This window comes from Xiphophorus maculatus, chromosome 3, assembly GCF_002775205.1.
Source record: "Xiphophorus maculatus strain JP 163 A chromosome 3, X_maculatus-5.0-male, whole genome shotgun sequence".
Taxonomy (NCBI): Eukaryota; Metazoa; Chordata; class Actinopteri; order Cyprinodontiformes; family Poeciliidae; genus Xiphophorus; species Xiphophorus maculatus.
In genome coordinates, this window is record NC_036445.1 from 11,974,778 (window position 1) to 12,115,395 (window position 140,618).

Below are 140,618 nucleotides of genomic sequence, written 5' to 3' on the forward strand. Positions count from 1 at the left end.
TGCGCATTACGCACAGCTGCTGGTGCTGCACAAGTTTTACTGCAGAATCACGACTGTTTATCTCACCGTGACTGTTGTCTGGATCTGAAATGTGAGCCGCTGTTCAGCTGCCGCTGCGCGCACGCGGCTGCGCACATGGCGCTAAACAAAGCCTCTATGTGCGGATGTTTCCGCCAACAGAAAGATGTGAAGCGCCATCCTCTCATTCATGTCTGCAGATATAATTAAAGCTTTGTCGTTTCTAACGGACAGAGCTCCTTTTATTCCTGTTTTATGCGCAGAGTGACGCGCAGGAAGAACAGCGCCGCTGTTGTGCCGCTGTGTGTCCAGGGCTGGGGTTTCATATATGGGGGAATGGTTGAGGATTTGCGGGTGTTTGTAGCCGTTCTGGACACGCCTGGAGGCGGACGCCCGTCCTAATGGAGCCTGCATGCGGATGCAAACATGCCGGAGGCAGGCAGGTGGAGGCAGGGCTGCTTTAACGCTGCTGGAGGCGGCAGCATCATTTGCATGCAGGTTTGTTTTGGGGGAAACGTCCTCAACGGTCGGAGCAGTGAACACACCCGAGGATTCGCTGATTTTATCCGCTGCAGAAATGGATTTAAGCCTCCAGCCAGGCTTCAGGAGGCTTAAATCCTCCTGCAGACTGAGAGGATTTCAGCGCGCTGACTGGACGAGTTCACTGCTTTTCTTTACGTTGTTTCTGCTCAGGCAGACCGGACGTTTACGTATTAATGTGTGACCCAGAGCTATTATCCTCCGTTTATAACATTTAAGCAGTAAATAGTTATAAACAGATAAAATAATAAGCTGTATTTCCGGTGAAGCCACTGCGCCTCTAGGAACATTGTATTCGCTTTCCTTTGCGCTCTTTAAATTTGACTTTATTTGAGTGCAGCTTAATATTTTTTAACCCAAATTGTAATATTTAGATAAAATTTTAATTTTTACCTTTACACTCAGATGAACTTCTTGTTTTTTCCTCCCTGGATCCTTTGGAGAGCTCACTGTGCCTCTGGAAACACCTGCTGAATTTGGAGAGGTCTAACTTGGACTCGCTGCGCTCTTTGGGTTCCACTGGATTTTAATCTGGGTTTTAAACTTTCCGTCACCTTTTCAAATCTATTCCGCAAGGAAAACAGCCGGTCTGACCAACAAAGCTCATCAGTTGTGCTTCTGCAGGCTGCCTGAGATGCTCCAGGGTTTGGAAACGCGCTGAAGTCAGCTGAGCGTCTCCAAGAGTTCAGCTGCGCTCTCAACGACAACTGCGTCTCTCTAACAACTGTTTGGCTATTGGATGGAGCACAAGAAGTGTGAAATTTAGGGGGTGGGACAGTGTATTTCTAAGGTAGGGGGTTTCATTATTTAACCCATTTTAAATGGTATTTTTGGAGCCATATTGGTGCTTTTATCTGTTTGAGGCCTAAATAACCAGATTTTTCATTTGGAGGGGCTCATTTGGATTTAAAAAATGGTTTTGTCCAATTTGATCACCCCCACATATTCAACATACATGGAAGTGTCCTTTTTGCAGGGATTGCTGGGAAGAAGAAGGAGGGTGTCGAGCTTGGGAGTTTGGAAAGGCAGTTTTAGTCAGAGCCAGTTTGAAAAGGTAAGAAATCCTCTGTTCTGCTGGGACCAATGGGGCCCAATGTCGGCTGGGAGGCAAATGGAGACTCTTTACTCGGGATATATGGAGAGAAAATCAACTTTTCAGGTGTATTTTGGTGTATTTGGTGTGTTTTGTAGGCAGGGAGGGTCAGGGCTCTGGGTGTGCACTAACAAGGAAATACGGAGAGGTAGCTAGGGGGAGCCATAGCTGCTCCGGAAGGCAGCTCTGTGGGCCTGCGCTGCTGCTGAGGGGATGTGCTGCTTATTATAACTCTCACAAACAAAGAACTTCGGATGAGGCTTGATTGTTGGAGGATTGAGACGTTGGTTCAGTGATTGTTTGGGGGAATTTCAGCTTGTGGGACCGTCTTCCTTTGAGAAAGTCTGTTAACCAGCAGGAAGAGCTCTGTAGAGGAAACAGTCAGGAAATATGACCAAATCCCAGAAAACAACCCAAAACCAGGCACTAAAATGTAACTGGTGAGCGTTGGGCAGAGACTTAATGAAGGATCAGAATATATTTACAGTTAGCCTAGCATTGCTGTTGTGATTGAAAACATTCAAGATGGCCTCTGTGCTGCCTGGAAACAGGTGGGAAGAGCCTGGCACTTCCTGTTCAGGCAGTCAGAGCTGCCTGCTGTCACCCTTAAACCCAAATACACAGTTTTTAAACAATTTATTATCTCCAAATAACTCATAAAAATCCATTTATGCCTAAAATCTGGGCCTCATGTCAGTTCTGTTTCATTAGACCTGCTGAGGCTCCTGTTCATAAAGGCTGAGCTGTTACTGGCTGGCTCACGTTACAGGTTTTCAACAAAATGACTGTAATTGATGAGTTCTTAATGAGAACTAATTCACTTTTTAATTGAGTTTTATCCTTTTAGTTTGAAAGTTAGAGCCAATTCACGCTTTAAAACATTAAAATATCTCACAGTCATGATGCTTAACGGTTGAGGTTATTTTTAAAGCTTTGTAATAAATATTAGGTCAATTAAATCGGCACAAAGGGTTAATTTAGAGCTAAAAACAGCTTTCAGTGGGGGTTTACCAACCTAAAGTCACACATTTTACAAAATAATACACTTTCATTCTCATTATTTTAAGAAATGATTACAAAATACTATATTATTGGTAGATAAATCATATTTGAAAAAGAAACACAAGGATTAACCCTTTCGTTACCTGCATTAGCTGTTGGAGTTTTTTATTGTGCTGAGAAAAACAGATTGTCTCCTTTTTCCAGTGAGTTTTCTGAAAGAATAACAAAACAAGACGAGTTAAAATACAGAAAGTAATCTAATAATTGTCTTTAAGCAGCAAATGTTTAGACTGTGTGTCATTTATAATCAGCTTTATTATGAAAAATGGCCCCTTTGAAGCAGCAGTATAATGTGGTATAAATGTGTCTCAGAACAACTGCTGGGATGATTTTATTTATTCGACACAGTCAGGTTTTCAAACAAAACAAGTTCAATTTGATCTATTTAAGTGTCTGAAAGTTAATTTCCTGAATATTAAAAGTAAATCAGGTAATTTTTGCAGATTAAATCAATTTAAAGTCCATATTTGGCCCGTTTTTCTGCATTTAAAGGGTTAAGCTGAGGCAGTAGTTTCAGTCCACAGCTGTGGTGCTGAAATCAGACGGATGCCGTGGATGTTTCTGGAAAAGCGGGTGAAATACCGCCCCCCTGTGGCGCTAACAGGAAGAGAAAGTAAAACGGAGATCATGTCGCCATGAGGCCTCGGTGGCTCTTTCATTATTTATTACTGTAATGTGACTGGTTCTGGTCCATTCAGGAAGTTAAACACTGCTTAGTCCTGTCGGAGTTTTAAGAATAACTCTTATCTTATCTGGGTGTCAGATATCCCAGGTCCTGTCAGAATAAGAGCTCACGTTGCTTTGTGAGCTTCCGTTACGTAAGAAACACGTTTAGCAGCCGCGAGCCGCCCACCAGCAGCTGGTCGTGTCACACCGAGGAGCTATCGGCTCGTCCATAGAAACCCACAGACAGCGGCCTGGTGCTGAAAAGCTGTGTCATGAACAAACATGGAGGCTGTTAACTCCTTCATGGCTGCCAACGGCACCCAGCAAGGGACAAAAATCTGCCAATCAGAGTTGGAAAGTTCCAGAAGAGTTTAACCTTTTTTCTTTTTTTTTTTTTACCCAGTTCTTTCAGTGATCATGTTTAACAGAACCAGGGTTATAAAGCTCTGGTATCATTAATTATACATTGATTGGGCAATTAATACTCAGCAGAAGATACCATCTTCAAAAAATAAATTAAATTATTGGCATTTGTTGTCGCCATTTTGCGGACTAGCTGCCAGGAGGAGAGAGGAGCACAAGGCTAATATTAGATTCATAAACTCAAAAACAAAGGATATTATATCTATAATTTCAGTATGTTTTAGTTAGTTTTATAAATGTATTATATAGTCCTAGTCAGTTATAGTTTTTCCCCATTAATTACCATTTTAGTTTATTTCAGCTAACAAAAATGTTTTCTCAATTTCAGTTTTCGTTATTTTGTTTGTTTGGGTTAAATATAATAACCTAGATTCATTTTTTTCAAGGTTCTAATGTAGAACTTAAGAGAAATGGTGACAGAGGTGCAAACGCCACAGTGGTTTCTCTTCCAGACATCCTGGGTGTTTTTAAATTCAGCTGAACTCCCATAAAATTCTCATTATCAAATGGATCAGAAAGAGTTCAGGTGATACAATCTGAAACCAGCTACCTTGCTTTTTTTTACTCCATATACTAAAAGTTTCAATGTGATTTTCACCATTATGATCATTAAAAAAACATTAGAAAAAAACAAAACAAATCAAATGTTTTGTTTTCTTTGAGATGAAAAAACAGTTTCTCCCACAGCAGTGGCGCCTCCAGAAGGCGAGCTGGATGAGATTGATGAGCTAGTTACCACGGTAACGTAAAGGAGATGAGATGCATGCGAGCGGTGGGGAGTTTTAACAGGATCAAACAGACTAGCAGCTGGAACCAGACAGGGCTGGATGATGGATCACGTCTGTTACCAGGAGTCTGTTTGTTCTCGGTGTGGAACGAACCAGAACCGATCCCAGCAAAACAAAACCATCAGGGAGACAAAAGACTCACTGCTGCAGCTGGAAATGCTGCTCATAACGGAAATAATCATTAAAAAATATAGTTGTGTGTTTTATTTTGGATGGTTAAAGTCTCTTCCAGTTCCAGAACTTGTGTTATTGCGGCATTATGAATACATATCACTTGAAAATGGTCTTAAAACAACAATATTATAGTTTATCGCAATAATTACCGGGGCAATTTATCATCCAGCAGATTTTTGTTATGCTGAATAATCTTTCCCTTCCTCTGCTGCAGATCATCGTCACTATGATGGACGAGCAGATACAAGAGGACCACAGCAAGCTGAAGCAGGGCCTAGTCAAAGTCCTCCAGTGCGTGGCCACCATCTCGTCGGCGGCGGCCGTGGTCAACCCCATCTTCGGCGTGGCGGGCTCCCTGATCCGGGTGGTGCTGCACCACGTGGACGATGAGGACATCCGCACGCTGAAGCGCGAGTTCGGCTCCGTCCACCAGAGGCTGGACGAGCTGTCCCAGCAGAACCGCCGGACGCTGGTCCAGATCGAGAAGGAGACGCTGGACAGCCAGTACAGCCATGTGGAGGAGAACCTGAAGAACCAGTTCAGGAAGTTCATGGCCATGGTGGAGGCGCGGCCGGAGCACCGCGACAGCAAGAAGGACGACTTCGAGGAGAGCTACGCCAACGACGAAGGCGACCAGAACCTGTACACGCTGTACGACGGCGTGGTGGGCACACGGAAGCTGTTCAGCCGGCCCATCCTGGAGGTGTACCTGAAGCACTCGCAGGGCGACCGCCGCGTCATGGAGCGCCTCTGCACGCGCCTCACGTACCTGTTCTGCATCGGCCTCATCGCCCTGATGGGCTACGCCGCCATCATCGGCGACGACGAGGAGGAGCTGAGCGAGAAGTGGACCGGCCAGATGGAGAAAGTGCAGGAGAAGATGCAGGAGGCGCTGCGCAAGTGCACATGAAGAAGAGGAGGAGGAGGAAGGGAAGGTTAACATTCCCACTTCAACTCCCGCTCTCTCTGTCCTCATAATCTCCTTTTTACCACGCGAACCTGAAGGCATCGTCTGCCAAATCCCGCTGCACGCAAACAGGCTGTTGATTGGCTGCTTTCACATCACAGCCAATTAAAACATAGAGATAAATTCACCTTAATCAAATAAAAACACTCATTTGGATTTAATTTGTTTTAAAAAAAACCATTTAGACACAAATGTGTATTTTTGGGGCGGATCAGAATCTAAGAAACGAGAAAAAACACAAAATATTACCAAGTATTTTTGTCTAATTTCTAGTGCAAATGTGAGTTCACTTGAAATTAGACAAAACTAAAGTATATAAGCTTGTCCAGTTTCATGATATAAAATCACATTTCTGCCCAGTGGAAAACTGGCCTTGTGTTGGGAAGCTGTTGCCAAAGTAACCAACGAGCGTCTGGACGTTTCCAGAATGATGAATGTAAAAGAAAAAAAATCACCATGCATGACCTGTGATCACACGTCCACCTTTACGTTGAGTTATGTAATTTCTTTTTACATATTATTAATAATTTGTACACTATTATGAGCTGAGATCTTTATTTAGGTGATAAAACTTTATATTTTATTAATAGTTAAAGACACTAAGTGATGAAAATAGGAAATTTCTTTTATTTCCAGCCACACTACACTTTCTTATTCTCTGTTGGGAGGAAATCAGATCAATTTAAGAGATTTGCTTAATCTCCTGTGCAATTTTTGTGTAAAAATCATATTTTTGTTTCCTGTCTGCAGCTTAAAGCGCTTTTCTTTACGTGCAGGAAAACTGGACCCTGAACGTCTCCTGACATGTCAGATATGTGAATATGTTCATGATTTTTTGTTTTGTTTGGGTTTATAAATGTTTTAATTGACATAAATAAAGATGTGAGAAGAAAACTTATTGACTTACTCAATTATTTCACATATTCTGATCAACTTTACTATTGAATGAAAGCTACTGAAGCTACAAACACATGCACAATATATATGCACTCAGCTTTATGCATGTTTTCATATATTTGGCTGTAATTGTAAGAAAATATATTTTAAAAGTCAGTTTTTATTTTAAAGTCCATTTATTGATATTTCTATAAGTTGTAATTATATTCTGTAACTGTTTCATCAAACTACATCTGGGAATATTGTAATCAGACAAACCTGTTAATCTGAGAGGTTTGCAGAGAATAATTAGAGATTTTTTTTTTACTAATTTCAATCATTTTTACACCAAGAATTTCAAACCTTTCAATCGATGTTTTAGTCCACAGATTTTCTCCTTTAGTGTAGAAATAAAATCACGAGTCCAACAGAGAACCAGAAACATCTTCACATGTTTGCAGCTGAATCAGAAAACTCAGCTGAGAAACAACAAACCTCCAGAAATAAATGAAGTTTAACTTTGAGTCTTCCTCAGAATCAAAGGAGATTAAATAAAATCAGATTTCAGGTTTAAGGTGAAATGACAGAAAAATGATACAAAGTCAAAATGTCTGCATATAGAAACAGGAGGGCTGAAGCATCAAAGCTACACAGAAATTTATACCTGCAGACATAAAAGTAAAAAAATCTCAATTTTTTAAATGTTTTTATCTTTACATTATTGGTTTAAGTCAGTTTCTGAACTTGATGCTATTTCAGGTGAATTTAACAAAACTGTTTCTGTGTTCTGAGTTTAAACCTAAAAAGGTTTGATATTATTATTATTGTTATTATTATTATTATAAAAAGCATAACTTGAATCCAAAGTTGATAATTTTGTACAGAAATGCTAACTTAAGTGAAGAAAACCAAGCCGGCATGCAGCTTTAAGAAGGCTGGAGTCTCATTTCAGTCAAGAATTCCCTGCAGAAGCTGCAGCAGGTTAAAGTTCAGATCCAGAGAGTTTAAATTATTCAGTGATACTCAGATTTTCAATTCTGACCTCACTTTGCTGCATGTCTTTATTCTTTTTAATCTGTTGTTTGAAAGTATGTTTTATTTCTGCAGTGACATAAAACTATAAGCTTCTGCTTCAGAGAAATATGACAGAAATGTGATTAATATCAGAGCATGGAAGGAGCTTCAACTGAATAAAATAAAAAATAATATGAGTTTGAAACATATTTTCTTATATTTTGTTTTAAAAACATCAGTATGAGGACAGCAGATAAAATATAATAATTGCTAACATGTCCAGAATTCACTGTTCTGGTCAATTCTCTATATTACTTACTATTTTTATTTGTTCATTCAATTAGATTCTTTGGATTTTGCCAAATAAAATCTGAAAACGGTTATTTTACATGTGAAATAAATGATAATAATTCAGTCAGAGTTCCTGACCTTTGACTCCATCCGGCCTTTCAGAGTTCAGTCTAAATCTGGTTTAATTTTGAAAAAAGAGATTTCAACGTGTGCATATGCAGAACCAAATGAATGAAAGATAGAGTTTTTAAAAAGATAAGAAACATAGTTATTTGTCTTCAGAAAATGCGTAAATTAACTTGCATTTTGCTCATTTCTCCACCAGGGGGCGAAAACGCCTCATTTGGCTCCACATCACACCTGTTTCCTGAACTCCAGGGACCTCGGAGCTAAAAGCTTCACATCTGCGGTCCTTCAGAGAGAAGCGGTGAAGAAAACCCGCAGCCCTCCTTCCTGCCCCGCAGGACCAGGCGGGAGGGCAGATTCACCGCAGGACCAGGCGGGTTAGGCCCTCTGGACTGAACAAGTCCGACTGGCATCGCTCAGAGTTCGGGAACCAACCAGCAGGAAAATGTGCGTTGCAGGAATTTGTAGAACAAACAGGGACGCTATAAAGACTTGAATCTCTCACCTGCGCTGCGGATTATTGAGGCTCTTTGCGCCACATCATCATCATCATCATCCGTCATGTGATGAAGCTTTTTCCCTCTCGGCTCCTTTCGATGGATCCATTTTCAGCTGAAGAAAATATGAAACATTTCATGAGTTTTTGGCTGCTTTAAACGACATGACGGATTTTTGCGCATTAAAGTGAAACAATAATGAAATATTTTCTGATTTACAGGAGAAATAATTCATGTTTGTGGCTTCAGATGTGCAGCCTGGGTGTTTTCATGGCGCGTCATGCGCGCGCACAAGAGACACTACAGGGAACATTTTAAAATATAAAGAATAAATCATCTCACTAATAAAAAATAAAATAAACTAATTAAATTTCAGATTTAACCTGATATCCTGCCTCTTTTAGCCCAGTGCTTATAAATAAAATATGTGCGTTTTCCTCTCGTTTATCTTGAAATGCATTCAAACATTTACAGCATCGGGTGAATTTTAGGCCTTACTGGAATGTGAGTTTTAATAATCATGTGTATCACATGAGGACAGCCGATATTTTCAGATCTTACCTTCTGTTTGGATCCGTTTAAACGCAATAAAATCTGCAGAAGATCTTTAAAAATCATAAATAAATATGTGCGTAAACTAATCTAATAAAACAGAATCTCTTTTGTTGGAGAAAATCAAATGTTCCTCCGTTGAGGGTAGGAGAGAAAATGGACCCTGCGCAGATTTTTGCGCTCTCTCTCTCTCTCTCTCTCTCCTGTTTCTGCCTACCTCGCTCTCCCTTTTGCAGATACTGAGTGCGCACCTTCCCGGACTCCATCCTTGGACCCCTGTCAGCTCCACAGTTGACTTGAAAGCAGAGGGAATATTTTTTTCTCTCTCACTGGAAGTGGGATAAAAATAAAAGTCCAACTTGTCGGCAGTGGTCCGTGAAGGAGCAGCAGATCCTCCGTTCAGGTAGAGAAACCGGCGCTGCTGCAGCAGAAATGCTTTGAACGTGTTTATCTTCAGTCTAAAGGGGGGGAACGCGGAGGGGTGTGTCTGGTGCTGTCAGGGGATTTGTGCGTAAAAAAGGCTTCCGTTGCGCATTTGTTCTGGGTGCGCATGACAGTTAAACACGATGCAGTTTGGAAACAGAGGACAAACCTTACTCTGGTATTTTCCCTCATATATTTGTTGATATTTAGACTTTGTCTCATTTTCTCTCTAATCTCCAGGAAGCATAAAAATGGGATCTAATAAAATTTGGTTACATTTTGATGGGCTCAGAAGGAAAAGGCTCATTTATCCGGGTTTCCGGCTGATTTAAGGTTTTTTTTTAAACTTGCTCCTTCCTTCCTCTCTGATTTGAGTCGCGCAAAGATCAAGTGCGTCATTTTCTCCTCTCAGCATCTGCGGCTCCCATCTTGTTTGTTACCTGCAGCCTTTTTGATGTTTCATTTTCTAGCCAAAGTGGAACAGAAATGATAAAACCATGCCCTGTTTTCAGACTCAGATTCACTCTGCAGCCTGTTAAAGCTGAATGAGCGGAAGTGACAGTTTCTGACCTGCGTCCTGCAGCAGCAGCAAACCTCCAACCTTGAGGAAAGAACTCTCTGCTGTGTTTGCTTCGTGTTTTGCTGAGATTGTTGTGGTGAAGCTCTTCCTCCTCCCTCATGTCTCACCATGTTTGGATTATTTTCAGACTCCACAGCTGAAAAACCAACTGTTTCTGTTATTCTGCAAAATTGCTGTTTAATGTGGCTAATAATTAGCATAATGTATAAACCATAAAAATGACTTTATCTGCAGTGGAGGAAGACTGAGACACTTCATATGATCATTGGAGAATGAAAACCATCGAAGCTTCTGGAAAGTGATAAATCTCCTTTAAGATCAAAAAGTGTTTAAGACTCAAAATATACAACAAACATCTAAAAAACAGAAGTATTTCACATATTTATGTTTGGTTAAAACCAATCATTTTTCACACATAAGCACAGCATGAAATCTGGGCTAATTACTGGTCCAGTACTTAGAGGGCAAAATGATTTATCGATGCTTCATATCAGTTTCCTCTGCAATAGAAGTCATCAGTATTTCATATTTATTCCATCTTGTTATCTGGAAGAAGAAAACAGCTCCAGTAAATCCATGGAAGAGTCTGGATCTGTTTTAACACTTTGGTGATTTTAGTTCCAGTTTCTCCACTGATCAGCTCATTCATGCAGAGCTTCAGCGGACTGGAGTCAGGGGAGTTTTTTGGTTTGAGGTGATCATTTCTCAGTTTCTCTAGATGTTTTCAGCATCAGCTCCCAGATTTAAGAGGCAAAGATGTTGTTGTTTTATCCAACATTAGAACCAGCAGTGGGCTCTGCTAGCTAAACAGTTAGCCATGCTAACTAAAGTACTAATCATAAACATTAGCTCCCCTAATGTTAGCTCCCCACTAACAGAAGCTAATGCTAAAGCACTAAATTCAGCCATGTTGTTTCCTACCATGCGGAGAACCTCATCTGAATTTTTACATGTATCTATATAATTAGCCATGCTAATGTTTTGTTAATGTAAGTGTTGCATTCTTCTGTAAAACTGTTTTTTGTTGTTGCCATTCACTCAATAATGTCTTGGAAGAGAGAGAGAGAATGTGGAGAGGAAGCAAACTGCTGCATAAACAGTTTTCTGTTCCCACAATGGATTAGAACATTAATAAACAACTTTTTCAAATTAAACAATTGTAAACATTTATTTGAAAACTTGTTGAAAATGTATGCCAATCTCTACGATAAACCTTTCCTCAAACTCATGATGAACACAAACCTCGGCTTTGACTCTTGACGTTTGTCATCTTCTCTCTGAACTTTCTGTGTTTACAGGGAGATTTCGTCCCTCGTGTCCCAGAAAATGACGAGTCCTCTGGAGAAAATGGTGGCTGAGAAGAAGGAGACCATCGAGGCGCTGATGGACATGTTTGAGAAGGGCGCTGAGGTGTTGGCGAGCGCCGTGGGTGAGCTGTTCCCGCTCTGCGAGGCGGCCGCTCCGGTCCTGAAGCTGGTCTTGGACAACGTCCACAGCAAGGAGGTGTTTTACGTCAAAGAGCAGTTCCTGACGGTGAGGAGCAAGCTGGACGTGCTGTCCAACCAGCTGGAGGACATCGAGTCTGAGCTCAGGAAGAGAGACCTGGACCGCGACTACTTCTCCGTGGAGGAAAACATCAGGAACCAGTTTAGGAAGTACATGGACATCTTGGAGGCGAAGCCGCAGTTCAGGGAGGTGAAGAAGAAGCTGTTTCTGGATCACTTCACTAAAACCGGTGGAGAGAAGAACCTCTGTGTGCTCTACGATGCTCTGATGGGAACCAGCACCTTCAAAGATCCCATTTTAGATACAGTAGAAAGGTAAATTCATTGAGACTCGTTAGCTGTGTTTCCATTACAAATGTGTTCCTGTTAAATAAGAAACTTCATTAAAGTCATGCATGAATAAATTTGTTCAGGCGATAAATGGGTGAATCATCATCCTCCTCCTCCTCCTCCTTCCTGTCGTCTTCTTCATCATTTATGCCAGTGATGACTTTTGTGATGCAAAAAAAGTGTTTCAATTGCAGTTTTGCAAAATAAACCAATTTCAATACCACAAAAGACAAAAAAAAAGAAAAAACACCCCGCGCTTATCAAAGATTTTTAATGGAAATTTTTTTTTTAAATTGGCGTCTTTCCATTAAGCAAATTTATTGTCAGAATTTGCTTAATGAAATATAAAAACAATAATGCAATCTACTTAACACTTCTAAAAATCAATACAAACATTATCAACAGAAGAGTTTTCACTGATTACAAAAACACCTATTGAGAAATTTTCTGCCTTTTTGCTACCTGTGAAAAACCTGAGTCCTGCAGGATACGCAGCATACAGAATAATGAGAAGTTTTAGCTCAAGCTTTTTGAACAGATCTTCAATGCGGGGCTTAAAAGTTACATTTTCCTCTTTGGTGATGCCAAGATATTTATAAGATGCTTCAATCAATGTGCAGAGCCTGTGTGGTGGTGACAGCAGGGAGTCATGCGGCCATCTTCCTCTGGTTGGAGCAAAACATGGCGCCGCCCTCAGTTTTACTTGCATTCAGTAAGTTGTAATAGTTGAGACTGAAACACGAGGGCAACGGATATATCATGACAAGAAATCACTTAATCATCTGGATAAAGATGCACAATGGCCCCAATTTTTAATATAGATGGTAAACAGTGTAGGTCCTAAAACTGACCCTGTGGAACGCCCTAGAAGTATCCAGATAACTTGGACAGGCATGTTGTGCCCTCTGTTTACGGCCTATTCAGTAAACCCTTTGCCCAAAAGCCTCTTGATTTCTGTTCTTATTTACTTAAATTGCAGGAATCTCTTGATGGAGCATCGACTGGAAATAAACTCTACAACTGCTTCTGTTTGGCAGGTATGTTGGGAGGAACCGGCGCCTCATGGAGGACTTCTGCGTCCGGATGAAGGAGCTCTTCTGCCTGGGTTTGATTTCTCTGCTGGGCTACTGCGCCCTCACCCAGAGCCCAGAGGAAGAGCAGGACAAGATCCGAGAGTGGAGCACCAAAATCGAAGAGGTAGAGTCCAAGATGAAGGCAGCCATCGAGTCCTGCATAGCTGCGTTTCCAGAGCAAGCCAAACTAGACGTGCAGCGCCTCCTGCAGGAGACAGAGGAGGAAAATCTTCAGGATGCACCTCAGCGTCTTCTGGAGTTCCTGGTGAAAAAGTACGACTGGGTCTCCTGGTCTGTGCGGCTGATCAAAACCTCAGGCAAAGTCTTTGAGAACCTGCGAGCCGGGAAGCAATTCCACCACGTGGCGGGACAGAACTGGTTCGAGGTTCTTCAGGTGAACGACGTCAGCCTGGTGGTGTCGTTCAGCACGGCGCCTCAGCCGGTTCCCAGCGACTGCGTCCGGCAGCTGATGGAGGGTCCGGCCAGGAAGGGCAACGCTCCGGAGGCGGTGGAGGCGCTGGAGAAGCAGCTGTGCGGGTTCATCGTTCACGCCATCAGTCGGCACAAAGAGTCTGCAGCCGCGTGGAGCTTCCCAGAAGAATGCCACTACTGGGAACACCACAAGAACGTAGCCGTGTGTGTGCACTCGGAATAACGCTCAAGAGCAGGGTTTAAAGATTTATCATCCATTGAAAGGGGCAGCGTTACGTATATTGTCTCTGTCTCTTTAAAAAGCTCTTGCTCTTCCAAACACTCCACCTTCTGCATGTCATCAGAACTCCTTTCCTATCAAGCAATTAACAACGTTTTTACCCGCGTTGCACTGAGAAGCAGCTCGTGTGATAAGTTCAACAGATACGCAGTTCCAGCAGTGTTTGCTAACTGCTGCTGCCACTAGTCTGGAGGAACTGAGTGGGGAGGGGTGGCCCTCGGTTACACCAGGATTTCTCAAACATGAATAAAAGAATCAAAGAAACGCTCCAGGTGTGTTTTTCACGAGGGAGAAAAATTGTAACACAATGTAAAACTAACAAAGTTGATTTTACATAACACTGCCCCTTTAACTGCAGAAACCTAAAATATCATTATTTATCTCTATCAGCTGAATAGAGCTGCCATACCATGTATCCTGTAGCTACTTTAACAACTTTAAGACCCAAAGTACTGTGTGGATCCTCCTTCATTTGACTTGCTTATTATCAGCAGTTCATTTATTTAACTGCATTCAGGAATAATTTCTATCACTGACATGTTTAGCATAATGAACACAATGTAGATCCCAGATAATTGAAGTTTTTATCTAGTGCATATAAAACTCCAGCCCGGATCACTTTAAGCAGAATTTCTCTCCAGTTTCTTACCTTTGACCTCAGCCGCTTGCTGTAACGCTGCCGCCTTCATTCAGCCCCACAGAAAAGGCTTTGCTGATCTGGCATCTTTGTCCCGGAGCTCCATGTTTGTTCCCCAGCAGGCTGACCTACATAACTCTGACAGGGAACAGAGGCGACTTCTTCAGGCAGGCAGGAGATGTCACAATGTGCCTTAAGCTCCAGAATAAAGAAACATCCAGCCTGAGCTTTAATGCTGCAGTATGTAACTTTTATAAAAATGTTTTTAAATATTTGTTAAGATTGTCACCATGGTGTCACAGTTTGTTATGAGATAGATAATCTGTGAAAAAATCCATCTCCTCCACTTCCTACATGAGATCCGATTACCGTCAGAAGAAATGCATCAAAACAACCAATCAGAGGCAGGAGGAGGGGCTTAGCGCTGTCAATCAAGCTCACGTACTCGCTGGTCAAATTGCTAATGACGGAGAAACAACTTACAGTTACAGGAAAACCGTTTATCCGCCATTATCTGTGATCATGACAAGCTGTGCTAACTGTGCTAACGCCACATGGAGAGGTGACTGACAGCACTAAGACCCGCCCCTGGTTCCGATTGGTTGTTTCTAGTTAGCAGTGGGAAAAGGCAGCTTGATTGATATATATACATATACATATATATACAGTATATATATATATATATATATTTTTTTTTTATAAAAGTTGCATACTGCAGCTTTAAACCTACAGGGTTTGTTGGAAAACTCTCCATCCGGGCACTTTTTACTAAATCTGAATGCTTTTTGCATTCATTTGCTCTTTCTGGATGAATACTGGACCTGCTGTCTTCTTATGCTGCTGCTGTTTCTCTTTTGAATTTTGTTTGAATATGAACGGCAGTGAAATACTTTCCTCTGTCTATTATTCGTGATTAACATGAGGAGCAGGAATGTTTCACTTCTTTAACAATAAAAACTCGCGCATGATCAGCAGTTGAAATGTGGCTGTGATGATTTTTAACGATTACCGACAAAACAAGCTGTGAATGAGTGTAAACACGGATATCTGTGCCTGTTGCACAAATGGGATTAATGCGGTGCTGTTAGGGCCTGGTCAGTATTAAATAGGTGGTGCAAACTCAGCAACAGAGACTGGAGCTAAGTGAATTAATATTTACACTTCAGTCAGCGTTTCTCTGACCACAGCAGCGCTGATGTCCTGCAGGCGAGCAGGAAACTGCTGGGCTTAGCAGGACGCCATCAGTCATAATGTGCAGAGCTTGTGGTCTTGGTTTCATATCTCTGTGGATCTGCAGGGTCTTTAGCTGCTCAGCCTCTCTGTCGTAAATCAACCCTGTCAGAATCCATCCAGTTTTATCAGGAATAAACAGCACAGAGCAGCTAAACTATGTTTCCGTTCTGAGACGAACGGCGGCTCATCAGAGCTTTCATAAGCAGAACTGGAGACGTTTTATCAAGATTAGGTTTATTTTTCTCTGAAACGCTTTGCTAAGATACAGAATAAAGCAAAACATACTTTTAAGTTAAACTGTTTTCGTGGCAGATGTTTCAGTTGAAGGAATAGAAGAAGCTTCTGTACATAAATGTGAGCAAAATAAATTCACATTATACGTCTAGAAGTTGCTACAATTTTGGTCAGATGTGAAAGAAAGACTCATTCATACTGGTGACGTTTAATGGTCCCAGCTTCAGCTTGATTTAGCTCCAGTAAACACCAAAATATATTCAACTGGATTATTCACCCAGAGAGGTAATACATATTCAAACTGACTTTCCTCAACAAAGGTATCAGTCAGGAGAGGGGTTTAAGTAAGCAATGTAATTGTAATGATACATAAAAATAACAGTTACATTCCAGCCAAACGAGAAGAGAAAAATGAATGATTCAGTTTTAAGTTTATTCTGAAACGGCCAAAATATGTTCACATTTTCTGGTACAATTTTGATTTCATCTTTATGATCTATCTTTTTTTTTTTTTAAGTGGACAATGTAAAACTGATTAAAGTGAAATATTTAAATCACTGTAAATCAGTAAAACACCCAGGAAATGGTCCATTTGTGCCAACATGTTGACATTAGGAGGCTGAATTTGACCTTTAACTGATTTATCTGCGATTATTTACAATCATCATGACATCTTTGGGTATGTAAAGCTAAAGGTAGAGGGAGCTGCACATCTTATTGGTGTTGCTCTGTTTCACCTTTCTCTCTCCAGCTTCACTGCAGCTGAATGACAAAAAACCCAAACTGCATCAGCCTCCTTGTTTCTGACTCGTTTAAACCAACACAGCCGTTATCACGATTAAACAATTCATTTGTTGTCTTCAGAAATGTGATATTTCACATTCCAGGAAGAACATTAAACATATTCAGGCTGCAGAGTGACGATTGTCTGCACACCTGCTGCCTTGTTGTCCAGAGCGGTGACTAACGCTTTTGATGCAAGAAGACTTTAAGCCTATAGAGAAAATGTAAAACAGCCAGACGGACAGGTGAGCCAGACAGGAAAACCAGAGAGCAGGCCACTGAAATGTCACCAGACAATGACTCAAGAAAACCAGCAGGGGATCAGCAGAGAAAAACCCAAAACTCACATGACACAATACTTTTTTTATCTAGTTTAGTTTCTGTATTTAGGACAGTTTTATTTCTCCCTCCTCTGCCTTGTGCAGACATGAAGAGAGCGGTTTGCTGCGAACAGAGCCAGAGGATTCATTAGTGGTTGTGGGCTTTGCCTGGGTAACAGCTATTGATCCCGGAGCATAAAACGCTCTCACTGTGGCAACGCGTCAATCCTGGCCGTCACCCAGGCTGAACGCTAAAGCATCTGAGGTTCAAAAAGCTCCTGAAATAACAATAATGGTGCTAGATGTGGTTTGCAGGCAGAGGGCGCTGTCAGCACACTGAACCTGAGGGATTCAAGGCCACTGCTTGCTACTTAAAGTGAGTTTAATAAATCATTAGACAGGGGAACATCCACATGCTGCATGTTCAGAAACCAGCTACAGGTGTAATTTATTGATACTGTTTTCCAGGTTGAGGAAATTGGAAATATCTCGTGGAGAAATTCAGGTTCAGAAATCTCCCTGCAGCCTGAAACACTTTCCATCAAGCTGAGTCTCCAAGAGGAGATAGCAGCCAATATCAATATTTCATAAACAATATTCAGGCTGAATGGAGGCTAACATCAGAAAGTCAATCAATGTTAGGATGTCTCTCTCCGCCAGCGCCTGCCAATCCTGGCCCCTGCAGGATAACACATTTACCCATCAGCCCGATGGGCCGGATCGACCGCCCTGCTGCTCTCCGAGTGGATTAATCCAATAAAGAGCTTTAAAACATTTGTTGAGTGACACTGGCTGCAGGTCAGAACCACCAATCCAGTTTGCTCCGGTCCTGCCAGGTTAGAAATCCAGAAGATTAAAGTTTTGGAAAAATTAAGTGTTCTAAAAATTAAAGTTATTAAAATTGGAGCTGTTTTTACATTAAAACATGATCCTACTGACTCAGGATAATCTGACAGCATATTAAGGTCTACTGGGTTCTTTTTTTCATCTGTCTACAATGAAAAAATCAGTAAATTCCCACTAAATAACTCAGATAAATTTTTGGATTAATCCGAGTTATTTCCACACCTGAGTTATCTGCAGGCGTGCAGATTAATTTTCAGATTAATCTTAGAAATAAAAAAAACAACAAAAAACAAGGAAGTTTCTGAGCTCCAAAAGTCAAAAATGCGCATGAAAAAATCTCTGAAATTTTGAGATTAATCTCAGAAAAAAAATGTAGACTTTGAAGTTTAGAAATGTCAAAGTTTTTTCAAGAAATTTTGTGAGATAAATCTCAAAATTTCAGAGTTTTTTATCGTGCAAATTTTCAACTCAGAAATTTACATTTTTTTCTAGAAAAATGTTCTACTTTTGGAGCTCTGAACTTGTTTTGTTTTCCCTAGAAAATGTCTGAGATTAATCTCAAAATTAAAAATTTTTTGACAAAAACTTACTCTTCCTTCTTTATTCTCTCTACAATGGTCCTAAAATGTGGCAGACTAATAATATAAATGTATAGATGTTGTTCTAAAATCATTAGTTATCATTAAATTGCCAGCTATAACATGTATAATTTTAACTTCCTGAGGTTGAAGGAAGTTAAATCCATCATAAGGGGTAAAGATCACATCCTCTCTGTGCTTAAGAGATCTGAAGAGGAACAGCAGAAGCAAAGGAAACAGATTAGCAACTGATTGGTTGGTTGATTGGTTGACTGCTACTGGAGATCCTTCCTGCCCACAGCATCACCATCAACAGTGACTCTGAAGAGACTTGGATAATATGAGCAATAACAACATTTAATTTAGTTTTGGGATAATTAAGGTTTTTTGGGTTGAACTGTGTGAGTCAGAAAGTGGAATCCATCTGGTTTAAAAAGATTTTAAATCCTCAGAGAGGAGTACGCCCTAACGTGTCCCCGCTGATGTCCTCATTTTGTCCCGTTTAAACGTCTTTTCAGGTTGAATTTGGTCAATATTTACCCAGGACCAGCTGGACTCTGGCAGCCAAGCTGTGTGTGATTTCCAACAGCTTTCTGCTTCTTTGTCGTGTTCATCAGGAATTCATTAGTGAGATTTACCAGCCTTTGATGACTGAAAGCTGAAATGCTGTAATGTTCCAGAGAAAATAACAATAGCAGGCCAGAAAATCCCCGTTTTGTTGGTGCGAGTCCAGAGATGACTGCCTGAGCTGCCTGAACGCCGTGGGGGAGGAGGAGCTGATGATCTCATGGGGTGGGAGGTAAACGAGTAAAAGCTTGAGAAAACGGAAATGAAGGCGGATAAAACCAGGAAACGCCACGTCACAGAGAGCCTGAGATTAATCTAAAGATCAGGAGAATCCTTCAGAACCTTGATCCAGTTTCATGAAGTTTTAGTCAGTTTTAGTTTTAGCTGCAGCAGCTGTGAAGACGCTTCCTGAAGCTCCTTCAACCTCTGCAGAGAAACAGAAACTTTTTTATCTGGTTAAATAAATAAAAGGTTATTAGTAACAATGAAACTGAGAAATGTGGAAGACAGAAGATTTCTCTTTTTTGTTCAGTAATCTGATCGGAAACAGCTTAGGAAATAAAATAATTTACACTAAAAGTTTCACTATACAATAAAATAAAACATTTTTACACAATATGTGCAAAACAAAATGTTGGACAGTTGGCAACTTGGCATCATTGAGCGCCATCTGCTGGGGGAAAGACTGGAGCAACATAATTTATGCTTGTAAAATTCAGAACCTATAAAATGCAGAATCCATATTAAATCAGCAGTTTGCTTTATTAACTTCAACTCTTTTAAATTGCAACATTTTCTCCTGCTTTATTCTCTATAATCTAGACATTACTGAAACACATCACCATGACCATAATAGTACAGTAATGTAAAAACATTGTGTATTTTATACTTTTTAATCAGAGGCAGGAATGTGCTTCCATATAAGAATTTACGACTGAACAAACGAAAAGTATTTTATTTTTATTTTTGTCTATCGTTCTATTTTATTTTCTGTAAAACAAAACAACTGTCACATTTATTTATCGAGTTATTTAATTTTCCAAACAACAGCTAATCATTTTTATCTTATGTTTTCAAGGACAAGGTCAGAAAATAACATTTAATTTATGTAAAATATGTAAAATCTTTTTTAATAATTGCTAATTCTTCAACATTATTCCAGTTTTATATGATGTACAATTTGTCATTTATATTTACATGCTCAGGTTTAATACTTTAACTGCAAGTTTTACTTGACTTCTTCAACAATTCTTTAAATAAAAACTTTTAAACATCTAAATTACTTTAAATTTATCAGCAGGTTTCACTGATAACCATTTCATCTATTTATTGTTACAATATAGCAGTAACTACTTACTGTATGATTTTCTGTATTGTGTTAAGTTTATTTTTCTTTCTCTTTAGTTTTTTTTTATCCCAAAGGAAAATTTATTAAAATTATTAAAATATAGAAAATAGAATCTGCATTATGTTTTTGCTTATCTTTAAAAATGATAATTGTTTTGTTATCATATCTGACATCTTGTGCTTTTGGGCTGTAATTACAAAAATAAATAAAATCTTTAATTTTCAGTCGGGATCCTGCAGTGAAGCTGTTCAAACTAAACTAATGTTTGTTGGTCAGATTAGCTTTTATACTGAGGTCATTTAAAGAAAACATGATTAGATGATTTATTTAAGGAGTGCAGTTATCTGTGCCGAGTCACAGCAGAGATTTTATCTCAAAGACAAACTCATTCTACGTTCCAGATTCCTGTCATGTTGGACCAATCAGACGTATAATTTCCCTGAGTTTAAGGATTTCTGTGTTTGACCTCGACATTCAGGGAGTTTCTGGGATTTTCCCTTTTCCAAAATAACCTCCAACCGAAGCCTTGGAGAGTCTGTCTCACAGCCGTTAGATAATCACTGTGGTGATCGCTTTATTGATCTGCTTGCCGTTTTCTCTTCTGTCATTCAAACTGTGAAGCTATTCTGTAAATATTCCTACGGATGACCCACAGATTGCTACAAATTTAAATTGCAGAATCTGGTTTGTCTTTTGTTTCTTTGATCCAGCATCTTTAATATTTCTGATAAATGAAGCTTTATTGAAGCTTTTACCAAATGAGATTCACAACACTGTGATTAAACAAAAAGTCTTTCCGTTCGAGTGATTAGATTTGCGGGTTAAAAGAGCTTTGACTTGCTTGTTCAAGGACAGAGATGGACTGAGGGTGAATAAGTCTGCGATGGATGCAGCCTCCCTCCAGCCTTTATCTGCTCCTCCACATCCAACCCGGGTTTGTATCGATCCGCCTGAGGGACAGACGGGCCGAAATGGAGGCTGACAGTCGGCCTTTTACTGCTGCAGATCGCAGCGCTCACTGATAAAAATAAATATTCTGTCCTGTCTGCTTAAAAAATGAAGACAACTCTTTGAATAATTTATTCATGTTTATCAGCTGCAACTGTTCTGTACTTATTTTGTTACATGGAAAAGTAAAATTAATTTTGTCAGGCAGACTGAGCAAAACTGAACTTTCTATAAATTATTCAACTTGTTTAATGTAGTAAATTGAATTTGCTGTAAACTCTTAAGTTAACTTAATAAATCTGAGTACATTAATCAAGTTTTTTAACTACAAACTACTTAAAAATAAAACGTTTGATTAAAACAGTTTCTGTCTCCTGATTTTCATTCGTTTCTCTTCTAAAACTAACAGAAAATATGAAAAGCAGTGATAATTTGGTGACTGTTTTCTGTAAAACAAACACAATCCAGTTTTGTTCTTCTTTACTGGCTAATCTCTCCTGTAATAAAAATTAAAAAAACAATTATTGCAACACATAAAAACAAATGAAGTTATGTTGTGTGATTTAACTTAAAACAACTTGATATTAATGACTTCTGCCATCTGAAAACCTCTACTACAAATCACCGCTGATCCGTTGATGTTCGGGAAACCCGATGGATTATGGGTAATATTTTGTGCTTTGAAATACCGAATGAAACACAGTAAAGATAACAAGATTGTGTTTTGTTGTGTGGATGATCTTAAAAAGATAGGCTCTTAGTACTTAAACAATTTATTTTATGAAAAAAATTACAATGTCTCGTATCTTTAACAAATACTTTTGACCTCAATGCTAAATATGTTTGTGTAAAGATACCAACTAGAATTTTTATTGTTGATTCCCAGATTTAGCTGTTAAGTTTCTTCACCGCAGATTCATTCTTTTTTTTTAAGGTTTTGTTGGCTCTAGTGGCCTTTATTTGAAAGTAGTTTGACAGGAAACAGGGTAATCAGAGAGGGGGAAGACATGCGGCAAACGTCGCCAGGCCGGGAATCGAACCTACGACCACCGCTACAAGGACTAAGGCCTCAACATGGGTCATGCTTTGCCCCTGCGCCACCACAGCACCCCACCGCAGATTCATTCTTATCAGAGTTTTATAAGAGTGAATCATAATGGAGTTAATAAAAAACCAAGTTAAAAGCCAACCTGCTGGATTATAAATGAAATACGGTGTCATTTAAAGAAGGACTTTACACCAAGAGATCAAGTAACAACCCCAGATAAAAGTGACTGAGATAAGAGTAATCCTGGACAATAAACTGAGGAAGCCCTTTCCACGGTCCTGTGACGTCTCCTGCTGATGCTGCGACCTGCAGCCTGATGTTCTGCTCCATGTGACCTGGAAACATCTGGAGAGGGGAGGGAGGCGAAACGCTCGGCGTTACTCAGCGCCTGTAAAACCCAAACTGTAGACATTCCTGTCCTGACTTCATGGCTAAAACATCCAAGAAGGACAGTTTTAACACAAACAGGCTGCGTTTCTGAAATATCGCCCTCATTGTGAGCAGTACGTGTGTGTGTGCATGTGTGTTTTGTTAATCCAGAGAAGCTGCCAGACCGAAGGACGTTTCAAAAAGCCTGCTGACGTTAATCTGGACTTTGGAGCGTTTAACTGGCTCTTAGTGTAAACGTGTCTGTTAGTTAAAGTCCTTTTATTTTTATTTAAATGACCTAAGTATAATATAACACCATCTTTTTAACAACAGTTAGTTTTGTTATTGTAGTGATTTAGTGCTGACTGGCCCAGCCAATATGACCAGTGAATGGTTTAATAATGTTTGATAATTGTTTTCTACATGTACTTTTTCCTGTTAGTTTTCTCAAGATAACAAATCAATTTTGCATTTTCCCCCAATGGTTTTCCTGTTCATTTCCCATGTTTGTCTCAAGATTATCTCAATAAAACCATCAGCAAATTAACTTGTTGTCAGTAAATGCAGAAAATGTCCACTCCGTAAAAAGCATAACCTCGTCTCCAGACTAATTTGAAATATTCCACCAAAGTGGGCGGAGCCAATAGACTGAGAGGCGTGGCTAATTGTGAGGGTGAGTGGAAGGGGTCAAAGAGGAACTGCTTCATCAGCTGGATGGAGAAAATATGATATGGGCCTAGTCAAAGCTGAGATCTCAATCTCATTTAAATGATTCAAATGATTTGCTTTTTTTTTTTACATTTCTTAAACAAAAAGTTTAATCCAAAAACATTAGCAGTGTTTTTCAAAACTTTCTCTCACCAACAGGAGACATCATTTAGGCTTTTGCCTGTGAAGCTGATATTTTGTAGGTAAATGAGAAATAAATCCATAGTTATGTCCAATGTATGATTTTTTCGTACTAATTTATTTGAAGAAACATCCAGCAAAAACAATATCTAAGCCAGGAAAAGAGAACAATATCCACGGAGCTGAAGGTCAGTCACCAAGCCTTGGTAAGCCTGTATCCGATTTCTATGGAAGTCTCTGGGAATGGCGCCACACCCAGATCAGCATGTTCTGAGCTGGATGTTGGAGAACCAGTTGGATTTGCTTATTGTTGAACCAAGCTAACCCATATTAGCAATGCAAGCTAATAGGTTTTCAGTGACGTAAGCACTGAAGCATGCTAATCCTTTATCTTACTCACAAAAGCAATTAAATATTAAAGACTCACTCTTTGTTGCTCTCATGCATGGGCTAAAATATTCCACATCTACAAATTGGTACAAAATATGTTTAACAAATACTTTCTAAAACATGCAGCGTATCCATTAGCATGCAGTTTTAGCATAACATCCGCTAACCCAAAGCAATTTCTTCAGTATTTGTGGCTACCATTTTTTCTTTAACCCCTCCAGGGGGTCTTTTGTGAGCTCTAGTGTCCCTTAAATGACAGTAGGCTGACAGGAAGCGGGGAAGAAGAGGGGGGAAGACATGCGGCAAATGTCGTCGGGTCCGGGAGTCGAACCCGCGACGGCCGCGACGAGGACTCAAGGCCTCCAAATACGGGTCGTGTTAACCGCTACGCCACCACGGCACGCCCGTGGCTACCATTTTTAAAAAGAACTAAGGAGGTAGCATGGTTAGCACCAGTTCTTTAGCTTTAGCACGTGATATGGCTCTATAACATAAATAATTCTTATATTGACTGCTGGAGCATGAACTCCAGAGAGTGGCTCAGTGCCTAAAATGCATGGTTCAGCTTTTATTCTAGTAAAGTCGCGAGAAACAGTCACATCATTGGACCTGAACATCAAAATGTTATGAATTAGCATTCATATCATGATCAATTATAACCAGACAATTAGTGACTTACTGCAGTGGAATATTTGAAACAATAACCTCTACTGCACATCCAGAACAAGACAAATCGGAGAACTTGTCTGAGCTGCAGAACAAGTTTTACCGAACAATCCAAAAGCTACGAGTCGACCAAATGCCACCGGGTTTCTTTTTATTGGCACAAGATGAAGCTTGGGACAAATAAAACTTATTTTTACCTCCAGGTGTCACTTATTTTTTTCTGATTTTATGATAAGTTGTAATGGATTTTTCATAAACGAGTTCTGTGAAAGGGTTGAGGCTGAATAAGATTGTTTAAAAAAATAAACAAGAAAGGTTTTAGATAAACACACAATTTAACAATAAACCAAACAGTAAATGGAAGAAAAAATGGAGTTAATGCGTCTCGTTCATTCACTCCAGAAGAAATAGTTGTTGCAACTTTAACTAGACCAAATCCAGAAGACATTTTTTCAATAAAAGGCTGCTCTCTCTATTTTGTGTCCTTGAGTTTTCCAAGTTAAACTACTGTGATTTCCAGAAATTACAGTCACGAATGTTCGGTTGGCAGTTTGAGTCCATCATAAACAATCATATTGTATGTATAAGAATGGATGGATGTGGTTTGTGGTTAAAAAGCTTTCAGTGGTCAGAAAGCCGTGGAGTCGATTAGCCAGCAGGTCCTTATGTTCAAGTCAAGACAGGCAAACGCTGATGAGGCGCAATCTTTAAAACGCCTGGAGAACAGCCTCTGCAGAAACATCCTGGTCTCTGGATCCAAGACTAGATCAAATGATAACAGAGCATGTTATCCATGCCTGAATCCATGCCAATAAATGATGAAAACTCAAACATACGACAATCCTAACTGTCAAAAACTCTGTATTTACATTCGGACTGATTTAGAATAATAGGTAACTTTAAAAAGGACGAGCTTGGGAAATTACCCACTGACTGAGGAAAACTTAAAAATAAAGGTAAGAATAAAACTTAAAAGCAGAACCAAAGTGTGCGTCAAAGGAACCAAGTTTTCCAGCCGATTACTCAGACAATATTCCACTGAAGGCATGAGACATTTCTGAATGAAACAAATTCAACGTCTAGATGGATGGATTTGGGACAAAAATAGCTGGAAAATATCCAACTATTGTCTCTTGCTTAGCAGAGGTCAGGGTATCAGATCCAGCAGGGAAACCCAGACATCCCTCAGTTAATTTAATGAAAACTAAAACACTGCATAAAACAAATATATGCAACAAGTTTGCACATATTTTCTAAGTAAGGACTAATTAGGTTTTACAGTGGACTTAAACCTAATTACAGGATCGCTCTTAAAGCATTACACTGTACTTCTACAGCGACCCGTCACAAATGACTCAGAGATGATCATAAATCTCCTCCAGATGCTGTAAACTCAGTCAGAACAAAACCCAAACTACTCCTCCAGTACCTGAGGTTCAACAGCCAGCTGGGGCCACATTTACAACACCATGAAGTTTAAATATTATGCATATTAATATAACGCAACTTTGTATAAGCCCTACCTAGTTCCCCTCATATTGGCTAACCTATTAAATATGGATGTAGGAGAGCCTTCAGTTTACTTATGAAGAACTGACTCCATAGAATTGACTCGTTACAACTAAATCACTATTAACTACGTCACTGAATCATTTGAGGCTCCATGACAGACGTCGGAAGTGAAGGAGGGGAGTATTAACAGAGAAACTGAAAGAAACGTGTTTTTGCTAGTTTATTCATCATAATTGTTCAAGTCGAGCTAATTTGTCTGTGAACGTAACACACCTGGTTGTTGCTCATAAATTTCGGTATTTACAAAAGTTGGAAATAGCTAGCTTAGAAACCGACCCGTAACTGTTCCTTCTTGAAGTTTTGATCAAATTACCGACTTTGCTTGAAGTCACTCCACATGATTCATATTAATGTGTCATAAACGGCGTTTCCCCTTAAATCGGAGCAGCATTAAAAACATACAAAAGACCAGATGCTAACCAATTTTTTTCCACACATGCTAGGCTACATGACGGTGCTAGGCTACATGACGGTGCGGCAGTGTCTCCATGGTTACGGTTAGACGCGTACGATATTTGATATCTTTCTAATCACTTATACTTATAAACTAATTGAACGTTAGTCTTCTTACCTTGTAAAAAGTGTTCCCTGTAAATCCGCGGTTACACCGAGGGCTGTAATCGCTGCCAGTCGTTATGATTGACGGCTGCAATCCATCGCCGCCATCTTTCCTCATTAAACGTTATACAATAAAATGACATGTTTGGTTGGCAGCCGACCGCGCAGCACCCTATGACTATTTCTAAAGTGAAATCATCTAAATTAAGCGACATTAGGTTACAGATGTCTGAGCTTAGACTAGCTTTAAGGAGTCCATTTGTTATTTTGACTTCCGTCGCGGCGGAGTGGGCGGAGTTCTGGAGAGCGTGACGTCACGTGAAAAGGGTCAGTAGATTAAATGGTTCTTTATTGTTCCACAGTGTGAAAATTCATTGAAAGTTTAAAATTACAACATGAGAAAACCAAACTGTCCACTTAGTAAGAAGGACGCACTGCAAAAACACTAAATCGTATCAAGTATTTTCAGTCTAGTTTTTACTGCAAATAATTTTGTACATTTTATATAAGACAAAACTAACTTATATGTAACTTTTCAGCAAGATATGGGAGTTTTAGTGAATAACTCATTAATATTAATGAAAAATTAGTAGTTAAACTGGAAAATGATCTCATTTTCAACATGGAAAAATATCTTATTAGTGAAATAATCTGCCAATTGAACTAGAATTTTTTTAATCAATATTAAGGAATTATTGATTGATTTTCTTCCTACTTGTAAGATAATTTAGTTTATTTCAAGTGTAGTAACGTATTTGCACCAGAGCAATATCACTTGGTAATATTTAGTGTTTTTGCAGTGCGCTGATTCATTTCTGTTGCCAGCATCTTATCACTTCTGAATGCTTCCTCACATGAGGCTGAAGGGCTGGAAACGTCTCAGCTGACTGAAACATTCGTTCTGCATTTTAGTTCACTTCATAAGAACAGAGTGAGAGGCAGAAGCAGAAGCTCTGCATTTCATTTGGATTCTTAGCTTTATATTTAAAAGTTTCTTCCTGTTGTGTTTCAGCCTCTGGTGAAATCCAGCCGTGGAGGATCTGTTTCTCCAGGAACAGGTTTTTCATTTTTAAAGCCCCGCCCATATTTATTTTCCCATGGGAGTCCACCAAATCCAAAACGACAGTTACTAAATCCCTCCTTTCCCACAGGAACGTTCAGTAATGAAGCAATACTTTAATGATGTAAAACCTGTCAAACAAATCTATTTTTTTTTTATGAGATGGCAGCAGTCAGTTCAACAGTTCTAACTCTGTTTCATACTTCAGTCCTTTGAGTTTACATCTTTTTTTACTTTAGTATATAACAAATCAGTCCCATAAAAGCAAACAGGCACATATAGTTGATGATGCTGCATCTTCTGCTTATGATGATGTGGAAACAAAAACCAACTTCAATCTGATAAAACTGGCCAGCAGCTACCTTACAGAAGGAAGCCATTTATCATCCCAGCTTCCAGACACAAACAGGAACAGGACTTTGCAAAAATTATCCTTATTAAAACGAGTTAAAAATACATGAAACAACAACTTATTCCAGTGTTATAAGTGAAAAAAACTGCCAATGAAACTAATACTGTCTATTAATATTCTACAATTATTGACTAAAAACAAGCGGAAAAGTTATTTGAAAGTTACTTTTTTCAAGTGTACAAAGATATTTTAGACTATTTGGTAACATTTTGTTTGCGATCATTTATATATTCTAATTTTCTGTTGATGGAGCAAAATAAGGACATTATTTCATGTTCAGAATGCAGAAAACAAGAGAAAGTAGTTCTGTCTGAATGACCACAAACTAAAAGTTGATTTATTACAGAAAGTGGTCAGACTAGTTTGCGGGTCAGTCAAGCACAGTGTTGCCATGGTGATTAAAGCAGGTATTGGTGTTTTTACCATAATTTGGGGTCAGTACCAAATCCTGCTGGAAGATTAAATCAGCATCTCCATAAAGCTTGGAGCAGAAGGAAGAACAAAGTGCTGTAATATGTCCTGCCAGATGGCTGCTGTGACTTTGGACTTTTTAAAACCCAGTGGACCAGAACCCAGAGACGAAATGGCTCCTGGACTGCAACGGTTCTGGTTCCGTCTGGCCGTCACTTTGACTCCAGCTGCCATTCACGCTTTGCAAAAAAAACGTCCTCACTCTCATCAGTGGATTTTGCTTCACAATCTCTTCAAGGCCGTAGTTCTCTGTTTTGCTTGTGCTCCTTTCTGTACCACACTTTTCCCTTCCACTCAACTTTCCAATAGCAGGCTTGGATATATTCTGGTTGGCATGAGGTGGTTTTCAGTCTCTGCAGGCTCCAGGTAGAAAGCTCATCAGAAGGGAGTAATATAAAAGGTGCATCTAAATTAATTACAATATCTTCAAAACATTAATTTATTTTAGTAAATCAAAATAAATCAAGAAATTATTGACTTAAAACAAGCTTCTATATCTTTCTGAAAAGTTACTTCTAAGTTCGTTTTTTCTTATTTCAAGTGTACTGAGGTACTTGCACTGGACATTAGATCAAAAATACTTGCCATCATTTTGTGTTTTTATAGTGTATCAAGTTCAACTGATTTTTGCTCATCTAAAAATTTTGCTTTTTATCAAATTAAACAGGTAAATAAATTTTTTGATGATGTTCCTCTGAATTTCGATGACTGTTTTCTACCTGAAGCCAGCAGTTTTCCGCCTCCCTCCCCTCAGCTGGCTCTCATTATCTCAAGTATTTCCACCAACGTTTAAACCTGAAGGACCTGAAACCACAAACAACAAAGGCCCAGATTTTCCAACAAGCTCAGCGTTCCTCTGATGCTGGAAACGCTCCGCATTGTTTGATCAAAGCTCCAAAATGTCAGAGCACTTTGTGATTTCTTTCCGTTCTTTCAGAGAAAACAAACTTGCAGCAGAACAACCCATTTGATGTGACAGTCCAGCCTCTGCTGCTCTATCAGGCCACATACTGTGGAGTCCCTGCGAAAGCTGGCGTCTGCTTTCCGATGGCGGAGCTGAGTGTGAGATCTGACAGCGAGACGACACAGGAACACGATCTGCTGACCAGCTCCAGTTTGCTACGGCCAGCGTTTCCTCCGCTTCCCGCCTGCCGTCCATTAAAGGCCGACTGTAAAACACTGAGGCCGTCATGGTGGATCCTCTGAGACAGAGACTGTCTTTCACCAGCCTGAGCTGTGACTCAAGGACTCTTTGATACTCTTGCATCTGTCACAACTGAGTAGATTCAGAGATTTAGGTCAATATTTCCACATATTTTATGGAAAGTTAATAAAAATGGATGGAAATTTTGACTTTTTACTGCAGTTATCTTTGCTTTTTTAGATGCAATATGGGGTAAAGTTATGCAAACTGCAAAAATAACATTTCATCTTAAGTCAACTTTTGTTTGAGACACTTTGTGTAAAATTTCCAACAATTAATTATTTAGGAAATCTTACAGTAACAGATTAAAGACACTGTAAAAGCACACAATTATACCAAGTATTTTTGTCTAGTTCCTAGTCCAAATATCTTATTACACTTGAAATAAGACAAAACTAATTTACAAGTAACTTTTTAGTAAGATATATGAGCTTGTTTCAGGTCGATAATTACTTAACATTGAGTTTAAAAAGAACCAGTTCCACTGGAACAAGAAGTTTTTTATAAATTTTAAGGAAATATTTAAATGAAATAAACTCCAATGTTTTGCTGAAAAGTTACTTGCATGTTTGTTTTGTTTTAATTCAGGTGTAATAAGGTATTTGCACCAGAAACTAGACAGAAATCCTTGGTAATATTTTGGATGCACGCTGTCCTGGCCCGTTTAAACTGAATTCCAGCTAACTCGCCAAATTTCTGAGTCAGCAACAAAAACCGGACTGAGAAAACAAAACTATGATGTGTAATTGTGTCTTTTCTAGAATGGAAACATTTTCTACTGGATGGCATCAGAAAGAAGAGTGAATTTCCTCAGCCGGGTCGGTTTTAAAGTGTGCCCGGCTCAGAGAAGCGGGTCCGGTGTCCATGGCAACATGTTTGAGCCGCAACAAGAAGCTTTTTGTCCTGATGGGCCACTTTTCTGAGCTTCGCAGTGACTGGTCTCCTTTTTATTCCATCTCTTTCTCTCTCTCTCTCTTTGTCCATCACATCAGAGCAGATTTTCCCAGGGTGCACAGAGTCCCTGCATGGGGGAGTGTTTACAGGATGTTATCTGTGTCAGTCTCTGTGGAGTGGGTTCTGGTGGAATGCTGGAACGGGATGGAGGAGGAATTTCAAAAGGAGGAGTGACGAGAGACAGGCACAGAGAAAGAGAGAGAGAGGGAGCGAGAGGGAGAGGGAGAGAGAGAGAGAGAGAGAGAGAGAGAGAGAGAGTATAAATAAATCCCAAGGAAGCTGGTGCTCACAGGCGCAGCTGGACTTCTGGATAACTGGACTGCAGCCCACTGGAATATTTAGCCAAAAAGGTGAGTTTTAATTGTTTATTTAGCAGAAAGAAAGAAAGAAAAGAAAAACTAATTTAAGATTTTATTCAATTATTTGCAGTATAACAGTTTCAGTTTTTTTATCATGACTGTTTTGTAGAGAAACAGTCACAGTTTCTTTCACCAAAAAATGGTAAAAAAACCCAGAATTTATGCTGATTTTTTCCTTTTTAAATTGTAAATTTAAATGATTTTTCAGCGAAGCGGCGTTCTCTGCTGTGGTTTTCTGAAACCTTCTGTGGTCTCTGCTAAAGCAGATAACCTGACCAGTGTTTGATCAAAAGCTCAGACGGACTCGCCTTTTTTTCCCTTTTCATTAGATAAGCTTTGCTGAACAAATGAAACTTTTTCCTAAATATGACCTTATTTCCCAACATTAAACAACACAATCACACATTAAGCATCTTTTCTCGACTCCTTGGAATAGAACTTGAGTGCGTTGCGTCATTTCAAATTTTTAAAGTTGGCTTTAATTGTTTTTATTCTCATCAGCTGGCTCACATGTGGATGTTTGTAAAAGGACATGTGACTGAATAATGTGAATCTAATTAGCACGGCGTTAGGAAAAGGCTGAAAAAGACCAAAGTTCTGCAGTAATAATTGGTGAGCCTGTGATCTGTTGCCACACACACATCTGGACTTTCCTCCATGTTAGGACTGAGAGGCGTTCAGATAATTTGCTGCTAATTAAGCTGAAGAGAGAGGAGAGGGGTGGTTAAAGTCATGAACAAGTGCAGCGGGAGAGATTTGGGTGTGCCTGTTTCATGAAATGATTGAGCTCATCTCTCCAGAGTATTTTACATGGAAAAACAAATGATTTTACTGATATAAACCCTGATTTTCCCCTGCTCTGAACATCTGTGTTTGCTTTGGGTCTTGGCTGTTGGGGCAGTAAAGTAACGTCCGCAAAGGGCCAGCACTGCTACGTTGTGCAATAATTCACATCATAATCCATCTGTGCACACGTCACGGTTGATTTTTGTTCTGTTTCTGTGCAGAAGTGAATTGTTTGTGCCTTTTGAGTTCTTTTTGTGATGTTTGTCAAAACCATGGAGGCCTGAGAAGTCCCTGTCATTAAGAGCGGCTGTGAGGGCGCGGCATGAAACTGGATGCCAACATGTGCTGACATGATCGAGCCTTTCGTTTACTGTAGGGTTCGTTTGTCAGGAAAATGTCCTCTAGGGAAAAACAACGGCTTAGAATCACCTGTTTGTTTACTTTGACTCTTAAAGCTGCAGTTTGTAACTTTAGAAAACATTTTTTACATATTTATCAAAAATGTCGCCATGTCATGACAGTTTGGTATGCCATCTGCCTGTGCTAACCAGCGCTGTCAATCACCCATTGTGTTGCGCTGCTCTCTGCTACGCTGCAGCTACCACAGTCTGTCATGAATGCTAAGGCTAGTGAGCTTAGCCACCGATGATAGCAGACAAACGGTTTTCCTGTAAGCTGTTTCTCCACCATTAGCACATTGAACAGCGCATACATGAGGTTGATTGACAGCGCTAAGCCCCACCTCCTGGCTCTGATTGGCTGTTTTTGGTGCATTTCTGCAGACAGCAATAGTAGCTCAGAGAGAAAGTGGAGGAGATCGATCTTTTCACAGTTTATCTGTCACAAAAAGGCGACAGTTTCATCAAATTCATATAAAAATATATTTTATAAAAGTTACATACTGCAAGTTTTAAAGTAGGTTTAAAAAACTCACTATAATGAACTTTACAAGGGTTTTTTCCATGTTTTCTCTCCTTCCAGGCCCTCTCTGGATTTCTGATTAGTTGTGGTTACTGTGACAAACTTAGAGATGAATAGTGTGGCAGACTGGCTCGTTGAAAACAGGGACAAGATCGAGAAAGGCGTGGAGATCATGGGCCAAGCCTCCGAGGTGCTGGCTGCCACCGTGGGCCAGCTTCACCCCATCCTGGAGGCCGTTTTCGTGGCCTCCGCCGAACTCCTCAGCAACCCGGACGGCAAGGAAGCTCGCTACCTGACTCAGCAGTTTGAAAAAGTCAACTCAAAACTGGAGGGGATCCAAGACGAGATCGACAAACTCGCCCTGGAGCTGCAGAAGACGTCCATGAACAAGCAGAACTTTGACCGGGAGGCGCAGATTATCAGCCAGTACGAAAAGTTTCAGGACTTTGTCAACGCCAAGCCGAAGTTCAGGGAGAAGAAGAAGGAGAAGTTCCTGAGCCATTACGAGAACACGGACAGCGACCTGAACCTGGATGCCCTCTACAACGCCGTCAAGGGTGAGAACACGTCGGGAGACCCCATGCTGGACACGGTGCTCGCCACCGAGCAGCGGAGCAGGAGGGCGGTCGAGGATTTCTGCGCTCGGCTGAAGAAGCTGTTTGTGGTAGGCATCATCGCTGTCATGGGCCACGCTGCGCTCCAGGAGGGAATTGTCGGCGAGGAGATGGTCAAGAAGTGGCAAGACCGAATGGAGGACGTGGAGAAACGCATGAAAGCAGCCGTGGATGACTGCACCGAGAACTTCGCCACGCAGGCCAAGACGGACATGGAGCACCAGCTCCAGGACAACCCCGGCACCGTCGACACCGAGTTCGCCAAATCCCTCCTGGAGTCGCTGGTCAAAAAGTACGACTGGGTGAGCTGGTCCGTCCGGGCCTTCGGCGACCGGGAGCGCATTTTCTTCTTCAACTGGCTGGCGGGAAAGAAGTACCACGGCAGCGGCGGAGCCAACTGGTTTGACATTCTGACCAAGAACAAGATCAAGGTGGTGGTGTCGTTCTGCGTCGACCCGCAGCCCATCAACAAGAGTCAGATCCAGGAGCAGATCGAGCAGCAGAAGCTGAAGGGCAACATGATGGCTGTGGCTTTGTCTTTGAACAAGACCTTCCCCAACTGCCTGGTCCACGCCGTGAGCCACTACAAGGCCGTGGTGGAGACCAACAACTTCAGGGAGGACTGCTACTACTATGGGAAACACAAACGGGCCTACCTGTGCATCCATCCAGAGTAGACGCCGAGGAAGAGGACACACTCAGAGGAGAGACTTTAGGACATCTAGTCAATATGGATCTGTATCTTATGGTGTATAATCTGCTTTGGGGACTGCTTTGTGATTCCTTGTCTCGCAGAATTTCCTACTTCTTCTCAATGTTTCCTCTTACGCAAATTATGGTTTTCATAGAAGATTTCAAAGCCGGCTTCCTGCATTCTTGTCATCTGAGTCGACATTATGCAGGAAAGCTAGATATCTACCAGATATTTCACCTTTCATTCAGACCCACTCCACCTTTGGATAATGCCTGCAACAAATCTGTGGTCAATTTATGGTGTTAATTCATTACTGTCAAGAGTTTGAAACAACATGTTGAGCATAACAGATAATTAAAGGCTGTCAAAATGTTTTCATTATCAGCAGAACTGTGTTGAGATTCTTTAATCAGAAGGCAGCTTTTATTTAGCTCTTACTGGGTTCATTTGGTCTGTAACTCCAACACTTTTAGATGCATCCCTGCTGCTACAGCCGAATTAAATGTCTGAATTACTTCCTTATTGTCAGTTTTGTAAAGGCCTGGTCATTAACTATTGGTCTGAACAAGCTGCTGGAGCAGAGAAGCATCCAAACGTTGAGAACTGGAGTTTCAGACACCTGGCTTACAGAAAGGCACTGAAGATAACGGCTAGTCCAGGAAAAGACGGGAAATCTGATTCCAGGTTATAGAAAAGCTACTTTAGAAACAATTTGAATCAAATTTGCTTCAGGAGGTCAGTGATGTTGGTGTAAAAACAAAATATAGTATTTCAAGACCTTTTTTGCACTGAGTATGTGATTGTTAAAAATGTTTCTCGCAAGTTTTTGTTTTTATTTTTGTGAACGTTTTAGTTGTTTGACTCATTCTAAGATTTAAAATATCTGCCCAGACTCAGATCATGGACCTCCTCTTTAGCTTTAGCATTAGCTTTTGGGCAACAGGAAACCTGAAATAGCAAACCAACAACATGAGGCTCTGACACAGTTATGAACTCAGATCTATCTGTTTAGGCAAAATAAATTTTGAAAATGACAATAAATATGAATATAATTTGCAGTTTATCTTTTGTGGCAGCTTTGTAAATTCTGCTAAGCATCAAAAAATCTACTTTAAACCTGAAAATGCAAACAAAACTGAAGCCAACAAATCAGTTTGGGATTTTTTCCAGGTGGGATCAGCAGCTTCAAAGATCCTCCACCATCTGAAAACCACAACTTATTGTCTTTTTCATGTATTCATAAGCTTTGATGTTCTGGTCTGTCCAGTCCGAGTCTCATTGTCAATGTTTGTGTGAAAATAAAATCCACCTCCAGAGCTCCTAGTTTATATTTAGAATGAACATTAGAATAATTCAGAATTTCCCTTTTACAGGAGATCAGATAAACTGCGTTTGTCGTCTGGTTAAAAGCTCCAGAACAGGTGAGCCATTAGTCTGATCATTAAGATGTTTTACTATATGATTATAGTACAGAATATGCAGAATGTGAAGAAATGATCCTTTTTTATGTTTGTTAATGATATATACATAAATGATGCTTTTGGTGCAATATATTAAAGCTGGACAAACCAAGTACAATCATAATTATATGTATAATTCACTTTAATTTGTAATAAACAACAGAATACGGCAGTCATTGTCATCTGGTCATCATTAATCTGAGATTTAATCCCATTCTTGGGGTCTAAACCTCATTAAAAACATAATTATATGTAATTTTCTCCTTAATTTTAGGCATTAGCAGTAAAGAGGCCATTTTATCAGCTAAGTTAAGGAGCAACACCCTTTTTTCACCAGCCTAGTTGTCAGTGTGGCAGGGTGTGCCTCTTCCCTGTAACATGAGAGCCACATGACCAATAGGAAGACAAACAGGCTGGAGTTTCGATTTCTTCCGCAAACTTTACGAGGTGAGTCCGTTTCTGGTCCAAATCTTTCAGAGTAAACATAGAAAAAAAGCTGCGACGGTTTGGTTGGATTATAATCTGATCGATTCTTCCGATCTGACTTCATTCCAGTCTGTTGTTACATAATCGAGTCATTTTTTCTCCCCCGTTTCGGCGCATTTCGTTCGCCTTAAACGCATATCCATAAAAACGCAGCTCTATTTGTTGAAGTCGGACGAGTGAAGGAAAGAATCTGCTGAAGGTTTCCAGTTTTAATCTAAATATAAAAGTTTTCGGGGTTTGCGGGACCAGTTCAGTTTTTCCAGGAAGTGTCTGCCGGAACCTTTCGGTCCTCGTTGCGCTGCGCAGAAACTCGCCGCAGATCTGCTAACATGCGCTGTTTGTTTGTTTCTCTGCGGCCTTCTGCTGTAAAATGATCCAATTAGAGGGCTTGTAGCGCGGACTGATCGATACGTTTTACATTAAGAGGGTGCATTAACAGAGGGCGGAGGGATTTCCGCCGCAGTGGTCAGACTGGGCGGTGAACTGGGTAAACTGGCACTGACAGAATGAAACCCGAACCGTGTCCTGCTTTCTTATGCTGCCATAAATATGTTTATGTTTCTAATCAGGCGTTCCTGCTGTTATCAGGAAACGTTGCACATATTCTCTGTTTATGTCGAAAGAAATGAGTTTTCTGTATATTTTCTCTGAAGCATCCAGACTTTCTCTAAATGTTGTGATGCTGCCATGTATTTTCTCGGACTGTTTTTTTTTAGTTCTTTAAAGATGTTTCTACGAGTTTAGTATTTTTTGCTACACTTTTAAATAAAAAAAAGTCCAGATAAAGGCCTATCACAGTTTGCCACGTATCAGGGATGTTTACAAGTTCAATCCAAATCAAGTCTAAAAACTGAAATAAATATCATCTGGCCTGGAAATCAAACCATGTAGTGTTTGTTTATAGGCTTATAAATATCTTTTATTCTGCTATACATTTAATTCTGTGTTCATAAAACTATTATGAGCTGTTTGAAAGTGCTTTGAAAATGTATATAGTATTTTTTTACCCATTTAGAAGTGCAAATGCAAAGAATAACTTAATGTTTATGTGTTTATGTTGAATTTCAAAGTGTTTTTTTATTTTGTTTTTGAGTTAATGTTCCCCCTTCATTATAAACTCATACATGGTTCCCATTCTGATTTGTAGGATTATTAGGAAAACTTCCCCTAAAACCTTTGCTGTCAAATCCACGATGTAAACTCTGATCTGCGTGACGTTAAAATTTTAGACGTCATCCAGGTTGTTTGATGGGGATCAGTGCTGCTTTTACAGAAGAATCTGAGGAATTGCAGGGGTGGGCACTCCTGGTCCTCGAGGGCCGGTGTCCTGCAACTCTTAGATGTCTCCCTGGTTCAACACACCTGAATCCAACAGCTGAATCTCCTCCTAAGTGCAGTCAAGTTCTCCAGAGTCCTGTTAACGACCTCATTATTTGACTCAGGTGTGTTGAAGTAGAGATGCATCTAAAGGTTGCAGGACACCGGCCCTCGAGGACCAGGAGTGCCCACCCCTGAATTAGAGGGATAAATACCTATAAATTCAACTCTAAGATTTACTGATAGATTCTTGTAAGAGGTTATGTTTATGTAAAATACTCAGTTAAAGTTGGAGATATGTTGAGCTCCAGGCATCATCACAGCATCTCCCGTCCAGTCTGAAATAAAAACATTTATAGCAGCTAAAAACAGATTAAAACAATAATACAACATAAATTTGATTATAAATTGCAATATTTGTCTAGTTTCTATTGCATATATCTTAGTACACTTGAAATAAGAAACAACTAATTAAAAGTAACCTTCAAGAAAGATAAATAAACTTGTTTTAAGACAATAATTCTTGAATATATCCACAAAAAGAACTAGTTCCACTGTTTCTTTCCTCTTAAAACAGGAAAAATGTCTTGTTGTAAGTGAAAAAAATCTGCATTCAGCAATTATTGACCTTAAACAAACTGTCATAGCTTGCTGAAAAGCTACTTTTAGGTTAGTTTTGTCTTATTTCAAGCGTACTAAGTTATTTCCACCAGAAACTAGACAAAAGTATGTTTTTGCAGTGTATATCACATTTTTTCTCCATAAATCAGGATAAAATATGAACCCCAATCAGCTCCGTTCTGTGAGCATCTGCTGCTCCTGTTTCTGAAAATGTGATTTATTTGAAGCACTTCTGTGTGGAAGTGAGACGCTGAGCAGCGAGGATGGAGATTATTCACACAAATCAGATTCAGTTACTGCAAAAGCTTTACCTTCTGCCTCTTTTTGCAGGAATATATGACCCTGACTCAGTGGGGATATTTAAATGTTTGCAGAAAAAGTTTGAAAGATGGTATTTTAAAATTAATGTTTACATATTTGGCCATACTTTAATGAAAAAGTTATGCTTAGATGCTTTCTCTCATAGGATCACAAACTTCAGGGTATTTTATTGATAACACAAAGTAGTGATTGATTGTGAAATTAAAGAAAAATTATCCAGAATTGTGCTTATTTTTATTACAAAAATGAAAGTCGGTAAAATGTGGGATGCTTTCCTATAAACATTGCAGAACTCCAGTCAGACTGGAAGCGTTTAGATTTTGGTCTCATCACAGGATTCTCCAGCAGTGTTCAAAATGTGAAAACAATTTCAGTAATAGTTGCAAAAAAAAGGAATTTCAATACAACAGATGTGCGATTTATCGGCATCAACATCGGTATCGGCCGATATTAGTCATTTTTCTAACATCGCTATCGGTCCGATAAGCAGAACTACTGATGTTTATTCCCATCCTGATTCTGTTTCAGCAGGAACTTGGTCATGTGGTTTTGTTTGGTCATGTGACCATGATGCAGCAAAGGATTGTGGGAAGTTTAACTAAAGCAATGAATTCAGTGTTGTTGCTATTGTTAAAAATCTAAAATGTGACAGGAAATATTCCTAAAATAAATAGTATTTAAATATTATCAGCCATATGAGCAATATGTCAACTATCAGCATCAGCCCAAATGTTTACAAAGATCTTCTCTTATAGTGGAAGATTTCCTTCTGTAATCAAACATGAATCAGCATCAAATGGAAATACATTATTTAAATTTGATGTCTTCAAACTTCTGACCCTTATTTGTTTTTTTATCCTTTGAATCATTTTGTTCAATCTTAGAACAGAATTTGGATAAACTTTAAACAAGTCTACAAAATACGTTATAGTGAGAATCAAATTAAAGCTGCAGTATGTAACTTTTATAATTTTTTTATATGTTGGTAGAAATTGTCACTATGTTGTGACAGTATGTTATGAGACAGACAATCTGTGAAAACATTGAGCTCTTCTGCCTTTTCCCAGCACTAACTAGAAACAACCAATCAGAGCCAGGAGGCGGGTCTTAGTGCTGTCAATCAATCTTGCTTCCCTGCTGCTGAACAGCCCGATCCTCTCCTCCCTCTTTGCTCTCCACTAGCTACAACTTCTTCCCTTTAGCAATCTGTCATGACTAGTTAGCATAGCCAACAATTACAGGGGATAAACAGTAATCCTGGAATGACAAGTTGTTTCTCTGCCATTAGCACATTCAGCAGCATGTTCACAAGTTTGATTGACAACACTAAAACCCGCCTCTGGTTGGTTGTTTGGTGCGTTTCTGTAGACGCGATAGCAGCTCAGGCAGGAGGTGGAGGAGATCGATCTTTTCACAGATCATCTGTCATATTACCACACGGTGACACTGAAGCATATTTTATTTTTATAAAAGTCCCATCCTGCAGCTTTAAAGCAAAGAAAAGTAGGAAGGCTGTGAGTGTAAATGTTTCTGGAAACGTCTTTGTGAGCAGACTGCAGTTCTCCCTTGGCGCTGTTTGATGGATCGGGCCGGGAATGGGCGCTATCTGCCGCCCACAGCCCTCTGCGGTCCGCCGAGATAAACCCCCAGGGACCGAACCGACATCAGCAGAGGCAGGGAGACACAAACCAGCTGACAGTTTATTTTCCATTGTCTCGTTGCCGTGGTTACTTGCTGAGTTTCACCGGAAAATGCGCCGGCTGGTCCAGCAAGTTTAACCTCTTGTACTTAATCACGTCCCACGCCCGCTGCTCTGATATTGACCGAGGAGGAGGAGGGAAGGGGAGAGGAGGGGGTGAAAGCTGCAGCTTCTCCATCAGCCAGAATGGGAGCCGCACAATGCAAATAAAACACACCTGACATAAAACAAACCTGAAATAAAACACACCTGCCAGCTGCAGGAACTTTAGACTCTTAATTGTGTCCCTCATTGCAAAAACACCAAATTTTAAGAGTATTTTTGGTCTAATTTTAATGCAATTGTTTTAGAAAAGTGCTCATTATAAGAAAAATTATCTGCCATTGAAATACAAAAATTTCCCCATACTCTGAATTAAAATGTCTTGTTCTACTGGCAATTTATTTAACTTATAATTAGTTTTTCATCAAAGTTAATGAATAACTTGCTTTAAAAAAGCTCCTATATTTTGCTGTAAAGTTAGTTTTGTCTTATCTCAAGTGTTTGGAGATATCTGCACTAGAAACCAAACTGAAAAAGTTGGTAAGATTAGATTTTTTTACAGGGCATAATTTGATTTCCTCCAAAGTTTCCAGGTTTGCAGAAGGACATGTCTGAACTTGTCCCGCTGCTCCAACTGGGCATTTCTTAATCTGATTCCTGGCATCTGGGACAGATTTATTCCTGGATTTTGACTTCAGCTGAAGTGGAATAAAGTGAGACAGAAGCAAAGCATGTTCATAAAAATATGTTTAGATTAAAATCTAGAGCTCTCACTCCTGCTTTGTGAAAGTACAGCTAAACTACATTTATGTGCATCACACCTGAATTGCATTTAACTTTAGCTCCAACTCAGAAATAACTTTAGTTACTGGAAATGAATGTTTTTGTTTCAAATGCTTGCAAATACCAAATTATGCCCAACATAATTTTCTCTCCTCCTGCTTGGAATGTTTAAAGGTTTTAAACTGAACTCAGAAACTATTTTAGCTTTTAAAAAAAACTATGCTTGAGTTGAGATTTTTGTTTTGTGAGAATCCTTCAAGCTTTTCCGACTTCCCTGAGGATCAGAAGATCATCACTTTGGTTTTTTTATGTTTAGCCAAGATGGAAATTTAATTAATTTAAAAGAGTGACCCGGGCAATGGAACAGGATTCTTTAAGTTAAGTTGATCATGTTATTAGTTTGTTAATAAAAATGTAATTAAATTCAGACTAAACTTGCAGTTTTATGTTTACTGTGCAGGAAAGAAAATACCAAAATTCATCAACTAAAGACCCATATCTATACTTCCTAAAAAATAGAAATAAAGAGACAGAAAAGTCTAAAAAGAACCAGAACTAAAGTTAAAACTTAGCAAAAGTTTTTCTAGTAATTGTGACTGCATCAATCTTTTGTTCAAACCTGCTATATTGCAGTTACAAACTGGAATGATTTGGAAAACATGCAAAAAAAAATCAGTAAAAGACAGAATGGCAGCGTCAAATATTTTAAAACAGGAAGAAGTGACAGAAAAATAACATTTGATGGGCAATAAATGTATTAATAACATTAAATAAATCATGTTGTTTAGTGTTTGTAAAAGACACGTTTCTCTATTCTCTGTCTGGTCTTTTCTTCCTGTATGAATTTCATAATAAAAGCTTTTAAAAACGGACCAATACAAATAACAAGTTAGTGTCAAACATTATTTGTGAAACATTTGTGACCTGAATTATTCCAGGCCAATAATTATACCAAACTGTTGAATTAAAGTAAAACATCATCAGAAATGTGACATTTTCTTGTTTGGTTCTTGATTTCTCCATAAATCAATTAGAAATGCATCAAATTCAGTTCAGATAAACTTGATCGGATGGTTTTTTTAAACCTGAACTAAATCTTCTACTTTCACACCGAATGTTTTGCTAGAATGAGTTTCTGAAAGCCGCTAGCAGAGCAGATCGATGCTATCATGGCATTCCTTAGAGAAACTCCTGGATTCTTGCTTAAAGTTGATTCTTGCTTTACTATGGAGACCTTTAGCATGACATAAAACCAGTCCAGCCCATTACGGTGTTGCATCATTATTGATTCATTCCTCTCTGGGTGTGACCAGCAGCTAAAGCCGAAGTTCACTCGGCTCTTTCTCGCTCTTCTGATCATTTCTGCAGTTTTTCTACAAGGCCGAGGAGAGCAGGCTGCAGTTTGAAGACGTTTGCAGAGCCGTAAGTGTATTTACAGAACCAGAAACAATCATTACACTGCAACAACACAAAATCTTAGTTTGTAGAGCAAATATCTTAGTACACTTGAAACAAGACAAAATTAACTTATAAGTGACTTTTCAGGAAGATATAGGCGTTTGTGTTAAGTCAGTAATTCCTTAATATTAATGAAAAGTTACTAGTTACAGTGACAGATTATTTCAGTTATAATAAGTGCATCGTTTATCATATATCTTGATTCATTTCTTGTCATGATAGGAATTTGAATTAATGATGTTGTTTAAAAAAGATGTTGAGTTTATCAGGATTGTTATTTTTACTATTTTCTATACTGTTTGTGCAATGAGCGCATTAATCAATAAATTTGTAAATATGACTAAATATCTTTCCAGCATGCAGTTTAGTGATACAAATTACACGTCATTATGAGAGCGGGGTTCTAAAGAAGTGTTTTGTAAATAGTTTTTAGCAGCAGTGTTTGTGTTTGTGGGGCTATTAATACTCTATCATAAAGTCACAGGCATGCAGTCACCTTGAAAAAGAAGTAATAAATAGTTTTTATTGTCACATTTATCATTATCACAATGATATCACTAAATATTGTGATCAAACCTTGAAGTCCATATCGTCCAGTCCTAATAACTCAACATTTTTCCCATGTTATAAGTACCAATGGAACTGGTACATTTTCATCAATGTCGAGGAATTATTTACTTTAATTAAACTCCTGTTGACCTCTTGCAGCATGACGTCACGCATGCAGGATCCCACTGCTGGGAGGCAAAAAGCTGCTGACTGACATTGGTTTTACCTGTTAAGTTGTCAATATGACACCTGACATAAAATGAAAAGGGACACAATTGTCAACAACTGGATAACAATATCAGGAAAACATTTTAATTAAGAAAAAAATTGTGAGGCAGAGGGAGGTAGTTCAGTTATTAGACTTTGACAACCTGGCATTATGTGTTTCAGTTTAGTTACAAAATGAAAAAGGCGACCCTCAACCTGACAGATCATCAGTAGAGCAGGTGTTTAAATGAGCTAATCTAGCGCTGCATTGTTAGCCTAGCTGCAGTGTTAGCCTAGCTGCAGTGTTAGCCTAGCTAATAGCAGCGGTAGCTAATCTACCACAGCGATTGCTTATTAATCAAAAAATAAACATCAAGCCTAGAAACATTAAACTGTGACGGTCTGCATGTTGTGTGGTAAATGTCTTTTTATTGTTGATTCCTGAAACCTTCAACAACTCAGTTGCTATGGCAACGAGTAGCGTAAAGCCGAGCGAGAAAAAATAAGTACATATGTGGTTTGTGAATTGTTCTTTAAAGGTTTTTCCTCGTTATTTTCCTCTTTGCTTCGGGGAAATAAATGAATAATTCCTACACCTCCAGGTTTCGTTTAGTTAACCGAGTTGTTCTGCGGCGGCAGCGCGGCGACGGACGGCATGTTGAAGATGATCCTTTTTGCCCTCCAGCGTTGTGCGCATGGGCGAAATTTCCGGATGTAAACAGCAACATGTAAAGGGTCCATTTCTTGCTGAAAAGTTATTTATACGTTAGTTTCGTCTTATTTAAAGTGTACTAAGATATTTGCAATAGAAACTAGACCAAAAGTACTTGACTTTGTGCTTTGGCAGTGTTCTCATAATTTTTCTTTCTAAAGTGTAAGTTTCTGTTTTCTTTCTGTTCACAGGACCGTTTGTGAGACACCAGCCAACGATGGCGAATCCGTTACAGAAGCTTGTGTCGGAGAGGAAGGACATGGTGGAGACGGTGATGGAGGTGTTCGAACAGGGAGCCGAAGTGGTGGCCAGCATCGCCGGAGACCTCTTCCCCGTGTTTTCCATCGCCGCTCCCATTGTCAAGCTGGCTCTGGACAACGTGGAGAGCAAAGAGGCGGCCTTCATGAAGGAGCAGTTCCAGAAGGTCAGAGACCGTCTGGAGGTGGCCTCCGAGGAGCTGCAGCGGATCAACGATGAGATCAAGAAGAGCGGGGTGGATACTGCCTACTTCTCTGTGGAGGAAAACATCACCAACCAGTTCAGGAAGTACATGGACATCCTCAACGCCAAGCCGAAGTTCAGAGAGGTGAAGAAGAAGCTTTTCCTGGATCATTTTGCCAAAACCGGTGGAGAAAAGAACCTTTACATCCTCTACAATGCTGTGACCGGAGAAACTTTGTCCGGGGAGCCAATCCTTGAGATCATCCAGAACTACGAGGAGAAAAGCCGCCGACCGATGGAGGACTTTTGTGCTCGACTGAAGAACCTCTTCTGCTTGGGGCTCATTGCGCTTTTGGGGCACACTGCCCTGAAAGGCTACGACGAAGATGAGGCTCTTCTGAAAGAGTGGAGGGAAAATATGAACAACGTCCAAGCCAAAATGAACGCCGTCATCGAAGACTGCATCGTTAGCTTCCCTAAGCAGGCCGAACAAGACTCCCACCGCCTGGTGAGAGACCAGGAGGGCTTAGACAACCAGCAGCTAGCCGACGCCATCATCGAGAAGCTAAAGAAGAAGTACGACTGGGTGGGCTGGTCTGTGCGCGTCTTCAAGTCTCCCACTGGCCTGTTCACCAACAAGAAGGACTACCACTGCGCCACCGGGAAGAGCCGCTTCCAGGTTCCCACGTCGGACGAGAAACTGAACATCTGGGTGTCGTTCAGCTCCTCGCCTGAACCCGTGGATAAGAGCCACATCCAGCAGCTGATCCAGAGTCAGAAGAAGCTCACCGTGGTGGGTGTAGCCGAGTTACTGTTCGAGAAGCTGCCGGGCGGCTGCGTCGTCCACACCATTAAAACCAGTAAAGACCTGGGCTGCTCCTGGAGCTTCGAGGACGACCTGCACTACTGGGAGGAGCACAAGAACTTCTACGTCTGCGTTCATTCAGCCTGAAGATTTAGAGAAAACTCTGTTTGCACAAATTATAGCACCATGCTGCTCCGCTGTCCTCTGACCTTACAAATGTTCCTCAGAATGGGCCTTTAGATACTATAAAGTTGAGAGTGTTGATGAGGTATAAGTATCTTATGTGCAGGTGGGATCTGAGCGAAGCTAACAGCTATCAGAGCAAAGCCATTCAACAAGGGAGACATTAAAGACTCAAATTTCCAAAGATTTATGTGATTTAACCAACTGCATCCATGTTGCCATGTAACTGCAGCTTTTCCAACCTCAAAACAAAAATAAAACGGTAAAACTAAGCACATGTATTTATCCATATTAATTTGCTTTGTTCAACAGAAGAAGTGGTCAGAAAAAGCTGCAGAGCAACAAGGACGTTGAGTTAATAAATTAATAAATTACACAATCATCTTTTGCAAGAGCATATTTTCAGAGCAACTTCAATTTGATTGTTTTTGTCAGTTTTTATTGGCCTGCTGTGTTTATGTGTAGCTGTTAGCATTACTCACCGACTGATGTCCTGGAAACAAGTTAGTACTCTAAAAAAATCTTTTAGAAAATGTTTTATTCCTTTCTTTTGCATCTTCAACTGTGTAAAAAAACATCTCCTGCCTTTTTTCAGAACAAATTATTGAGATAAACTCTGATGTGAGTTTCACAACAATATTCCTCTTCTTCTGAAGATTTTGGCAGGATTTAATGTTTCAACCTGGACATGTTTTTATTAGAAAGAGAAAATTGTTATGGATGTTCTGGAGCTGATGAAGCTGAGCTCACCCTAATGGGCCGTTTGTATCAAAACCACGGGAAAAACTAGAAACCTCCGTTTGATTTCACTTTTAGTTCTTATTTGGCCTAAAGAAAATGACACAATGTTTCTTTTTCTGTCAGCTTTAATCAGCACTGATGCTGCTGCAGCGTTTGTCAGCTTTCAGTGTCGTCAAACATCTCCAAGCTTCTTCCTGCTCTGACGTCTCGCTTTTTTGTGCAGCTGAAATTCACTTTTGAAAGGTTTAGTTGATCGTTTGACTCATTTTGGGTTTTGGGGATTTAGTTTTTATTCAAATGTTTCTAATCTGACATTCATGTTCACACTACCTGCTGACAATGCAGTCATATTCAATAGATTATAAACTGCTTAAAAGGATCAAACATACTTTTTATTAATTAAGCCCACATTTCTGTTTCAAAATGTTTTTTTCCATCCATTCCCCTAAATGTTTTTTTAACCATCTGTAAATAGAAAATCATGATAATTAACAGAAGGTTTAAAAATATCAGTCTGTGTAAAATTTATCCATATGATGTGTCTCACATTTTGTGAATTTATTAATAAAACTAATGTACTTTAAAAAATATTCAGATTTATTGAATGTGATTGTATAATGCACTGACTGGTCATAGTTGTGGGTTTTCTGCTCTTTTGTCAGCATTATGTTTCTTCTTGTTCAACTTTTTAAAAAAAAACTCAATAACACATTTTGTGACTTTTTCTTTTTACACTTTCTATTGCAATGGTTCCCTGTCACCAACAAAATAAATAAATCTTGATTTAATGCATGATTTGTATATTGTTGTGATTCACTGATTATTGTTTCTTAATCTCCTTTCTGTAAACAACAAACGCCTCAATTTTAAGTTACATTCTTGAGCAAAATGCCTGGAAAGCTTGTTTATGTTTCATAAAAAGCAAATCTTCTCATTATTGAAGGCAGCATGATTTTAAAGGCACAGAGTTAATAATAAACATGTTTTACAGTAAACTGTGGTTATTAACGGCCCAGATGTTTAGCATCAGGCAAACTTGTTTATGTTTTAAAATGTTCTCCATTTTGTTTTCAGTGAAAGATGTTGGCTCATTATATTCTGAACACAACTTATTTTTAAATAAAAATGAGATAAAAAATAATTTATACATTAGAATTACACACATTTTGTGGTAATTTATGGATTAGAAGTTCATCTCTTAAGTTTGACTGCAGTGTTTTAACACTCAGCTCTTATTGAGGACAAATCTTACAACCTGGTAGAAAAAGGAAACGGATTCAGTGGTTTTCTAGTTTGGAAACACCCGCAGTGCTCTGTAATCATGCGGTTGTGGCTTTTCTATATTCGGCTTGCAGACACTCATGTCTTGCATTTTACAACAGCAGCAGGTCAACAACAGGGAGTCAAAGATTGTTGGTTTGAACCGTTTCTTTTTTTCTGATCTCTGCAGAGCTTTAAAAATGAATTCTGCTCTGCGTCTCAATGCAGTTAGAGTAAATCTTTATTATTAGATTTGGAAATGTCCATCCATCCTATTTTTATATGCAGAAACATAAGGTCAGTGTAGAGAGATCTAATTCAGGAGTCAGTTTAAATGTTTAAAGCAAAAACAAAAGTTTTAATTAAATCCTGTTTCTTGAAAAGCCCAAACTCACAGGGAAATGTGTAATAAAGGATAAAAATATGCCCACATGACCAAAGTTTGTTAGTGTCTAAACCACAAGTAGACTGAGATTAAACTGAAAAATGTCAACATTCCTGTAAAATTGACCTACTTTTATACTCTGCAGTGCTAAAAATGCACATAATGTTCCTGGCATTGCAATACAGCAATGTTTTTGTTTAAAGTCAAGTTACCTCTTTATTTTGGTAAGCTAATTGCGCTAGCTTATGCTAGCACTAGCTTAGCAGCTGCTAAGCTAGTGCTAAGTTTTTCAGTTAGGCTGTATTTCATTATTAGTTTATTGTCGCCATTTCAATGAAGTTTTACTTTTAAACAATAATCTGTGTTTTTTTTACTTGGAATGTCTTAATGACAAACTGCTTGTTGATGTGGGAGGTTGCTAACTAAATCCAAATGATATCTTTTAATCTTTTAAAACCGAACTCGGGCTAATTTGTTTTTATTTTTCTGGAACTGAAAATAATCTGGGATTATTTAGGCCTAAATATTTACATGGAGAGTAAATTGTTTATGTTTGTACATTGTTGAAAAACAGAAAAATATTTTTTTAAAACCCCTGAAGCAATAGTGTCTAAACTGAATAATAATTTTAATATATTTTTCTAGCTTTGTCCATCGTCCTACTGGAGTCGCCCTAAAAACCTGCAATACAGCAAGATACAAACTTCATTCTATCCACAGCAGAACAATTTTTGTCACAACAGGAGTAGATTTCTTATTTAACACTGGAATAGCTGGGATTTCTTATTTAATATAAAGAAAATACAGTAACATATTGTTTTCTGAATACCTGCATGTCAGTTGCATGCTGGGAAAGAAGATCCAGCTCTCACTAAGTAAACTGTTCACCAATGCGCTGCCAAGTTTCACTGCCTCCTCAGCATTTCTGCATGAAAAGCTTACTTAGCCTGAAAACGGAGATACCTATAAATACTGGAGGAAGTCTTGGCTAAAGTGTTGCAGAGGAAGCAACAATGAAACTCCCCTTCATTTAATTCAAATCCAATGTCCTGTAAGTAAAGATGATTTAAACCAAACCCTTAAGCAAAGTACCACAGTAGATACAAAACACCTGCTGGCTTCTGTCATGTTTGTGGCTGGGGGGAAAAATGCAGAGAGCTGTTATGTTAAACCAGAATAATTTATTTATGACAGTGACAGTGATGCAGGTGGTTTATTGCAAACAGGGTTCAGCTGGGAGGGAAGGCGAGACTGAGAGGAGATTAAGAATAAACACAGATTGACAGATAATCCAAGAAAACTAATACAAGATGTAGAACACAAGAATAAACTAAGAAACAAACATAAAGACATAACCACTATATGGCTTCTGCTTATGGGTAATAATAATGAACACAAATAAAAGGCAGTCAGAGCATTTAGACCTTTTATTGTGAAATTTGAACTTGATCAAGCAAATTTAGCATTAATTTTTGTGATCTTGTTTATGAACAATAAACTTAGAGCAAATTTAAAAACTAATGCCCATTCCTTATCCTAGATGTTAAAGCTGCGTTGTCGGCTGAATCTGCTACGGTATGTGACTTTTATTTAAAGAAAAATCTGTAATTTTATCATATTTGTTAAATGTTAGGATGTGGTGACAGTTTTCTATGAGGCAGATAATCTGTGAAAAGATCGACCACTTCCAGCGTTTATTGCTGTCTACAGAAATGCACCGCTCAAAGTCAAAAACAACCAATCAGAGGCTGAAGGAAGGTCTCAGCGCTGTCAATCACACACATGTACTCGCTGCTAAATATGTTGATGGCGGAGAAACAACTCACCATAACAGGAAAAGCATTGGTCATTGGTGACGATGCTAACTAGTCGTAGCATTCATGATAGCTCTGCTGTATAATGTAGCAGACAGAATGAGGGAGGAGGGTGTGAGTGTCACGTACACAAGTTGATTGACAGCCCTAAGACACTCCTCCTGGTTTGGTCAGAAACTGGAAACAACCAACAACTGGTTGTTTCTGACCAAGTGATGTATTTCTGCAGTTAGTACTGGGAGAACTGGGAGAAGGCAGCGATGTTCTCAGATTACTATCACAACATAGTGACATATTTACATAACAAATATGTAAAAAAAAAAAAAAAAAAAAAAAGGCTTAAGTTTAAGTTACATACTGTAGCTAAAACTAATAAGATTAGGACATTTCTTCTACGTTCCACTAGAGGGAGCTAGCATACTGCCAGTCATTTGTTCTTCCACTTTTGCGAACCAGAGAAAGAGATTCAATTGTTTGGTTGTCCTCTGTAATCTTATTACTGTCAGCAAAATTGAACTTGATTGCCTAAAAGAAACAATAGACAAGAATTTATCTGAATTTTAATCAATTTTCACAAATTTGTTAATAAAGGTACTGTATTTGGTTTTTGATTTTAGAATTAAGAATCTATCAAAACATCGCTGCTGTCTTCGTTGATCCACAAATGTTGCCGAGAACGATGGCCTGATTCTCCTTCTGCATAAATGTGCTGCTAAAGGCCGCTCCTGGCCACGCCCAGGCTCCTGACCAGTGGCAGCTGAATGGGCGAAGTGATGGTTTTAATCAGGACAGAATTACTTTTCCATGAACATTATTTGGCCAAACAGCCCTGCATTGAGACCGGCCCATCAGGTGACCTCAGGAACGCAGACAAACATCACGCGGCAGCGGAAAGATTCGCACGCCTTGCAGGAAGACACTAAACCTCCGACCATCACCTCAGAGTTACCCTCCACTCATCGGCCGTTCTGAACAGAACCAACTAATTCTGATTTTTAAAAATTAGACCCTTATTAAATCAGGTGATTGCACGTCAGACGGTGTGTGGGAGGGGCGAAGAGTCTCAGGGGGATTATCTCGTCATCCTGAAGGATCTGAAACAAGCTTGAGGAGTTTCTGTCATTAGAAACCTCAGTTGGTCTGTTAATTTGGCCCAGAATGAACAAATCCTCAAAGAAAAGCCCAAAGCCAATGTTTTATTCAGTAACTTCAAGACATTTACTTTCAGACAGTCAGCAGTCAAACATCGGCGACTGAAAAGGGATTGACTTTAAATGTGCTGAGTGAAGCACCAAAGTCCTTTGGTCCGGCCCAAAAATGAACTTTATTTTTTCCATTTGGTGTGGTTTGCTTTCACATTGTACATTTCACAAGGGAACTACACCTTCAGTCCTGTAGCGCTCTGTAGTGAACAAAGCCACGAGTGACGATCAATGCTCCAGTTGGACGGAAACGCCGGGGGCTGGACGGAGAACAAACCCAGAAAGAAAAACAAACATGGCTCTTTATCATTAAAAACGCTGAACACAATCACATTCCTTCATGTCTTTCTGGCAGTTGGTGCAAATGCCCAAATTTTGAGGGGGCACAGTCATCCAGGTTTGTCCACAACTCACTGCTTCATGCCCAACAACGGTGGCTCATGAAGTCCAAAAAGGCGCCTATTTCCTGTAGTTTGAACTGAGGTCGGTCTGTAATCAACCGCACCAGAGTTTGTTTGGGAGCAGACTGAGATCTTCTCAAAAAGAGGATCTCGGTCCGGTTGTTTCTTTCACACATGCAAAAGGTCCGAATGAATGGGGGAAACAAACTGTGGTCTATTTAAAGCAGACCAAAAGTGGCAGATGTGAATACATGAATCCAACTCATGAAGATTATTTTTGGATAATTTCACCTCCAAACAGGCCTTGAGACCTAAAGAGGAACAATCTGGTGTCAACACACAGCTTCAGTTATTACAGCTGGAAACCAACGAACAAGCGCGAAGTCTGGGTGTGGTGATGGACTCTGACCTGAACCTTCAGAATCACATAAAGACAGTTACAAAGTCGGTCTTCTGTCACTCAAGAACATTTCCAGGATTAAAGGACTAATGTCTCAGCAAGATCTAGAGAAACTCATCCAGTCACATTTATTACTGTAACAGCATCTTTACAGATCTGCCTAAAAAAATCAATCTTCCTGCTGCAGCTGATCCAGAACGCTGCTGCTGGCGTTCTGACTAAAACCAGGAGGATGGAGCGATCACCCAGTTCTACAGTCCTTCCACTGTAATGTTCCTTACTGGTGTCTCCATTGGTGACTGTATGATGTTTTTATGATGTAAAGCAGGTTGAGCTGCCTTCTTTCTGAAATGTGCTGCACAAATAAACTGGAGTGACTGAAGGCAGCAGATGTTGCTCTAAAACCTCTGCTGGACCTTTTCACTTTGATGCTGCCATCACAGAAGAGTAAATTAACTTTTCCAAGAGCACTTCTGCAATCCCATACCATGATACAACCTCATATTACCACAGAGCCTGCAAGATACGACTGAAGATGTCAGAAAACAGTTCTTCTGACACTTCAAACTCGGCCTTCATGCTTTCACACGAAGCCGTTCATCATGTTTGTTATCCCTGCCGGTTCTCATAACATACCAAAGTCTGGGCAAGACTCAACAAGCCGACTGTGTCGTCGGAAAATCTCTTCTGTTGAGCCTCATTGTTGACGTCGCCTTCAGAACAACACAGACTGATCCCGGTCTAACCTGAAAACACACAGTAGCCATAATTACAGTCGCTTATAAAGGGATTTTCCCTTCAACTATTTTACACAATATGAAAGAAACGGATCAAACGATTGTGGAGTCGGGAATAAAAGCAAACAAAGTTTATTTTCACTAAAAGTTTAAGCAGCTCAGCCTCAGTTTCGCTACAGATTCTTATTTCTGGCTACATCTGGACTTTGACTGGACCATTCTAACCTACAAATCCGCTTTGATCTAAACCATCCCATAATATCTCTAGCTGTTTGTTCTTTTGCTGATTGACCTGGATTTAGCTCCATTTATCTCCCATTAACTCTGACCAGCTTCAACATCCGTTATGAAGAAAAAAAAATCCCCCAGCATAACACTGCCACCACCATGTTCACCAAATTGATGTGTTTAGTATGACATGCAGTGGTGGTTTTTAACCCACAGATAGGCCAAAGCATTCAACATGAAAGGAACAGAAAATATATGCATCCCACACTTTTCAGATTTTCATTTGTGAAAATAACTGAAAACCATGAATCGGTTTCCTTCTGCTTCACTGTTATACAATACTTAAAATCACAGAAACTTGAAGTATACATCAGCCTATAAAAAATATTCCTAACCAATATAAACTTCTCAGTGCTCATGCCGGTCATGCAGCGTTCTCATTAGTGGGGATTAAATAAACATAAAACAGAGACATACCTGTGGCCGGGCTGTGAGCTTAGACTTGTAAATGTATTGTGAAACAGAGATTTAATGTGAATAAACAGGAACATTCAGAAGCACCTGCTGAAATTTGAGTCAGAGAACATCTTACCTGCACAGGTCGTCCCTGATTATTTACAGTTTATTATGTTCAGTGTTGATGTTAGGCCGGTTTAAACAGCGACAAAGAGGAGTGATGACTTACAGCAAGTCAGTTTGAATTTATTATATATATATAAAATACTGAAACAGAATAATTTAAAAATATATGTTTACCTGGAAGTTTTTGTCAATTGTTTGTTTTAAATCAAACATAAAGCAAAAATTAATCTTTCCTTTTTCTTTCAGTGATAACATTCACAAAATATATTAAGTTGTGTGTTCAGTCTGGAGAAATAAGTTATTAAAAAAACTTATTTTGTCAAAACAAGAACATCATGAGCATTGTGATAAAAACACACGAGGGAGGAGATGCATGAACTAGAATATTTACCGCCATCTGGTGGTCATTGGTGTAACAGCATCTTGTTAAAAGAGTCGAGAATAATCCTATAATCTAAAGAATTAAAATTGAAAATCATTTATAAACACGCCGTACAGAATGAAACATTTTTATATTTTTAATCAGCAATTCACAATTTAACAAATCTAGAAAATAGTAAAGAAAAGAAAATTTAAAGGATGACCTGCATTTCTACCTGCATGCGTAGATAATAATAATAAGACATGCAAAGTTTTTAATTCACTTTTTCTGTTAGCAATTCTTTTTTTTAAAAAACATTTTAATTTAAAAAATTACACTTACAAAATACATTTTGGTGACTTTAATCATTTCCCCATCACATTGCAATCGATTATATTTCTATTTTTTGCCTCTTTGGTTTTGGCTGCATGTATATTTGGGAGATTTTTGCATCTAATTATTTTTAAATAAATAACATAAAGCTAATTTTGTAATACCTTTGCTAGAGACAAAATGTCTCAGGATTTAGAAACACTTTGAACTATTTTCATTAATATTTTTGCATTTTGATAATAATTGCAATCCAAATAGAGTTTAATAAAGCAGCAGTTCTCTGAAGCTTGATGGTATTTGAGAGGGACTGGCCCCCCTTGGCCCCCCTTTTGGTTTCTCCCTGGTTTTACCAGATTAATTAGGTTTAGGCTCCAGGACTGGTCATGTGACCATCTTTAAACAACAGCTGCTGGATCAAATCATCTTTGACATCCTGCAGAAACACAAGAGAGTCGATTTTAGTAATCAGACCAAATTTTCCTACAGAGAGAGCTTATTTAACAGTTTCATAACTTTAAGCAGCAGTTCCTGTTGTAATAAACTTGTGAGTTTTGTTCATACTTTCCCCCTGTAGTAGAAAGCCTTGTTGCCCAGGACTGCCAGGCTGATGCAGACACAGAGCTGGAGGACTGACATGACGATCATGGTGATGTCCACGCCTCTCAGCAGTTTCTGAAACACCAGACAAAGAAAAACGGAATGAAAAAAAATGCCTTCCGAAAGAAAACAACCAAAAATATATTGTTCCGGTTTCAGTATTCGGTCTTCTTGAGCTCCAACCTGCCGTCAGTTTCACCGGAAATAAAGTTCAGCTGCGCTCAAAGGATTCTCACAACATTTGCTCGTTTGCTGTGGTGCTTCAACAGAAAACTCACAGTCAATAGTTGAGTTTCCATTACAGATGTTCACAAAACGTAATCAATATTCAGCTAATGTTGGGGGGGGGAAGCAATTTCATAATTGCTGTGTTTCCATTAAGTAAGAAAAGCAATTAAAATCACATGGGAATAAGTTTGTTCACCCAATAGGTCAATAAAAAACACACCAGGAACCTCCAACTACTTCCTGTCACCTTCTTCTTCATGGTTGGCGCCAGCAGTTAACATCCGGCTGTTGATTATGTGAAAAAACGTTTCCATTGCAGTTTTGTGAAATAAACCCAAGAAAACATCTCATCCTTGCACCAAAACTTTTAATTTAAAAAAATCATTTTTTTTCTAAATTGGCATTTCCATTAAATAGATATATGTTAAAATTGTGCTACTATGTGGTCAATGGAAACACAGTTATTGACCAGTGAAAGAAAATGTACCTGATCGTGGTTATTATGGTTATTCTTGTCTGACTTTGTTCTTTTCTCCCTGTGATCTATAGCCCTATTTTCCTGCTGTCTTTGTGTAACGACAATCAAACATTGATTAATTCATTCAGAGGAAACACTAACATCCTCAGCTCCATCAAGGGTCTTTTTCTAACCCTTAAAGGCAGAAAAACACAGATGTGTTGACTACCTGAGCTAAATTAGCCAAGAACATGCAGTTTTTGGAGTTCCTTTCATCCAGGATCCCACACATCCCAATGACAGTAAAGCTGGCCAAATGTACTGCATACAGCACAATGGCCACAATGGAGAGGATGGATCCGGCTACGTTCAGAAAGACGGAAAGGCCCATCTGAAAGCAGAAATCTGATTATTATTCCCAACAGCGACCTCTACAGTTGGAAAACAGTACTGTTCTTTACTCACCAGGCAGCGGAAAGGAAATCTGTCTGCAAGAAGAGACAAGACTCCTGCTGCAATGAACTGAAAGAAAAACAGTAATAAGATCAATTATTATTATTACCGTTTTTATTAACTTAAAGAGTAAAGCAAAGTTACTTTCATGTAAGGACATTTTTTACACATTCATTGTGATTCTGTCAACACATTTGGTCAGAATATACCCGGTTCACATTCACTAGTTTACTAATACCAGAATAAAGTCCTAATGATGCGAGAATAAATTAGGAACATAATCACAATAAAATTAAGATAATGTCGTAGTATCATCAGAATATAGTAATAATCAGGGATTAAAATCAAATTTATAGAAGAAACTCGCAATTATATGAGAAAAAAAAGTTGTAATTACGCAAAAAAAGTCATAAAGGTACCAAAATAAAGTTGGAATGATAATTTCAATATTGTCTTATTCTGATAGTTTTCTTCAGTGTCTTTCTGTAGGTTTTTTGGTGATTATCTCTTAAAATGAGAAATAAGTTCCCTGACTCAGCACCTGATACTTTCTCCTTCCTCTGTGATCCAGTTTTTTACTTTCAAGTCATCAGTGTCCGTCCAGGTCACCTCTGACTTGTGTTTTCACCACCACATCGTGTTAGTATTTATTTTTTGAGGCTGAAGGAGCTGTATGCTAAATGGGTGCAACCTAACGGTAAAACAGTTGAACAAATCAATGAAATAATTATTCTTGAACAATATCTAAAAATGTTATCACCAGAACTTCAGGTGTGGATAAAAGAACATAATCCAGAGACTGGGAAGGAGGCTGCTGGACTGGCTGGTGTGTTTGTGGCTGCGAGGAGGAGGAACTGTTGAGCTTATCAAAGCTGGAAAAAGGATCAATCTCTTAAAGGATTCCCTTTAAGTGATCAGCCGCAATCAATCTCCAGCCCCACCAGTTTTAGCTGTAGGTAAGCTGCCTGTAAAAGAGAAATTTGGCTCAAAATTTCAGGAGAAAAGGCCCATTTGTTATGTGCACAGGAGGGTCATATCAAAACCTAAGTGCCCTCAAAATGCTGTTAAATTGTCCCAGATGTGTTTTGTGCCCAGGAAAAAAATTCAAAATGCTGGAGCAATGCATCAATTAGTGGAGATTCTGTGGAGCTCAGCGGTCAGGCACTAAAGGTCCTGATTGATACAGGGAGCACACAGACTTTGGTCCAGCACAGGTACGTCTCACTCCAGTTTGTTTGCACCAGTAAAACCATTCCAATCTGCTGCATCCATGCTGACAACAGTATCCAACAGCAGATGTTTATGTGACTATAAAACGACAACATACAAAGTTTCTGTTCCAGGTAAAAGCTGCTCCACTCGCATTATGAACCTGCTGAAACAGCGGGTGACCCGGCCTAGAGAAACCTGCCTCCTCCTACATCAGAGTCCAGAGGATGAGGAACCTGAGGAACAATATGTTCCTGTTATCAGCCTCCAAGCCCAGTTTGGATCATCTGTCAGAACAACAGTCAGAGGTGAGGACTGTCTGTCCATTTCCTGTTAGAAATAAACTAACAATATCTGAGGAAATGAACTGGTTTCACTGTAACACCAGAGGCCAACGCCTTGTTTTCTTTTATTTACAAGCTCGTTGACAGCGGATCATCTGTTCACGTTCAGCGGAACCTCTGGTAAATAAAACTCTCATTTGTGTATTTTTCTAGGATATATGTGTTTAAAAATTAGAATTTGACTTTCTACTGATGCATTCTCAGATGAGGTTCCTTCAGGCTATGACCTTTGCCCCCAACCGGGGGACAAGTCCTTTACACGTTCTTTACGGGTCAAGGACACAAAGGACGTCTTTTTAAAACGTCCTCGACCCGATTCCATGTCCTTAGAAGCAAAAACACATTCAAAGATACAGACGCGAGTGAAAAGACGAGCATTATAAGCTGAACAATTTCAGAGAGGATGGAAACTGTGGACATCGAGAGACAAAAAAAAAAAAAGTGTCCTTGGTGGCGCAGTGTGCTGCTGTATGACAGACAGAACGGATCAGGAGAGGAACCGCAGAACCTTCAGAACCTAAAGAACCAGAAATCAGCGTCTCTTCATCCATAATCATCTCCTGAGGCTGACATGGTGCAGAACATTTAGTTATGATTGATTCAGTTTCTTATTGTGATTTTAGTTGATTTTAGTTTGATTATTATTATTGCTTAGGATTTTTAGTTTGGATATTTAATAAATAATAGCATTAGCCAAAATAAGTGGCCATTTAAAGAACAAATAATACTAATAGATTAACACTAAATACATAAATATTTTCTACATTTAATTACTTTCTGTGTGTTTTATTCACAAATGTTTATATATTTTATGAATAATTGTTCAGTGATCATTTAATGTTTTACTTCACTAATATTTTATTAATGTGGTTTATAAGTTTGTAAACCACATTAATTAACATTAATTCTTCATTGACTTTCTATTAATGAAGAAAAAAACAAACTAAGCAAAACTTCACCAGACCTGCAGCCCAGGGCCGGTTCTAGACGGGGGCCAAGAGGGGCTCTAAAGAAATTATACTAAATAAATGTCTTTTTTAAATATTCTGTGGTAGATATTTTTTAAACCTTCACAATTTTATTTTAACAATGAATTAAAAATGATAGTGCTGCACCTTTAGCTGCTGTATTGAGATAGGATCACACTTTCCATCTGCTGGACCTCAATAGTTCTGTGTGACTCCACAGCTGCTTGTGTCTCATTAATGTTAGCAGATGTTAGCAGCTATCATGTGGTCTAGAGATTCTGTTTCAAACTGAGTTTATACACCTCTGGAAAAAAATTAAAGTTCCTGTGATTTTACTCTTTATAAGTATACGTTTGAGTAAAATAAACATTGTTCTTTTATTCTATGAATTACTGACAACATGTCTCTTAATTTTGTTTGTGAATGTATGTAAATAAGCAGTTAGATTTAGAAAACCGCACCAACAAATATCTTCTCATGGGTCTTAGACCTGCTGGGGGGCTAAGCCCCCCTAAAGGTCAGATCCTAGAATCGCCCCTGGTTTGCACTAAAACTGTATCTTATATCCCACGCACACAATAAGGTAACTTCATTTAGAAACTGTTATACTTCTAATTAGTACAGAAGTGGAAATGTGTCTGTTAAAGTACTTCAGTATGAGGAGGAAAACCATGTTAACCATAAAAATGAAAGCTTTGCTCGTGTTTTCCATTCAGAGAGAGAATATTTCATATTTGAAATATGACGGATTTGAAGAAATCAGATAAAAGAAGACAATGAACTTTAAAGGGATGTTTTTACTTACAGGAACTCCCAGCCAGTAAGGAAACGTTTCTACACGCTCTGGTCCGAGTCCAACGTTGAACACGCCGACCATGATCTGCACAGTCTGTGAGACATTTAAAACGTTTTTCTTTACGGTGTTATTCTTCAGAAACTCATTTTTTCAACGCTCCAAGTTCCTCTCACCCCAAGAGCTCCGACCACGCTGCTCCCTGACCGCCATGATGGACCGCAGGGAAGAGCCTTGACGGTCTGACGCCATTGTGCCAACATGCTCCGATTGTCCGTTGCTATGGTAACAGCAGTCACTCCGTTGTCTGTATCCACTGAGACGGCCATCTTTATAACCTTTAAGCAAAGTAAATGTAGATATTAAAAGAGGTAGATATTCAAAATGATATTCATTCCCCAGAGAAACGATGCAGAGAATCAAACTGGAGCATCTTATATCCACTGTTGATACTGGAGAAGAAAGAAGGATTTTACATAAAATCTAAGAAATTATGAGTGAAGAGCATCAGAGTGGCATACAACAACAAACTGTCTTCAGTCAGAGGCATCTTCAGAGCCGCTGGAATACCGGCTGCTACAGAAGGTCCTTCAACCAGTAAAGAAAATTATTCATGTTACAACATTTAGTTTCTCTTTGGGATCAATAAAGTATTTTTGGATTTGAATGTTTGAATTGAATTGATTCTTTCAGACGTTCGAACAAAAGCAGAAAACAAAGCAACGTGTAAATGCAAGACACACACCACAGACTCAGAAACACTTATTTGGTCACTACGTGTGAAAATGGGCATCAAGAAGTTGAACTTTAATATTTCACTTTATAATAAAAAGTAACGTTATTTTCAGAAAAGCCGTTTTTAATGCTGTGAACTCACCTGCTGAGAAGTTCAGTCTGACTCCAACAGCTTTCTGGCTCAGGCAGAAACAAAACATTCACTTCCTGTTAATCCTTCAAATTAAAAGCATATTTCCACACATAGCAGACAGAATCCCCTGTAATTGTATTACTTGCATGTTTATAAGTGCTGAACAATAAATACAATTTGAATTTTCAGTACTTTCCACAGTCATTTGGGTTGATGTTGGTAGAGAACTGAATTATGTATGATAATAAACTGACTGAACCTGAAAGCCTGCAGCAGATCTGCTGTTACTGGATCAAAGTTTGATGCTCCTAATTTGCTAACTTCCCCCTGAATGTGTGCATGTGGAGGAGTTTGGTATTCACACGGGAGAACGAGTCGATGCAGGAATGTCTTAAAGTCAGGAAGGTAAACACTGATATCGTATCAAATCCAAATATGCAGCAGCTGTAATTCAATAATACAGAAAAAACTGAGTTATTGGGCTCAGTTCTGGGTCATAACTCCAAATTATGCCTCTTTAGTTTCTTCTGCAAGCATCAAACTGCCTTTAATTTCACCTGCAGCTCTTTATTTTTAATAGTTCATCTTGAGAGAATACGACATTTCTCTCAGGAACAAATCCTCTAAACTCATTTTATCAGCAGATATCACAAACAGAAGCTTGTTATGTTTTGATCAATACAATCATAGTGCAAAACCTGCAGCAGGATTAGATCAAAACCTCATTCACATGACGCCGTCATGTCGAAGTGACGTTAAATTTGACCTGTATGAAGAGAGGCGGAGGCAAGAGTTGATGTAGAAATTAATGGAGAAAAACCAAGAACAAACACAAGCAGGAGGAACCAGATTCAACAGGAGGAACCAGCCAGGAGTGAGGAGGCTGATTACTGAACCAGGAACTGATGGCTGATTAGAAACAGGTTGCAGGTGTGAGGAGAGAGAGAGAAAGTGGCACAGGGGGCGAGAGAGAGAACACAAACTAGGTGGAAATGATTTGAACACTAACAAATAACTAAACATAACATAATCAAACTAATACAAAGGACTGAACTAAGGTAAAACAAATAAAACTGCTTTACACTGAGACTAGGAAATAAATCCAACATTAAAGAATAACTAAACATAAGAAATAAAAATAAGCTACTAGAATAAACATGACTGAATCAAATCAAGGAATAGAAACAATAACCAAACCCAAAATTAACCCAAGACTTTCACAGAAAAAAGGAAAAATGACTATAATAAATTAAAATAATTATAATTGATCAGGACTGCTACACATTTTTTAGACCCAGTAATCCTATTCTAACACTCAAAATGTTCCTCATTGATGAAGGTTATGGAGTCGTGCATGCTTCCAGAGCTGGCTGCTATAAATTTGGGATATTGAAAGAGTGACTTTGATTATTTTTAAATCTTCTTCCTGTCTGCCCCCTGAAGGTTCTGGCTTAGCCTGGTTCTGGTTCTCCTGGAGGTTCTTCCTAAAGGAGAGTTGTTCCTCTCCAAGGGCAGGCTATGACGTCATTCTTGTTATTTTGCAACATTTCAATCCGAGTGGTTTTAATCTTTATCCAACTATATTGATAAGACATGCCGATGCTCAGCATGAGTGATGTAGCGACATCTAGTGGTAAGAAATACACATTGCAGCTGAAAAACAGCATCAGAAACGACATTTAAATAAATTATTTTAACTTTAAAAAATCGACTTAACGACAGAAACAAATCTTATGATGAAAAATGTAAGCTTAAAAAATGTTTGAGATTGTTGCATTTTTCTCTCATCTCAGCCATCTGATGCTCCTACAGCGCCCCCTGGCGGCTCCCGCTTGAAGAACACTGGTGTACAGGGGGCAGCCGATCCAAAAGCCAAGAAAATAACAGGAAATAAAATAAAAATATGACAACCTAGTTTGTATCTGAATAAAATTCTTATAGATTTGCCGCCGGGACAACTTATTTTCTCAGCCTCTAGATTGCTAACGGAGAAAGTATCTTTTTTTATTTAAACCTCTTTCCGACTTAAACTTTTATTAGCTGCTCTACACTTTCTAATTTATTCTGCTCATAAAGAATACCCAAATATTGGTGACCATAATGTTTTCTTTCACGGGCCTTAAAACTACCAAGATGTTCCCGAATCAAACATTATTTGCTTTCATATATTTACATCAGATATATTAAAATATTTTTTAACGATTTCCTGCATCACTGATCATTTCTGATCCGTTGAGTCTGAAACTGTGATGCTGCAGTTCTGGCGCTGTCCCTCTACCGCCACCTTGTGGGAAGAAGCGTTATGTTCAACGGGAAATTAACTGACTTCCGTTCACGTTGGAAAAATGAACTGTTTGGAGTTTATGACACCAAAAGCTAAAAAAAGGCAACAACAACAAAAATATATATAAATGTATATTATGATCTAATATTACTCCTCAAGAAATAAGACATACATTAATCTGAGTTTAGTCATTTTATTCCCTCTTTTCTGACGTTGAGTCTGATCACTACTTTGTAAACAACAAAGCTATAAAAACATTTAATACATTAACTTAATGAATGCTTCCCTCTGGTTTCTGTTAATTTGTGTAAATGCATAATAATGAAACGTAACAAAAAGATCAGCGGATGCGCAAATGATTTTACTTTTTAAAATTTCTTTCTTCCCGTCCCCCTTTTTTCTTTTTTCTTTTTTTTGCGCTTCCGGGACAGATTGCTCAGTGGCGCACGTTACTGAATCTGAGATTCTGTTTGTCAGAGTTTGCTTCCGGATCTAACAGGTACGTTGTTTCACTGAAATCCTTGAAGTTACAGTGGAAATAAAAAGAAGAAGCAGAAACAAAAGTTCTGCTGAAGTGAACCGGGTCAGACTGCAGTTTGTGTTAGACGAAGTAAGACGAAGAGTGGGGGATTGGAGGAGGAGAGTTAAACTGGAACTGATCGTCGACTGTTTTATTAAAAGAAGGTATTTTAATTTATTTACTTTAAAACTGAGGTAAGTTTAAAAGAACATAAAACAGCGAACCGCTATTTTGAGTAATTTATTTATATTTTGGTTTATTTCTCCGATTTTCTTTCCACATAGCCTGATTGTTCCAGTATTCGTGTTTAGGATGGCCCAGTCAAAGTCCAGACCTGAACTTGTTTTTCACAGAATCAGTGTCGGGTTTTAATTTTGGAGACAGACTGAAACACCAGGAATTCAAACCCAGAGTATTGACTTTGAATTATATTAATAAAATATTTTTAGAACCAGGTTTAGTTTTTTCTTTTCCGGCTGCTTTCATCGTTGGCCTGCTTTGTTTTCTTCTGCCCTGAAAAAACTACAAATAAAATCAGAATTAACAGCAGAATCCCACCGGTGTGAATGTCCAACAACTGCAAATACTTTTAATGCATTTTATTTCATTTAGCTTGTTAAAATAATTAATAACACACATTTGAAATGTCTGTCAGCTTTCAGGACCAGGAAGGATGTCTGTGACCATGAGCAGGACCGACGGGGTCACCATGTTCACTCTGACCTCTGACCCTGACAGCCGCTGGCCTCCGCTGTGCCAGATCCTGAAGAGTCTTTGCTACAGCCCGGTGTGCTGCTCCGTGTCCCAGCAGCTGAGGACGGTCCTGAAGACGTCTCTGTCCGTCCTGGCGGTGAGCTGCAGACTTCTCTCTTCATGTTAATGAAAACTTAAACTGCTGTTGCTCTAATTAGACATGTTTTCTATGAGTTTAGTGTTTGTTGCGTCTTTCATTTGATTGTAAAAAATAATAATAATAATGAAGCATGAATGTCAGGTTTGACCACAGGCGTCTCGTTCTGCTTTGCAGGCCGTCCACATGATGATCGGGCTGCTGAACATTGGCCTTGGCGTCATCTACCATCTGTCCTACTCTGCTCCTTACTTTTACTATTTTGCTTGTTTTCCCTACTGGATGGGATCTCTGGTGAGTAAACTGCTGGGTCACAGATTGTCAGCATTAATTAATTGTCGGAGCCTTAAAGGGGCGGTATTATGTATTTTACATAGTTCCATTTTATAGCATAATCAGCTAACTATGTTACCTCCAGCTGTTATAATAATGCTGCATTTAGCAAACATAACGCAGAATAAATTTGACTTTGCAGTTTGTCACTTTGAAATGGGTCTCTGTCTCTTTAAGAAGCTCCAGCTCTTTCTGACACATTATAGAGCATGTAAATCATAAACTCAAAAGTAAATTGGTGATTGACGGTTGTAGTATTTCAGAGGCAGATGTAATTTGAATTGAAGTTAGCATTTTTAGCTTCTGCTAAACACCATGCTGGTGCCAGCAAACAGAACAAGCAGTGGCCTCCACTGGTTCCATGTCTGACGGGAGGTAAACAGAGCAACCCATGGCTACATGGAGCCAACTGACCCTCAGCCATTTATTCACTTTTACACAGAATATTTGTTTGTTTTTCCTTTGTTCCAGTTCATTGTGTTTGGCATCATGTGCATTTTATCTGAGAAGTATCCAAGTCCATGTCTGGTGAGTGATTTGAACTATCTGGTGTTTCCTCGGGATCATCAGCATTTATTCTTAGATTCTTAGATCTTTTTCAACATTGATCAAATTGTTGGTCATATTTGTGCATGTAGTTAATCTTCTTCTATTTCAGATCATCCTCAATGTGTTTGTCAACCTGGCTGGTGCTGCTCTTGCCATTGCTGCCATCGTGCTCTACAGTGTGTTGGAGGGAAATATGTATGTGTGGCTTTCCTGTGATGACAGGCAGTACTACTACTACTACAGAAGCACCACGCCAAGCCCATCCGCTGATGCTGCTTACTTTAAGGAGAAGTGCTTGGAGGGCAAAGCAATGATTCAGGTAAGACAGAAATACCCCACCAGCAATCAAATATGTCTATATTTGTTATCATTACGATGAGCTTTAGAGATGATTCCATCTTTAAAGATTTGTGGACGTTTGTTTTTAAGCTGAACGGTTTAGGTTGCGATCCAACACTTTGGAGACGGGAAACTGTTTACAATGAAGTGGAAACTGTAGGCGCGTTCAATGACATGGTGAAATGACAGCGCCACCTTTTGGCCTGGCATGGCAACTTCAGCTGACTCGCGGTGTCTTGGTGGCGCCGTCTAAACGTGGAACTTTTCCGCAATCATCACCAGAAAATTTCTTGGCAGCGGTCTCGTGTAAATGTAGGCTTAGTGAAGAAAAAGATATTTGCTATTGGGCACCCAGTCAGAACTTTAAACACGAATGATTTAGTGACATCTGCAGATGTAAATATACATAGTTCCCACAAGTCTGAACCAGAAGTGATCGGAGCCACTGAACCGCCATCTTGGTAGGCAAGCGCAGCATAAAGCAGAGATGAACCATGGCTTCCAGACCAACAAAAAGACAGCAGAGTACTCAAAAATTGTTAATTGGGGCCTGCCATGCAAAGCAATGGCAGGAACCTATTGCTATTCTCCCAAGAAAAGTTTCTTTATTATTATTGGGGCCTGCCATGCAAAGCAATGGCAGGAACCTATTACTCTACACCCAACAAGCGTCTCTTTAATATTATTATAATTCTTTATTTTTCTTCCGTAACCGTTAATGCGGCTCGTACCGCTGGGTGCACACCTACAAATGAGGTATCAAAACGTGCAGAAAATTCACGCCATTGGAGCTATTATTTTTGGTGGGATTTGGGCTTAACGTGGCGACATAATTCGCAAAAAACTGCGAAAAAAACCCCATTATAACTCAATGGGAAAAATCCTAGAAATACCCTATTTTTGAGGATTTGCTGTGTCGTCACAAATTCACCTAGAAATGCCATTCAAATTTCATTTTGTAGATACGTCTGTGATCTCTTCGAAAGTGAAGACGGCTCGTCGATACCAGTTACGGTTTGTCCACAATTTGCCTCTAAGCGACCCAAAGTTTCTCATTTTTGCTCAAGTTAGAGTGCGTTTCTGGCTGCTTAGAGTGAGAGATGAAGACAACTTTTTCAACCCAAATCATTTTTGAAATCGCCATCACGCCCACAAATATCGCACGATTAGTATCAAAATCGGTCCTGACATTGATACGCCTGTCTGCTCCGGTAAAATGTTTTCGAAATTTATCTAGACCGTACGGTTTTCTGTCACGGTGCTTCAGAGCAAAGTCATGCGACAGGATTTTCTGAGGCTGTCTGAGGCTCTCTCCCATGTATTTGAATAGAATTTCAGATCTGGGCACAACATTTCTTTCTCTCATCGCTGTAAATGTTCTGAGTGAGGTACAGATATGAATCTCGGGACTATCGCAGAAGACACATTGAACTGTCATACGCTGCAAACGCTTTTCGAATATGTATTACGGTTCCCGAACAAGAAGGATTTGTTTCCAATGCTTTTTTGTCAGTAAAATGTGTTTGCTCAAACACACAATTGTGTGTTTGAGAGCTCAGCGCTCAGAGCTCACACCTGCTGAGACCATTATTTACCATAGCAACGGAACTCAAGAGGCTATTGGCTGCTGATTTGGACTACAGATACGCATCGCTGTAGTTCTATCTATCCTCAGTTGAAACAGATCAGGACTGAGAACTGGCCTTTAGAACTACCTGCTGCTATGGGCTGTATATAACTGATTGAACTCAGTAACTGTTACACATGGGATTAGTTTGGAACTTTAAAATTAAGCATACTGAAAATTTCAAAATAAAAGCCTTGAATATTTTACATGACGTAATTGCTCTTTTTGGCCGTATATGACTTTTTCATCCAAAGCAATGTTACACATGGGATTAGTTTGGAACTTTAAAATGGAGCATAATAATAATTTCAAAATAAAAGCCTTGAATATTTTACATGACGTAATTGCTCTTATTGGCCGTATATGACTTTTTCATCCAAAGCAATGTTACACATGGGATTAGTTCGGAACTTTAAAATGGAGCATAATAATAATTTCAAAATAAAAGCCTTGAATATTTTTACATCAGGTAATTGCGCTTTTTGGCTTTATGTGACTTTTTTATCCAAAGCACTGTTACACAATGGAATAGTTTGGCCCTCTGAAATGAAGCATACTGAAAATTTCAAAATAAAAGCCTTGAATATTTTTACGTCATGTAATTGCTCTTTTTGGCCGTATATGACTTTTTCATCCAAAGCACTGTTACACATGGGATTTGTTCGGAACTTTAAAATGGAGCATAATAATAATTTCAAAATAAAAGCCTTGAATATTTTTACATCAGGTAATTGCGCTTTTTGGCTTTATGTGACTTTTTCATCCAAAGCACTGTTACACATGGGATTAGTTCGGAACTTTAAAATGGAGCATAATAATAATTTCAAAATAAAAGCCTTGCATATTTTTACATCAGGTAATTGCGCTTTTTGGCTTTATGTGACTTTTTTATCCAAAGCACTGTTACACATGGGATTCGTTCAGAACTTTAAAATGGAGCATACTGAAAATTTCAAAATAAAAGCCTTGAATAGTTTTTACATCATGCAATTGCTGTTTTTGGCTTTGTATGACTTTTTCATCCAAAGCACTGTTACACATGGGATTAGTTCGGAACTTTAAAATGAAGTTTAACAAAACTTCCAAAATAAAAGCCTTGACAAAAATTTTAAATCGTACTGAATGGTGCACGTCCGCCTCGCTTAACGTTCTTGCGGTTCTCCGCGTGCCATTGATTACGTTGCGGCGTTCTTTAGCGTCGATGCCGATTTGTGGCGTGACGACGCCGGGCCCGAACCCCACGGGCGCGCCTTGGCAGGCCCCGGCTAAATTTCTTCCGAAATTTTCTAGTTATTCTTTATTTTTCATCCGTAACCGTTAATGCGGCTCATACCGCTGCGTGCACACCTACAAAAGAGGTATCAAAACGTGCAGAAAATTCACGCCATTCCAGCTATTACTTTTGGTGGGATTCGGGATTAACATGGCGACATAATTCGCAAAAAACTACGAAAAAAACCCCATTATAACTCAATGGGAAAAATCCTAGAAATACCCTATTTTTGAGGATTTGCTGTGTCGTCACAAATTCACCTAGAAATGCCATTCAAATTTCATTTTGTAGATACGTCTGTGATCTCTTCGAAAGTGAAGACGGCTCGTCGATACCAGTTATGGTTTGTCCACAATTTGCCTCTAAGCGACCCAAAGTTTCTCATTTTTGCTCATATTAGAGTGACAGCCGACCTCGGTTCATATCTGGGCACAACATTTCTTTCTCTCATCACTGTAAATGCTCTGAGTGAGGTACAGATATGAATCTCGGGACTATCGCAGAAGACACATTGAACTGTCATACGCTTAAAACGCTTTTCGAATATGTATTACGGTTCCCGAACAAGAAGGATTTGTTTCCAATGCTTTTTTTCAGTAAAGTGTGTTTGCTCAAACACACTTGTGTGTTTGAGAGCTCACAGCTCAGAGCTCACACCTGCTGAGACCATTATTTGCCATAGCAACGGAACTCAAGAGGCTATTGGCTGCTGGTTAGGACTACGAATACGCATCGTTGTAGTTCTATCTATCCTCAGTTGAAACAGATCAGGACTGAGAACTGGCCTTTACAACTACTTGCTGCTTTGGGCTGTATATAACTGATTTAACTCAGTAACTGTTACACATGGGATTAGTTTTACACTTTAAAATTAAGCATATTGAAAATTTCACAATAAAAGCCCTGAATATTTTTACATGACGTAATTGCTCTTTTTTGGCTTTATTTGACTTTTTCATCCAAAGCACTGTTACACATGGTATTAGTTTGGCCCTTTAAAATGAAGCTTAACAAAAATTTCAAAATAAAAGCCTTGAATATTTTTACATCAGCTACTTGTGTTTTGAGCATTATATAACTATTTTAACCGAAGGACTATTACGCATGGGATTAGTTTGGCCCTTTGAAATGAAGCATCCTGCAAATTTCAAAATAAAAGCCTTGAATATTTTTACATGACGTAATTGCTCTTTTTGGCTTTATTTGACTTTTTCATCCAAAGCACTGTTACACATGGTATTAGTTTGGCCCTTTGAAATGAATATTAACAAAAATTTCAAAATTAAAGCCTTGAATATTTTTACATCATGTAATTGCTCTTTTTGGCTTTATTTGACTTTTTCATCCAAAGCACTGTTACACGTGGTATTAGTTTGGCCCTTTGAAATGAAGCTTAACAAAAGTTTCAAAATAAAAGCCTTGAATATTTTTACATGACGTAATTGCTCTTTTTGGCTTTATTTGACTTTTTCATCCAAAGCACTCTTACACGTGGTATTAGTTCAGAACTTTAAAATGAAGCATACTGAAAATTTCAAAATAAAAGCCTTGAATATTTTACATGAAGTAATTGCTCTTTTTGGCCGTATATGACTTTTTCATCCAAAGCAATGTTACACATGGGATTAGTTCGGAACTTTAAAATGGAGCATAATAATAATTTCAAAATAAAAGCCTTGAATATTTTTACATCAGGTAATTGCTGTTTTTGGCTTTATTTGACGTTTTCATCCAAAGCACTGTTACACATGGGATTACTTTGGAACTTTAAAATGGAGAATAATAATAATTTCAAAATAAAAGCCTTGAATATTTTTACATCAGGTAATTGCTGTTTTTGGCTTTATATGACTTTTCATCCAAAGCACTGTTACACATGGGATTAGTTTGGAACTTTAAAATGGAGCATAATAATAATTTCAAAATAAAAGCCTTGAATATTTTTACATCAGGTAATTGCTCTTTTTGGCTTTATTTGACTTTTTCATCCAAAGCACTGTTACACGTGGTATTAGTTTGGCCCTTTGAAATGAAGCATTCTGAAAATTTCAAAATAAAAGCCTTGAATAATTTTACATGACGTAATTGCTCTTTTTGGCTTTATTTGACTTTTTCATCCAAAGCACTGTTACACGTGGTATTAGTTTGGCCCTTTGAAATGAAGCATACTGAAAATTTCAAAATAAAAGCCTTGAATATTTTTACATCAGCTACTTGTGTTTTGAGCATTATATAACTATTTTAACCCAAGGACTATTACGCATGGGATTAGTTTGGCCCTTTGAAATGAAGGTTAACAAAACTTCCAAAATAAAAGCCTCGACAACATTTTAAATCGTACCGAACGGTGCACGTCCGCCTCGCTTAACGTTCTTGCGGTTCTCCGCGTGCCACTGATCACGTCGCGGCGTCCTTTGGCGTCGACGCCGATTTGTGGCGCGACGACGCCGGGCCCATGCCCGACGGGCGCGCCTTGGCAGGCCCCGGCTAAATTTCTTCCGAAATTTTCTAGTTGGGGCCTGCCATGCAAAGCAATGGCAGGAACCTATTGCTATTGTCGGAGAAAGTGTTTCTTTATTCTTTATTTTTCTTCCGTAACCGTTAATGCGGCTCATACCGCTGGGTGCACACCTACAAATGAGGTATCAAAACGTGCAGAAAATTCACGCCATTCCAGCTATTACTTCTGGTGGGATTTGGGCTTAACGTGGCGACATAATTCGCAAAAAACTACGAAAAAAACCCCATTATAAGTCAATGGGAAAAATCCTAGAAATACCCTATTTTTGAGGATTTTCTGTGTCGTCACAAATTCACCTAGAAATGCCATTCAAATTTCATTTTGTAGATACGTCTGTGATCTCTTCGAAAGTGAAGACGGCTCGTCGATACCAGTTACGGTTTGTCCACAATTTGCCTCTAAGCGACCCAAAGTTTCTCATTTTTTCTAAAATTAGAGTGACAGCCCATCTCGGCTAGAGTGAGAAATGAAGAGGTTTTTTGAGCCCAAAATAATTTTGAAATCGCCATCACGGCCACAAATATCGCACGATTTGTATCAAAATCGGTCCTGACATTGATACGCCTGTCTGCTCCGGTAAAATGTTTTCGAAATTTATCTAGACCGTACGGTTTTCTGTCACGGTGCTTCAGAGCAAAGTCATGCGACAGGATTTTCTGAGGCTCTCAGGCTGTTTCACTAACACTTCACACCTTGGTGTGAAACTTATTTAACATAGCAACGGATCTCAAGAGGCTATTGGCTGCTGATTTGGACTACAAATACGCATCATTGTAGTTCTATCTATCCTCAGTTGAAACAGATCAGGACTGAGAACTGGCCTTTAGAACTACCCGCTGCTATGGGCTGTATATAACTGATTTAACTCAGTAACTGTTACACATGGGATTATTTTGGAACTTTAAAATTAAGCATACTGAAAATTTCAAAATAAAAGCCTTGAATATTTTACATGACGTAATTGCTCTTTTTGGCCGTATATGACTTTTTCATCCAAAGCAATGTTACACATGGGATTAGTTCGGAACTTTAAAATGGAGCATAATAATAATTTCAAAATAAAAGCCTTGAATATTTTTACATCAGGTAATTGCTGTTTTTGGCCGTATATGACTTTTTCATCCAAAGCACTGTTACACATGGGATTACTTCGGAACTTTAACATGGAGCATAATAATAATTTCAAAATAAAAGCCTTGAATATTTTTACATCAGGTAATTGCGCTTTTTGGCTTTATGTGACTTTTTTATCCAAAGCACTGTTACACAATGGAATAGTTTGGCCCTCTGAAATGAAGCATACTGAAAATTTCAAAATAAAAGCCTTGAATATTTTTACATCATGTAATTGCTCTTTTTGGCTTTGTATGACTTTTTCATCCAAAGCACTGTTACACATGGGATTCGTTCGGAACTTTAAAATGGAGCATAATAATAATTTCAAAATAAAAGCCTTGAATATTTTTACATCATGTAATTGCTCTTTTTGGCTTTATATGACTTTTTCATCCAAAGCACTGTTACACATGGGATTAGTTCGGAACTTTAAAATGGAGCATAATAATAATTTCAAAATAAAAGCCTTGAATATTTTTACATCATGTAATTGCTGTTTTTGGCTTTGTATGACTTTTTCATCCAAAGCACTGTTACACATGGGATTAGTTCGGAACTTTAAAATGGAGCATAATAATAATTTCAAAATAAAAGCCTTGAATATTTTTACATCATGTAATTGCTGTTTTTGGCTTTGTATGACTTTTTCATCCAAAGCACTGTTACACATGGGATTAGTTCGGAACTTTAAAATGGAGCATAACAATAATTTCAAAATAAAAGCCTTGAATATTTTTACATCAGGTAATTGCTGTTTTTGGCCGTATATGACTTTTTCATCCAAAGCACTGTTACACATGGGATTAGTTCGGAACTTTAAAATGGAGCATAATAATAATTTCAAAATAAAAGCCTTGAATATTTTTACATCATGTAATTGCTGTTTTTGGCTTTGTATGACTTTTTCATCCAAAGCACTGTTACACATGGGATTAGTTCGGAACTTTCAAATGGAGCATAATAATAATTTCAAAATAAAAGCCTTGAATATTTTTACATCAGGTAATTGCGCTTTTTGGCTTTATGTGACTTTTTTATCCAAAGCACTGTTACACAATGGAATAGTTTGGCCCTCTGAAATGAAGCATACTGCAAATTTCAAAATAAAAGCCTTGAATATTTTTAAATCAGATAATTGCTCTGTTGAGCATTATATAACTGATTTAACCCAATGACTATTACGCATGGGATTAGTTTGGCCCTTTGAAATGAAGTTTAACAAAACTTCCAAAATAAAAGCCTTGACAAAAATTTTAAATCATACTGAATGGTGCACGTCCGCCTTACTTTATGTTCTTGCGATTCTCCGCGTGCCACTGATTACGTTGCGGCGTTCTTTAGCGTCGATGCCAATTTGTAGCGTGACGACGCCGGGCCCATACCCCACGGGCGCGCCTTGGCAGGCCCCGGCTAAATTTCTTCAGAAATTTTGTTTTTCTAGTTATAGAACTTTATTTTTCTTCCGTAACCGTTAATGCGGCTCATACCGCTGGGTGCACACCTACAAATGAGGTATCAAAACGTGCAGAAAATTCACGCCATTCCAGCTATTACTTTTGGTGGGATTTGGGCTTAACGTGGCGACATAATTCGCAAAAAACTACGAAAAAAACCCCATTATAACTCAATGGGAAAAATCCTAGAAATACCCTATTTTTGAGGATTTGCTGTGTCGTCACAAATTCACCTAGAAATGCCATTCAAATTTCATTTTGTAGATACGTCTGTGATCTCTTCGAAAGTGAAGACGGCTCGTCGATACCAGTTACGGTTTGTCCACAATTTGCCTCTAAGCGACCCAAAGTTTCTCATTTTTGCTCAAATTAGAGTGACAGCCGACCTCGGATCAGATATGGGCACAACATTTCTTTCTCTCATCACTGTAAATGCTCTGAGTGAGGTACAGATATGAATCTCGGGACTATCGCAGAAGACACATTGAACTGTCATACGCTTAAAACGCTTTTCGAATATGTATTACGGTTCCCGAACAAGAAGGATTTGTTTCCAATGCTTTTTTTCAGTAAAGTGTGTTTGCTCAAACACACTTGTGTGTTTGAGAGCTCAGAGCTCACAGCTCACACCTGCTGAGACCATTATTTACCATAGCAACGGAACTCAAGAGGCTATTGGCTGCTGGTTAGGACTACGAATACGCATCACTGTAGTTCTATCTATCCTCAGTTGAAACAGATCAGGACTGAGAACTGGCCTTTACAACTACTTGCTGCTTTGGGCTGTATATAACTGATTTAACTCAGTAACTGTTACACATGGGATTAGTTTTACACTTTAAAATTAAGCATATTGAAAATTTCACAATAAAAGCCCTGAATATTTTTACATGACGTAATTGCTCTTTTTTGGCTTTATTTGACTTTTTCATCCAAAGCACTGTTACACATGGTATTAGTTTGGCCCTTTAAAATGAAGCTTAACAAAAATTTCTAAATAAAAGCCTTGAATATTTTTACATCAGCTACTTGTGTTTTGAGCATTATATAACTATTTTAACCGAAGGACTATTACGCATGGGATTAGTTTGGCCCTTTGAAATGAAGCATCCTGCAAATTTCAAAATAAAAGCCTTGAATATTTTTACATGACGTAATTGCTCTTTTTGGCTTTATTTGACTTTTTCATCCAAAGCACTGTTACACATGGTATTAGTTTGGCCCTTTGAAATGAATATTAACAAAAATTTCTAAATAAAAGCCTTGAATATTTTTACATCATGTAATTGCTCTTTTTGGCTTTATTTGACTTTTTCATCCAAAGCACTGTTACACGTGGTATTAGTTTGGCCCTTTGAAATGAAGCTTAACAAAAGTTTCAAAATAAAAGCCTTGAATATTTTTACATGACGTAATTGCTCTTTTTGGCTTTATTTGACTTTTTCATCCAAAGCACTCTTACACGTGGTATTAGTTCAGAACTTTAAAATGAAGCATACTGAAAATTTCAAAATAAAAGCCTTGAATATTTTTACATCATGTAATTGCTCTTTTTGGCTTTATTTGACTTTTTCATCCAAAGCACTGTTACACATGGTATTAGTTTGGAACTTTAAAATGGAGCATAATAATAATTTCAAAATAAAAGCCTTGAATATTTTTACATCATGTAATTGCTGTTTTTGGCTTTATTTGACTTTTTCATCCAAAGCACTGTTACACATGGGATTAGTTTGGCCCTTTGAAATGAAGCATACTGAAAATTTTAAAATAAAAGCCTTGAATATTTTTACATGACGTAATTGCTGTTTGTGGCTTTATGTGACTTTTTCATCCAAAGCACTGTTATACATGGGATTAGTTTGGAACTTTAAAATTAAGCATACTGAAAATTTCAAAATAAAAGCCTTGAATATTTTACATGACGTAATTGCTTTTTTTGGCCGTATATGACTTTTTCATCCAAAGCACTGTTACACATGGTATTAGTTCGGAACTTTGAAATGAAGCATACTGAAAATTTCAAAATAAAAGCCTTGAATATTTTTACATCAGCTACTTGTGTTTTGAGCATTATATAACTATTTTAACCCAAGGACTATTACGCATGTTATTAGTTTGGGCCTTTGAAATGAAGTTTAACAAAACTTCCAAAATAAAAGCCTTGACAACATTTTAAATCGTACCGAATGGTGTACGTCCGCCTCGCTTAACGTTCTTGCGGTTCTCCGCGTGCCACTGATTACGTCGCGGCGTTCTTTAGCGTCGACGCCAATTTGTGGCGTGACGACGCCGGGCCCAAGCCCGACGGGCGCGCCTTGGCAGGCCCCGGCTAAATTTCTTCAGAAATTTTGTTTTTCTAGTGAACTTTTATTGTTTATAAATTAGATAGTAACAAGCCACAAGGTTCTGAGCTTGTGGCTTGTTTATTGTTGTCATAGCAACTCTCGTTGCTATGATACCTACCAAGATGGCTGCCGGCTACAAAGTTCCCAGAAGTGTGACATCACATGAGAACAATGAATTGCACATTGAAACCAACTATAAATTGCTTGTGTGGCCACATATTGAAAAATGATTTCAAAGTCTTGCTTCAAATCAGCTCTTTGAGTTGTTTTTGTTTCGTTTGTTTCTTTAAGAGCAAGGCAGATGTAAGATAATCAGCATCATTTTATAAATAAAGTAAATGATTTAAGGAGGATAGTCTACATTCATTAGACAAATGGTTTATGGAGTTGTTTGTGTTCTGCAGATGTTTCTGAGGAGCATCCTTGGGGTTCTGATTGTCCTGTCGGTGGTGGAGCTCTGCGTCGCCATCAGCTCCGCCGTGTTGGGGATCAAAGCTCTGAGACGCACAGGCAAACAAAACAAGGTGAGCTGTTCTGTTTCGAAGAGTCAGTCAGTTTTTGGATAGAATAAGCTTCTGGCTTAAATCTTTAATTTAGTTTCACTTTTGAAAAATTCTAAATTACTAATCAATTCAGAAGATGATTCTGCAATGGTGGATATACACTCACTGGCCACTTTATTAGGTACACCTGTCCAACTGCTCATTAACGCAAATGTTGAATCAGCCAATCACATGGCAGCAACTCAAAGCGTTTGGCCACGCAGACATGAGGATCTGCTGCAGTTCAAACTGAGCATCAGAACGGGGAAGAAAGGAGATTTAACAGACGCTGAACGTGGGATGGCTGTTGGTGCCAGACAGGCAGGTCTGAGTATTTCAGAAACTGCTGATCTACTGGGATTTTCACAAACGACCTAGGGTTTACAGAGAATGGTCCAAAACAGAGGAAACATCCAGTGAGCGGCAGTTCTGTGGGTGCAAATGCCTTGTTGATGCCAAAGGTCAGAGGAGAACGGCCAGACTGGTCCGAGCTGATAGAACGGCAACGGCAACTCAAATCGTTACAACCGAGGTCTGCAGAAGAGCATCTCTGAACACACAACACGTTGAGCCTGGAGGCGGACGGGCTACAGCAGCAGAGGACCACACCGGGTGCCCCTCCTGTTGGATAAGAACGAGAAACTGAGGCTACAATTCACACAGGCTCTCCAAAATGCACAATGGAAAATTGGAAAAACGTTGCCTTCATGTCAATATGGACCAGACTCTGAGGAAGGCTTCCAGTACCTTGTTGACTGAAGGATTAAGGCAGTTCTGGGGGCAAAAGGGAGTCCAACCTGGTACCAGTAAGGTGTACCTAATAAAGTGGCTTTTTTTCTCTCCCTCTCTTCCCCACTTCTATCCAAAATGTCTCTGTTACCTGAGATTAATTAAATATGAGAGAAAATGAAAAATAATGACAAAAATCAGAAAATAATTGCCAAGAATAAAAGAAAAATAAGTATTGTAACTCACATTAAGCAATTTCATTATTGTTGTGACTCAACTCTGTTATGTTCTGTGTTTTTTTCTTTGTCCTGAATGCATCCATTTTAATGTTCCTGTAACGTTTTTATTTCTTTTCCATTGTTGAGTGTTTTCTTATGTAATTGGTCATTTTCTAGATGAATACTTATGTTTGCTAGTCTGTAATGTTTGGTTTTTATTCCCTAATTGTTGAATAAAAATAAAACAAAAAGGAAAAAAAGACAAAGGTGATGAACAGAGGTGATTCAGGTTTACTTTACTAACGTAGACAGACGTTATTTACCCCTCAGGGAATCTTATATTTCCAGTCGCTCATAAAACAACACAAAGGCCCCGTTCTACAGGCTGGACTCGTTTCAGGTGTTTTCATGTTGAAACATGACCAAAATGGCTGACATGGCAACACATTGAAGTGAGCAGAGAGCAGGGCTGGAGAGTTTTGGACGTTAAGGAGCCCCAGACGCCCCATATTTAAACTTCAGGGTTTAAATATGTTCACGTTTATTCTTCCTGAGGTTCCTGTGCATTTAATCCGTCTTTTGTTTAATACCTGCCTATGACTTACTGACAAATCAAACCAAATTTCCTGTCGGTTCATTATTGGCATATATTAAAACATATTGATGGAAACAATATTGTCCTAATATTGCAGCTTTCGTTGTTCACTGCTGAATACAGAAAATAAAAACATACATTTTGTTTTCTTTTGAATAAAATACACCAAACTGTGATTGTTGTGCATGACTCCAGCTCTAGTATTATAACATCCTTGTTTTCTGTTCAGACTTTTTATCTGAACAGAAAACAGATTTACTTTATGCTCTAAAGGAATCAGATTAACTTTGTTTAAAATCTGAAACTTTTGCAGAAATAAAACAGCTTTTCTTCACGAGAAAGTTCCCCCAAAAAGGCCGAATTACAGACATTTTCTTCTCTGATTTCTCAAAACCAGTGAATCACGTTTTATGTTTCACTTCTTTTTTTTTTTACTCAACGTGTTTCTTTCCTCCTGCAGGCCTCTGATGAGTCGGAGTATTTCAAGCCGCTGCTGGAGGAAGTCACCACCGAGCCTGCAGTCTGAACGTCTTTCACTTCCTGTAAAGATTAATCCTACACTTTCATCCCACGCAAAGGGTTAAAATCTATATTAACCATTCACTTATAAGCAGCTCATGGTTTTTTTAAAATACAACTTATGCTTTTTCTATTGTCTCCTGTACTTTTGTATTAAATGTCAAATCATTTTACTTTGATTTTCCTGATCAGTAAGATGTTTTTTGTTCTTTTGTTATTCTGAAATCAGGAAATATTCAATCATGTACTGCAGGTGATTTTTTTGTTGCTGTAATTGCAGATTTCCACCACTAAATATGAAAATAAATGCATGAAAATGATCATTTGCTGCATGTTTTCATATTTTAGGTCACGTTTTAAGTTGCATTATGGGGAGACTTTTTGTCTCCTTACCTGTTCAAAAAGCGTTAAGTAAATATTTGACAGCCGTATGAGTCAAAGTAATGAGTCTTCAGTTAATTCAAGGAAATGAAGTCATAAATTAAAGTGAAGCAGTTTTCTTTAACGTTTCTGGAAATGATTTAAAAATCTTCATGAGGCGTCATAACAGGTTATGATTGTTGCAGTTATCAGTGACCTGCAGCTCTCACAGGTTGGTTTGGTATCGCTTCCTTTTCCCTAACTTAAAAACATCTGAGCATCTTTTGGTGAGTTTTATTCCAGATGTTTTATTGAAATCGTCCAGAGATCCTGGTGGGTTCAGATGGTTTCTTACGTTCCCTTTCAAAAGGATTTAAAGTTGTTAAAATTCTTTACATCTGGTCATTTTGCAAACTCAAACATCATTTGTTAAATTGAATCTTTATGTATTGGATTTATAGACAGACAGATTTTGCCTTTTTATACTTATTACAATGATTATTTTACAATCAGTTTATTACTACCTATAATAATACTAACACATTAAATGAATTTGTATTTTTAATAAATTTGTAAAAAATTCAAAACCATGTTGTTGTAATGAAGTATTTGAATTGTGAGGATGGAGATTAATGCAATTTTAAATCAGGCTGAAACATAAAAAAGTAAAAGTGAATACGTCCTGGATTTAATCAGAACCGTTTTGACCCGCTACTCTCTGCATTTCTCCTTCCTGTAAGTAAAAGGTTAGAAACGTGAGAATTGGTCTCTTCTGAATTTTTTCTTGCCGTTTTATTTTCGGATCTTTTTTTTTCTAATAATGTGATTGATCAACGTCCCACCTCCCGTTATCTATATAGAAAATCCAGTGTGATCAGATTCCCTCAGAAATTTAATCTCAATCTAAATCCATCGGTTCAGACACAAAATGAATTATTAATGAATGCCTTAAGGATGAAATTAGTCATTTAGATCAATTTACAAAGTCAGGGCACCACCTGATTTTCAGGAAATATTAGCCAAATTATGAAATTATTGTTTAGAAAAATACCTGCCTGATGCACTGCAAAAAGCAAAATCTTACCAAGTACTTTTGGTAAAGTTTCTAGTTCAAATATCTTAGTACACTTGAAATAAAAAAAAAATTTAGAGTTCAATAATTTCTTAATACTGATGAAAAATTACTGCTTAATTTGACAAATTATTTCATTTAAAACATTGGGAAATTTCTTGTTACAAGTGCATTTATCTGCCAATAGAAGTAGTACTTTTTAATCACTATTAAGGAATTATTGACTTAAAACAAATTCTTATAACTTCCTTAAAACTTACTTGTAAGTTTCAAATGAGTAAAGAAACTAGACCAAAATTACTTGGTGAAATTGTGTGTTTTTGCAGTGTAAGGCTTAAGTTTAAAAGTCCAGAAGTGATTCTGACCATCAAAACGCTACGCATGTATGGAATAAACACAAACAACTTCTCTCCAATAAGGCAGAGTTTACTAACTAAATTAATTCAGCCTTACAGTTAAATACTCACGAAGCTGCAACTCAACTAAACTACTGGAAAAAAGGTGATGAAAACTAAACTACACTGTAAAAATATAAAAGTCAGAATAGAACCAATAAAATGAAATAATGATGTCTCAGTTCATCAGTTTGGTGTCGGTGAAGCTGAGCTTCTTGTCTGGCTCTGGACGCCAACCTGAGAAAATGTCACTTTTGGGGAACCTATAATTCAAAAATTCCTTCTGTAGAATTATGAATAAGAAAAGCTGAAGGTTTGTCCCTTTGACACGAAACACAAAACCATAAACTATGTGGTTCAGTTCTTCATGGCTTCATATTAAAGATCTGGGGAGAATCAAAGCCAGTAGAAGGATTTCCTAATAAGCATGAACACCGGCTCTCTTTTATAACCCCCTAGACCAGGAGTGTCAAACTCCAGGCCTCCAGTCGCTGTCTTGCAGTTTTTAGATGAGCCACAGGTACAAAACACTGGAATGAAACGGCTTCATTACCTCCTCTTGGTGTAGATCAGTTCTCCAGAGCCTTAATGACCTAATTATTCTATTCAGGTGATGCAGCAGAGGCACATCTAAAAGTTGCAGACCTCAAACTCCAGACCCCTGAGGTCCCCTGAGGTCTGGAGTTTGAGGTCTGCCTACACCATTAAAACCTAGAGGTACAATTTTTTGATTTCCCAACACGAGGCTGTAATTTTAGCCACATTTCCTCTACAAACAGTTTCTATAGTTGCAGACTGTACCTTGAGCTATTTTTAGGCCCTGTTACGGATTCTCTACCTTGCATTTTTGACCACTCTGAATGTAAGACTCTAGCTTAGAGGTTCAGTATCCTACAAGTGCAACCATAAGCTTCGACATGTAATGAGATTGTACTTTCTGGCTCTAAAAATGCAAAAACACAAAGACACAAAGCTTTATTTCCTCACCAGCAGAAACCCAAACACTATGGGTGTTATAGCCAGGGACTTTTAAGGTCACAACACGCATTTCCTAATTTCTGTTTAAACAATTTGATCACTTATTGTAAAAACAAATGCACCAGGAAATTAATGACTGACTTGGGGAATTTTTGAAGAACTTTCCCCAACTTAAGTTTTGTATTCATTAACTACGACTTTGGTACAAACACCAGACAAGGAAGCAGATTACTTTAAGCAAGTGAAGTTTGATGTTGACTTTCAGAATGAATTAGTCACCGATTTTAAATTTCATAACCATGTTTTTCATATCTGGTTTCTATTAATTATCAAATTTTACCAATTTGATGTACTTTTCCCCTACTAGGTCTCTCATGTGACCAGTGCCACTTTCCCCCCACCCATTGATCCACCCACTGGATCCAGTCTGAATATATTTCCTGTTCTTCCACACCACTCTGCTGTCTATCCAGCCTCTGGAGAGATGTCTGCGATTGTGAGCAAAGCCGATGGAGTCACGATCCTCACGGAGGTTTCTGACCCAAATGATCGCTTGCCTCCTCTGCATCAGGTCCCGAAGCCCCTTTGCCACAGCCTGGAGGGCTGTTCGGTGCCCCCACACCTGAAGCGGGTCCAGAGAGCCTCCCTGTTGGTACTTGGGGTGAGCAAGAAACTGTTCTTCCAAATGGCTTGGTTCACTTCTGAATTTATCGTTTTTATTTTTACCAAAATTGATTGTCAGCTTTTTCAGTTTGGTTTTTCTGCCTCTGTGTGTTTTGGAACTGATGAAGACTTAGGATGGTGGTCTCTGAGGTGTTTTTGTTTGGGGTGGTGCAGGATGCAGCTATCTTGTCCTTGAAAACCCAAAGCAACAGCTGCGTCCGTGTTCCCTGCACATTCAGACTCAACCTGTGTGGATTGGATTTTGTTGTCAGGTCTGCCACTCGTCACCAATCCTGTCTGGGTTGGATTGGATCTGCAGGTGCAGTTATGGGGGACAGTACCTGACTTGGATGTCTCTTGGGTTCATCTTTGTTTCTTGCAGATGATTTTGTTTTGTTGGTGTCCCCAGATCATGACCTTCAGAGTGCATTTGGGTGGTTAGCAGCGTCAGAGTGACAGTCCAAAAGCTCCCACATCCTCAGGCGTCCTTCACTCCATGCTGGTCCACACTTACTTGCTGCAGATTCAATGTGGACTCAAAGCGGACGGCCATTTGCCAGACACGTCCCCACAAAGGTCAATCTGCTGAGAGTCTGCATCATCTGGATAAAATGGAGCCAAATTTTCAAGAATTTCTTTTGGAAGAGATTAAAAAATATAGAGACTTGCAGGATACATATGTGGGAAGAAATAGTGCTAGAGTGCAAGAAATTGAATGAGCAGACGCACAATCTGCACCATACAATTCGTCCAAGTATGTGAGAGTCTTAAGTCGGTCCGAGTGCTGGGTCATGGTTCGCAACTGGAAAATGATGGACTGTTCTTTCCAGAGAGCCGTTCGGTCTGGACCTCAGGTGGAAGAGTTTAGGTGTGTTGGCATCTTCTTCATGAGTAAAGGTGGGAAAGAGTAGAGTGTGGTTTGACAGATTTGTCCTCATCTGTGGTTTGCTTTGGTCCGCTGTGGAGAGGAGAGGTGAGCCAAGAAGCAAAGTTATTTATTTAGCAGTCTGTCAGTTTTACAACTCACCTACTGTCATGAGATATAGATCATCCTATGGGAGAGTGGCGTAAATACCAGAGGTCCGCAGCGTTTGTTCTGGTATCAGATCTCTGATTCTCCTTGCAGAGGTTTTCCAGGCACATCCCTATAGAAAGGGACCCAGATTACGTTGGGGGGGCTACATGTCCCATTCTGCCAATGAGTGACTCCCAGGATTAGCTCGAGATGATGTGATCCAGATCTTAATCTTTAATATCGTCTATAATCTTCCTGTATTTTCTCTTTCACAGACTTTGCACATCATGATTGGGCTCCTCAGTCTTAGCCTGGGAATCATCCTCCATTTCAGGTGGGCAGAGCATCCAAAAGTTGTACAGCAGTAATATTATTACTACTTCAACTTGTCTTTACTCAAGTAAAAGTAAAATGTACAGCAAAGCTACTCCTGGAAGTACATTTTTCAACAAAGTGAAGTAAAAGTAACTAATTACTGCCCTTCTCTGACAGTGAATCCTGCTTTGTGCTAATAGACGTCACCTGGTTTCCTTATTGGTCGGGAACTCTGGTGAGAGATTAAAGACCGTCACCATAGCAACAAATGGGAACAGCCATAATTTATCTTTTGTTTCTTTCGCAGTTTGCCATATTTGGCATCATTTGCATTCTGTGTGAGAAGAAGCCATGTCTGTATCTGGTGAGTGGGTGATTTTCAAAACCCTCTGAGAAAAAGTTTGATTATTCTCATTGTTGTTCTGATCGATTCTTTCATTTCAGATTCTTCCCAATATGTTTCTGAACTTTGTTGGGATCTTTGGAGCCGTTGGAGCCATTTTCTTCTACAGCATCAATATGTTTGGTCCTCACAGTGTCTGTGGAAGACTTTATGATTCATTTGGCCATTATGATTCATTTGGCTATAATAGTTCATTTGGCCATTATGATTCATTTGGCCATTATGATTCATTTGGCCATTATGATTCATTTGGCCATTATGATGAATGCTCAATCACGGTAAGAATTAGAAATACACTGTAAAACACTTGAAAGTGCTTTAACTTGAAAATGAACGTCCAACTGCTGCCTTGAAAATTCAATTTGAGTCATCACAAACGTTTGTTGGTTTTTAACTCAGAAATTAAAGTTCATGAAGTTGATTAAACAGGAGACAAATTGTGTAAACATTTGAATTCATTAATCTTAAATCAGTTTAATCTTAAACTGTGAGTTTTTACTTAAAGATGCAATTTAGACCAAATTATTTCACAATATGCGAGAAAAAAAAGCCCTCATCTAGTAAAAGAGCACACACTTCTGTATTACTTTCACACACATTATCAAGTTAAAATAAATACTTATTTTACTTTAGAATAATTTAAATTCTAAAACAATTAATTCTGCCATACAATGAGGAAAATAGAGTATTGATGATGTGTGATGTTTAAAGTTACTGACCATCCTGACAAATAAAATAAAAAAGGATAAAAGCTCAAAGTTGTTAAATGTGTCCACAGATTCTTTCCGTAGGCGTCAACAGCGTGTTGATCGGCCTGTCGGCCCTGGAGCTCTGCGTCGCCATCAGCGCTCTCGTTTCGGCAATAAAAGTCCTGAGAAGCTTCACAAGAAATGAAAACCTGGTAAATTATCAAATATATCTGGTTATATTTTTTAATCACCCAAACATCCTGATATAAGTTGTTTTATTTCTTTATATCTTTGAACGTTTTATGTATAATTCAGGTTTTAAAACTTTCTTTTTAGGGTAGAAATCAAAAATTTTCCCCAGATTATATCCAAACAAAGTAAAGTTTTTAAAGACCACAATACCTTCTAAAGATGTGCACAACCTTTTAATCCTGGACATTTTCTTATTTACATTAAGCAATATCTACATAATTTACTCTCACATCAAGTATTTATTGTATTTAATTTTTGTTTAAAACTTTTCTCATATTTGTAAAACAGCTGAGTTAAAAACCTCCTGTTTAAAATTAATTTCTTTTGTACCATAATAAATGAAACTAACCAACATTTTGAACAATTAAAAAGTTAATGTTTCAATTGTTGATTTCGAACCTCCTTGTTGCTCAAATGTGTCCTACAAATGAACTTGATTGATTGATTACTTTTTCCCTGTAGAGCTCCAGTGAACCAGAACAGACGACCAATCCAGGAATCACAGAAAATCCCTATAACATTTACATCATTTCTGAGTGATCGGAGCGGAAATGCATGATGTTCTGCACCAATTGGTTCCCATTGTTGTTATCTCAGCTATAAATACTAATAATGTGTGAAATCAGAGAGAATCCAACTCTGTTTCCTCTTGAATTGTCATCAGCTGAAGGAAAATGCTGAGAAAAGTGAGGCTCTGATCGGAAAGTCGGGCGATAAACTGCTGACATTAAATCTCTGGGTTGTTTTTCATGAAGTTGATCTTCCTCTTTCACATCAAGAGTTCAGTTTCCGGCCAACCGAGCCAGAGGAAGTTCTGGTCAGGAGTTTTCGTCTGTTTTCTTTTCAAAATGAAAACATGAGTTAAACTAAGACGAATCTGATCTTGTGAAACGTTATTTAACGTGCAAAGCAGAAATGTACAAGAATTTTTTATTTCAATTTTGTGATACAAACTGAGTTCATGTTTGTTGTGAATTTCGGAAAAAAAAGACCCTGAATTTTGGTTTGTAATATTTTTAATTGTATGCAACTTATTTAATAATTTTTTGTTGTGAGTTTTAGCTGCTTTATGTCAGAAACTATGATTTTGGAGTCACTTTTTAAATATGCATGTGACCAATTTATAGTAAGCTAACAGTAATGTGGGAGGAATCCAGAGAGCCCAGAAAGAATCCACAGATGGACTGAGAAACACGCAAAACATCTTCATACAATATCTCACACATGTCAAAGGCCCGGGGGCCACATCTGGCCCCACGTAGCTTTTCATGTGGCGTCTAGGCTCCAAATTACATCAATAAGTCCCTCCAGTTTTTCACAAATCTGCAAAATTCACACAAAAACTATAAATCTCCACATTTTTTTCTGATTTTACTGCAAATTTCTCAACTTGGTCAAAAACATTGAGTTTAAGTGACTCAGTTTGACTTGATGTCAAGCTATCGTCCACGATCGACATGGCGAGTAATAAAAAGTCACATTTAACATCAGATATTAGTGCAAATATTGTACATATTTCTTACATTTCCAAATTGGCACAACAAAATCTATCATTTTGATTGCAAAAAAACAATCACAGAATCTTGGAGGAACAGATGTTTATTGATATTTTATCAGTTTAATTGGTTTTATCGATATATTCTGGCACAACCGTCCCTTTAAGAACATTCAGGTTTTTGATGTGGCTAAAAAAAAAGATGAGTTTGACGTCCCTGCAATATCTATTATGCTTTTGAATAAGTTTTAGCACCAATTATTCCTGTGAGCTCAGCTGCTGTTAAATTTACCATTTTAAATGTCTTGTTTTATTTGTTTAATCTTAGGGTTATATTTGACATATAAGATTGTAAAATACATATCAGAGCTACTTTAACATCTCAGCTGGATAAAAATTCTCAATCTCTTCCACAGCCTGGTTTTCTAGGTTCACAAAACATCTGTGACTTGGAGAAAAAAGTTGTAATTTCAGAGAAACAAAGACAGTAAAAAGCTGTGATATGACTGATTTAACGGTTGTTTGAGATTTAAATCGTCAAAGTCTGGATGTTTTTCTCCATCTCTGTCTTTTGGATGCTTTTCTATTGTAAAATATACATTCCTGCTTTATACACACTTGTTTTAAGTCTATGAAGAAATAAAGGCACCAAACCTTAAGTGTTTTAAATGTTGTTACTTTTTACAAAACAGTTTTTTCGCTGCAGCGAGCGCATTCAGAGCAGCTGTGCTCGGATATCATGAGGAATTTTCCAAACACCAACCCTCCTTTATTACTCAAGTAAAAAGTTTCCTTCCAAAATAAACATTTTGTTAATCCACATTCTCTTTACCCTTTTCTTTTCTATCATCGATCTTTAGCATTTCTGTCCCTAAAATTTCACATTGGGTTTGGTTACAGACCAAATATATATTTTGCAGGCATGAAACTTAAAACATGACATCCAATCAAATATTGCATCCAAGCGAAACTGCAGCTTGTATCTTTTTCTTTACATTCTTTTAATTTGATGAAATATTTTTTTATCGTTCCAGCTACGTAACATTTTTTAAAAATCTTTTAACAAAGTCACAAAACTCAGTCAAATTTGAACTTTTGTACATTTTAAAATGTGTGAAGCGAGAAAAACAAATCTAAATGTTTTTTTGTGCAAAAGAAAGCCTAAGTAATCAGTTTAACATTTCTACCTTGTAGTATCAGAGAATAGTTATGACTGTTTATTCATATGTTTGCATTTGATAGGCCTGTTGATGCATACCAGTGACTCTGTTGACTCTCTTTAGATTAAAACATTCCTTTGCAGAATCGTTTCTACCTCACGCTCCAGGTGTGAGTCCAGATCTCTGCTGATTCTAATCCAGAAGAAGAAGAAGCTGCGGTGGGAACATGTTTCCATCACCGTGTCGGATCCTGAAGGCGCTCTGCTGCTGCTGCCTGAAGAAACTGGGAGTTCAGACCTGCTGGGCTGCAGCTACCGGGGTGAGAGGAACCGGGGGAAAGAAATACATCACCTTAAAACAGGGATCATGGTTTTTATTTCTTTTGCAGACTGTTCAGATCATGGTGGGTGTGCTTAATATCGGCCTCGGACCGGGAAGAACAAGCACTCGTCTGGGGGATTTTACCAGCCTGGGAGCTGCTTACTGGTTGGGCGCTGTGGTAAAAACTATTTATAATTTGTTTTCTTTCTTTCTTTCAAGGGGATGTACGTAGCACATTTTTTATTTTTAACCAGTTGAGTTTAACTCTCTACCAAAACACTGTTAAATACGTCTTTATATTCCCAAAAACAAGCATTAATTATCTGAAAGGATCTCTTTTTGTACAGTTATGCTTATTTTGGATCCGTTATTTATTTTCTGCCATGTTTAAGCAATCAGCTTATGATGGCAATGTAGACAGGAGAAAAGAGGAGAAAATTACTGCCAGAAATTCCTGAGTAAATTTATGCCACAAAACGCATAGATTTTGAGATTAATCTCAGAAATGTCCTTTAAAAACAAGTAAATTTCTGAGCTTAAAAAGTGAAAAATGAGCTAGAAAAAAAACTTAGAAATTTTAAGAATAACCTCAGAATTTTCTAGAAAAACTTTGTGAGCTCCAAAAGTTTAAAAAAATGCTAGAGAAAAATAAGAAATGTTGAGATTAATCTCAGAAAATGTGTAGAGAAATCATTCAGTTATGCAGTTTAACAGTTGAACATGTTTGACTTTGGAAACAAAAATCTTCTACATGAAAATGTTCAACTTTTCAAACTCAGAAATGTTCTCTTTTTTTAGGAAAGTCTGAGATTAATCTTAACATTTTTACATATTTTTGCACATTTTTGACTTTTCAAACTCAGAAATGTTTCAGAAAATTGTTCAGATTAATCTCAAAATGTTGAAGTTTTTTGGCATAAATTTGCTCCTTTTTGATGCCGTCCAAGTTTGTCAGGATTTTCTGGGTTTCATGTTGTGTTTGTAATTTCTTGTTACTGAAGTTTTGAATTTTGTTTCTTGTCAGTTTATCGTAACAGGAATCATGACCGTTTTAGCGGGTCGGTTCCCTTCCTCCTGCTTGGTGAGTGAAACCGTCGATAGTTAAGAAACCCGATAATATCACATTCACAGAGTCTCTAAGAAAGTTTAAGACTCCTTGAATGTTTTTCATTTCCTTTCATTTTAGAATATTTTCCTACGTCATATGTTTCTGTCACATTAAAACCCAAATGAAATACTTTCAAGTTTGTGTTTGTAATGTGACAAAAGACAAAACAGTTGAGGATGAAGTTACTACTTTCTCCATAAATTGTGTAATTTACAGTGAGGTACTGGCAGCTGTGGTTGCCAGAATTTCACTGTAATAAATGCAGTCATAGTTAATGGGACGTTACAGTCTGATATTTTACTAACCATCATTTTAATAGTACAGAACTGTTAATTATTTAAGGGAATTTACTATAAAAAACTTAAATAAACTAGACATTTAGAGCAAGTTTCTGTAGAAATAAGTTATATTTTAAGCCTGATTACAGTAAACTCCTAAAATCAGATATACAGTAAACACATTTAGTGAAAAACACAGTAGACCTGTATTATATAGTACTTCATTTTGTTGCAAAAATCAACTTTACTGTAAATTTAGAGTTAATTTGCCATAAAATGTTTTTCAATAGAATACTGTAACGTATGTATAAACTGCCATGTGTATCTGTTGTTTTTATGGTATTTTCCCATAAACAGTTTATTGTTCTGAACCCTTGAAGTGACGGTTGCCAAAATATTATACCGTAATGTCTTGTACGCTTCAACCAGGGGCGGGGCTACAGGAGGGGCTGGGGGGCCACCTTCCTCCATTATATTATTATTATTATTATTATTATTATTATTATTATTATTATTATTATTATAGTCACAGTTCTACGGCCTTATTGCAGTTTGTTGAATGAATTTGGGTTGAAATCTTTTTTCCCAGGTGGGCTTCTCTGTGTTGCTGAACATTGTTGGTGCGATCTTCTCCATCACTGGCATCGTGTTGTACTCCATCGACCTGATCAACTCCTCTCTGCTCTGGGTTTGCGACCGCTCCGGTTCTGATCCAGACCGCTACGACGACCGCTGCAGAAACGTGGCCGCTTTCGATCAGGTGAGCAGGTCCAGGCGTAAAAGGAGGAGTTTGTGATCTCCGCACGGCACTGTGAGCGCAGCGGTTCAGCTGTACGTCCTTAAGAAAAGAATCAGGTTTTTTTGTCTCTTCTCGTTTCTCCACCAGAACTTACTGACGTCTCTGGACAGAACCTTGATTCTCCTGGCTGTTCTGCTGTTGGTTGTCAGTATTTCTTTTGCTGCTCTTGGCATTGGGTTCCTGACTGGTGAGGTGAAGGAGGAAGAGGTAAAATGTTGGGGATCTATTATGCAAAACTCACATTTTGCATGTTTTTATGGTTCCGTTTGAGTCTCAACTGCTTCTAAAAACAGCCTGAGCACTTAAAAAAACACACTGCCATCTTTTGGTAATATGTTCAAGTGTTTGCAGTTTCAAAATCCTCCGGAATGTAACTTCACAAATCAGCAGGTGCTGCACTGTTACCTAGCAACCTGGAAGCCCACACCGTCACCTAGCAACCCCAGCCGACCTCCAGCGGTTTGGTCAGCTGGCTTTACCGCTGTATTTGCTGTCCAATGGCTGCTGGAAAAGACAAATGTTTAGATGCTGACTCACCATCCAGAAACCACTTGTTATGTTCTTGCTGGTTGTGCAGGAGGCTCCACTTCTGCTTTTCAAAGATGTAAAAACCATGTGAACCGTTTGAGTCTAGAATAATTTTGTCTGAAATATTTTCTACTTGTGATTATTTGTTCTCTTTGTAGAGTGACAGACTTTAAATTGCTTGTTGATCGTTGCATTTTTAGCTGCCAAGTACCAAATGATTTGTTCTTCTGGACCATTTTTAAAAGATGGACTTCAAAGAAGTTGCATTTATTAATCAGTTCTGTTGTAAGATGTGAATCCCTAACTTTACCAGTATTATTATTTATTGTGGAATATTTCTGTGCCAGCAGGTTGACAACGTTTCTAAAGAAGACTTGAAGGAAATCCTTCTCATCAGCCCTGGTGCTTGAAACCATCGATACATCGGCAATCCAAACCTCAGTGCCACAAATAGTAAACCAGTACAGTAGACAATAACTCTTTACTTTCAATTATTGATTGACAGTAAATTATGGAATGTAACTCATTAATTAGGTTACTGATTTATTTATTGTATTTTTGACAAAAACTGACAGAAAAGGAGAAATGTTGGAAGAAAAGTGGATCGATCTGGTTGGTGAACGTCCGGCCATGTTTTTACATTCACAGTTTAACTTTAACAATGAATTAAAAATTCATTGTTAAAGTTAAACTGTGTAAAGTTGCTGCACTTTTAGCTTCAGCTGTTTTGCGATAATATCACAGTTTTTATCTTTTTCTGGATCAGGGTTCTGAAATGAGAAGCTCTGGTGTCCAAAGTAACTTTAATTTATTAAATTCATTTAATACATTAAACAATGACATATTGCTCCATTTTCTTTCATTCTTTAGTTCTGTACTGAAGAAACACTGACCCAGCTAGTCAATTGGGCCAGCACTGATTTCATCTGATCAACAAACCTCCTCAGGTGTCCTGACAACAATTTTCACATTTTTTCATCCCTCTGGATTCATCCTCCTGGAGTTCAGTTTGCTTTCACATGTGCAATATTTGCATAAAGCGGGTGAATATTAGAAAGATTGCAAATTTAACATTTTCTGAAAATCCTGTATGACTATCAGATTCCTGACAAACAAAGAAACAGTCAAAGATGTTTTAATGTCTCTTTTTATCATTTATTCATTTTGAAACATGGTTTATGTTGAATAAAAACTATTTTTCAGAATTAGATTCATCTCGAGACGTTTGTGCATTAAACCCACACAAATATGTAAATCTAAAAATGAAATAAGACTTTATAGAAAATAAAAATGATTGAAAATGAACATTTTGCAGATTGAGGTACATGAATCTTTATTTTACAATATAGGCAGAGTTTTTAATTAGTTTTACTCAAAAATAGGATAGCATAGACAGAATGATCATTACAAAACCTCCATCCCAGCAGATTTATTTCACTTCAGCTAATAATTAACTCTGATTAATGACGGGCAGATAATCAGTCCCATGATACCTGCACTTCCTGGTCGGTGTGCTCTAAAGAGGAAGAGGACTTAACAAATAGGCAGAGAAATAAAGAAATATAATCAGGTTCTGTCAACAAGAAGGATCAAAATGTATCATATGACACTGTTTTTTATGTTATACAAATGCAACAGTGAAGTTATAAAGAAAAGAAAAACATCAGCTTTTACTTTTAACATTTAAAGTTTTCTCAGTTTTTTGTTTAAAGGAACAGAGGTCCTTAGGCTGCAGAATGACAGGTGACCTCTTCCAGCAGTGGTTTGGTGTTTTCAACATTCTGATGAAACAACAGCAGAGAAAAAGTGTCAGAATACAAAGAAATCTAACAGACAACGAGGAAATCCTGATCTGATTGGCTTCTGTTGTCTTCCAGTTCAGCTTTTAGCTTTACATCTCAAACATAGAAGTAGCTGCTGGTTTCAGCAGAAACCAGTCTGCCTGTTTCCTTCTTGTTTACTTGTAAAGTAACTAACTGGTTTAGTTTGTGTGGACTGACCGTGTTTTCCTCCTGCGCAGAGTTCCTCAGAGTCTTGATGCTGAGGACGACGGCGCTGATGGCGACGCAGAGCTCCATGATGGACAGGAGGATCAGCACAACATTCATTCCTATCAGGAGCACCTGACCGGACCACAAAACGTTCTCACAATGAGTTGTTGAGTGGACTGCTGCTTTATGAATATTTGTTTCCAAATACCACCTAAATATGTCCAGTAGTTTTAGTAACTGGTTACCAACAGGTTATCCTGTTAGGGTGTTAGCCTGTTAGGGTTAGCCTGAATGATATTAGCTGCGTTTCCATTACAAATGTCGATATTTTGCCAATGTCAAAACAAACACAATTTTGCAATTGCAGTATTTCCATTAAATAAGAAACAAAATTAAAATCACGTGAATAAATTTGTTCACACGATAAATTATTAAAAGCATGCCATCGTCCTCCAATACTTCCTGTCGTCATCTTCTTTGTGGTTGGCGCCGGTAGTGACATCCGGCTGTTGATCATGTGACTCGTGTGACGCAACAAAGTGTTTCCAATTCTCATTTTTAATTGAAAAACGAGAATTGTTCAAAATTGCCGCGTTTCCAATGAGCAAATTTATTTTAGGAATATTAAGTTTGGCAATGGAAATACAAAATAAACTCACTAAATGTAAACAAGTCAATTTAGAAAAACTAATTTTTTCAATAAAAAGTTTTTGTGCTACGATGGCTTTTTCAGCCTCATCAAAATTGGTTTGTCTTGCAAAACCGCAATGGAAACGTTTTTTTTTTTGTTTGTTTGTTTTGCGTCTCCCGCTGGCGCCAACATCCAGGTTCTTGCTTTCGCGTGAACAAACTTATTCATGTGTGATTGTAATTTAATTTCTCATTTAATATAAGTACCACAATTGTGTAATTGTGTTTTATCAACAGTAGCAGAAAATTAACAAAGATTTGCACACATTTGTAATTGAAATGCAGCCATGTTTAACCTTCCTGGTGACGTTTTCATCTCGCTCACCTGAGACACCAAATTGCCTTCAAGACAGAGCTGCCTGAACAATTCGCTTTCACTCTGTGAAGGTGGAGTACGGGTGTTGTCGTAGTTGTAGGACCTGGAGGTGGAGCAATTCCACCACCAGATATCAAGGTGTGATATGTAGATGCTGTAGAGCACAATGGCTGCTATGGCGAAACCAACTCCGGTCAGGTTCAGGATCACATTCAGGATGACCTACATCACAAGATTAAGACTCAAACTAAAGTTTTCATTTAAAACATTAATACGTTTCACAAGTTTGAATAAAATATACCAGTATAAAACAGTTATGACTTCTTAGAACAAAACCTAACCACTGTTTTTTTTCACCGATTTTTGAAATAATAAACATTACTGCAAGTTTGAAAAATGTATTTTGCTAATTATGTCAAACAAGTGGCAACACAAACGTCCCCCAAAAATAAAACGAATGACAATAAAATAGCAGGTTATAAAATAACAAGAAGAACAAGAATTTTACAAATCACAGCTTTGAGGAAATAAAAAGTATGAAAATGTAGACAACCAAGTAGATTAAAAGTAAACTTTATTGTAGGAATTTATGTGTGAACCGTTCACAAGCTTTTTGAAAAATAAGTCAGCAAATTCATTTTAAATTGTAATAATGAAATAAAAAAACTCAATGTAAAATTGACTATTTTTGCTATTATTATTTTTGCACATTTTTATTTCTCAGTTTTTCTCATTTTTTCCCCCATTTTCTCATGAAAACAAAAATCCAACCCAGCTGCTGCTGCCAGGAAGCTCACTGGCCTCTGCCACTGTGATGGGATCATAAAACAGAAAAACTACAACTAGAAAATTTCTTATTTTGACCCACAAATAAAAAAATATTTCAAAAGGTGCTTTTCCTCCAAAGGAAACGGGGCGGTTCTCTAGCGCCACCTAGTGTCGATGTGTGCACGTCCCTGACTACAACTAAAACATTTTTGAATCTTGACCCACATGGAGGTAAAAACACATTGATTATCACTATTATGACCCTTTTTGTGGTTCAGTTGTATTTTGCTACCTCTATAAAACATTTTGAATATTAAGATAACTAAACAGAGGAATATTATTAATGTTACTGCAATATTTGCAACAATTTTTGTCATGTCTGCTGATTTCATGCTATCAATAACAACTTCTTCAGATTAAACAAGTTTACTGTGAGTTTACAGTGTAAATTTCCTGAATGTTTGCTGTCAGTTTTATAAAGTTTGAACGACTCACCAGGCACAGGCTTGGGAACTTCTCAGATAAAACACACATCAATCCAAAAGTGATGAACTACGAAAAGGAGGAACCAAAAACAATAAAGGTCAGTTTTATCAACAGAGCACTGCATAAGATGAAAAGAGGATTTTTTTAAACAAAAATGCCAGGTTTCTAAAACATATGTATATTTCCATGCGCCCAGTAGTTTGGTTGGGGCTCCATGAATTACTGCATCAGTGTAATGTAGGATGGAAGACCTTCCCATGTTGCTTCATAATATTCTCCTTTTTAGATAAACCTTTAATTTAGGAACCAAATCCTGAATTTCAAAGGGAGTAACGCTGAAATCTGCATCATGACATTCAAGAACTGCATCTCAAATTCATGTTTTCCAAATGTTGCAGCCCTTATAAATAATAGCAGCATTTCCACACAGCATTTTCGCAAACTGAAATTTCAAAAATACTAAGTCATTAAAAAAAATGCCTTGCTGTCATCCTCTGACCACTTCCTGTCGTCTTTTTCTTTGTGGTTTGCGCCAGTGAAAACATCTGGTTGTTGATCATGTAAGTTGTGTGACGTAAAAAAAATGTTTATATTTTTTTTAAAAACTACTTTATCCTAGTGCCAAAACTTATCAGAAAACTAGCTGGCGATTTGGTGTTTCCATTCAGTGAATTTATTTTCAAAATGTCAAATTGTGCTATTCAGTTGAAACACAACTTCTAGCTGTGAGCAACATCTGAATCCTGCCACTGGCCCAGACCATGAAGAAGACCACAGGAAGCAGGAGAAGGATCATGGCATGTTTTTTAATAAGTTATTGCATGAAAAATCTTATTCACATTTGATTTTTATTGCATTTCTCATTTAATGGACACACTGCAATTGCAGAAATGTGTTTATTGTGATTATTTGACAAACGTTTGATCACAAACAGAGTTTCTAACAGCTAGCGCTGAATCACACCCTGTTGTAGACTCTGTGCATCCACTTTATGATACGCAGACAAATCAGCAATAAAGTTAAAGAAGTTGACTTTACCAGTGACGTCAAAAAAACATCTGTGACTTTGCTCTTCTGCTTTAACACTTTATGCTCACCAGCGCTCCCAACCAGAAGGGAAAACCAGAATTATTCAGCACCCAGTAAGTGTCTAAAGCAGAGGGTTCCGCCTAAGCCCAGATTGAGCAGTCCAATCATTATCTGGATGGCCTGTGAAGGACAAAGCACAGAGGGGACAGGTGTTGTGTGAGTCCGCTTCCATTAACGCAAAGCAACAGCTCAACCAGAACCTGAAGAAACTCACGCCGAGGACTGAGAAGGACATTCCCTGGCTCTTCCTCACGTGGGGAGACAGAGAGCAGCACAGCGGACTGTAGCAAAGGCTCTTCAGGATCTGACACACCGGAGGCCAGTGGCTCTGCGGGTCGGACTGCACCGTAAAAACCGTGACCCCGTCATTTCTCGTCATCGTCACCGACATCTTCCCTGATGGCTGAAGAAGCAAACCAGAGATACAGCAAGACGACTGAGGAGTTTGCTGATGATGCCTCCAAACTATAATTTGACAAACAAAATGAAATGGTTCTAAGAACTGTTCATACTTAAAGGGCCAGTGTTATGTATTTCCCAGGCACATTTTATAGCACAATCAAGTAATGACGTTACCTTCACTTGTGATGAAAATACTATATGTATTAAAATATGACTAAAAAGGAACTTGACTTTATAATTTAACTCCTTGAAATTGGGCCTTTGTCTCTTTAAAACCTCCTGCTCTCTCTGAAACTCCGCCCTCAGGAAGTCAACACAACATGGCTCCTCTATTAACCCTTTAACAGCGTTGTACTGAGAAGCAGCTTCTATAACGAGTTCCACCAGCTGTTTGCTAATTGCTGTTGACTAGTCTGAAGGAGCTGAGTGGGTACAGGTATTTTAAAGAAGATGCTGTCTGAAACTTGCACGTGTTTCAGTTTAAAGTTTAATGTTATCCCATGCCTTTGTCTCTGTAACGTTTTCTTGCTAATGTTTGCTGTTTACTGTAAAATGTTGTTATTGTAAGTAAGAATTTGTTCCTGGTAACTCACCTGGTTAAATAAAAGTTAAATGAAATAAAAAATCTGTGAGGTGGGAAGCTTGGAAGCTTAGAAACGGCAACTCAGAGGAGGAGCTGCGTCCTCGAAGGCGGGGCTAGGTCCGCCCAGGCGTTTAGCACAGCTGAATGGCTGCCATGCAGTTTAAGGGATTTCTCAGACATGCATGAAAGAATTAAGGCAAAACTTCAGGTGTGGTTTTGATGAGGAAATAATGATGTAAAGCACAAAAAGTCGATTTTACATGATACTGCCCCTTTAAAGTTCAAAGCTCTTTTGCAGGAAGCAGGAAGGTTAGCATATTAGCATAGGTTAGCATCGGTTGGATGCTAACCTTCCTGCTTCCTGCAAAAGAGTTGAAGCGTCAGTGTGCCCGCTTTGATCTTTCAGGACACTGTAGTGAACTGCTGAAGTGTTGCAAAAATGTAGATTAAATAGATTTTCTTTTAATACAGTGATATAGAAATGAACTTACATTTAGTCCACACCATGTCTGCAAATCCACACTCAGATGGACGGTGGGATAATACAGATTAAACCTCAACTATTTGCTTAGCAAATCATAAATCAGAATGTTTTTGCATTAATCAATTGAAAGCCCTTTTAGCTGAGATAACTCCTAGAAAAAGTTTTTTCCACAACAAAGATCGCTCAATGGTACAAATTTCACTCCTTGGGTCAAAGGTCTGAAATATCAAGTGGTGAGCAAATAATATTTTATTTGACGGAAAGGAACCAACACTGTAAATAACTGCAGGCTTTAGCTTTCACCCCAGCACTTACTCAGACAGAGATCTGGACTTTGATTGGGCCATTGCAACATCTTGATTTTATGTATTTCAGTCATTCTGCTGTAGATTTGCTTCCTTGTTTGGGATATTGTCCTTTAGATGACCCAGTTTGGATCCAGCGTCTGTAACAGTAGAATATTCCTGCATACAGAGGGGTCTATGGTAGTTTTACAGCAACGTGATCCGGTCCAATGTTTGGCCAAACAAGCTCTTCTTAACCTTAGGCTATATCTGGTTTACCTGGACCAGAATATTATTTTTTCTGTACAAAGCAGCTGATTTTTCCTGTATTTGTGTATCGGTGAGTCAGGCCTCACACTAGTCAAACAAAAAGAGTCAATCATTTTGCTGTCTACATGGTTACGATGTACTTTGATTTATTTTCTTTATAGTTTGACTAAAAAGTAAATTTAAACTAATTTCTTTTGCGGCAGACTTAGTCCACAGAGACTCACCACTTAGATCCAGTTCAACATCAGGAATCCAAAACAGAAAACAACAGCCTGGTCTTCTTTTACAAAGGAAAGAGTGGTGGTTGGGTTGAAGCGACGTGAAGAACAGTTGACTCAGGAGTGTTGGGTCAACATTACCAACCTGTTATCTCCTCCTCCCACTGGGAAGCCATAAGGAAGTGGAGAAATACACTGAGGTAATAAATAAACCTGTTATAAAACATGACATCCAGAGCAATCAGAAAGCAGAAACAAGATGTTTTTAAGGCCAGCATTGTGAAAATACTCTGATTAATGTATTAATTAAATTAAAAAATGTTTTATTCATCAAAAAGTGAAAATAAATGCTCAATAAATCAGTCAAGTTTATTTGTATAGCACATTTCAGTAGCAAGGCAGTTCAGTACTTTACACAATAAGAACACAAAATTACAAAGTTATAAAGAAAACATCATACATTCAGCAGTTGAACAAGTATTACAATTTGATGAGTACCATCACTAAAATCATTCACATCAAATATGCTGGTCAATGTTTAATTTATTATGGTTCAAAAGCAACTCTTAACAGGTGGGGTTATAGTTTTGATTTAAAGAAACTCAGTGTTTCAAGTGTTTTTGCAGTTTTTAAAAAAAGTTTGTCATCAAAACTTCTATCCTCCAAGCATCTGCAAAACTCTAATATCTGTTCTTGCCTTTCTGCTCATAAGTGATTCGCTGTGAGGTCCAGAAAACAAACTGAACTCAAAGATTTGCAGGTAATCATGCATCTCTTGTGCACATCATGCTGTTTACAAAGTCAACACAAAATAATAATCATGAAAATAACTCTTATGTCTTTATTTTAGTAATTTTAGTAAAAAAAAAAAACAGGTCTGCACAATAAACCCTTAAAATCAGGGGGAACAGAAAGGAGACCGCTCCTTCACTGTTCTCCGGTTTTAGTTTTTAAAAAGACTCAATTACCCAGGTTGCATTAGAAGAGAAACAGGAAGCGCGAGATGACAGTGGAATCAGCTGACTTGACTGTGTCTTGTACTCTGTTTGCGACTCTTTAAAAGGGTTTTTTGTTTAGAATATATCGAGTATTTTTAGTAAAATCAGGTTTTATTAGTTAGTTTAGGAGCCTGAAATGTTGCGGCCGAAAGCTTTGACGCAGGTGTTGAGCCAGGCGAACACCAACGGAGTCCAGAGCACTCTGTGAGTACGGAGCTAGCATCGAGCTAACCAGCTTCCACCGGTTTACTGCACTGCCAGCGGTTGTTTGTTTTTAACTCTGCTTGTTTTTATTGTTGGACTAGATTTTATGGCCTTTCTCTTTGAGGGATGACTTTCGAAATCATAAGAAAATTATAAATCTGCAGCATCGTGTCTTTATTTTAAAATGACATTCATAGCTACAATTTGACGGTTAGATTATGAATAAGTCGAAGTAGTTAATGCAGTTATTATTAATATAATAATTTATACCTATTAAATGTATGTTTTTTGTATTTTGTGTTATGTGAATGTATTCTTTGTTGCCAATCATCAAGCTAAAGGAATACTGTCACTGCATTTTAGGCAACAAAATATTATTTAGAAGACTGAATGTAATTAATTATTTGCATTTTTTAAAATGTATCTTATTTATATCAGTTGTTTGTTTACCTCATAGAATGCAATAAAACCATAAATGTCTCTGCTTTCCCACAGTTTACTCAACAACGAGGGTTCTCTTCTGGCTTACTCCGGTTATGGAGACACCGACGCCCGCGTCACTGCGGCCATCGCCAGCAACATCTGGGCCGCCTACGACAAGAACGGCCATCAAGCCTTTAATGAAGACAAGCTGAAATTCATCCTCATGGACTGCATGGTGAGAAACACAACTGGGATGTGAAGGGAAAAAGTGTGGATGAGTAGATTTAAGCTGTTTTTTTCTGCATCCGTGTGCCTCAGGAAGGAAGGGTGGCCATCACGCGTGTCGCCAACCTGCTGCTGTGTATGTACGCCAAGGAGACGGTGGGCTTTGGGATGCTTAAAGCCAAGGTAAGACTTCACATATTCATCCCTGCAAAGCAAAAGTTCATCCTGAAGCAGAATTAGTTATAGTGACTATTAGATTCTAAGTAGTTTTCTCAAGTTGACATTTATCCTGATCACCTGGATGTTTTATACATTGTTTTTATATTGGGGTCAATTCTCCAAAAATGATCACTTTATGCTCATATTACTACGACTTTATTCTGGCAATATTAACACTTTATTCTTGCGACTTTACTACCTCAGTATGAATTTATTCTGGTAATATCACTTTATTCTTTTATTACTGCAACATTATTCTTGTATTGCATTTTTATTCTCTTATTATCACTTTAATCTCACATTTTTACAAATTCTCAAATTTATAGGAATTTACTATTATCACTTTATTCTCATATTCTACTAATATTACAACTATGTTCTCATAATTTTTCATTTTATTTTCATATTGTCACTTTATTCTAGTGATATTGTAATTTTATTCTCATATAATTTCCGCTTTATTCTTAGCCTGGTCCTAATACAGGAAGTAGGAAGTGATCAGTGTTAAATTTTTAGACGGGTCAGGAAACGTTATGAGTTATTATTCTGTTAAATGAATTTTATGAGCGACTTCTTGTAGAGATTACTCATGTTTTCCAGTCTGACAGTCTCTGCAGGTTTGCAGCCCAGCTGGAGTCAGAGCCTGTTAACTGCAGTGTGTGTGTGTGTGTGTGTGCGTGTGTGTGTGTGCGCGTGTGCGTGCGTGCGTGCGTGCGTGTGTGTTTACAGGCAGAGGCATTGGTGCAGTATCTGGAGGAACCATTAACCCAAGTGGCAGCATCCTAGCTTTGCTGTGGCTCACCTTTCCTTCCCTTCCTGGAGTCTGACAGAAGGTCACCTGATCCGGGTCGCTCACCGACTGAACATGCGACCCAACATGGCGGCTGAGCGCCGCTCTTTGCCTGCTTGGTGTTTTTTTTATTATTATTTACCAGATTAGATTTCAGGAAGAAGTCATTTGTTGACCTGCTACAAAGATCCAGTTTTCTGTCAGCTTTGCTGTTTAAAGCAGAACTGCAGCCTTTTCTACTCACTTGCAAATAAATTGTGGTGAAGATTTGTGGGATTTTTTGTCTTTGTCTGAAAAATGTAGCTAAGAATATTTACCTGTTTTTGTTCAGATTTGTTGAATAAAGAAGATTCTAAGCCAGAAAACCTTGTTTTTATTTTTAATCAACGATGAGCAGCTGCAAAAATCTGAGGTGAGCCGTTTTGTTAAAGAGCTAAACCGTTAACTAAAAGGTTTATTAAGCCTGAGAAACTAACGGTTGTAGTAAATTTGTCTATTTGTGGATTTTTTTTTTTTTTTGTAGAATAAGTCAAATATTCTAAAGAAAATGAAGACAGATTTGAAAGCTGAAAGATCAAGTTAACACATCATAATAAGTATTAAGGTATATTTAGAGTCTGAACTATTAAAATAGGCTGTTGAAAGGGAGGGATTTTTATTATTCCTTTTATTTTCTAATTTATATTTTTGTGTGTTTTTTTATTTTCATTTGAAATCATTTAATATTTCATCTAATTTTAATTGAATCATTTCCCTTTATCTAATATCTTTTTATCATTATTACAACTTTATTCTCACTTTGCTGTGACTTTATTCTCCTGTAAATGAGTTTTTTTCTGGTACTATAATTTTATTCTCATATTATCACAACTTTATTTTCACAATATTACGATTTTATTCTTGTATTAGTGTAAATGCAAGAATAAAAATCAAATTTAATATAACAATTTTATTTCTTTTTACTAGCAAATCTTTTCAAGATCAGAAATGTCAGATTAATCTCAAAATGTTTTAATTTATGAGGTAAATTTTTGACTTGAAACTAAATTTTTTTTCTCAAATTTATGAGATTAATCTCATAAATTCTGGGTTCTAGGCAGAAATTTCCTCTTTTTTTATTTTCTATTTACAATTGCTCTAATTTGCCATTGTATGAGAATAAATTTGTTCAATTGAGCCTAAAAAAATAAAATTAAAACAAAGGAAAACTGTCTTTCTTTTACTACAGCACATATGAAAATTCCTTTATATGTTTTGGATTTTCAGTATGGCGCATTTTGTACCCACCATAAAAGCACTACTTTCTTTTATTTATTTTTAGTTTTTCTTTGTTATTGCTGTTACTTTCTTGGCCTTTTTGACCCTTGTGACAAAAGTTTCCTCTGAGTCAGAGGCGCCTCCTGCTGCCTCCTCCAGCAGGAGGCGCCTCGCCGCTCCTCAGGTGTTCCTACCTGCCCGACCTGCCCCTCATGTTCCGCCTCCGTCACGCTGCAGCCGTTCCCCAGGCGGAGAGCCGCCCACTTTCAGCCTGGAACAACCTGGAAGCGCTGAGCGTGTCCTGTTCAAACACACCAGGCTGTGTTACCTGAGGCAGAGCAGGAAGCTCCATGTGGCCGACCCGTTCTCTGCCTTTATAACGCAGCAGGAGCTGGTTCACCTTACATCCGTAAACCTGAGGCTGTAACCAGGGGCAACCTGGATGGACACAACATGGGCTCAGATGAAGCTTACAACTTTGTCTTTAAAGGTGAGTTCCTGTCCTTTACTTTTCATCCCTGCAGATCCTAAACAGTCGAAGGCTTCATTCTCACTGTCTCTCTTGTTTATTATTAACCTCCTGTTCTCCTGGACTGTGTGCTAACTGTTAACAGAACGCCTAATGATTGGAGGAATAAACAGGCAATCATTGATTAGAAGAAGAAGAAATCATTTCTGCAGACCTTGTTTTTGTCAAATTTGACTTCAGGTGGAGGAGTTGCATCGCTACACTTCAGTGACGTCATCTGCTCAATACTGTCCCTGAACACGTCCTAGTTAAAGTTCTGTTGCACTCAAATTAGTAATGCAAAAATAATACAGGATGTGCTATCCGTTCAGATCCAAACAGAGCTTGCCTAGCTTGTATTTTATGCAGAAACGTAAATCACTCTGAACAGGTAGGACATGTAATGTAGCTCAAAGATGCCCGGCTGATAAAACAACAATGAAAGAAAAGTTGGAGTTTTCAACAACTGAATCGCTTGTTTTAACAAAATCAATTCTAATTCTAGAAAAAACAAGAGTTTTGAGCAACATTCAGCTGTAAATGTAATAATTAAGTGATCATTAACTCAACGCTCAGGTGGAAGAAAATGTTGCTGGTCAGTAAGCTAGGAGGTTTATCGGACAATTTCCAGCCCGTCTCTGTCCTGCAGCAGGAACGATTATTCCCAAGTGCAAAACATGTAAAGCAGCTGTCATTCCTATTAGGAGCAAACATCAGGATGAATTTACACGCAGGTCAACACTCAGGTAAACACAAGCTTCATTTCAGTCTCTACAGGCTTCAGTTTATTTGTTAAATGTAAACTTTCATTACAGGACAGTTAGAAAAAGACAAAGGAAGTATGCTAAGCTTGAAGAATCATGATTTAGTGTTACAAAGTTACATCTAATGAGATCTGTGTGGAGAGGCACCCTGTTTGGAGAAAAACAAATGCAGCACATCAACAGAAACACTTTTTATTGACTGTCGAGCACGGCAGAGGACGTAAGGTGATACGGGCTTGTTTTCACAGAGACTATCTTTAAATCATCTGTAAACCAAAATATACTAGAGTCAAATATCAAATTAGGCCATCACCAGGATAATGGTCCCAAACACAACAACAAAATGACCGAAAAAGAAAAGAAATGAGTCATCAATGGCCTAGTTAAAGCAAAGAAATGTTGTATTTGGAGAGAGCTGAGTAGAAATAATTATCTGAAAACCTCACTGTAGATATGTTTAGACAAAAACACATCTTCACATCCATTCAGAACATGAATAGAAGACAAATATTAATAAATATTTTTGTTATTTTTCTGGATAACTTTTAATGGAGCGTATTCTGACTTGGTGTTGCACAACAACATGGACGCTCAGTAACATGGTCGTGTTTTTACAGAAAGCCTTCATCTGCATCCTGTTAGTTTACCAACGCATGTGTTATGTTTTTGGCAAACCTAAACTTTACAGTTGTATTTTGCAATAAGACTAATCTGCATTCAATTTAAATTAATCCAAAGTTTCAGTTGCATTTTTGACCCTTAAAAAAAAAAAAAGAAAACACTTAAAAATTTCAGTCTACATCTAAAACCAACCCACAGTTGCCATAGTTCAAAAGGATGGTGTCATAAAAAACAACATTCTTTAGCTTTTTTAGTTATGAGTTTGTTCAGACTTTAGACAACCCAAAAGATTTGTTGGATAGCATTAAAACTAATCAGTTAAATCAGATCATGTCAAGTTGGTATGGAATGTAAACGGCTCAAAACTCAAAGTTCTTCAAATAGTATAAGCTTTATTTTACTCTGTGATTTCAACAAGTAAACAAGTAGTGATATGCAGTACTGATGGCAATAATTACAGAATAATTCTTGTTTTTAGCATTAGAGAGGTCTCCTGCAGCAGCAGCAGCACCGATCAGCTGACGTCCTGCTCTGAAAGTCATGAAAACAAAGACGGGAAAAATGTGAGCCTCGCTGCAACATTTCAGGTTCTTCCAGGTTTCTGCAGGATCAACAAACCCGACCAACTAACTGCTCCAAGGTCGCCTGTCCTGCATTTCCATAGAAACTAGCAGGATTGTTTGCTTAAGGAGTTACTCAGTAGCAGAGAAAATTAGGAAAAAAGTTCACTTAAAGCAGAAGTTTGCACAATAACCTAACATCAGTTTAAGCTTGTGAAGAGAAGCCTGTAAAATATTCTTTAAATAAAACCCAGACCTTATTGGACAAACGACTGAGTGAAAAAACTGATATTTTCTTTTCCATTAATTCTCAAATTCAGATCATATTTTACATTTTACTGCCTCAAATTTCTGCTGTAGATTCTGAAAGCTGCTTTATTATCAAATCTCACTGCAAACTTTCTATTACAAAGACCAACAATAATTCACATGGTTTTTTATCTGAGTTAAGTGGAAATAGAGCAGCTACAGATCCTTGGCAAATGCATGCAAAAACACACAATACAATGAATAATAAAAACCTGTGATGAAATATTATGTGAACTAAAAAACAATAAAAGTCCAGATCCAGTTCAGTAAATCTAAGCTAAACTTCTGTGATGAATTATCCTAATAATTTACATTTGATGGCAGCTAAACCTATAAAATCTAACGACGCAGGCAGCTCTTCCTCCCATTTGTTTGGTTGTTAGCATGTTTGGACTAAATTAGCTTACTGGCATCTGGTGCTAATTTAGCCCATCAATAAATTTCAGCTCTAGTTTACAAAGCAACATATTTTCTTCCAAGAAGTCCTCTGATGCCTGTTGTTTTTCTGGTTTCTTGCATTATTTGGTTGTTTGTCCTCCAGCATGACGTTTTTCAGAAACATTATTACTATATTGTTGCTATAACAACATGAAACAGGATAACAGCCAAGCTTTTTAACAACAAGTTTATATTTATTATATCAGTTAATATTGTTTTTTATCATGTTTCCCAGATTTTATTTGACATTTGTTCAAAAAATACCATATAGGGGGGATTTAATGGATACCTTTGGCAGTTAGCGACGGGTGTAGCATTTAGCATCTGTTTGCTAGCATGTGACAATTTATCTCCAAGATCCAAATTCTAGATATAACACAACATTCAAATTTAAATAGAATAGAGTAATTTTATTGCCATTATATGACATAAATAAAATTGCAGAAGCATTTATCTTTATAAAACAATCTAAAACAAACAAAGGAAAAATCAAAATAACTCACAGAGAAGGCGGCGGACACACGGACACCACCACCCATTTACACTGTTTTATTTTTAAAATGCAAATGCCGAGTAAATGAGATCAGAAATAGCCTTTAGGTTAAATATTGTCCTTCTAATTTTATTAAGTATGGTTATTGACTATAAAACCCCTTAATGATTTTCTGATCATTACTTTACCCAAATACTGGTGAAATGTGGATTAAAGATAATTCCCCTTAAGGTAAATTCAGTGTTTGCTGGTTCAAAAGATGATATGTTTTCACTTTGGAACGTTGAAAAATAAATAACACACCACAAAACCAAGAGTTAGCTAACCTAAGGTAGAAATCTATTTAATTTAAAACCATCTCTCAGTTTCACATTTCCTCTTTTTCAAGCATTTAATACACTTTCTAAACTCAACAAGTAGCATTTAATTTTAGGGGCTGGGCTTGTCATCATTACTCATCGCCGTATTAAGCTCTAACTTTAACACATCCCTGTGTTGCTGCTGACTCCAGTCTGGATCAATTAAGCCAAGCCTTTTGGATTGTTTTCTTTTTTCTGAATCAGCCTCTTATGACTGAAAGCCAAACATTAGTCAGTGAAATGTGCAGAGGGGGGTGAGCCTGTTTACCCTGCAGATAGGAGTAAAGGAAGTAGCTGCTGAACTTGTTCCACCTGATTCTGACCTGCCTTTCCCCCATGCTGACTGTTTGACGAGTCCAGAAACAAAACCTCATTTTGTTTCACATCCACATCTTTGCCTGATTTTTCCCCAGCCTTCCTGGAGGGAAATAGGATCTGCATCCTGAGAGCCTGAGGGACAAATCTTTTCCATACCTCTTGTGAAATTGGTGGCTTGTTTGAAATTATAGCCTTTACAAAATTAGTAATCATGTTGCTTTAGCTTAGTTTTGCAATATTTCTCTGTGGACTGAGGTTTAAACAATTACTGTTTCTTAATGGTGTTCTTATGAAAGTGTCAGACAGCAAAGGCTCCAGATTTATGGCGTAATTACATTTGGAGGGCAACACCCAGACCCAGTAGCTTTAGTTCAGAGCTGTTAGTGGATGTAATGGTTTAGCTTTGAATTAAGATGAACTCTGTTTGGCTCTTTTCTAGTGGTTCTAATTGGGGAATCTGGTGTTGGGAAGAGCAATCTGCTGTCCCGCTTCACAAAAAACGAGTTCAACCATGACAGCCGCACAACCATCGGCGTGGAGTTCAGCACACGGACGGTGCAGCTCAACGGCTTCTCCATCAAGGCCCAGATCTGGGATACGGCCGGCCTGGAACGATACCGGGCCATCACTTCTGCGTGAGTACCACCCGACCCAAATGAGCATTTATTGGCACATGATGGGCCTTTAATGGGGACCTGTTATGCAAAGTCACATTTTGCATGTTTATGTTTCTATTTGGGTCTCAACTGCTTCTAAAGATGGCAAAAGTGCTTAAAGAGGCAAAATTGTGTTTTCCAGGCACTTAGCGCCATTTTGTAGCATAATCAAGTAACAACGTCACCTTCTGCTTTATAAAAATGGTATATGTATCAAATATGAGTTAAAAGAAATGTTCCTTCCTGATTTACCGACTTGCAATTGGGCCTCTGTCTCTTTAATAACTGAAACTCCGCCTTCAGGAAGTCATAGCAACGTGGCTCCTCTATTAACACTTAAACAACGTTTTTACCAGCGTTTCACTGAGAAGCAGCTCATGTAATGAGGAGGGCACAATATCTTCACACAGACAATTTCAACATTAACATGAAAGATGCAAGATTAGCCAGACGTCACATTTTACAAATTGCACACATGAACGCAGATTCTTTGAAAAAATACGATTTAACAAAAATGAGATTTTGGTGATCTTTTTATGCTGTTTTTAGGTAATTTATTCCATTCCTAGGTTCCTCCGTAAGAACAGATTTTTGGAGCAAGTTTGTCTTGGCACAGTTTACAATTTCTATTCTATAATTATGAATAATCATAAAATAAACATAAATAATTCAGTTTATTGAACTATAAACTGAATTATAATTAAGTTTATAATTCAACTATTATAAATTTTTGTTTATAAATATGAGTTCATGTTTTTGGTATCTGGAAAATGAACCATTTCAAAAACCTCCTAAATGTTAAGTCGCAATCACTGGGCACAGAGCTGTTACCTAGCAACCCAGACAAGCCTAGCCTCGTTACCTAGCAACCGACGCTGAGCTTCAGCATATTTAGGCCCTGTTTACATGACAATGATCCAACGAAAATGGGATTTTTGTTCCATTTCTGTTAACACTTTTACATGAAGACATTCTAAAACATGTTGTTTGAGCTTTCATGGTTTCCGTAGTTCTCTAGATAAGAGCTCTGAACAAGGACGTGTGCGTTTCGCCACCTTGGCGGTGCGGAGCGGTGAAGAGTCGCTGGGGGAACCGTATCTGACGGGAAACATAAACACCAGCATTGTCAGTAGTTTCTTCTTTTTCTGTGGCTTGTAGGAAGCAGCTATGTTTTGCGTCATATTATGCATGAGCTATGGATTCCCTGACAGAAAAGATCCATTTATTCTGTTTACAAGGCAACGGACACGGTAGGTTTTAGAACCATTGCACTCTGGAACCCGTTTCTCAGATAAAACATTCGGTGGTTTCATGTAAATATACAGAACAAACACAACAAAACTCTTCCATTTTCACCAGAAACTAAACAGGGCCTTAGTCAGCTGGTTTTACTGCTGTGTTTGCTACACAATGGCTGTTGGAAATCAAGTCAAAAGTACTGATGGGGCAAGAAATTAATCAGAAACTAATGATAAAACACAAGTAACAATAAAATAAACATAAAAGATTTTTTTTTTTTTGTTTTATTTATTTTGGCAAGAAAGGGAAGTATGAAGTAAAAAACATTTTCCACACCTGCAGGTTTCCAATGGAACCATTTTTGAAAGCGTTAGTTTTCTATTAATATATTTACGGATCCACAGATCCACTGTTTTCACTTATTTGGCAAAATTGATACAGATATTTGAGGTTTCAGCTGATACTGAACTGACTTAAAACATTTCTTTTTTAAAACACAGACATAACTGAACTGAATTACAAATGTATCTCCACCAGTACAGCACACTAAATACACCAATAATTTGGTCAAATATGTAAAAACTACACAACTTTAGTTTGTTCAGTCAGTGCAAATAACAGAATGACAACCAACGTAAAATAAATAATAAAGAAACTGAAACTAACAAAACAGTAGGTTGACTGTATGTAAAAATAAACAGCAGCATCCCTTCTTTCAAATGGTTCAGAAAGTGTAATTAGGAATCCTAAATGCAAAATAAATGATAGAGCATGACGTCACTCAGAGCACAAAACATAGAAATAGACTGAAAAGATCTGCCATTATGGGTTGGAAACATCACAGATTCCTGATCTAGATTTTTCTTCAGAATCGGGACAGATACAGATCGTAATATCAGATCGGTGCATCATCTCTAAATATATTGGACTATATTAATAGATTCGTCCAGAACTGTGGTGATGTAGCGATCCGGCAGGATGTTACATCAGATCTGAGTGATGCTGGTTGGAATTAAGAAAGTCAATTTCCAAACTGCATTTCTTCTAAATGTGGCTCGTGAAAAGCTTGTTTTCTTGCACCATTGGTAGTTGAGCAACGTGTGTGTCAGCATCTTAAGCTGATGCAGTTTTGAGCCAGATCTCAGACAGGGACACGCCCCGATCCCCAGAACAGGAAACCTTTACCTGAAAAACCTCCCAGCACCGTCCTGACTGCACTCCCTCCCCACGGATCGGACTCCAGCTGCTTTCACCAGAAAACCACTGGACCCTACATGGGTCTCTTTTTCTAAAGGCACCACTGATTCCCTCCTTTTTTAATTAAACTACGAGGATTAACAGATGAAACTGGCTTTAAACAACAGAGCCGTGTCAGAATCAGAGGATATGCTTCATCGCCGGATTAGCCCTTTTCTTGTCAGCCTGGATGTTGCAGTAATTACTCACTGACTTACTCCAGCATGCAAATTCCCACTCCCATGGAATTTCCCATTTATCCTGCAACAACCAGCAAAAACCCATTAAACTGGAATTAATTATGCTGCTGGAAGAAGAGAAGAGAGGAGAATTGTAATTATAAGGAAAGAAAAAATTATGACCTGCTAAATGCAGAAATATTTCCCTTTGTTAAGTGTTTCTGAATGAAGGTCATGTATTATTTATTGGTCATTTTTCAGGTAAAGGATCAAATAAACAGTTTCATCTGTTAGAGAAGTGAGGGGGATAAGGTGGCGCATTTGAAGCAAGTAATTGCTTAAGTAAATACATTTTCTTTTTCAATCATATGTTATCTTACACATTCTTGCTGATGTTTCTGTGAATAGTAGCAGGTTAAAATACCTTTTTAGGTAGGGTTGGGCAGGTGTGAAGGTTTTCTTTCAGTAAAGGTCATGAACTCTAACAGTTCATGGAGGTAAACACACCTTGTGGAATGATTTTATGAACTGTCGTGTCTCAGCCTTTCTTATAAAGCAAACAGTGGCTGACTCATTACAGAAGAAGCTTTCCTTATAATTACCAATAAACAATATAATAAGGAATATCAAATAAGATATTGCCACAATTGTCATGATTGGAATAAAAGGTTTTCTTCATTGGTCCGATGTAATATTCTTCTCTTAAATGTGTATTTAACCTTAACAGTTACAGCCTCAAAATCCAAAATGGCTGCCGCAGTCATAAAACATGGTGAAACTTGCTGTGATTCGTTGGTGTCCATGTTCTGCATGTGTTGCTGCGCCACTCCAGATTACTTGGCATTTTAAAGCAAAATCTGTCATTTATGCTTCAACAAAGATAAATTAACTATTTTGCAGGGTTACAAAAACACTGCCTCCTGCTGGCCTGGCATGTACACCACATTGTTTCCGGTCCTGTTTGCGTTTTCATCTGTATAATCTGTATAAAGTGTTATATGAACACATTTTTTTCCAGATACACAATGGAAAACATTTTTGGAAACATTGTCATGTATACGGGGCCTAAGTTTAAGATTTCTTGCTAACCAAAGCGGAACCTGCTGCAAAAGTTCTCAAAGTGATTTTTGATGTTTTAATGCCTGCATCTCAGTAGGATTTTATTGTATTACTTCAAAATTAAGGCAACTGGAAGAAACGTTGCTCCCAGTTGATGGGGGAGAATCAGTGGTTACCACCAACCTTTAAATTAACATTCATTTCTCAGACTTTTAGATTTAGCTTAGAACATTCTAAGCAAAGCAGACCAACCAGAACAGTCACAGATCAGCAGTTCTTCTGTTCTAACTGAACCCAAAGGTCCAGCTTTTCAAGTTCCTGATTTCTGCTCACCTAAAGTTAGATACGGAAGAGAATTAGGGCCACAGGGGAAAATAATTAGATTTGATTTTTTCTAAGAATTCTAGCTTTTATTTCAGAACTCTGACATTTTTCTCAGGATTCTGACATTTTTCCAGCGGCCCTATTCTTCTTCCGTAGTTAGAAGACATCAAACAGAAGATATAAAATCACCTGCACGTCAGAGTTTGTTTAAACAGTGACATGCAAATAAGCTCCAACATGTTACGAGCCACACTACAGTGGAAATGATGTGAAAGTAGATACAGGTTAACTACAACTTCCTCTTTTCGTCTCCAGCTCTGACCTTTGACATGTAAAACCGACAGAGAACACACCATAATGTGGCTGTCCTCCTCTCAGGTACTACAGGGGAGCAGTCGGAGCCCTGCTGGTCTATGACATCACCAAACATCTGACCTATGAGAGCGTGGAGCGCTGGCTGAAGGAGCTGTACGACCACGCTGACCCCCACATCGTGGTGATGCTGGTGGGCAACAAGACTGACCTGCAGTCAGAGAGATCTGTTCCCACTGAGGAGGCCAAAGACTTTGCAGGTGGAAACTTGATGTCATGACGTTCAAAGATCACATGTGAGATTCTGCAGTCTATGACTCAATCTCATAAAATGTCCTCTGATGATCTTTTCCTCTAGAAAAGAAAGACCTGTTGTTCCTGGAAACCTCGGCCTTGCAGTCGACTAACGTGGAAGCAGCGTTCAACAAAGTCTTGGAAGGTGATTTGTCAATTTTAGTTTATTTTTTCTCTTTACTTACATCAAACTGACATGTGTCTGAATCGCTTACCTTAGTTACTTCTGCTGGAATTATTGTAAAGACTGTTTGGGGTTCTGTGGAATAGTTTAGTCATAATCATCTTACCTGTAGTAGATGATGATTAGAGTTCTCTTGCTTTGTAGAGCAAGATAATTTTTCATATAGAAATCAAACTAACTGTTATGCAGATCTGTTCTTATTGAAGCTGCAGTATGTAACTTTTAAAAAACACAATTTTTGCAAATATGTTCAAACTTTCTCTGTGTTGTGACAGTACGATATGAGACATAATCTGTGAAAAAAATCAAGCTCCTGCTCTTTGTGCTGTCAGTCAACCCCCTCATTTGGTGCTACTCATCCTCCTCACGCTATCCATCTTGCTCTCTGCTGCGCTGCAGTTAGCATAGCCTATCATGAATGCTAAAGCTAGTTAGCATAGCCACAAATGATGGCAGATAAACAGTTTCCCACATTGGCAGGTTGTTTGCCATTACCATATTTAAGAGTACGTGAGCATGATTGACAGCGCTAGGACCCGCCTCCTGGCTCTGATTGGCTGTTTTGCTCAGAACGACTCGTGAGCGGTGCATTTCTTCAGACGGTAATAATAGCTCAAGGGAAATGTGGAGGAGTTTGATCTTTTCGCAGATTACCTGTCTCATAACTAATAAATATGTGAAGAAAAACATATTTTTATTAAAGTTACATCTTGCACATGTGATTGTTCATATTTTTAGAAACATGGAAACTTTTTTAGCAAAATTGAGGAACTTATTTTGAATTTAATGTTTCCATCAACATTTTCTAATGCAAAACTTCAAAATTCACATAAAAAATTATTGATGTTTGAGTTTTCCTCAAACTCTCTGCAGTCTGGCATCAAAGTGCTACATGTAAGGAAACGATTGCATCACTTTAAAAAACAAATCTATAACTTTCAGAACAAATTTACTTTGTTTTAAAACAAAACATCCCCTAATACTTGAACTAACACAATCACTATTTTCTCATCCAAACAATAAGGGAAATTTGAACCAGTTCAATTTGTTTTTGTTTTCCTGATTCCTGTGTGAACATCTCTCTCTTTTCCTCCAAACTGAAACCAAACTATCTGCTGTGTACTGTCTATGACATACTGACTACTCACAGGTACTCCACAGAAGCTCTATTAAAAAAAATAAACTGGTTATGCTTTAAATATTCAAGATATATCATTTTTGTCACACAGAGATTCATAAAAAGGTGAGCAGTAAAGAAGTGGTGCGAGGGTCCATAAACGCCGTGACCCTGAACAGCTCCAGAGCAGAAAGCGAGGAGGAGGAGAAGAAGTCGTGCTGCAAGAACATCTGAACCCAAACGTCCCTCTGGGGGCCGCAGGGGCCCACCTGCAGCGCCGGGCGGAGGCTGGCCAGAGACTGAGACTCAACATGACGAAACAAACGGCTCACCATTCAGCGAAGCTGCTGGTTCCTGAGCTGCACAGGTTTAAAACGTAAAACCAGCACCAAGCTTTCATTCTGGAACAAAGGTCAACACTGAAACACCGAACGGACCTTTGAGACTATCTGTGGTGGGAAGTTGAAGCATTTATATACATATGTACAGTTTAAATGAGAGATGATATCTGACTGATAAAGAGCTCCCAGCCGCTCGATGATGATGATGATGATGATGTGTGTTTTGAGTCCTGACCTCAGCGATGAGAATGTACTGCAGCTGATTACTCTGACTGCGTTTTTGGTGAGAAATAAATATTTATGTTGATTCATTATTGGTGTCTTAAAACCAGAAATGTCCTAAATTTTAGAAGAAGAGAGCAACTACAGACGTGAATTTAGTTGCTCTTTTTTTCTGACTCCAGTAAAAAACAAGTAGAAGTTGGCCGACTTTATGTTGGCTAAACATGACAGCAGGACATTTCCAGGAATCATTGTTTAACCGAAACATGTAACACGAGTCCCAAAGTACGTCACGACTTTTACAGGGAAAAGATTCAGTATCTGCAACATGATAATAAATAAACATAATAGGCCTGAAGACTCTGAATGTGAGTTATTCTGAGCTTTCTAGTTCTGATTTCATGGGATTTTCTGCAGTGAAATCTGAGATTAATAAATAACAGATGTGCTGAAATGTTGTTACGTTTTTCCATTCTACTCCAGGTTATATTGGTGATCTATTGTTTTCATTCCTGTTGAAAGTAGTCATTTATTTTGTATTTAACACCTGCTATCAGAGCAGAGTTGAATGGGGCCCTGAGCAGAGTTTGATTTAGAGCCTCTCCTGACCACCACTAACAGTTTTTATCCAGATTTGGTGTAAATCTGGGAGATGGAGTGAAGTTAAACTGACAAACAGGCATAACTGGTTAATATTTGCTGAGAAATATTTGTGAACAAACTGAAGCTCAAACTCAAATACTAGACAAAGTCTAACATTAGATTGTAACTATGCTAGCAAACCAATAAAAAATACTAATATTCTTAAAGGGTCAGTATTATTTAAAATGTACATTTTTGATTTTACATCATGTTATAGTGTCATTCTCACATTGAAAACATCCCTGGAGTGTTGCTTTGATTATTTCCTGAATTTCAGAAATCATTTTTGATCTCCAAGGCAACAATTTAGCGGTGCCAAATGCCTGGGTGGACTTAGCTCCGCCTTCAAGGCGCAGCTCCTCCTCAGAGCTGCAGTTTCCAAACTTCTGAACTCACCGCTCACTGTGCAGCCCTCCCCCATGACTCCTCCACTCAGCTCCTTCAGACTAGCCAGAAGCAATTAGCAAACACCTGGTGGATCAGCGCATTAGTGAGCTCCCTATACAAGCTACTATTCACAGCAACGCTGGTAAAAAATATTGTTAAAATGTTAATAGAAGCCGTGTTGCAATGACTTCCTCAAGGCGGAGATTCAGAAAGAGCAAGAGTTTTTTTTAAAGAGACAGAGACCCAATTTCAACGTGTTAAATTACAAAGTCAAATTTCTTTTAAGTCATTTTTGATGTATGTATTATTTTCATAATTGATGTTTTACAAAGGAACATTTCCAAATTCCTTTAAATCTTCCTTTTAAAACAATTTAAAAGTATTTATTTAATCTTCACTGATACTTGCCAAGCAAGTCTCAATTTCAAATTTAAATCAAATCTCATTTCCAGTAAAGAAAAATAAACATCTTAGATCTGGTTGTTGTTAAATTGTAACATTTACAGGAGACCCCTGATGGTTTTGTGGCCTTAAAAATCATCAGCCGCCTGGCTTGTTTTTGCCTTGGGCTGGCTCTGCCTGATATTGGCCAGTAATGACCTCTGATCCTTCATCAACAGCCATTGTTTCTGAACATGTAGATGGGATTGCTGTGTGCAAAACGTTACAGTAGGCAGTTGGATTCCCAAATAACATTTCAAGCTCTACTGACTCAATATTCCAGATATTTGCTAGAAGAAATTAACTGAAGAGGCAAAAAAGGTTTTAGTATTTACTCTTGAAGAGACAACACATAACAAATTTAATCACAAAAAGTGAACAAAGGCAGAAGAAAACTTTCTAAAACAAGTAAGGGCATGATATTTATGAGTTTCATAAAATATATTGCTAATAATAAACATGCATTAACCTATAAAGGGGCAATAAAATATGCTAAAATAAAATGGAAAGGTGGAAAATAGCTCTGATGTAGCTCTAGCTGTTGCAATAGTTCTTGTTTGTTTTGACTATTTGACGTTTGATTTTGATTTAAGTCCCTTTTAAACAACGAACATCAGCCTTAAAACTCCACCTGTTTATGTTCCTGCTCTGTTGCTGCCTCGCTCACTCTGCGGACCAACGAGCAGCAGTGACACGTATTACTCAGAGATCATATGTACGATCCCGCTGGTTGCCAGCTGGGCTTTCCAAGCTCACCTGAGGCTTGTTCCTGTATGGCAGACAATTATAGTATCTAATAAAAACTATTTTCTCAAACAAAAATTACATCGGTACCAATCAGACAATCAGAAATGAGCGCTATCTAAAATAGGGCTCATCTTCAATAAAGACATGGACCACTCGGTTCTTACTTTTATCTATTTTTTTAAGGTTTAAAATACTTAAGTTGACAAAAAAAAGTCTGATTTAACCTTTAATGGCCAGATTAAATATTTGTCAGTTTACTTGACTCGTTTTGATCCACTTAATTGTTTCTCTTTCTCTATGTACTATTTAAGTATATTGCGTACATTGCTTGTTTTTGTTTATGTTTGTTTATTCAACAAATATTATGAAATATTATATGAGATATTAAAAATATTGTTAAACAACTCTCAGAAAATTAGTTATACATATGTCGAATGGTGATAGTTATATTTACGCAGTTAAATTAAGCTGAGTAACATCTTTATTTCAACGTGTCTCATATTAATTCGAAGTGAATGGAGTAAATAGTATGGTCCTATATACTTTGTACTGTTGTAATATTAACCACATTATACATTGATTTCAAAGATATAATGATTTTAAAACGTAGAATCGGAAATGTATGGAACGATATTATTAACTAACCTTTTATCACACTCTTTAACGTATGAAAAATTGCACATTATGATCAAACAGTTCTTCAGTGGTTTTAATTGGTTTATTCTTTTGTTACACATACTTGAGTAGGTTTTTCAACTAAACTCCGCTTCTGTTTGAGTAAAATTACATTTAAGTAATCCAACATCTGAGTACACTTTTTTCACTCTACTCACTTTTGATAGGAAATAATTAGCCATAACATTCGTTACAACAAGAATGACATTTGAAATATTACTTTTATTATAGACGGGAGCAAGGGAGTGCTAAACAACCGAAATATTAATTTCCGTTCTTTTAATGGAGTTCTAATTACTATATGATAACTTTACTTGCCATACTTTACCTGTTGCTGCGCGACGTCATACAAACTAACAACTGGCAGCTGACTCACAATCGACAGCATAGCTGACCAATCACGTCGAAGCAAGTAACAACTGTCAAATCCCCATTGACCACTAAGAGAGCGAGAGGGGCGGGGTTTAGTGTTGACGTTACGTCGCAGTCTCGGTAATGGCAAGTATAGGAAGGAGAGGAAGACGGCCCTGAAGTTTCTTCTCTTCTGGATGTTATTGTCATTTTATTACATTTAAAACCTGCTGCTTCACTTTTTTTGTACTCTGACGGTTATTCTTCTACGTCGTTGTAGTGTGAGTGAGAACGGGGCAGGGCTAAAGTCACGGACGATTTTGTCGGTCGTTTTCGAAGTAACTAAAATACGCCCGAAGTTTGTTCGACTTCAAGCAGAGAAACTATGACGCACAAAGAGGACGAATATGATTACCTTTTTAAAGGTGAGTGGTCGTTTCTTCGCTTTTAGCTAGCTGGCTACATGTCAGTTTCACCTGTGTCATTTGATGCCACCGCGGGGATGTCGGTGTCGTAAACCGGAGCTCCTAACAACCAGCCGTAGAGACTGGGACACCTGTTTAAGCCTCAACTCTTTTCAGTTTACGTCATTAAATAAAGTCAGTGGGTTTACGGGTCATGTAGGGCAGATTATAGGACTCTAATGTGTCACTTTAGGCATCATTTGCTTCAGAGTTCATCATCTTCCAGGGCGATGACGCAATCACCTGGGGAAGCGGTGTTGGTCAATGAGGGGTCACAGTCAGATGACCCCTAACTTCTGACAGAGAGGGTCAAGTTTGTTTTGTAGTAAAAGTTTAAAAGTTGTACCATTTGATTTTAAAAAGTAACAAAAAAAAATACCCCAACCATCCTGTTGGCTTGATTTTGCCGAATTCCTGGATGGATGAATGGATTGATTGATGAGATAAACTCACATCCAGGCTGCCAAACATTTACTAATTTTAGCTTTCTAGGATTTATTTTACAATAACCTTTTTACCTCCGCATTGCAATCCTTTAAAACGTAAACTAATACAAAAATACAGCTTTGATTTTATTTTAATAGGTTATGATTAAAGGAATGCTTTGAATTCCAATACTTTATTTTAAATGTTTATTGTATTTATCACACTATTTCATAGTATAATAATGGCTTTAAAGAATATCAAAGCTAAAAAAATGAATATTTTTTTGTTTCTGGTGGTTTTAATTTCTCATGTTTAAGCAATAATCTACCAGGTAATTCAGCCTAATCTGCTGAGTTGTTGCCTCACCTGATGTGAGGGTGTAGTACCTGGGGAGGGGCCGCCATTGTTGCAGGCATGGTAGAAGCAGTTACAGCTCCTCAGAGCCACTTGGAGGTGATTCTCTTGCAGCCTTTTGTCAAAATTTCAAGCAGGTCGTCAAACTGGAAATACCTGCATGCAGGGTGAGCGTCCACAGAGACGCTGCACCTCGGAGCAGAGAAGCGATTCAATCAGGTTTTCATTTCATGTGACCAAACTAATCTGGATCTCTCCCTGCGGTGCAGGGATCCTGATAAGCAAACGGCTGCGGTTCACAGTTTTGCTTGATTCTAGAAAGCGCTCACATTGTTGCCCTTTGTTCTCGTTTTGTGAGTCAAGCAGGGTGAGCTCTTACAGAGTCACTAAGGCATCTCAGACCTTAGCCGTCCTCCTCAACCTCTTTTACTGCTTTTCAGAGGCTGGGGAATATAAACTTCTGCTCTTAAATCGAACATGTAATGACTACCCTTCTTTCTTTCCATTTTTGTGCTATCAGGGGATTTCAGACGGTCCATTAATCTCAGAGAGCAGACAGACTCGCTTTCATTCAGCCTGGCTGCAGGATTGTATTAACTGACAAAGACCTGTCATGTCTTTCAGCTTAAAAAAACCTAACTCAACAATAGGTGTGTGGCTGGGTGTGTAACGGAGCTATGACTCTACCAGTCTGGTGGCATTGGACCGTGTTGTGTAATGATTTTTCTCTTCCACCCACAGTCCTTTGTGTGAGATGAAACAGAACATGATGGTTTTACTGTCATCATATGACTCCCACATAAACTAAACTAAAGTTGCTCAGTAATGAACGAGCAGCTCCACTCAGACTGAAGCAGAAACATGACGGACGGTTGGTTCAACGTTCCCAAACCAACTTCCTGTTTCCCAACTGCTGGGCGGTGGGTCCTCAGACACACTGACTCACCTTACTGCTGTGGAAATAGCTGTCTTTGATATTGCCTGCAGGATTTCCCTCAGTGCATTATAACCCTGGCGGGTCACCAGGCTTTGCTTTCCCCCACCAGGCTGAGCATAGTTTATTTATATTAGCTTTTTTTTATTATTCACTTATTATTAAGCACTTCCTGTCTTTACCGGTCTACTCTCAGACAACTGAAGTAAATAAAGTGACAAGTCACAGATAAAGGATCAACAACTTTGGACTTGTTAATTCGGATGCAATAACTGAAATTAAAAAATGTTTTATGTCTTTTTTAGGACTTTGCAGTTGGTGTTTAGGTATTGTTAATTGTCTTCTAATAAAACATAATTACTTAGTGATATTTTCAAATTTCCAGTCAACTCTAAACATTTTTTAACTGAAAATCACTTTAGGTTGCTGGATAATCGCCCTAGCGCCCCCTACCACCGGGCTTAGCAGGATTTCTGGGGGAATCATTGGCCTGATTCACTTTACTGTCAAATATCCAGGATGGATTCAGTCACAGTGAAGGAGAGAGATGTCCTTAACGGAGGGGTCATGACCTCTCTGAGGTCACTACAGTGGAGGTAGTGTCTCATTATCATCAGGAAAACCAATGGGTGGAAAATAATAAAATGTTTTTCCATTTCTTCTCTGTGATGTGAGTCAGAGTTGATGTGTTTTTAATGACTCCTCACAGCAACACGAGGAGACGAAACAAAACTGGCTCCATGATTTATTATTTAATTGGACAATATTTATCAATATGCTAAAGATTCTCCATATCTGTTTTATCATTTTAATTCTCTTCTGGTTTCTTCCTTCTCTGTACTATAGTTTATTACAGGCAAATCAGGCAACAAAATATCCCTGTTCACTCCAATATTAGTAAATATTTTACTATCATTATTAGTTTAATTCAACCCAGAATGTTTATTAAACATATTCATGCTATAAATCTATTAACAAACTGCTAAAATACATAGATTTAAAAGCACCATCTTTGAGTCACAAGGCTCAAATAAAAAAATATGAATATTATTTTTTTATTGTTTGGTTTTTATATTTATCACAATCCAGATTCATGTAAAAACTTAGACTCTGAGATGGCATCTGTTTCAATTCAAGCCTTATGAACAAATAAAATAAGCAATAAAACATTCATAAATAATATTAGTTTTTAGTAGTTGTCATAGTTTAAACACTGAATTAACATAAAATTATCAGGACTTAATGGATTAAAAATGAGACTTTCTCAGCCAGCGATATTTTGATGATGATGTATAAATTTTCATTACTATTATCATTACTGTTATAAAATGTAATGCGATGGAGAATGGACGCAAACATCTAATTAGAAAAAGCATAAATTTATTATTTCATTGACATTTTATTTCTAAATTAAATTATTTATATATTGTTTTAGCTCTATGCGTAAGTATATTTTCACCTTTGTCATTTTGATTTATAATTATGTTTAATTTTGCATTGCATCTCTGTACATTGGTAGAGTCTAAAACTTTAAATGTTGTTTTAATTCTAGTGATTAATTCAGAATTTATCATTTATCAGAATTATTCCTTAATAAATATTTAGATGTTTTCAGGTCGCACATGTCCTGCCGTCTGTCAGGAACATGTGAATTATGGTGCACATAAGACCAATATTGGATCATGAAGCGTTAGAAAAGGTTGACAGTTATTTATATAAAACCTTCTGTTTTTTCCTGCTCTTGTTCTTCTGCAGTTGTTTATCTTTAATTTAAATAAATTTGTGTGAGAACTGGGTTATGTTCAGTCCAAGGATTCAACTCTAAAAAGATTAAATGTACTTTTTCTTTAACGGTTCTATTTTTGATTTTTAAACTGTGATAAATTAATACATTTTCTTAGAAAACATAAAGGTATAATTAATTTTTTCCTTATCGCTGACCCCATTTATGCTCTACCTCTCAAAGTCCATCATGTTGTAGCATAATAATCACCTTATTAGCACTTAAATATACAAAAAAATAGCAACAATTTAACGCTCATAACCTTGTTTTATTGTTTCCAGGGTTGCCAGACACGGTCACATGATCAGTTTCATCCTTGTTGTTATGGAAAGTAGTTTCCTCCTGAGTTTCTCTACCTCTGAATCTGGTTGTTAGTTTTGTGGTTTTGCTTTTTTACCTGCAGCATCCATGAAGCGGATCATAAATAATGAACACCGCCTGTTAACTCTTCTGTTTTCCCTGCAGTGGTGCTGATCGGCGATTCAGGCGTAGGAAAGAGTAACCTGCTCTCCCGCTTCACCCGCAACGAGTTCAACCTGGAGAGCAAGAGCACCATCGGGGTGGAGTTCGCCACGCGCAGCATCCAGGTGGAGGGGAAGACCATCAAGGCCCAGATCTGGGACACGGCTGGACAGGAGCGCTACAGAGCCATCACTTCTGCGTGAGTTCCCTCATCCAGTCCGCTCTGCTTTCTGCAGACTTCATCCTGTCTCTGACATGCAAATAGACACAGAACTGCATGCAACAGGAAGTAAGAAGACAGATGGTTCTGTATTGTGTTTGTGTGAAACACCAAAAGAAAGATGTTCCCATAAAGTACACCAGCATGTCAGGGCAGTTGTAGGTAGATAAAAATGGAGTACATTTTTGTCAAATACTTAAGAAATTTTGAAATTAGTCTCTAATTCTCTAGAAATAACTTTCAAATTTCTCAGATAGAGAAGCTTCAAATTTGCCAAAAGAATCCCAGAAATTTCCTAGAATTCTGATATTAATCAGTATTTTTTTAGAAAAAAACATGGACATTTCTGAGTTTGACAAGTTGCAAATTTGCTGGGACCTCCCCCAGGAATTCTGAGATTAATATCGAGAGAAAAAGGAATAAATTTCCACCCAAAAAAATCTCAAAAGGTTTCTAGAAAAAAACAAGGACATTTCTGAGTTTGAAAAGTCTAAGATTTGCTAGAAAAAACTCAGAAAGTCAGAATATAATACAGAATAAACATCATGAATTGTCACAGGTAAACATGAAATCAAAGCGGCGTGACAGGAAGTGACAGTGCTTGTGACCCTCTGACCCCAGGTACTACCGCGGCGCCGTGGGAGCGCTCCTGGTCTACGACATCGCCAAGCACCTGACGTACGAAAACGCTGAGCGCTGGCTGAAGGAGCTGCAGGACCACGCAGACAGCAACATAGTCATCATGTTGGTGGGCAACAAGAGCGACCTGCGCCACCTGAGGGCGGTGCCCACCGACGAGGCCAGGGGCTTCGCAGGTTCGTCGCCTCATCAACCTTTTATTGGCTCCTCATTAGCTTAGCCTGATAAGAGGCTCATTAAAACCCGATTAGACTTTATTCTGTCAGCTCATTAGGCTCCGTCACTGATACTGGGGATAATAGATGTTCAACACTTTGACCTGGTTCTGTTTGGGCCTCGTCTTCCCTGATAGCAGCAGTCTGTGTCATATTTAGAGTTATTTTGAGGAATCAAACTATTCTCACTTCAAAAGCATCAAAGTAAAACATGTTTTACCAGATTATTGGTGTAACTTGCATAAATCGGTTCTTTTTTAGCTTGTCTGGGTTCTTTGCTGATAAAAGACTCAGCAGAGCTGAATGCCAGAACGTTAAAGGCACAAATCCTGTTGCTTCAGAGCAGCATAAAGAGAATCCTTGAGGATAAAAGAAGCCGTCTCTGAGTCAAACATGACTGTTTGTCGAAATGTTTGTTTTTTCTTTATTCCACTGACCTAATCTAGGTCTTGTTTACATAATAATCCTGGAAGCATCAATGCAAAGCAGTTGATGATTATATTTTATACTGGCATTTTGTTGTTGAAACACGGTAGATCTTTTGTTGGATGGTGATGCTGTGGGCAGGAAGGATCTCCAGTAGCAATCAGCCTCGCAACAAATCTGAAGAGGCCTCTGACTGAAGACTGCTACCGTGTGACAGTCTGATGACTGCATACTAACGGCTCAGTATCCGGGCAGCAACACGTCCTGGATGACTCATCAGTTGTTGGCTAGCACTGCTAATCCACCTCATTTGCTTTTGCCGCTCCTCTTTTAATCTCTGTCTGGCCGTTTGGTCAGGAAGATGTTGGAGTAGGGGATACAATTCTTGCCTGAAATGACAGAGGAGATGCTTTGAACATCCTGCTTCTCTCTGGGATTTCAGGGTCAAAGTTCAGGTATTATTTCATCTAAAAAAAAAGGATTTAAAAAGGATTATGACATTAACCAATAATCTCTTATGCTTCTAAAATAAAAATCACATGAACCAAAACAGTTACAGAACGTATCACTTAGTTGGTGAGAAGTTTGAGACGCCCACTAGAGATGTGCAAAAAGCCTTAACATTTATTGAATTATTGAAGTAATTGTGCCTGAATTTAAAACATATAAACAAATCCAGCCTTTTTTATTAGAATGTATTCAGTGAGAAAAATGTCATGTTCATAAAGTAAAGCAAAATTTTTGCATGCCACTCTTACTTCCAACAACTCTTTGTTGTGTTTTCAGGAGAACAAAATGGTTTCCTGTGGGGACAGTAGATGAGAATCTGTGAGGAAATTTAAGATGAATATTAATATGTGTGTAACGTACCGTGTTTGTGTTCTCCAGAGAAGAACGGCTTGTCTTTCCTGGAGACGTCTGCGTTAGACTCCTCCAACGTTGAGTTGGCTTTTCAGACAATTCTCACAGGTGAGTTCCACTTCCTGCTCTAAAATTTAACCAAATTTTAACAGTAAAAAACATTCAACATTAAAGGAATCGCCAGAATTTTTCCATGAACGATGAAACATCTCTTAAGAAGTTGCATTTATGTAGTTTCTCACTTTAGCCACTAGATGGCAGCAAATTCCACTGAATCGGGTCTTGGCCTCCATCCTTTATGTGCATCCTGTTGCAAAACCTCCTGAATCTTCCTTTTAATTTAAAAAAATAGTAATTTCTGCAGCCAATCAGAGGCTAAATAAAGATCCGTCCATGTTTTCTGATGTAAGCCTCTCTGAGCAGACTCCTCAGGAGCTTCAAGGCCACACTGGTGACTTCATAATAACCTCTGAGTGGCCTGAAGGGGGAATCCAGCCTGAATCAGTCTGCATGTGGCACCTGCTGTTTGTATGCTGCTTCAGCTCCATGTTGGATCCAGCAGTGACTCCGCTTCAGGCCACACCACAGACATATTGCTTATTTCTAACGCTCAAAAAAACTTCAAACCAACATCGAGTTAGCGCTGCTAATTAGCTCATTAAGGCAGGAAAAGCAGTCATTCGCAAGCCAGTAAGGCGCAGAGCCGCCATGGCTCATGTAGCGATGTAGAGAGGGTCGTCCTGGTGGCTTATTGTCCGTACTGTCATGCTGCGATGAGTCATGCTTCTCGCAGTTTCCTCGCTTCACACCGGACTTTTATTTCAGGACAACTTTGGAGAAGTGTCTGAATGCAGCAGTGAGTCGGTGATGATTTCAGATTGCTGTTGAGTCAACAAACGAATCTCAGTTCAACTAAATGATGTAAATATGTTAGTTTGATCTGCACAGCCCTGCAGAAAGATTCAAACCCGCTAAACCTGTCCAGGTTTAGACCTGTCACAATAACACAGTTTTCTGGATGATACATTTTCCCAGAAATTGTTGCGATAAACATAAATAAATGTTATTGTTTTGACACCATTTTCAAGTAATATAATGGTAATAATAATAATGCAAGAACACATTCTCAAAGATCAATAAAATTTAAATTCAACTGAACATTTAATACTGGAGCTGGAAAACATTTCAAATATTAAAAATAAATAAAATAACAGAAACGACAAATAAAATAAATTATTTAGTCTCTGTAAACAAAATTGTCTTTCAGAAAAAGGGCTGTTTGAGACCAAAGCACCAGACTGAAGACTTTATCACCCAGTTTTTGATAGAGAAAAATGGAAATTATTGAGTTTGTTTTAATTTATCATGACATGAATTGATTTGTTACTTGGTAACAGGCCTACCTGTCAAAATAACAAATTTTGCTGGGCAATACATTGTCCCTGAAATTATTGCAATAAATGATATTATGGTTTTGAGGCCATTGTTGACTGATAGTAGCTCCGTTTCTATTACACTGTGCGGAAAACTTTGTGTGTATTATACTAATGTTGAATAAGGACAATTTTGCAATTGTGGTATTTACATTAGATAAGAAAAATAATTATAATCATTTGTGAATAAGTTTGTTCAAACTATAAATCATTAGAAAACATGCCGCGTCGTCATCCTCCAACTACTTCCTGTCTTCTTCTTCTTCATGGTTTGCACCAGTGGCAACATCCAGTTGTTGATCATGCGACTCTTGTGATATGAAAAATGTTTTTTGTTGTAGTTTTGTGAAATAAACTACATCATCCGAGTGCCAATATTTAAAACAATTCTATAATGTTCTGTACTTCATCAAATTTCATCAATTTATATTTAAACAAAAAACAGGTTTGTGCAAAACATTCTGTAGCTTAAATTACCAGTATTTGGCTAGTTTAGCCATTTGGCTTTTTCCCTAAGGAAAAAAAAAAATCAAATACAAAATTTAAAAAAAATTAAGCAGACTAAAATCAACTTCTGAGCATTTTGAATTGATTCATAATTCCCAGTATAAGAAATTATTATTAACCAGTAGCATGGAAATGGCATGATAATGAAAGTTCACATGAATCCTCTCAAGGATAAATAAACTCATTTCCAAAAACATTTAACACCGAAGCTGGAAGACATTTTAAATATCCAAAATAAATAAACCAAAAACAAGTAAAATGGATTATGAAGTCTCTGTAAACAAACTTGCCCTTCAAAATATATTAATCTTTCTCCTCAGACAGGAAAACAGGCAAAACTGCCAGCTAGGACTTTTGCAGGGGAAAAAGAGTGTAGACTGTACTAACTGCTGTCTAAATGATGCTGGTTTTTTAACGAGATTAAAGGGCAGCGTCTCTTCAGCAATTAAGCAGAATGTCTTAGTGTGCATCATTCTGCTCGGGCCTTTTCCATTTAGTTTGACGATTAGACGCCCCAGTGGTTGCGTTCTGCCAGGGAGACACAGACAGACTATTGGTGGGAGTGTTTTAGTTCTTCTAAGCTCGGAAACCGGCACCGGAGGATTTCAGGTGAAGATCCGTGTTTGTTGCGTTTAGTTGCTCCTGTTTTACAACAAACGCAACATACCAGATTAATTAACCAACTTTGAGAGGAAGAAAAATGATACATGCTCAATTAGTCTGGATGGAGAAAATGTTAAAATATCCATTTCCATTTGCTTTCAGAGATTTAGTTATATTTTGGCGTGGACTTTGACTGGACCACCTAAACACATGAAAATACTGTAATCTAAACCGTCCAGCACAGCTCAGGTTATGGTCATCCTGTTGGAATCTTACCTGATCAGCTTTCATGTCACTTTTAAAGAAAATCCTCCCCACAGCATGATCCTGCCTCCACCCTGTTTCATGGTGTTATTTTGGTTTCCTCTCACATTAGCACCACATTACTGCTGACGATCTTTAAAATGGATTTCTTTGGGTTTTCTTCTTGTCACGATTAAATAAAGGCGAGATTGAATGCAAACGGACCGGCAACAGGAAGTGGACTACAACAGAGGGCGTTCTGGGTAAATGGAACCAAAACAAATGCGCAAGATAAATCCTACATCCATTAAAATCTGACTTTAGTTTACATTTGGTGAAGAAGGGAGTTACGCTCAGTGTCTTCATCAGAAATTTTTGTATATATAAGCATTTCATATCAATCGACATCAATAATTGTCTATCGGTAATTATTGATTAGTTTTAAATATCTGAGATGCTGCTAAACTGGTGACCTTCCCAATTTTATCCACAGTTTTCACTCCACACTGTTTTATTTTTTATTTTTACACAGTTATGAGGCAAACTGATGCTGCGCAAGTTACTCAGCAGGTTGTTGCTAAGTAACCAAAGAATGAGTACGTTGCTAGGCAACCAAAGAGTTAGTTGATGCCACCAACCTGACTTTCCGGTTCTACAGCCAAATGCTTTCCTACATCTCCCAGAATGCTGCGCGGTTCTGGTTCAAAGTTCAGTGAATATTCTATATCATCACCTTCCTAAAATGAAGTGATTTTTTTTTTTTTTCCAAAAATCACCCTCCACCCCCCCTTTTTTTTTTTTGGCTAAAAGATGATTTAGCCAAAAAAAAAGGTAAAGGTATATTGATTATTGTCCGCTATTCCTAATATAACGGCCTACGTCATTTTGTGAAAATGCGATTTTGGCAACAAAACAAAAACAAAAAAAATTGCCACTTCTTTTTTTACCAAAAGATTGATTTAGGCAAAAAAAAAAAATAAATCACTTTTGGAAAAAATCACTTTGGCCATTCCATTAGGAAGACCAAATATAGCATATTCTATCAGATGTATTGACTACTGATTTTGATAATATACCTATAATAATATGTATTGGTACCGATTTATTGTCCAGCCTTACATCAAAGTTAAGGTGAAAAAGTTAAAGAAGTCTCTCTGTTTTTGCGTCACCCTGTATGTATTCATTTATTTAATGGCCTGCTTCGTGTTTAAATGAGGATTCTTCCACATGACGGAGCGTTGCCGGTTCAGGACGGAAGAATCCGTCTCTGCTGCCAGGAGTCTGGAAGCAAAAGTTGTTGTTCAGTTTCGCCGTCCTGATCCCGAAATGTCCCGCTGCCTGTCCCGTCTCTCACCACCCTCTGTCCTCCGCAGCCATCTACCACATCGTGTCCCAGAGGCAGATGACGGGCCAGGGCAACTCGGACTTCTCTCCGGCCTCCAACGTGGTTCCCATCACGGTGGAGCCCACCCAGAGCTCGTCCAGTAGGGGCGCCTGCTGCCAGAACAACTGAGACCTCGCCGCTGACCTCCGCCTTCGTCTCACCGCAGCGCCGGCCGGCCAGACGGACAGACGGAGGCGCTGACGGGTAGAGGGACGCTTCCACTGGGTTTGTGTAGATACGAGGGGGGGAGCAATAAATGAAGGATGGACAGGATGTGATGTGGGAGGGTTGGGATTTTATAAGAAGCTGCCTCATCACCATGGATTCAGGTTCTGATGTGAAACTGAACATGCTATCAGGCCCTTTTTTCTCCTCCTTCTTCTGCAGTTTCTCTCCTAAAAAGCCGGATTGTACAGGCTTCCTCTCCGTTTCTCACTCCTGGGATGCTGGGCTGTAACAATCCACTCCCAGAAGACTGAAAAGCAGCCTTCTCTCCCTTCTCTCCCTTCGTTTTCTGGAATATTTAGAAAATTATGTTCTTCTTTATATTTATTAACACTTGTCTTGTTTGGCCAAAGGGTTTCCCACACTAACCGCTTCACAGAAAAAAGGGATTTTCTCTTCGTTTGATTGTTTTCTTTCATTTAAAACAAGTCTTTCCATGAAGGAATCAGGAGAGTTTGACTCCATCCTTCCCTGTCGGTGACGAGCAGCTTCGCTCTGAGTGCTTTTGATCTTTGTTTGGGCGCCTCTCCTACTCTTCACACACTTTGTGCTCCGAAGATGAGTCATGCTCCCGCCAGCCTCTGCACAGCGTTGACTCTAAATGGGATGGGATGGCTGCGCCTGCCGCCGCTGCCGGATGGGTTAACTGCAGAGCATGTCGGCTCCCATCCTGACCGTTTCACCTTTTCCCCCTTAAAACTGCGCGGCGGCGATGGGGGGAAAGATGTGGTTTAGAAACGCGGACGAGCCGCCCGCTAGCTGGGACGGATGAATGAATGGATGGATGGATTGGGTTTCAGGGGATGAGATAGTGAGGCCACTCAGCCCTGCCCTGCTCCTGTGGTCTCTGATGTACAGTGATGGCTTGTTTTACTGTAAATGAAATCCTCCGCTGCCTGCACACCTACTGCTCTCTGGCTCTGCTCTCTGCTGTATGTAACTGGAAGAGGACTCTGCCTCCTGGGATCCCCCTGAGGTCTGCCCTCACTTTCACTCGTCTTTATTTCCTGTCCGATCGGTGGGGGTTGTGTTCGGGAGCCAGGGCCGCGTTTGTTAGCGTCTCATAGCGGAATAGAAGAGGGAGGGAGGGGCTTGATTTAATCCAAAGGTTAGACACACAGGGTGTTTATTTCCACATCAACACGAGTCTTAAACTGGGTGTAGGTCGACATTTTTAAGCCTTTATTCTGTTGTATGTATATTTGGACTGCACATGTATAAATAAATAAATCAGATTTGTTATAGCTCATCTTTTATGTGTCTCCAGTTTTAAAAACAACCAGCTCATTATTGACCATCATACCCTCTAATATCCAGTGTAATTTAAGATGTTTGCAAAGTGCTGCAGGCTGATATTTTCCCTCTGATTACTGATTATTAAATATTAATCGTCATCATCTACAGATCAATCCAGCCATCAGGACTCTCAGGGAAAAAAACACAATCTGCTTAAACTGGAAATCATTTCCTTTTTGTTTTATTAGAAACATTTACAATACATTTTGAATCTTGAAAAAATAACAAAGAACCAGAACTAACATGGCGCAGATACAATAATAATTATAATAATCATAATAAAAATGTCTCCAAAAATGTAATTCACAAAAAAACATGTGCTATAAGAAATAAACCTGCAATATTTCCTGCCTTGTGAGGGCATGGCACACTGTAACAGAGTTCATAAACTTTTTTTAATCTTTTTTTTTAATGTTTTTTTTCCCCATCCATCAACGATCCGCCTCAGAGGGCCGCAGCGGCGACGCCTCCCTCACTGTTCACAGAGAAACCAGAACCGAACGCCGGCTGCTGCCGGCCCCAAACAACTAATGCACTACAACCACTATTAGACCGGTATGAAACACCTACTGTGCTGGAAAAATTGGAAACGCTACCGAAGACAAACTGTCAGACTGCATCGGCCTCTTTGGAAAAGGGCGGAGTTTCACCAGCGAGCGCCATGTCGGTCCCCAACCGTTCACACGCAGCGGGAAAACCGCGCTCTCTGAGTTTGGGATGCATTTTATTCGTTTCAGGCAGAAGAAGTTTCGTCTCTTGTACAAATGGAAGCTATTTCTTTGCAGCGTAACACATTTTCTAAGTGAGAGGTCAGACATTGGTGCGGGGGACTGAAATGGTCTCCGTCTGGCTCCAAACTCCCTTCGGCTTTTCTAAAGAGACTCCAACTATGAAAATCTACAGCGAAGAAACGGTGCGAGCGTGCCGCCGCACCGTTTCTCCTGGCTAAGTGACCATACAATATACATGCAAACTAGTACGGTAATGAATCTGGAGTGTTTGTGTGTGAGTGTGTGTGTTTGCATTTAGTTACACAGATCTACACAGTGCGCTGGCTCCTCCTCGACTTGCACTTCACCTAATTAACGCATCAGGAAAAGTCGATCAAAAAGGCTTTTTTTTTTAAGCCGATCACGCTCCGCTGCCATGGATCGATCAGACTGAGTTGTGGATGTAGGAGATGTGTGAATGAAAGTGTTTACAAGTTGTGTGTGTGTGTGGCCCTGCTGGGCGAGAGGGTCACAGCTGCCTCATTCACTCCAAGCATTGCAGTTTTTCTTCTTTTACATTTTGATAAGAAAAAAGCGAGTTTAGATTACAGAGGAAATGAGTAATAATGCGTTCAGTCAGTAACATGGGGTTGGGAAGGGCGGGGGTTACAGCAAGCAGCACTGCACAAAGAATGCTGATGCAAGAAAAAATAGAGTTGAGGCACAAAATCGATGCTCTGTGACTAAAATATCTCCAAATTCTAAAAATATTCTATTATTTTCTGTAGTTCTTCCGTTGTTAATGCACTGATGTTGCAGTAGTGCATGTCTGAAGTTAAAATTTCAGCTATGGGGAAACTCGTTCCCACCTACTTCATCCACTGTGAAGCACGTGGGCAAAGTGTCCATAACTTTCATAAATAAAACTTCTCCTTTTTAGTTATTAGTAGAAACTGACTTTCCTGTGTTTAGAAATATATTAACTTCTTGTCATTTTAATTAAAAAACAAAATGTCTTGAGGTTACTCATAAATACGTTGCTTCATTTTCCATAAATAACATCCAGATACTGACTTTTTTTTCCTCTGCTTTCTATGAAATAATAACCCATGTTAGCAAAATAGATCTGAAAAACTGTAATATGTTTTTTTTATTCATTTTTAAGTTACTTTCTATAAATGCATGTGGAAGAACTCAAATATAGACTACGTCGAAAACCTGTTGCAAATTCCTTCCAAAAAAACTAACTTAAAGCTCACTTGTAAATTGTGAAAAATAAAAAAGGGTGCATTAGTTTATTTTTCCCCCATTTTTTTTATTTCTTTTTACATTCAAATGCATTGCTTGTTCAATGTGTGACTGACAGGTTGGTAGAATTGCTTAAGTGCATCCATTGAAAATAAGGATTTCCTATCACTCCTTTAAAAGGGTTTCTACAGAAATGCATAAAGACCTTTTTGATATTAAGAGAAGAAAAACATCTACTTTTTACTATAATAGCAACCTTAATACGATATAGTAAATAATACTAACACAAACATAATGTATCACTGAGTTGTCCCACCCTCTGCTGCTCCGCAGGAAGTCCTTACTCCAGGTGAGCTGGACAAATGAAACTTATATTCTTAGGAGTTAAACTATGTTTCAGTCAGTTAAACTACACAGTAAATATATGATTTTAAACTGATGTTCTCTTTAAGGTCTTAAAGCTTTTATACACTTTAGATATCAGGCTGCTGGATCCTTTTTATGAGTTTCTTCTTGATAAATCTTACCTATTTTAATAGTTTTGAGAATCATGCAGGTGAACTTAAGAGAGTTAAATACAGAATATTTTAAAAATCTGGTTTCCGTTTAATCAAAAATCCTCTTTTAGTGGCTCAAGCTCATCAGGTTGGAAAACATAACCTGATTTCTGGGCCAGAATAGTTCTGTCTGCTAGTGGTGTTTAACTTTTGGGAGTATTTCAATCTGTAGGATCACTTCTTAGTTCAGTAAACTGTAAATAAAAAGGCAGATTATTATGCTAGATTGGTTAAAACGATGTAATAAGTTAGCTCTCTTCTGTTCTTTGGTTAAATCTGACCTTTTTCTTTCAAAGTAAAGAAAAAAATAAATCATCGCGGTGCAAAATAAGGATTAAACGACAGCATCATCCTCATGCCATCAGAAGCTGTAAACCTTGCCGGACTCTTTAACAAAATAAAAGTCCTGAATATGATTGATACAAACATGATTAAAATCCCAAACTAACCCTGAAGCTGTTCTACTCATTCAGGTCACTAAAAGACAGAAATGCAGCAGGATTATGCTAATAACGAAGGTCAGTTTCTAAACAGAACATTATTCAAAGAGCTGACTCCCAGTATCCTCCTATTATTGCTTTCCTGATAAATAAAAACTGATTTCTTCTATAGGGGCTAAAAGTTCTTAAATATTTGCCTATTTAATTAAGACTGGATACATCAGTGGCTTCATAAAATTCATTCTTACTGTTTATAGTAGTGTCTGCTTATCTATATTTGGATGACATACTTAGTAAATAATATTTCTTACATGTATGGATCTATCTAATATACTAATATAGTCAAAAGGGTGACGGGGCGCATATATAAACATTTTATCTCCTAGTTTGTTTTTTTTTAAATTTATTCTAAAACATCGACGATGACACTTTGAGATTGTTAAAAAGTAATGAAAAACTCACTTTAGGCGGGCCTGCGTCTGGCTCTTCCTAGCTGATACACACACCATATTTACAACACGGTGCCTTCACACGAAGAACACTCCTTAACTTACAGCGTCTAAACCGGGAGAACCTCCAATAAGACATCTTTGTTAAACCAGTGCAAAACTGAAAAGAGGGGAAAAATGATGAGAACTCCCAAATTGTCACTACTGAGCACAAGAATCACCAAACCACACAAGAAAAAAAATGATAGGGAATCCTTATGTGCGTGTCTTTCAGATTGTGAGATAGATTTCACCATCAGCGGTCGGTTTGGTATTAATCAGATGCGCGTGTTTTATAATAAGGTGCTTTATTCTTTTTTTTTTTCTTTTAAGTCATGTGTTTTTAAAGAGCCTAATGTCCAGAATCCCCCCTAATCCCCACCCGAGCGGTTTGATTCACATTCTTCTTTTCCAAAAATAACTTCTTTACAAAGTTGGTTATTGGGGAGTGGTACTGTATCAAAAGGCCAAAGTTGCTACCTTGTCAGCCAAAGCAATGGCAATATTCCATAAAAAACATTAAGGCAGAAATAAAACAAACAAAAAAATACTAAGTTCAAAGAGCGGGGGTCGTCCCGCTTCGTTGTGACGCTGAAAGCTTCGGCCAGACCTCTGTGCATTTTCTCCTTCCCTAAAACTCAGTCCTCCTCAGATTTCTGGGAACTTTCGATGCCAGTCCGGTGCTCTCGCTGCAATCATGCCAGCGGTCACTTCTCCTCCTTCTTCTTCATTTTGTTTTTCCTTTAGGGAAGGGGGCTTTTAGGCCCTGAAGACTGGATTTGTTTTGTTAAAATGAGACCCCCAAATTATTCAGGCCTGCTGGGTCGCCGGTGCCGGCCCACATGTGACAGCAGCTCAACACTCGCTCAAAGACCTGATGATCAGTAGAGCTGCTCGGTCTGCAGGGGGGGTTTTTTTCCTCCTTTTTTTTTCTTTTTTTTTTTGTCTTGAAGTATACTCCTCCCTTACTCCCTCCCATCATTCAACAGCTTTAATCCCCCCAACCCCCCGATCCATTGCTCTAGCCCTCTGAAATCCCCAGGCTGGGGCTAAGGCAGACGCAGCGGGTGTGTAATTTGATTCAGCATGAGTGCTGGTTAAATGGGGCGTTTCCTCTGCCTTCCTGTCAATTACAATAGTCTGATTTCATTGTGAAAGTAACGCGAGTTGGGGGCCGGGGCCGTTCGAGGCGAAGGGCCAGTCGTGGGATGCCCCTTACAGTAGAAACTGTCCCACAGATGGCACCCAAAGAGGGGGATTAACACGGGCCCCCTGTGATATGATCACTAAACGGTTTGCTTTTCATCAACTGGAATAAATATTCCAGGTAACTGGATTATGAATGTCTCTCCTAAACCTCCATTTTATTTCACGGCTGCCAAATGCGGCTAGTGTCTTTCTGTGTCCATGTGTGTTTTGGGACAAAAGAGTGCACCCCCTCTCCTTGTCCCCGTTTGGGTAAGAAAAGGAGCAGGGGGAAAAAAGGAGGGGTTTCCTATTCGCCTAGCTCCCTTCAGTGGATCGGGGGTCCAGAGTCCCCACACGGTCCGCACCTGGACCGACCCATTTGCCTAATTATCAATGAGCGAATCCAGGCTGTGTCCGAGGGCTCCGTGGCCCACGCCGGCCGCCACCGAAGGCGCAGACAATACGGCTCAAAAGCAAACGGTCCAACTGTAAGCCCAGCAGCACCGGTGGAGGTGGAGGGGAGGCATGAAAGCCACTCCCAAAGAAAAGAGAGAAAGAAAGGGGCTAGGCGAGACCTCCAAACTCAGGGTCAGAGCCGCAGCGCGCCGCGAAACACCTGCTCTTGTACAGCTCTGCTAATTACAGGGGGGACGGAAGGCCCCTCGCAGGAGAAAGGATTACCAGCCCTGGACTCTGTGTTTTACAGTATCTGCTCCTTTAATCTACTGCTGCTGATTCAGGAGACGATTCATTCAGCTTCCGTCCAATCTTAAGGTTCTCCGAGGACACGAGAGGGGGGCTCCCGCCTCGTCCTCCATTGTTAGCCAGACGCGGCCAAACGACCGCACGACACAATAAAAGCGTGGTTAAAGTGGCTTTGAGACAAGTCCTTGGGGAATATCAAAAAGGGGCCAACTGGATGGATTCCAAGGCTTTTTGGCCTCGCAAATTAAATCAACGCTTTAAGCCAACCGAGGAGCCACATGCTTTTCAAGAGCCACGAGCAGCAAAGCATTACCGAGTCTTTTCAACAAACTGTGGTGACCAAAGCGTCACCAACGGCTACCGGTCGGAGAATCCCCACCTTTACAGCAACCCTCATCCTCTCTCTGAATAATATCCATAAAATTCAAGCAGTTTCTATAAATAATTAAAATCCTATCCTTTTTAAATCTGTTTTCTAATGAAATAAAGATTTGCTTCATCTCTTTCTGTATAGATCCCGACTGGAACGAACCCATACACGTTTATCCTTTAGCCAGAATACTTTGGACCAATTATCCGAACCCACAATCACAGTTTAACTGAAAACGTCGAGTTTAACTTCACATCTGCTGCTTTTGAATTTCTCAAGGTACGATTTTAACAATCCTGTTTTAGACCAAGATGATTGTAAGGTGCAATAAGTTCTGTTTGTTATTCCTTCTAGTAACAACATTGACTTTGTAGGTCAGTCAAGTGCAGATTGGGTTCCTCATCAATCATCTGTTTCCTTCAATAAAACCCACTTTAAGATAAAAAACCAAAAAAAAAGAATCGAAGAATAAAATGTTCACATTACTGTCTACCTCTGCCTACACTGTGATTCATGAAAGAAAAACAGCAGCAGTCAAAAAACTGAAAATGCAAGGTACTATACTTCTCTTATAAACAAAACTTTTATAAAATATATATGCATATATATATAAAAAGAAAAACTTAAAAATATTTCTTATACTTTTTAGTAAAGCAAGCAGGCCTTCTAAAATATCTGCTTGATTGTTTTTAAATTTTCTGAAAAACAAAAATGTATATAATAATAATGATAATAATAGTAATCATAAGAACAGTAAATAATTATTGAAGAAACACTGAGGAAACTAAGGATAAAACGGACGTGGTTCTTTAGGAGAATATCCGGATGGCCTGAGTGACCTGGGTGTGGCACACCGGGCACTCCGGGTGGTTCAGCTCACAGATTCGGATGGCGCACTCCATGCAGAACAGGTTGTGGCCACAGGGCACCAAGGCAGCCGTCACTTTGCTCTCAAAGCAGGTCATGCAGTCCCGCACGGTGGCCGGCGGAGAGTCCGGCACCGGCAGGCGGCCCGGGAAGCCGTCCCCGGCCGAGGCGGGCTCGCTGTGGGCGCGGCGAGCCTGGGCATGAGGCGAGCCGGAAACGATGCTGGTGACTGAGTTGTTGGGGGTCCCGCCTCCGCAGGGCTCCGGTAACCCAGGAGAGAGTCTGGTCAGGGGCAGCGGGAGGCCGCCGAAGCTTTTGGAGCGCTGCTGGGTGTAAAAGGACACCTGTTTGGGGTAGTCGGGGTCCCCCCAGCCCTGGGTGCCCTCAGATCCAAAATACGAGCAAGGTTTCTCTCCGGAGCTGGAGAAGTTGCTCTTGTTGTAGATCCCCCCTCCCTCTCCTCCTCCTCCCCCGCTCCCGCCTCCAACCATGGCATCTGAGAAGTTCTGGCGGTAGCTGCTGGTGAGAGGCTTGCGCTGGCCCCCCTGCAGCCCCCACACCTGCTGTAGCCGGCTCTCCAGACCGCCGGTGCTGCCTGCCGGGCTACTTCCCCCGTTCGGCCCCAGACAGTCGTTCTCGTTGTTGTGGTCGTGCAGGCCTCCTGTTCGGAAGGCGATGTGCGCCTCGATCTCCTCGCGGGCGCGCTCAGCATTGCTCGGGGAACCCGTGATCTCAAAGACCGGGTCACGGTCTCGGCTGGGGGTCACGATGTACGTGCAGGTCTGCTGCTGGATGCGCTTAATGGTGGAGCCCTTAGGCCCCACTACCAGCCCCACAACACGGTATGGCACTCTCACCTGAATGGTGGTCTGACCCGGCAGAGGCGTGGGCGGGGAGCCGCTGAAGGACACCCCCAGCTTGTTGCGGGAGGCGCGGAGCATGGAGAAGTGCTCTGCAGCAGAGATGATTTCACGACGGGCCAGTGCAACATCTTCCTTCCGGCCAGTGATTAAAAACACAGGCTCCTCTCCTCGAACGGGGGTCTTGATGTAGGTGTTGGTCTTGGCTCGCAGAGCTTTTATCTTGCAACCTGAAAAGACACATTTCAGACATTTTTAAGCAAGTCAACAAGACTTTCCTGATAATTACATAAAAGGATAACTGGTGGAAATCCATCTAATTTAGTTGCGTTGCTCCTGTTGACTGCTTCCACTTATTAATGTTTCACCAGCAAATGATATTCAGACTAATTAGCATGATTTATGAGGTCTCCGACTCCACAGTATTGTTGCTCTGAATCACAGCTCACCAAGGAGAACATGGAGAAGTGTCGATCTGCACAAACGTGGCGGATTTGGTGAACTTTACACTTTCGCTACATTGCTGACCTCTCCTTGAACCTGCGACGCCGTCAACCCAGAGCCGCATCGTTTTCGGACCATTTATATCTCCACATCTGCCTGTTTTTGATCACTGTTTATGAGTTTACCCTATTAAAGTGCTTTTAAGACGGCATCCTGATCTGAGTGAGCGCAGGGTAATGTTCTTTCATTAGATTGCCTGACCTTGTAGTAGGACAGAGCAGGGTATGTATCGTTTCTGGATGGATTGCCAGGTACAGGCGAGGTCAAGAAACGACAGCAGTCCTGCGTATGTTGGCTCCTCATTAAGGTGAGCTCCCGTGTTTACTGCAACATGCTTCGAGGAGGCCGGTCCAACTCGCTGGCTAACCCGGTAAAATCATCGCTAACCGGCGAAACGTCTACTTTCTAACGCTGCCACACAGACCCACTTTGCTCAGGAACACTCACTTCCTGGGAAGCGGCTGTACGGAGCGAGGGATGGTGGTGATACTCAGAGGGGTTAGAGCAGCTCGTGCCCCAATTTTGAAAATGCCCTCCAAGGCCACAGCACGGCATTAGGCTAATAAACCCGCTCATGACACAGGGGCTTAAGGAACTATTCAGTTCCCTTTCCCAAACTACATCCTAAATTTGAGCAAGTACACATTAGTCTCTTAATTAAAGGATTATCAATAAATAAAATAGGCAAGGATGAATTAATCAAGAGCAGAATTAAGGTCACAGGAGACAGATTCACACTCATGCTGCTAAACTGTAGTGAACGAGGTGATTCAAAACAAAGCCATGCTTCATCAGAGGAGAGGAGGGTGCAAGAGCATCGGCTGACAGGAGAGAAAAAATAATCATCCCTTCATGACAGGAAGCTCCAGCTTTACCCAGACAGAGTAGGGGGGTGTGACCAAAGAGCCAACCAAAGCAGGCTCACCTCAGTTCCCCCCAAATCAGACATAAAACCAGCCCAATCGCTGGTCCGCTCTGTCCGTTAACGGTTATCCCATTAAAATCCAAAACTAACACTTCAGAGTGAAGAGTGGGAGTCGCACAGGGAAACAAGGGGCACTCAGCAGCACCGAGTCCACAAAATATAATGCAGCGGGGGTTGGGCACTCTGCAAAAGCAGCTCCTCTGGAACCCTGATGGTTTTACGGACGTCTGGTTGGAGGTAAAGCTGGATTTCACCGACAGAACCTCACCCACCCTGCAGTCTTTGTGCCTGCTCAGAGCCCAGCCCCCCTCTGGCTCCCCAGCCTGACAGACAGCCATGTGGCTTGGAGGGTGTGCACCCAAACGGGGCTCCAAGGCACCGCCAGACCATTCAGCTTCCACTTCCTCTGCCCATCATGGCAGCACCCCCACCAATCAATACAGAAAACACTCCCCTGCCCCTTCTTCAGGCTTGTCTGCAGAAACTTCTGCAAAAATACAGCTGCAACTTCTGGCTGGGCTCCCCAAATCAATGCCCCCCTCCTCCTGTTGGAGCTCACCCCACCCCAGACACACACCTTTGTTTGACAGCTGTTGTTCACTCGTCTTCCACTCTTTGTTCAGCAGGAAAAGGGAAACAGGAAAATTAGAATCTCAATCTGCTTTGTTTTGGGATCTAAACTTTCCAACTGTCTGACGTGAAGAGCAGAGAAACAACAACAAGGTGAGCACGTTTTCTTTGTCCAATTGTGTCACTGGGCCAGTGCGCAACGTAAACAACAAGCTGGATAATAAAAAAGAAGGGCTTGAAACATCCAGCACTTTTTACGGCCAGATGACTAATATTTGGTGATGTTGTTGGGTTGAGACGAAAAGACGCCCCCCTCGTCGCCAGTTGCATGTTTTTTTTTTCTTTTTTTTAAACAGTCTGGCGCGTCTCAGACGACAAAGGAAGCAGCGCTCTCCTGCTCCACAGCGCGTGTCTGCGCGCTGACATTGATGGCGTGGATGTGGAATCATTCGCCCAGGAGGGAAGGGAGCTTTCTCCCAGTATTTCCCACCCTCTCCACCCCCCTTCCCTCTGCGCAAATACGCTCAAAAAGAGCGAGAAATGAGCGCAAAACGGGCGAGCGGATGGTTTCTGTGGAAAGATGAGAACTTGAAACATTTGAAGCGGAAAAAGAAAAAGTGGGAGGCTGATGCCTCTGAGGAGTAGCTATAAAAAAAGGGAGCCCACACCACTCCCTTTTCTTTGTCAAATAACACCAGGTAACAGTTGGAGCACAACAAGCGGGCGGCTCAGGGAGGCATGCAGCCTGTTTGAGGGGAAGAAAAGCAGGAAGTTTGTAGGGAAATAACGAGCGGGCTGCGGTTTACCTTGCCTCCCCACTATCTCGGCCACATGTTCGGAGCTGGGCACCGGGACGCATTCTGTTATGTTGCAGCCTCGTCCTTTAGTCTCTGCTGAGGAGCTGTCGTACAGGGCGCACAACTTGCTCTTCCCCTGCAGGATGGCCGCGTCCCCGCCGCCCCCGACGCTGTTGGCGTGGTTGTGGTGGTGGTTGTTGTTGTTATTGTTGCTCCGGTCCTGCACTCCTGTTGTCGGGGCTCCGCCGCCGCCGTCCTCGCCTTCCCCGAGCCCCAGCAGCGACAACTGGCCGAGCGCGACCCTGAGGGCACGGGAGTCGTCCTCCTCCTCGTCGGGCGCCACGAGGAGACCTTCGCCGCCGAAGCCGGAGCCGGCCAGATCCCCGCCGTAGCCCCCATTTTTCTCCATGATCCCTGCTAGAACCAGCAGGCTAGGCATGGCTAACAAAAGAGTGTGTGAGACAAAGACAGGGGAAAGAGACTGGAGAAACAGCACCCGTGCCGCCTCCTCCTCCTCCTCCTCCTCCTCACCCCTCCTCCTTCCCTCTTTGCGCTAGACCCTCCCACAGACCGCCCCCATCTCTCTCCATCCGCCAGACTCTCGGTACAGTACCGAGCTCCGGCCGTCTGCTCGGTGGATGGGGCCGGGCCGATGCGTTGCTCCACCCAGTCTGGTTTTACACCGACCCCCCCTCCGCCTCTCCTCTCCTCCCTCCGTCCTCAGTGAGACAAAAAACGAGCCTCCCTCTCTCCCTCCCTCCGTACCATTCCGTCTCAGGTTCGCCAGCATGTGGCGGCCCACATCCAGCCCTTCTCCTGTGCAGGAAGGAGGAAGCGTTCAGCTCGCCTCCTGCGCCGCATGCAGGCGCAGAAACGCAGCCGCGCTGCGGAGCTGCGGCAGCGCAGCGAGCTGCATATTTATATTTTTGGTGACTTATGTAAGAAGAAGAAGCCGTCCAGGATGTAAACAGTCACTTAAAGGTTGCAAGGGCAAGCGCGCACATGGTCATCTGCTGGAGAAAAAGATGATGTCAACTCCACGATGATGATGAAGATGATGATGGTGGTGGTGGGGTGGAAATCCGCGCACACAGAGGGAAGAGTGGGGATTTTAGGAGTGGAGGAGTTAGTGGCGTTTTTATAGAGACAGAAAAAGCAGAATGAGGTTGGAGGGATGGGGATGAGGGGGGTCCGCCCACCTCTGTGTGCTTTGCGGCAGGTCACCGCGCTGTCTCCGGCGCCGCTGCGCATCAGGATGTTATGTATAGGAGGCAGAGCGGGTGTCTGGGCCGGGGAGGAGGTGACGGGGGGGGGCTGTGCATGAAGAGAAAGGGAGTTGTCAGACAGGCGTTGCAGACCTTATGCAGTGGGGGGGTGGATGTGGATGTGGTGGGTGGAGTGGGGCATCAGTAAAAGCCCTCGCACATTTCCCGTTTGGAAAAAAAAAAAAGGTTTTGCAGCAGCTCCGCTGAACAAAGAGCCGCGCCGCGTGTTTTTTTCCCTCCACAACATGTCCTCCTGAAGCCACCGACCGCATGCTTTAACTGCTCCCGCTAACTGCAGCCCCGCCAATTAAAGTCATCATTAATATAAGCGCATCGGAGCCACTTGAACTTGTAATTAAACCCGTAAATCTGCGGCATTTTTTTTTTCAATGTATCAAAAGTAAATTTATCAAAAAGAATAACATCTCCGGGTCAGATTATTGAAGTTGTAAATTGCTGCCAGGCTGGATCATAAAAGCTTTGAGGAAATCACTATGCAGCGCTGAGCAACAACTGATGTCCGTCTTCAGCTTGTCAGTCTAACTCCAGCCGCTCCGCGCCATCTGTCCAGCGTTGCATAAGTCTTTACCTGCAGAACAAACTCACCTTTTCCACGAGGAAACTCTAAAGTTCGTGGCCTCACCTGGACTCAGGAACCGAAACCTCTGTGTGGGAGTGTTTCTACCCAGCCGGTCAATTTTAATACATTATAAGCTTTTTATTATTATTCCCACAGACATAAAAACACACAGTCTGATACGACAGCCGGAGCGCGGCTGCATGAATGTTTTAATATTTCTGACTGTCTGCTTTGTGGAGCCCCGCAGAACGGAGCGGGAATATTATCACACGTTTCCAGCGCTGGAAGTAGGAGCAACGCTGCTGCTGAGATAAGATGGAGCCAGCGAAGGTGAAGCAGGTGTATTTACATGAGTAATCAAAGTCTAGACGC

The 140,618-nt window shown here is 39.1% G+C and overlaps 11 protein-coding genes, 1 long non-coding RNA gene and 1 pseudogene across 22 annotated transcripts; 9 read left to right on the plus strand and 4 right to left on the minus strand.

Moving 5' to 3' along the window:
* The first annotated feature begins 1,444 nt into the window (after positions 1 to 1,444).
* Positions 1,445 to 6,629, plus strand: LOC102228113. Of its 2 annotated transcripts, none has more exons than XM_023330527.1 (2): positions 1,445 to 1,717; positions 4,979 to 6,629. In XM_023330527.1, exons 1-2 carry the CDS (start codon positions 1,472 to 1,474, stop codon positions 5,672 to 5,674), a joined length of 942 nt encoding a protein of 313 aa, XP_023186295.1. In that variant the 5' UTR covers positions 1,445 to 1,471; the 3' UTR covers positions 5,675 to 6,629. The 2 variants fall into 2 exon arrangements, with proteins under 2 accessions (XP_023186295.1, XP_005801869.1); XM_005801812.3 differs by having other exon boundaries at positions 1,445 to 1,612.
* Positions 1,711 to 9,393, minus strand: LOC102228364. 2 transcript variants are annotated; one of them, XR_312728.3, is made up of 4 exons: positions 9,305 to 9,393; positions 8,544 to 8,650; positions 2,797 to 2,865; positions 1,711 to 2,017 (listed from the first exon to the last, which is right to left on the minus strand). It is a non-coding gene; the product is annotated as an uncharacterized LOC102228364 (long non-coding RNA). The 2 variants fall into 2 exon arrangements; XR_312727.3 differs by lacking the exon at positions 9,305 to 9,393 and adding an exon at positions 9,097 to 9,294.
* Positions 9,394 to 9,453: 60 nt separating this feature from the next.
* Positions 9,454 to 15,364, plus strand: LOC102227855. Its single transcript, XM_023330525.1, has 3 exons — positions 9,454 to 9,490; positions 11,389 to 11,910; positions 12,963 to 15,364. The coding sequence occupies exons 2-3, from the start codon at positions 11,417 to 11,419 to the stop codon at positions 13,651 to 13,653; spliced, it is 1,185 nt and encodes a 394-aa protein (XP_023186293.1). The 5' UTR covers positions 9,454 to 9,490; positions 11,389 to 11,416; the 3' UTR covers positions 13,654 to 15,364.
* A 15,637-nt stretch (positions 15,365 to 31,001) lies between these two features.
* LOC102223614 lies at positions 31,002 to 46,751 on the plus strand. Of its 4 annotated transcripts, none has more exons than XM_023330514.1 (4): positions 31,022 to 31,107; positions 35,505 to 35,552; positions 35,866 to 36,038; positions 43,978 to 46,751. In XM_023330514.1, exons 3-4 carry the CDS (start codon positions 35,981 to 35,983, stop codon positions 45,177 to 45,179), a joined length of 1,260 nt encoding a protein of 419 aa, XP_023186282.1. In that variant the 5' UTR covers positions 31,022 to 31,107; positions 35,505 to 35,552; positions 35,866 to 35,980; the 3' UTR covers positions 45,180 to 46,751. The 4 variants fall into 4 exon arrangements, with proteins under 4 accessions (XP_005817250.1, XP_023186282.1, XP_023186285.1 ...); XM_023330517.1 differs by lacking the exon at positions 35,866 to 36,038 and adding an exon at positions 42,229 to 42,282 and having other exon boundaries at positions 31,023 to 31,107; XM_023330516.1 differs by lacking the exons at positions 31,022 to 31,107; positions 35,505 to 35,552 and adding an exon at positions 42,229 to 42,282.
* Positions 46,752 to 53,896: 7,145 nt separating this feature from the next.
* On the minus strand, positions 53,897 to 59,622 carry LOC111608194. 2 transcript variants are annotated; one of them, XM_023331518.1, is made up of 7 exons: positions 59,586 to 59,622; positions 58,885 to 59,046; positions 58,721 to 58,804; positions 55,407 to 55,463; positions 55,171 to 55,332; positions 54,221 to 54,331; positions 53,897 to 54,092 (listed from the first exon to the last, which is right to left on the minus strand). In XM_023331518.1, the coding sequence occupies exons 2-7, from the start codon at positions 59,035 to 59,037 to the stop codon at positions 54,024 to 54,026; spliced, it is 636 nt and encodes a 211-aa protein (XP_023187286.1). In that variant the 5' UTR covers positions 59,038 to 59,046; positions 59,586 to 59,622; the 3' UTR covers positions 53,897 to 54,023. The 2 variants fall into 2 exon arrangements, with proteins under 2 accessions (XP_023187286.1, XP_023187285.1); XM_023331517.1 differs by lacking the exon at positions 59,586 to 59,622 and having other exon boundaries at positions 58,885 to 59,295.
* Positions 59,623 to 62,248: 2,626 nt separating this feature from the next.
* LOC102234662 (transmembrane protein 176B) lies at positions 62,249 to 77,714 on the plus strand. 2 transcript variants are annotated; one of them, XM_023330071.1, is made up of 7 exons: positions 62,249 to 62,359; positions 63,036 to 63,230; positions 63,408 to 63,524; positions 64,035 to 64,091; positions 64,222 to 64,431; positions 75,195 to 75,314; positions 77,335 to 77,714. In XM_023330071.1, exons 2-7 carry the CDS (start codon positions 63,054 to 63,056, stop codon positions 77,398 to 77,400), a joined length of 747 nt encoding a protein of 248 aa, XP_023185839.1. In that variant the 5' UTR covers positions 62,249 to 62,359; positions 63,036 to 63,053; the 3' UTR covers positions 77,401 to 77,714. The 2 variants fall into 2 exon arrangements, with proteins under 2 accessions (XP_023185839.1, XP_023185843.1); XM_023330075.1 differs by lacking the exon at positions 62,249 to 62,359 and adding an exon at positions 62,366 to 62,544.
* A 2,292-nt stretch (positions 77,715 to 80,006) lies between these two features.
* Positions 80,007 to 85,689, plus strand: LOC111608130. Of its 2 annotated transcripts, XM_023331067.1 has the most exons (8): positions 80,007 to 80,694; positions 80,770 to 80,859; positions 82,152 to 82,210; positions 82,369 to 82,426; positions 82,499 to 82,555; positions 82,636 to 82,872; positions 83,373 to 83,495; positions 83,998 to 85,689. In XM_023331067.1, exons 1-8 carry the CDS (start codon positions 80,683 to 80,685, stop codon positions 84,073 to 84,075), a joined length of 714 nt encoding a protein of 237 aa, XP_023186835.1. In that variant the 5' UTR covers positions 80,007 to 80,682; the 3' UTR covers positions 84,076 to 85,689. The 2 variants fall into 2 exon arrangements, with proteins under 2 accessions (XP_023186835.1, XP_023186834.1); XM_023331066.1 differs by having other exon boundaries at positions 80,007 to 80,859.
* A 107-nt stretch (positions 85,690 to 85,796) lies between these two features.
* On the plus strand, positions 85,797 to 90,437 carry LOC106699705 (high affinity immunoglobulin epsilon receptor subunit beta-like). 3 transcript variants are annotated; one of them, XM_014469797.2, is made up of 5 exons: positions 85,797 to 86,689; positions 87,536 to 87,592; positions 88,487 to 88,657; positions 88,784 to 88,903; positions 89,572 to 90,437. In XM_014469797.2, exons 1-5 carry the CDS (start codon positions 86,417 to 86,419, stop codon positions 89,632 to 89,634), a joined length of 684 nt encoding a protein of 227 aa, XP_014325283.1. In that variant the 5' UTR covers positions 85,797 to 86,416; the 3' UTR covers positions 89,635 to 90,437. The 3 variants fall into 3 exon arrangements, with proteins under 3 accessions (XP_014325283.1, XP_023186836.1, XP_023186837.1); XM_023331068.1 differs by having other exon boundaries at positions 89,575 to 90,437; XM_023331069.1 differs by having other exon boundaries at positions 85,797 to 86,509; positions 86,579 to 86,689; positions 88,784 to 90,437.
* Positions 90,438 to 90,531: 94 nt separating this feature from the next.
* On the minus strand, positions 90,532 to 96,928 carry LOC106699703 (annotated as a pseudogene).
* An 869-nt stretch (positions 96,929 to 97,797) lies between these two features.
* Positions 97,798 to 100,029, plus strand: lamtor2 (late endosomal/lysosomal adaptor, MAPK and MTOR activator 2). Its single transcript, XM_005801809.3, has 4 exons — positions 97,798 to 98,007; positions 98,503 to 98,665; positions 98,749 to 98,838; positions 99,604 to 100,029. The coding sequence occupies exons 1-4, from the start codon at positions 97,940 to 97,942 to the stop codon at positions 99,658 to 99,660; spliced, it is 378 nt and encodes a 125-aa protein (XP_005801866.1). The 5' UTR covers positions 97,798 to 97,939; the 3' UTR covers positions 99,661 to 100,029.
* A 1,186-nt stretch (positions 100,030 to 101,215) lies between these two features.
* Positions 101,216 to 112,908, plus strand: rab25 (RAB25, member RAS oncogene family). Its single transcript, XM_005801808.2, has 5 exons — positions 101,216 to 101,411; positions 105,731 to 105,926; positions 110,363 to 110,556; positions 110,655 to 110,735; positions 112,004 to 112,908. The coding sequence occupies exons 1-5, from the start codon at positions 101,375 to 101,377 to the stop codon at positions 112,123 to 112,125; spliced, it is 630 nt and encodes a 209-aa protein (XP_005801865.1). The 5' UTR covers positions 101,216 to 101,374; the 3' UTR covers positions 112,126 to 112,908.
* A 2,909-nt stretch (positions 112,909 to 115,817) lies between these two features.
* On the plus strand, positions 115,818 to 128,125 carry LOC102226911 (ras-related protein Rab-11A). Its single transcript, XM_005801807.2, has 5 exons — positions 115,818 to 116,122; positions 120,124 to 120,319; positions 120,962 to 121,155; positions 122,509 to 122,589; positions 126,641 to 128,125. Exons 1-5 carry the CDS (start codon positions 116,083 to 116,085, stop codon positions 126,778 to 126,780), a joined length of 651 nt encoding a protein of 216 aa, XP_005801864.1. The 5' UTR covers positions 115,818 to 116,082; the 3' UTR covers positions 126,781 to 128,125.
* Positions 128,126 to 128,337: 212 nt separating this feature from the next.
* Positions 128,338 to 138,951, minus strand: mex3a (mex-3 RNA binding family member A). The gene is made up of 2 exons (XM_023330443.1): positions 138,411 to 138,951; positions 128,338 to 135,835 (listed from the first exon to the last, which is right to left on the minus strand). Exons 1-2 carry the CDS (start codon positions 138,838 to 138,840, stop codon positions 134,688 to 134,690), a joined length of 1,578 nt encoding a protein of 525 aa, XP_023186211.1. The 5' UTR covers positions 138,841 to 138,951; the 3' UTR covers positions 128,338 to 134,687.
* Positions 138,952 to 140,618: the final 1,667 nt, after the last annotated feature.

Coding starts and splice junctions, on each gene's coding strand:
- LOC111608194 (XM_023331518.1), bottom strand. CDS start 59,037: ATGGCCGTCTCAGTGGATACAGACAACGGAGTGACTGCTGTTACCATA. Junction 58,805..58,884: donor GCGTGGTCGGAGCTCTTGGG/GTGAGAGGAACT, acceptor AATGTCTCACAG/ACTGTGCAGATCATGGTCGG. Junction 54,332..55,170: donor TCTTGGCTAATTTAGCTCAG/GTAGTCAACACA, acceptor CTGGTGTTTCAG/AAACTGCTGAGAGGCGTGGA.
- rab25 (XM_005801808.2), top strand. CDS start 101,375: ATGGGCTCAGATGAAGCTTACAACTTTGTCTTTAAAG. Junction 101,412..105,730: donor TTACAACTTTGTCTTTAAAG/GTGAGTTCCTGT, acceptor GCTCTTTTCTAG/TGGTTCTAATTGGGGAATCT. Junction 110,557..110,654: donor GGAGGCCAAAGACTTTGCAG/GTGGAAACTTGA, acceptor CTTTTCCTCTAG/AAAAGAAAGACCTGTTGTTC.
- LOC102227855 (XM_023330525.1), top strand. CDS start 11,417: ATGACGAGTCCTCTGGAGAAAATGGTGGCTGAGAAGAAGGAGACCATC. Junction 11,911..12,962: donor ATTTTAGATACAGTAGAAAG/GTAAATTCATTG, acceptor TCTGTTTGGCAG/GTATGTTGGGAGGAACCGGC.
- LOC102228113 (XM_023330527.1), top strand. CDS start 1,472: ATGGTTTTGTCCAATTTGATCACCCCCACATATTCAACATACATGGAA. Junction 1,718..4,978: donor AGAGAAAATCAACTTTTCAG/GTGTATTTTGGT, acceptor CCTCTGCTGCAG/ATCATCGTCACTATGATGGA.
- LOC111608130 (XM_023331066.1), top strand. CDS start 80,683: ATGTCTGCGATTGTGAGCAAAGCCGATGGAGTCACGATCCTCACGGAG. Junction 80,860..82,151: donor CCTCCCTGTTGGTACTTGGG/GTGAGCAAGAAA, acceptor TCTCTTTCACAG/ACTTTGCACATCATGATTGG. Junction 82,427..82,498: donor CTTATTGGTCGGGAACTCTG/GTGAGAGATTAA, acceptor TTTCTTTCGCAG/TTTGCCATATTTGGCATCAT.
- LOC102223614 (XM_023330514.1), top strand. CDS start 35,981: ATGACCAATAGGAAGACAAACAGGCTGGAGTTTCGATTTCTTCCGCAA. Junction 36,039..43,977: donor TCTTCCGCAAACTTTACGAG/GTGAGTCCGTTT, acceptor TTCTGTTCACAG/GACCGTTTGTGAGACACCAG.
- lamtor2 (XM_005801809.3), top strand. CDS start 97,940: ATGTTGCGGCCGAAAGCTTTGACGCAGGTGTTGAGCCAGGCGAACACC. Junction 98,666..98,748: donor TCATCCTCATGGACTGCATG/GTGAGAAACACA, acceptor CGTGTGCCTCAG/GAAGGAAGGGTGGCCATCAC. Junction 98,839..99,603: donor TTGGGATGCTTAAAGCCAAG/GTAAGACTTCAC, acceptor GTGTGTTTACAG/GCAGAGGCATTGGTGCAGTA.
- LOC102226911 (XM_005801807.2), top strand. CDS start 116,083: ATGACGCACAAAGAGGACGAATATGATTACCTTTTTAAAG. Junction 116,123..120,123: donor ATATGATTACCTTTTTAAAG/GTGAGTGGTCGT, acceptor TTTTCCCTGCAG/TGGTGCTGATCGGCGATTCA. Junction 120,320..120,961: donor TACAGAGCCATCACTTCTGC/GTGAGTTCCCTC, acceptor CTCTGACCCCAG/GTACTACCGCGGCGCCGTGG.
- LOC106699705 (XM_014469797.2), top strand. CDS start 86,417: ATGTTTCCATCACCGTGTCGGATCCTGAAGGCGCTCTGCTGCTGCTGC. Junction 86,690..87,535: donor CTTACTGGTTGGGCGCTGTG/GTAAAAACTATT, acceptor GTTTCTTGTCAG/TTTATCGTAACAGGAATCAT. Junction 88,904..89,571: donor GTGAGGTGAAGGAGGAAGAG/GTAAAATGTTGG, acceptor TTTCTGTGCCAG/CAGGTTGACAACGTTTCTAA.
- mex3a (XM_023330443.1), bottom strand. CDS start 138,840: ATGCCTAGCCTGCTGGTTCTAGCAGGGATCATGGAGAAAAATGGGGGC. Junction 135,836..138,410: donor CGAGATAGTGGGGAGGCAAG/GTAAACCGCAGC, acceptor GTGTCTTTTCAG/GTTGCAAGATAAAAGCTCTG.
- LOC102234662 (XM_023330071.1), top strand. CDS start 63,054: ATGTCTGTGACCATGAGCAGGACCGACGGGGTCACCATGTTCACTCTG. Junction 64,092..64,221: donor AGTATCCAAGTCCATGTCTG/GTGAGTGATTTG, acceptor CTTCTATTTCAG/ATCATCCTCAATGTGTTTGT. Junction 75,315..77,334: donor GCACAGGCAAACAAAACAAG/GTGAGCTGTTCT, acceptor TTCCTCCTGCAG/GCCTCTGATGAGTCGGAGTA.